The sequence below is a fragment of the Centruroides vittatus genome, unplaced genomic scaffold (assembly GCF_030686945.1).
Source record: "Centruroides vittatus isolate TY-2023 unplaced genomic scaffold, ASM3068694v2 contig_1112, whole genome shotgun sequence".
Lineage (NCBI taxonomy): Eukaryota > Metazoa > Arthropoda > Arachnida > Scorpiones > Buthidae > Centruroides > Centruroides vittatus.
In genome coordinates, this window is record NW_027120714.1 from 1,695,716 (window position 1) to 1,839,894 (window position 144,179).

Sequence of the window (144,179 nt, forward strand, 5' to 3'; positions counted from 1 at the left end):
TTTAGTCCTTGTCCATTCATTCTTCAACCGTATAGCTTCTCAATTCATTCTTCATCCTCATAGCTCTTCAATATCTACCTCATCCTCATGGCTTTCCAATTCATTCTTCATCCTCATAGCTCTTCAATATCTACCTCATCCTCATGGCTTTCCAATTCATTCTTCATCCTCATAGCTCTTCAATATCTACCTCATCCTCATGGCTTTCCAATTCATTCTTCATCCTCATAGCTCTTCAATATCTACCTCATCCTCATGGCTTTCCAATTCATTCTTCATCCTCATAGCTCTTCAATATCTACCTCATCCTCATGGCTTTCCAATTCATTCTTCATCCTCATAGCTCTTCAATATCTACCTCATCCTCATGGCTTTCCAATTCATTCTTCATCCTCATAGCTCTTCAATATCTACCTCATCCTCATGGCTTTCCAATTCATTCCTCATCCTCATAGCTCTTCAATATCTACCTCATCCTCATGGCTTTCCAATTCATTCTTCATCCTCATAGCTCTTCAATATCTACCTCATCCTCATGGCTTTCCAATTCATTCCTCATCCTCATAGCTCTTCAATATCTACCTCATCCTCATGGCTTTCCAATTCATTCCTCATCCTCATAGCTCTTCAATATCTACCTCATCCTCATGGCTTTCCAATTCATTCCTCATCCTCATAGCTCTTCAATATCTACCTCATCCTCATGGCTTTCCAATTCATTCTTCATCCTCATAGCTCTTCAATATCTACCTCATCCTCATGGCTTTCCAATTCATTCCTCATCCTCATAGCTCTTCAATATCTACCTCATCCTCATGGCTTTTCAATTCATTCCTCATCCTCATAGCTCTTCAATACCTACCTCATCCTCATAGCTTGTCCATTCGTTCTTCATCCTTACGGCTCCCAATTCATTCCTCATTTTCAGAAATTTCTCAACTGTTTCCTTATTCATACTTAATCCACACTTTCATGCAAATTCCTCACCTTATAAATTCTCATAGCTATTCTCCACCCTGAAGCCCCTCATAATTATTTTTTATGCACATAATTTATTTCATATACGTCTCATTTACATCACATAAATTCTCTTACGCAGATTATCGAATTTTTTTTTTTTTTTTAAACAAGAAAAAATTTCACTTATACGAGTGTCGGACGAGATAAAACTTATCGATTTTTCTTTCTTTCTTTGATGCTGGATGAGATAAACCCATTGACATAACTTAAGGTAAGTCATAACAGAAGAGAAATAAGTAAATTTCCTTAAATTAGGGGGCCTCCAGACAAAGAATTTCTATTTAAAAAAAAAAAAAAAACTATGGCAGAAAGACAAAGAAAATAAGGGAAAAGTTCCGTAGTAGTGATAAAGGGATGGAAAAATTCGGTAGAAACAAACTGTCTGCCAGTGTCTATCATTAAAGAGGGTATAGCAGTGGGTAGTCTTTCGTTGATGGTACAGTACCCAAAGCGTGGCATGACTTGGCGTTTGTGGTAACAAGTAAATAGGCAGGCTCTCTCCCAGCTGGCCTTAGTTGCTCGTTACTAAAGGGAGGAACAAAAGGGGGTCGGCAGAATAGAACGTTGCTATAGAAACAGGAAGTCTTGCAAGAAGCTGGTGAACAATTATGGGTGATTCTGATACTTCTCGAATAGACGTTGAGGTTGTTAACTTTTGATAGTTGGATAATGCAAAATATTTATCAAAATATTAGCTTAATTTCCTTTCATTTTCGAAGAAATTTTTCTCTTTTGTTAAAATCTAAAACGAATGAAAGATTATTTAGACAATTGTTTAAATAAGGCTGATTAATTTATCTAGAAATTTTTAGATTTTTTTTTTTTTTTTTTTTTTGATAAACTTCTTAAAAATTATCAAATTTTTATGGCTCTGTTTATTTTTCTTTAAAAAAAAAACAGCAATAAATTCGATGATTTTGATGATTTTTATGGTCTTTTTTTGATGATTCGATCTGCGATTTCATTCAAGAAAATGGCTTTTTTCCCCCTTATTTTTAATGGTTTAGAGTTATAAAATTGTGGATGATTTAATGAAGATGATGACTTTTTTGATAATTTGAATAAAGTTTCAATAATCAACGGATGATGATTTTTAAAAAATCATCTTTTAAATCTTTGAAGTTTGCGATGTTTTGAAACTTAAAATTCGTAAAAACATCAAAACATATTAACAAAATCGCCGGATTTTTTGATGATTCGACTAAAATGATGATTCGGTTAATCATTTTTTCTACAATTTAATTATAAATTTGAAGATCGTCTCTTGTTGAGGGTTGGCACTTAAGATGATTTAACAAGATTTGCATGGTAATTTTTTATTGATAAATTAATTAAACCAGTTGACTATACTTCTCAATTGATGATCATATAAAAAAAATCATCAAAAGTCAGGGAATAACTCATCCTTTCTTATATGCAATACCTGAAGAATTACCGAACTTTTTGATGATTCAGCCGTTCGATTTTTTTGATAATTTAACGATCATCTCTTGCTATTGATCAGCACTTCATATAAAAAAAAATCATTAAACTTTTTGATGATTTAACAAGATTTAAACAGTGATTTTTTCCCAACAATTTAACGAAGATGATGATGACGACGATGATGACGATGCTCCTCATTATTTCCTGTAAAAAAAAAAAGAAAAACAGTTATAAATTTCGATTTTTTTTCGGTCTAATAAAGAAATTATTATAAATGCTTTCACTTTACAAATTCATATATTTATTATTAATTTATTTTTATGTATTTTTGTTTTTTGATTAGTTCCCCTCCCCCTACTTCTTCTTCTTCTTCTTCTCCTCCTCATCTTTTGTTGTTTTTAATAAATATGCAAATGGTAGGGAAGAAAAGAGTAATTCTTTTAGAGAAATATTTTGAAAAATTCAATAAGAAAATAGAAAATCTGTGGTTTTTCAGTTATGACAGTCGCTCTGTTTTCTTCCAAAGAAAACAGCAAGAATCATCAATGAAAAGCTGACAGTAGAATATATTACTGACCCTTTTACTCATGCGCTTTTTTGGATGTTGACTGTTTATACTTCAGGGTTTTTTTTTTCCTAGATGAATTTTCATCATTTTAAGAGTAACTTTTTCGTTTTGTTTAAGAGATTGTTTACAGCCGGGTTTTTTAGAAAAAAAAAGAGGGGAAAAAAGTCCAATGGTAGTTGATATCGGAGACAGTACACAACTTACTTCTCTAACCGAATCGGAAACCAATATATCACAGATTGAGTTTCAGTCAGTTCAAGAAAGTTTATTTCAAAGAAAACAGCTGGTTGTTCTTTCAATCACTGTATATAGAGACGATTGATAGCTTTCTTTCTTACTAACATTTTCCACCTAATATTAAATCAAGCAACCCCTTAACTGGTGAATAAAGTTGGAAATTTCTAAGTTATTAACCAATAAAATTGTTCTTTACTTACTACTTTATCATCCTACTTGAGTTTTTGGATAATTTTCGGCGAGATTTATCATCCTACTTCATTTTTTGGATAATTATCAGTGAGATTCATCATCCTACTTGATTTTTGGATAATTTTCGGTGAGCTTTATCATCCTACTTGATTTTTTGGATAATTTTCGGTAAGATTCATCATCCTATATGATTTTTTGGATAATTTTCGGCGAGATTCATTATCCTACTTGATTTTTTGGATAATTTTCGGCGAGATTCATAATCGTACTTCATTTTTTGGATAATTAACAGTGAGATTCATCATTCTACTTGATTTTTTGGATAATTTTCGGTGAGATTCATCATCCTACTCGATTTTTTGGATAATTATCAGTGAGATTCATCATCCTACTTGATTTTTTGGATAATTTTCGGTGAGATTCATCATTCTACTTGATTTTTTGGATAATTTTCGGTGAGATTCATCATCCTACTCGATTTTTTGGATAATTATCAGTGAGATTCATCATCCTACTTGATTTTTTGGATAATTTTCGGTGAGATTCATAATTCTACTTGATTTTTTTTGGTTAATTATCAGTGAGATTCATCATCCTACTTGATTTTTTGGATAATTTTCGGTGAGATTCATCATCCTACTCGATTTTTTGGATAATTTTCGGTGAGATTCATCATTCTACTTGACTTTTTTTGGTTAATTATCAGTGAGATTCATCATCCTACTTGATTTTTTGGATAATTTTCGATGAGCTTTATCATCCTAGTTGATTTTTTATATGATTTTTCCATTAAGTATTAAATCAAGTACACACTTCCCTAATTGATGAATAAGCTGGAAATTTGAAAGTTATTAACCAATAAAATTGCTCCTCATATGATTTTCTAGACAATTTTTGTAGTGACGATTCGAAATTTATAAGTAATTATCGATATCGTATGCATTTTCGAGTGATAATCAAGTTGGAAAGTAGGTTACGAAGCCATTAACCTGTCAAAAGATATAGACTTACAACTAAAGAATTACATTTGCAGAATCGAGTTGCATCTAAAAAATTAATTTTCTAAAAAAATATTTAAAAACTGACTTTTATTTTGAAAATGTATTTTAATAATTAAATTTGTGTGTTTTTTTTGACGAAATGTAGGCATATTCTTCCTAAAAACGGAGTGTTTTACACTTGAAAAAACGCTTTGTGATCACTTCTAAAAAATTCCAAATAAACACTTTTGGAAAATAATGTTATTTATAATTTATCGTGATTACAACGATTTAGAATTTGAATTTCGTGTCGTTTTTCCATCATAAACGTCGCTCCAACACGAAAATATAATTGTATAATATGGATATTATTAGAAGAAAGGAGGTTGTAGCTAGGTTTTCCACACAAAAACTACCTTCCCTTTTCATTTCTGACTCACTAAACCCTATAAATTTTCAATAACTGCAGTTACTAGATAGGATCACGTCTGCCTGATGCTACTGATCGTTTGGCTCATAAGTAGAAAAAGCAACATATTCTATAGAAGGAAGTGTAACAAAGAACATAAACTATGTCGTAGACCGTTACACGGGATATAAAAGCTTATAGGACAGTGCAAAACTTTTGTCAGTATGAGGATAATCATGGCTAAATTGAGTCTACGAGACGTTTCATCCCAACTCTTGCTGATTTTTCTGAAAGACTCGCTTGGGAAATAAGTGGAGAACATAAACTTCAAAGTAACATTCTTAACTGATCCAAATTGAAGTGACTTTTAAGAGTTGGGAGTAAAAAACTGCACGGAGAAAAATTCCTTTCGTCACATTTTATGTTGACAGAAATCATCGTCGACTTGTTTCGTAGTTGGGAAGTGATTTTTTCTTACAAACGTTTTATTGAAAATTATCTTTAAGTTATTATAAATTTGCCATGTTCTAAACCACTTTTAGAAAGTTACGCTTGATTTTCTTAGGAGCGTATGAAGTATATTGGCAATTTGAGTATGGTTTAAGTGTTAGAAACACGAGAAAGGATCTGAATTAGAAACCAAACGCAAGAACCATTGCTTAATGTAATCGAAATAAACATCCAATAACTATCGCTTATTCTATTGAAAACTTGTATAAAATGCTGATTTACTGTGTTAAAAACCAGTGTAACGGATTTACTGTGTTAAAAACCAGTGTAAAGGTGGTGGAAACCAGAGTAAAATGCTGATTTATTCTATTAAAAACTACTATATGCATTAGCTTTATTTATTATGCAAGAAGCCTTAAATGAGTGAAAGGACTCAGAAAATCTATACCCGAGGAGCGTAGGAACTGCTATATATTCTAAATAAACTAAGTACAAGTACCCTCTTTTACTACAAACAAAACAATGCGAGAACCGTAACCTACTTTAAACAAACTACACACAAAAACCCACCTACCAGCGAATTTGACACACGCGACACGTTTGAAACGTTGTAAAATGGTTTCCAGTTAGCTGTTTAATATTTAAATTAATTACAAGCCACAAAATTCTAGAAAATAGTTTTGAAAACTCGACCATATGTACTGTACTTCTATTCTTACATTAATAAAATATACGAATATTAGAAAACAATAATAAAATGAAAATTACGAAAAAGTCCTTAAAAAATAAAAATTGTAGAAAAAGTTATAGAAAAGATCTCGAATAAATCACTAAAGTTATAGAAAAAATCTCGAATAAATCGCAAAAGTTATAGAAAAAATCTCGAATTAAACACTAAAGTTATAGAAAAAATCTCGAATAAATCGCAAAAGTTATAGAAAAAATCTCGAATTTAACACTAAAGTTATAGAAAAAATCTCGAATAAATCGCAAAAGTTATAGAAAAAATCTCGAATTAAACACTAAAGTTATAGAAAAAATCTCGAATAAATCGCAAAAGTTATAGAAAAAATCTCGAATTTAACACTAAAGTTATAGAAAAAATCTCGAATAAATCGCAAAAGTTATAGAAAAAATCTCGAATTTAACACTAAAGTTATAGAAAAAATCTCGAATAAATCGCAAAAGTTATAGAAAAAATCTCGAATTTAACACTAAAGTTATAGAAAAAATCTCGAATAAATCGCAAAAGTTATAGAAAAAATCTCGAATTTAACACTAAAGTTATAGAAAAAATCTCGAATAAATCGCAAAAGTTATAGAAAAAATCTCGAATTTAACACTAAAGTTATAGAAAAAATCTCGAATAAATCGCAAAAGTTATAGAAAAAATCTCGAATTTAACACTAAAGTTATAGAAAAAATCTCGAATAAATCGCAAAAGTTATAGAAAAAATCTCGAATTTAACACTAAAGTTATAGAAAAAATCTCGAATAAATCGCAAAAGTTATAGAAAAAATCTCGAATTTAACACAAAAGTTATAGAAAAAATCTCGAATAAATCGCAAAAGTTATAGAAAAAATCTCGAATTTAACACAAAAGTTATAGAAAAAATCTCGAATAAATCGCAAAAGTTATAGAAAAAATCTCGAATTTAACACAAAAGTTATAGAAAAAATCTCGAATAAATCGCAAAAGTTATAGAAAAAATCTCGAATTTAACACAAAAGTTATAGAAAAAATCTCGAATAAATCGCAAAAGTTATAGAAAAAATCTCGAATTTAACACTAAAGTTATAGAAAAAATCTCGAATAAATCGCAAAAGTTATAGAAAAAATCTCGAATTTAACACTAAAGTTATAGAAAAAATCTCGAATAAATCGCAAAAGTTATAGAAAAAATCTCGAATTTAACACTAAAGTTATAGAAAAAATCTCGAATAAATCGCAAAAGTTATAGAAAAAATCTCGAATTTAACACTAAAGTTATAGAAAAAATCTCGAATAAATCGCAAAAGTTATAGAAAAAATCTCGAATTTAACACTAAAGTTATAGAAAAAATCTCGAATAAATCGCAAAAGTTATAGAAAAAATCTCGAATTTAACACTAAAGTTATAGAAAAAATCTCGAATAAATCGCAAAAGTTATAGAAAAAATCTCGAATTTAACACTAAAGTTATAGAAAAAATCTCGAATAAATCGCAAAAGTTATAGAAAAAATCTCGAATTTAACACTAAAGTTATAGAAAAAATCTCGAATAAATCGCAAAAGTTATAGAAAAAATCTCGAATTTAACACTAAAGTTATAGAAAAAATCTCGAATAAATCGCAAAAGTTATAGAAAAAATCTCGAATTTAACACTAAAGTTATAGAAAAAATCTCGAATAAATCGCAAAAGTTATAGAAAAAATCTCGAATTTAACACTAAAGTTATAGAAAAAATCTCGAATAAATCGCAAAAGTTATAGAAAAAATCTCGAATTTAACACTAAAGTTATAGAAAAAATCTCGAATAAATCGCAAAAGTTATAGAAAAAATCTCGAATTTAACACTAAAGTTATAGAAAAAATCTCGAATAAATCGCAAAAGTTATAGAAAAAATCTCGAATTTAACACTAAAGTTATAGAAAAAATCTCGAATAAATCGCAAAAGTTATAGAAAAAATCTCGAATTTAACACTAAAGTTATAGAAAAAATCTCGAATAAATCGTAAAAGTTATAGAAAAAATCTCGAATTTAACACTAAAGTTATAGAAAAAATCTCGAATAAATCGCAAAAGTTATAGAAAAAATCTCGAATTTAACACTAAAGTTATAGAAAAAATCTCGAATAAATCGCAAAAGTTATAGAAAAAATCTCGAATTTAACACTAAAGTTATAGAAAAAATCTCGAATAAATCGCAAAAGTTATAGAAAAAATCTCGAATTTAACACTAAAGTTATAGAAAAAATCTCGAATAAATCGCAAAAGTTATAGAAAAAATCTCGAATTTAACACTAAAGTTATAGAAAAAATCTCGAATAAATCGCAAAAGTTATAGAAAAAATCTCGAATTTAACACTAAAGTTATAGAAAAAATCTCGAATAAATCGCAAAAGTTATAGAAAAAATCTCGAATTAAACACTAAAGTTATAGAAAAAATCTCGAATAAATCGCAAAAGTTATAGAAAAAATCTCGAATTTAACACTAAAGTTATAGAAAAAATCTCGAATAAATCGCAAAAGTTATAGAAAAAATCTCGAATTTAACACTAAAGTTATAGAAAAAATCTCGAATAAATCGCAAAAGTTATAGAAAAAATCTCGAATAAATCACAAAAGTTATAGAAAAAATCTCGAATAAATCGCAAAAGTTATAGAAAAGATCTCGAATAAATCACTAAAGTTATAGAAAAAATCTCGAATAAATCGTAAAAGTTATAGAAAAAATCTCGAATTTAACACTAAAGTTATAGAAAAAATCTCGAATAAATCGCAAAAGTTATAGAAAAAATCTCGAATTATAATCATTAAAGTTATAGAAAAAATCTCGAATTTAACACAAAAGTTATAGAAAAAATCTCGAATAAATCGCAAAAGTTATAGAAAAAATCTCGAATTTAACACAAAAGTTATAGAAAAAATCTCGAATAAATCATTAAAGTTATAGAAAAAATCTCGAATTTAACACTAAAGTTATAGAAAAAATCTCGAATAAATCGCAAAAGTTATAGAAAAAATCTCGAATAAAACACAAACTACTGAAAAATTCACATTAAAAGCACACAAGAAAACCCACTAAAGAACCATAATAAAATACAAAAAATAAAAAAAAATCCATAATAATTATTTTTTCTTTAATTTTCCAGAAATAATAACATAATTTATTATTTAAAAAAAATTGGGGAAAAAAATTAAGAAAATAAAAATAACAGCTTATTTTTCTGCAAATTTTTTTCGGGGGGACGAAGTGCAGTAGACGGTGGCGCATCCATTAGTGGTATTCATGCGATGACGTGGACGTTCGTGCTTTAAAATGAAATGTCATTCAGAGACTAGCAACCTATCTATCTTATCGTCATTCCAAACGGTCTACTATTTAGCAAACAAGATTACTACACACGAAATAAAAGACATTTACAGGATATTGCAATAATCAATGTAGATAACACCCAAACCTTTCACTTTCCTATAATGGATCCAAGAAATTGAAATTTCTCTTACTTTCTCCTTCGTTTATCGCGTGAATATTTTCAATTTTTTTTTTCGTTATCTTCTTTGTTTTTATTTATTTACTCTGTATTAATTTTCCTTTCTCGTATTTTGCGCTGATCCTGTCGGGAGGAAACCAATTTTTAAATCGGTTTTTTAAAGTCTAAATTCATTTTTTTACAAAAATCATTTTTAAAAATCACCCGAAAAATCACAAAAAAAATGATTTTTTTGTGATTTTTCGGATGCAAAAGTTGAGTTGTTTTTATTGGTGTAGTTGATTACTCAATTGTTTCTTTTAGAAGCCGTGCAACGCTGCCTTTTATATGCTAGGGATGTAGATTTTATAAAGTTGAAAGTGAAAGCTTGATTATAGTCTTCTAAAAAACAAGTAAAAGCGAATCTATGCGTTTCTCTTTTAAAAAATCTTTAAATTAAAGCGAGAAGCACAGTTTCTTCTAAAAATATTAAGTGAGAGCGAGTGTCTTCTCCAGAAAACAGATGAAAACTAGTGTCTTCTCCAAAAAACAACAGGTGAAAGCGAGTGTTTTCTCTATAAAAAAAAACATGTGAAAGTGAGTGTCTCCTTCGAGTGAAAGTGTCTTCTCCAAAAAAGCCAAGTGAAAGAAGGAATGTTGAGTTTTCTTTGAACACTCAATCGACGTGGACTACTCTAAAAAACAAAGTGAAAACATGAAGCATAGACCTTTTTCCCTAGTAAACTAAGTAAAAGAGAGGACATATTCTATTAAAAAAACGCGCAAAAACAAGAAGAATCGTTTTTCTGAGTACTCAGTTCGAGCAAGAGTGTGATTTTCTTCAAAAAACTCAAGTGAAAGCGAGTGTATTCTTCACAACATTAACTGAAAGTGAGTGTCTTCTTAAAAAAAACAAGTGAAAGTGAGTATCTTCTCGAAAAAAACAAGTGAAAGTGAGTATCTTCTCGAAAAAAACAAGTGAAAGTGAGTATCTTCTCGAAAAAAACAAGTGAAAGCGAGTATCTTATCGAAAAAAACCAAGTAAAAACGAGTATCTTCTCCAAAAAAAGAACTAAATGAAAGTGAGTGTGTTCCTCAAAAACCAAGTGAAATTCCTTGAAAAGTGTAGAATTTTCTTGAAAAACCAAGAGCAAGGAACAACCTAGGCCTCTCTAAATATATAATAAATAAATAAATAACAAAGTGAAAGCGAGTGTCTTTTCCAGAAAATCAAGTGAAAGAGAGCAAACTGAATACAATCACGATCAAGCCAACTAACTGTACGAACAAAACCTTGTATTTTATTAATATTTTTAGTATTGATCCCTGAAAATTCGCCCCCAATCACCCCCCGAAAAAATTCTCCACTTTGCACTTTGCTCACAACGGCCAAAACACGGAGTGTAACCCGTACAACAAAGGTGTAACGTGTGTCTGTGCCACGAACACACGACCCCGTAACGTAGTGTACTGTACCTTTACGAAAAGTGCAGGTGAGGGGGGTAGAGAGGATGGCGGGTCACGATCTAAGATGAGAAATGGTAGCTGCAAGTCACTTGGGGCGATGTGTACCCCATATGTAAATATAACTAATTCAATTTATGTGCATGGAGTGAATAGACTGTGTCCGATAGGTAATGATATTGGTAAGTGGAGCCATTCTATGAATAGAATGATTGATGGCGGCGATACAGTTCAAATTACTTCAGGTAAAAAAAATGCACACCCCAGAATGAAAAATTAAAGTGATTTTCTAACCTTAAATATATTTAGTGTGAGTGAACGAATGACATTAATGAATGGTGCAGCGGCAGCCATTAGTGTGTACTCTTTGACTGAATAAACATTCTTCATTGCCAATGATTTGGGGGTGCGGGGGGGTGGTAAACGATGAGTGAAAACAATAGAGATTTTCTTGTCAGATACGTTCCTTCTTGTGACTTATAGGAAGTTGGGCCATGCGGGGGGAAGGGCGATGGGAAAATTGGGGGGAGGGCACGGAGAAAAGTGGGTATAGGTCAATACGGGTTGAACAGATAGGCCCTAACATGCGTGCAACTGGCTGTTTATTGATTAACAACTGGAAGCTGTCTGAACTAAAATGAGATTGATTTAATTCTGAGAAAAGGCTACGGGTCACTTATATGCTGAACATAAATATTCTGTTGAATTTCTAATATTCTACTCCGGGTTAATTAATCTTGGCACAGAATCGGCCATGTTAAATCTACAGATGTGAATGTTTAATGCGCTCCATTAATCACTATTTTCCTTACGTAACATTCTTTTGCAAGAGTTTTTAACGCTTACTACTCGCTTTCGTTCGATGCCGGTCACGTGATCCGCAATTACTCCGTCCGTCACGTGGTATCGGAGTGTGTGTGGGGGGGGGTGCCACTCGGAAGGGGCAGATATAAATAATAAATTTTCCGTGACCGCTTTCTTTGAACCGCTGCGATCACGTGACGTTACTGCGGCGGTTCACGTGATTCGTGTAGTTTAACTGTGGTATAAATAAAAGCTTTCTTCAAACAATCACGTAACGGGAGATATCCTTCGTGTAAACTAATCACGTGACGGCATAGTGTGGAATGCGACCGAAATGTCGTCACAAGTAAAAGATTGTCCAACTTTACGCTTTTTAAACGAGTGTTTGACCCATTGGCACTGGAATTTCGAGTCAATCACACGGCCTGGACTAAGCTGACCCGTCCGTCACGTGATCTAGAAGTAAAAGAAGACGATTTAACGAGGGGGAAACGTTTATAAATAAATAAATATCTTCGTGACAATTTTCCGTCTCCGAGATTTCTCGCACCCGCTAGAAAAAGTCAGCACCGTAATCACGTGACGCGGCCGTTTTAATAAACGTTCCCAAAGGCGTCCACGTGATTCATATATCGTTGTAAACGTAGTATAAACGAAAGCTTCTCCAAACAATCGTCCGGACAATCACGTAATGGCGATATCTCTCTCGTGTGAATTAATCACGTGACAGCGTACAATGAAGTGTGACCGAAATAACACCGCAGAAAACGTAGGGAGGTAAAAGAAAATGGAGTAAAAGAGCGTTAAACTGTACATCTTTTAAACGGGTCTTTGACTCTCGATCATTCAAAATATCGTCGGCGGTATTAGCGGTGACACCGGGGTTGACGTGTGGCACGTGCCTAGAAAATCGTCAGCTAACTGAGCAGTTGCAGATAGGAAGCAAACAGGGTGTCCGTATATAATACCCGGAGCTGCTGATTCACTGGCTTCACTCAATCGTTTCTACAGCTATGATGTCATAGCTACTGTTACTTACTCTTGTTCATCGCTCTGATTGTAATTACTGTCCCTGTCTCTCTACCAAACTACCTCTATCCAATGGAGCAATACCTTACGATCGATGGGATTCATTTCGATCCCATAATCCACCGGTAAGACAGATATATGCAAAGTGATCAGCAGATGATCCACTGTGATTCACCCCCCGCGCTTATCCTTCACTCGAATTTTATACTAAATGACAGAAAGTGGGAGATTGTTAATGCTTCCTGAAATCGAACTCGATGATCCGATCGAAAAAAACTCGTTAATTCAGACAGGACGAATTATCAAATTATTATTGTAATCTAGCTTGATGGATTACGATCACAATGGCAAAAATGTCACGTGGTTGCTCTTTTCCGTATTTATATGGTGAAATTATAAAAGTATGCTGTACTCTAGTAGTATTCACTATTTACTAGACACCATCAGAAATCTCCATTAAGATTTATAACACTATTAAACAATAATCTTGTGATACCTCTAGCAACGTTTATAACATAATTACCAACGATCCAAGTTCGTTCGATGCCTAATAAGGTTTAGAAAGCCCTTACAATGCTACTGAAGTACCCATTGTTTATAACACTCTCAACTTCAACATCCATATACGACTTCTTCTTAGGTGTACACTACCAAATATGATCCAAAGTTATGCCAGGCGAAGAATTTAGATCTGGTATTATATAACACTACTTATTAATGATCCAAATTCATATAATTTCATACAGAGCTTGTAGTACGATGTAACACTACTAATCAATGATCAAAACTCATGCCACACGAAGAACTTATAGGAAGGTTTACCATTAACGGTGGCTCAAATTCGTGTAAGACCATCAGAAGAACCTGTAGTGGGGTTTATAACGCCATTACCCAATTGCTCAAACCCATAAGGCCATCAGAAGACGCAGTATTAGGGTTTTATGATGCCATTGTCCAAAGTCATAAAATACCACCGAAGGGTTCAGGGCGTTCGGTAAACCAAAGCAAAGAGTGCCACGGTTTACAGATGCGAACCAGGGTCATTTATAAAGTAGAAATCACTAATTTTCAAACTCTACAACGCGGTTTTAGACAATTAAAGAAGAGGGGGGGAGAGAGAGAGAGAGAGAGAGAGGTGTAAACTAACAACGGGATCAATGACGTAAATTCGAAGCACTATCGTTCTCTCGGCTCGTGACACACACTGTTGTAGTTCATTAGTTATGTCGGCCAGCTTGTCCCATTGGGGTACGCGGTCCATTGTTGGACCGGACCGATTTTGGCAGGTCGATCGTGACTCATCCGACTTGTCATCCGTTTCTTTAGTTCCTCAGAAAATTTACATTCTGACGTCAAATGCTTGTTTGCCTTTAAGTGGTGTGGAAGTTCTGACAAAGAGAGCATCAATTGACTAAATTGAAACTATATGTAAATGTTTATGCTTTGGAGTGCCATCCGGGGAGTAATTAATCCGATCGAGACTTAGAAATTTTTTTAATGGCCACCATCGAAATTGTTTTGAGAATTTCTTTAGTTAGAATTAAAGCTTTGTTTAAGAACCAGAGGAAGATTTTTTAGTGTTTTAGTCGAGTACAAACAGAATACCGGAGCTCTTTTTGGTGTGAAGCTCATTACTTAACTAGGAAATTCATCAGCGGGGTCTTCCTCATTTTTTTTTATGTGTTTTAAGTAATAAATTATCCCAAACAGGCCACAATTTCAGAGGTTCTCTCGACCTTTCTTCTAACAATGCCACCGAAAAGCAGTGTCGATGCTGAATGGTACTCTACATTAAAATATGTATTCATCTGTTTCTAATGCTTCAAACAGACACGATTATGTTAATAAGAGGTTTAACTGGTGAATAGGGGGTCTCTAACATAGTTAAAACATGATCAAGCTACGTTAACATCTCGTATTGCATACACGATAGGGGGTCATGCAATTAATTCAAACGTTTAATTTGGTAATAAAGGGCTCAATTTCTTCATATTCTTCTCACTAGGATTTCATGATGTACGAGTTCAGTTAGTGTTTTAAGAGTTTTTAGGCATGTTTTACGTGTAATTTAACTATAGGAAATCCTTCACAGCATTGCTAAAACCTGCTAAAACCACATTTAAAACCCACCATTATCTTTTTTTAAAAGTAGTACCACCGTATACCTCTAAGTTAAATAGCATTATAATGGTTCTTTCAGTCGAATATGGTAGCTTAATCCTTCTTCCTTTGTATTTTTTTTTTTTTTTCTATAAGTAGGATGGCAGCAAAAGAATCTTTTCTCCTCTTCAAACCGAGATTAATCCCTAATTTGGGTATGATGTCCCCCTCCAGGTTTTACATTGAATGTTGGTGTCAATAATCCAAAAAGATAGAGGATTACAATGAATAAAAGAAAATTTCGACTCTTACTTTCCTATTTTTTTGGCTTTTTTTTTTTAAATTATTATTTATTATTTTACTCTAGAATTTTGATTGTAGAAAAATATACGAAATGTGTATTATCATTTTGGGAAAAACTCAAAATCGATTTTACACGTTAAAGCTTAATATCTGCCCTTTACGAATCTGTGCATTGTACAAGAATACCAAAGTATCGATCAATAAAAAAAAACGGCTTTTTTTTGTTTTTTAATCGATAATTTTTCTTTCCAGTTTCCTTTTAATTTCATTTTTAACGAATAAAATTAAATAAAAGTCGGAATTTTTCAAATTTATAACCGTTATTTAATAAATTATAACCATTAAAATATGGTGATCTGTAACGGAACTATTGAATAAGAGGATGAATTATTCTCTCCCTCCCCCCATTTTCTGTGTGTCCAGATCAAAATTGGGTCGATGTTAAATACCCCTTTATATATATATATATATATATATATATATATTTTTTAGAGGAGGATTTGATAATTAAGGTGACGAGTGAGTGGTGTTTATTTACCTTTTTTTTCTTTTGTCAATTTAGGGTGGTGGAAAGGTGTGGAAAACGTCACATAATCAAAGCGGATATTACATAAATAACCGATCAATAGTTCGATCGTTTGGATTTGATGTTTTTTCACCCCTTGACTGACAAATCACTGCTACAGGAAGTGACGTCAGTGGAGTCGGAGGGAGGAGCTTCTACTGCTGGCACGGCGAGATCAGGTCGGGCCGACTAGACAGTCATGGCGCCGGTTTGGTTCAATGTTCCATGCTTTCAGGTCGTGGTTTATTTGACATTACAACGATCCTCGGCGGTAGAAGGTGAGTAACCAAGTTTTTTACGTGTTTAGGCGTGTTTCGGTGTCCAAAAACCTAAAATATGGCCGGCCTGAGAGAGGATTTAGGCATAGGTAAGAAACGCCGGTCACGTGACCAGGGGAGTCTGGCATAGACGGACGAGAAAGGTGTACACAGGAAGGTTGTAATAATGTTTGTGTTGTGTAGCGCTTAAGAGTCGTATAATCCGGGTTTATGTATTATCGGCCTTAGTTTGTTAGTTGGATCTATTAGATCTTCGTGTGGCAATGACCGACTGGCTGGTTAATGACATTGCTGCTCAACCCTGTAATTTTCTCCACTCTCATGATTGCTCCGAAAAATCCAACATAAAGTTCGGGATTGGAATTGCACGTGTGCTGTTGTTTCGGGCATTTGGCCAGCAATGGCGGTGCACTAAATATACCCGGGCACGTGAAGTTCAATACGACAATGCACCAAACGTTAGCTTTAAAAAAAAAAAGAAATTTGTTTATGCTCTACTCGATAAACCGTACGTCTTGGCATGTTTGTATTGGTAGGGGTTACGTTTTCCTTGCCCTTTCACGAGAATTAGCTGGGATTTCTAGCGAGAAATAAGCAAGAAGGGAGCTCATAAGGGTCACCTTCGTCAATGAAAGCGGTCCGAGCTCTTCAATGAATAGCCTTTTGTAAACGGAAAGAAGCAATTGGTTATCCGGGATTTTTACTATAGCAAAATGGGAGGAAGTTTGTAAAACGTATATGTATTTTTAGTGGGGGTGAAGTCTGATCGAAGATACACTCTCCAGCCAAGTAGAACAATAGAAAATAGGGAGTAAACCGGGAATGGACGTTTTTTTAGTGTTTTCTTTTGTTTTTTTTAAATTCATAAGCCGAACCTGTACGATTTTTGCTTTATTCAGACGTAGTGAATGGGGGGTAAGAATGATGAGAGAGGCTAGCCACATTCTCCTGCCTGCTAAAGCAAGCAAGTGTCGGTATCGATTGATGCAGTCGCTGTTTGTTTTCATTCAAAGCCCCTCTAGTAACTGACTTTACCATTTGGTGCCATAGCCAAGGAATTCTTTTATAAATTTAAAGCAATTACTCTCATTAGAAAAGGGGAAGTAGAATTTCAGAAAGGGCCCAATTGCCATTATAAAAGGGTGTATAAAAAGGGGTGTGTATGTGTGTGTGTGTGTATGTGGAAGAGTTTTGTGTTTGCCATTTTTTTCTTAACGCTTCAACATGTCGTAAAAGATAATACAAACGAGGTGCTGATGTTGATGTTTGGTGGCCGACTCGCAGGTGAGGTTAGTACAAAAAAAAGGTCAACCTCGAGTCGAAAATTTCCTACTCAACGATGCTTGTCCCTCGTTGTAAAGGAAAGCGTTATCTTTATTGGTGTCGTGGAAAAAAAATCCCCAAGAAAGCTGACTACTAGGCAAAACGATGTGCAGTTAAAGTAAATTTTTATGATGCTAAGTTAGAGTAGAAAATATTTTCTACAACATTAAAACTCAACTTGCCTTGTTATGATAATAACTACTCTAGATTTTTCTTTAAGACACTAAAAAGATAATTTCTTTATAATCAAGGAATATACCGAGCTGTTGAACTCTTTAAGCAACCCCCGAGTGGCCTTTATTGTAAGAGATCTTAGAAATAGAAACAATGTTAAGTGCCGGATGAAAACTTTTTGGTGTCTCCTTACCTATTCTTATCACCTAAAGAGTTCTATATGGGGTTAAATATAGTCTACGATATTTAGAGCCTTCTCGAAATCTAAACAAAGAAGGTCAAAATGTTCGACCGTAAACACTTGTTTCTCTTTCTTCGAGTGGTGTTTGAGGCCTCCTTTGAGGATTTAAACAATGATGAAGGCCTTCTTCTTTGTTTAAAAGTCTCAAAGTCTTCTTTGAGAGAGAGATACAGAGATGTAGACAATAAGCAAACACTATATTTCCCTGTAGAATTTTAAAATATTGATGCTTTAAACTATTGCCTTGTTTTAAAACAGTAGAAACAAAGAAGAATCTTTGTCTAGATTACCTCGAAAAGTCTAAAAATATTTAGGGCCTTCTCGAAATCTTTAAACACTCGTTGTACAGACGTAAACAATGCAGCAAGCTTCCACACGCCATGATTTATGCCACTGTAAATATTGCCGAGTGTTTGGAGTTAATATTTTTATCACTTTCTAAACAATTTTCTTCCATAATCCGTGGGGTGTTTGGCCAAGTTTACTCACACGAGTAGTAATAATTCGAGGGTCTGGAGAGTAGGGTATATCAGTAAAGTTTCGGTTGATTGTATCAGGGGAGGTACCTTTCATTGATGCATTGTCGATGAGATGGTTAGATTTGCTTATGGAGGCGGCTTAATTACAACCATCTACCCTCTGGGTATAATGATGTACAGAATCACTGGTTTGAAACATTACCTGCTATTAAAGAACATTTGCTTATATTTGTACGCAAATTTACATATCTGGAGTAAGAATTCGTTAAATGATGCAGAACCGGGAGCAAAGATAAAAGCTGTCTTTTGCATATCTGCAAATGTAAAGAATGGAGTGTTAATGTCATTAGGCATGGAATGGAGAGAACGCATTAAGTACAACAATGGATAAAGATAGAAGAAGAAGTATAAAAAAAACCTCTCCTTGTCAATAAAATGCTTCTGATTACATTGTCATAAGTGATGTTAGTGTAAGTAACGTTTTTTAATCACCTATTTAGAAAACGTCGATAAAAATGTAGTCAATTTTCTATTGTGTCCTACACCCTTCTGTGGTTAAGGTACCCTCCCCCCACCTCGACGTATCGATGTAATAGTATATAATTTCAATAAAATAACAATTAAAGGTTAATCTTCATACATCTTTGACCATTTTGGAAGCGAAAAAAAGGATGATAAATCGTCAAACGATCATCATTCGCTCGCTTTACTTCGTCTGACATCAGGTATGGTCGCAGACAATGACGATGGTTGTTGAGTTGCCTGCAGTCAAGAAAGGCTGACCTTTCTCCATTTCATCAAGGTCGCTTGTTTGCTTCTCCTTTGTCTGTCCATCTTTAACTTCTATGGTATTAACAGTATATTTACAGCACATTCTACTCGATTATTATGCAAAAATAAGGCAAACTACCACCGACTAAACTTATTAAAAGACGTAACGGGCCTTATTCTCCTGTGTAATTTGTCGTCATCAAGTAGTAGCAGAACACCTCAACGACATATTTGTTTAACTTATCTACCCTATCATTTGTTAGTTACCGATACAACTCCATTCGAAGCTGCACTACAGACAGAAAAACTAATCACTTTAGCCATATAATATCATATTACGTATCCAAATCTGGCGGGTGACGATGATACTTGCCAGATTAGCTGACTCATACAAAGATTACGATGCTACTATAGTAACAAATGACCAAAGATTTTGACAGATATTTTTGAATTATGGTAGAAATTGATTTATCAAATCGATTGATGCGTTTTTGAACTGTTGCCTCTTCTCCCCATTATCCTCCGCAGATTCCTCCTCCATTTTCTTCTCTCTCTCTCTCTCTCTCTCTCTTCTCTACCCCCTTTCTCCGTGATTTTTCAGGCTATTAAATAAAAGGTATATCAATTATTTTTCTCCCAGTAAATTGTATAAATTTTAATTATCATAAATTAATTCATTCGAGATTTATTCCAGGCTTTTTCAGCAATTAAGCTTTCAAAGATTGTGAAATGTGCCACCCTCCGGGGGATCCCTCTTGCTTACTTTCGTTTCCTACACTCAAAATAATGTTGGATAATAGAAAACAATAGACAAAAGATAGCGATAATGGAAGAGAAAAAAAAAATCCCTACAGTTTATGTTCTGCTGTGGATTTTTACTTGAAAATTCGCTAAACACAATGGACAGTCGAGTTGCTTCTACCCTCGGAGGTGTGGCGTAATTGAAAGTGAATTTGTAAAAGCAAGCCCGGTGCTCTGTTTTTAATAAAATACTTTTGAAGATTTCATTACGTCAACCCCTTTCATCATCACGTGACGAGTTTGTCCCTCTCACTCCCTACAGAGTTTGGAATTTAACTTGTAAACCGCTTCCCCACACTTTATTATAGTAGTTGAATGTTACTTTATTTGGATTTAATTTTCTCCAATGTGAATAAATCATTGTTTAGATTATTTTTTTCTACATTTTTATAAAAAATTTCTCCACACCGAAGCTAATCAAGATGCTGTAAATTTGCAAGTAGGTTTTAATGTTATGATGCTAAATTTTGTATATTTTTGAACCAAAACGGCGCTCGTGGAGTGTAAATTTTTATATATTTTTAGTTAATTTAATGCCTTTTTTACCTCTAAAATAGTCGAAATATTCAAAAAATAAATAGGCCTACGTTAAACAATAATTTATTTTAGTTTTAGAAGGCTCTAAAAATAGTTTTTTTTTTTTTAGCGATGAAACCTCACTTCAACAAGTCTAGGTTTTTTCCAGAGCTTCAACCTCAAAAATATCAGCTTGTTGAAGTGATGTTTAATTGAGAAAAACCTCAGTAAATTAAGGCTTTTCGAGTGAATTTCACCTTACTAAAAATCATAGAACAGTGAAGTTTTCTCACCTCGTTGAAGATCATTAACAGAGCCTCACCTCAACTGTATTAGAGTGAGGTTCGCAACGGATCGGGCTAAAAGAATCCCTATTATTTAAATGAATTAAGAAGGAATTTCTCTGTTGAGGAATTTTTTTTTCTCGAGGGTTACTCAAAAATTCTAAGGAATGGAAAAGAAAAAAAAAAGAGAGAGAGAGAGAGAGAGAGAGATTTGATAAACGAATTCTTACTCAATCCGGGTTTTAGAAAAGCATTGACTTCAATACCATCGGAAATACTTACAATTTTCCATCTTTTCTTCCTTTATCTCATGCGCTATTCCAACACCTGCCTTTTTCTACTTTGTAAAAGCTCTCAACTCAGAATAGGCGTTTTTATTATGGATTTTCGAAGTCGATTTTTATCTAGAGAAGAGTTCAAAATAAAGAAGAAGACGGGAGGAAGAAGGGGGGAATTGCACGTCTCGATCAATGGCAATCGTCAACATTTATTCTCACTTTTATTACATCACACATCCCTTTTGTTTACATACAAACAAGGGCATAAGTTTAAACGAAGATGGAGAAGAGGATATTTCATCTGATAAGAGTTAAGAATTTCTTCAGTTTCTCCTGTTTTTTCCTTCAACTCCCCCATCTTAGAAAGTGGTTGTTATATAGGAGCAGCCCCCCCTCTCTTACTTCTTCCACCCCTCCGCCACTTACTGCATCTGATCTATGGATACATTAAAATCTGACAGACTAAGTTCGATCGACGTCACAAGACATTTTCCAGTCACGCTCGCCAGTCACAAAATAGTTCTAGAAACGAATTCGATGTCCCTCTACCTGGAAAAGGAACGCATGGAGGATTCTAAAAGATTTTCTAGTTCTTTAATGCAAGCCTTGAATTGTTTTCAAATGATTGAATCTCTTTAAATTTACTTCGCTTTCTGCTTATTAGAGAAGTTAGAATGGTCTTTCCCCCCTTTTTTTATTCTCTTTTTTACTTTTCAGGATGCTCTCTTTTATGCACAGTACCTTGTTTACTTCCACCCTTAATAAGTTTACAAATGGGAGACTTATTTGTGTGCTTGTTTCCTCGTATTCTCGCTGAAAGATGAGCGAAAACGGGGAATTTTTCACGTTTTTTTCCCTCTCGATTTTATAATTAAAAGTCGAGGTAGTGCATAAATAATGATAAAAGATGAGTAAGCTGATGAGAGAAGAGCATAGGAAAAATGATGCTGAAGGGCGCATGAAATTTCTCACGTTATTCCACAACTGTAAAAATTAAGGAAAAAATATAAAAGTGATGAGGAAAAGCTCAAAATTTTTTAAAATTCTATTCCCTCGGTTCTTTTTTTTTTATAATTTAAAAATTGAAGAACAGCATGGAAAGATGAGTAGAGATATGAAAAATTGTGGTAAGAGCGGGAGAAATGATGAGGAAAAGCACGCAAAATTTCCAAGCTCTTCCTTCATTTATTTTTTATTTAATAATTGAGAAAATAGCATAGAAAAAGAGGAGAAAAGATCGTAAAAAAGAGATGATAAAAGAGCATAAAAATGTTCGGAGAAAGGTGCAAAGGTGAAAAAAAAAATACTTTTATTATTTTAAATTTTATGCAAATCAGGAGTTTATAGCGGATAAATCCCGAAAGTGTAAACTAAAATAAATTAGATTTATAAGGTAGAGAGAGAGAGAGAAAAGAAATTATATACCTTGATAATAATATAAATATTATAAATCCAGATGAGGATAATTGATGAGGAGGAGGATGATATCTTTAAAAATTCGACCGTGAAGCTAAATTCCGTAGTGCATTGTGGGAGATAACAGAGGGGAGAAACAGAGAATGTTGTTGCCCTTTAGACATCGATCTATCTGTTTCTTCGGACTGAATTTCTAAAGCTCTGCAGAAAAATCGTTTTCGCGTTTTCATCTTAGGTTATTTTTCAACAAGAAATTCGACTATATATATATATATATATACACACACACACACATACATACCAACGCATAAAACTATATATAGAGATACTATATAAACATACGTACACACAGAACGTACCCTCAGCTTCATTCGTTAGTACTTGATATCTACGTCATCTACACCGCCGTAAATTGGCTTCTGGTGTTGTTTGAGTAAGAAATAACCCGAAAAACCTTCTTCAAATTTATTTTTTGTTTAGGAATTGATAAAATAAATTAAATTTCTTTTTTTATCTTTCTTTTCTTGGATGGAAACGGAATTGATTCTACGCTTATTTGTTACTTTTGATAGGCTTGAGGTGCGATTTCAATTGATGAAAGCGAGAGAAATGTTAAATATTATACGTTTTTTAAAGGAATTTTAATTGTTTTTGTGATATTTTATGAATATTTTTCGAGTTAAAAATGAAGGAGAAGAGCCAAAAAATGAAATGGAGCTTAGGAAATGAAGTGAAATTGCGTGCGAATATTTAGAGAAGGGCACGATTAATCGTGAGGGAATAGCGTGATTATTCTCAAAAGCTCACTATTCCCTCAATATTTTATCCTTAACTAAGAAAATATCGAGGGAGAAGCTTACAGAAGGTGAGGAAATAGCAAGGATACGAGGAGCAAACGTAAATGAATACGTTGAGAAAATGTGTAAAAAAAAAAATACTGAGGAAGTAGTTCGCAACTACGATGAGGGAATAAAAAGTATGTGTGTGTGGGGAAGTAAGCAGAAAATTGTGAGGAAATAGCATAATTATGTCAAGGAAAAGCATTTAAAAAGTTGAAAGGACTGATGTGAAAATGATGAGAGAGAGCAGCAGAAGAGGGAATAGCGTGAGTGTACTGAAATATTGACTAAAAACTGTAAAAGTAGTGGAGAAAATCTTAAAAGAGATGTTGAGGAAATGGAGTAAATTGTGCATCGACATGCAAAGAAAAATTGACGAATGGAGAAATTAGTGAGAAAATGAATGTAGAGTGTTGAAGAAATGGTGTGAAAATTGATGAAATTATTGAAGAAATGGTGTGAAAATTCATGAAAAGTTTTGAAGGAATGGTTTGAAATTGAAGGGACTGTAAGAGGTAAACAGAATGAAAATTCTGAAGAAATAAAATGTGAGAATAGGAAGACAATAGCGTGAAAATGAGAGAAAGCATGTAAGAAGATAAGAAGACAGAACAGGAAAAAATAAATAAATAAATAAAATAAAGAGTGAGTGCTACCCGTGAAGTGTTAAGAGCAGAAAAAACATTTTATTTTTTTATTTTAAATAAAGAAAGCTTTGGAAGGGAAAAGAGTTTTAACTTTGTAAACTATAATAGGGCATTAAAGAATGGGAAATTCTTCTACAACAGCTTTATCTAGACTTAAATCCTAGAATTAGTTAAATGAAACTGTGTAGCTTACCTGAACGAGAAGTTGGATTAAAGCATCTTCATTAAAAATTCTTTTAACACAGGGCGGTTACCATGGATTTGATAAGTAAACACGCAATTTTAGAAGGCGGTTCCTAGTGTTAACTAGAAGAAAAAGAAGAAAAATTGAAGCCTTTTAAATTGGCATCTTTGAAAATCGAATTGTCACGTTCACGGAAAGACGAGCAGGGATGGTAATATCACGCTAACAACCAAGGTGTCACGCTAATTTCATGACTTTTGTGGATTTTTCTGCTCTACCGGGAACGTGTCGTTGGCCAGTATACATGAATATTTCACTATAACACGCATTCGTATATTTATACTGTATTTTTATTCTCGGAGATTTATTGATGCGTTTATAGATAAGTGATCGCGTATACAGTTCTAAATGGTTATAAATCTATAATTTATATTCTAGAATTGGATAAGTTTTAGGTCATTGATCCTTATTTCTCATCCGTTGACCCTACTGAATTAAAGGCGGTGTAGAAAAGTGAGGGAAAGTGGATAAATAGTAAGATGATGTGGAAAAAGATGAGGGAAAGTGGATAAATAGTAAGATGATGTGGAAAAAGATGAGGGAAAGTGGATAAATAGTAAGATGATGTGGAAAAAGATGAGGGAAAGTGGATAAATAGTAAGATGATGTGGAAAAAGATGAGGGAAAGTGGATAAATAGTAAGATGATGTGGAAAAAGATGAGGGAAAGTGGATAAATAGTAAGATGATGTGGAAAAAGATGAGGGAAAGTGGATAAATAGTAAGATGATGTGGAAAAAGATGAGGGAAAGTGGATAAATAGTAAGATGATGTGGAAAAGTTGAAGATAGAGTTTAAAAAATGCTAGGGAATTACGTGAGAAAATAGAGAAAGATATAAAAAGTGAAGGAAAATGTAGAAAAAATGAGGAAGCGTTAACATAAATTACAGCGAAAGTATGTGAGGAAAGTTTATTTAAAAATAAGAGATAAATTTAAGAGAGTAAGTGATGAAAGCGTACTGAGAGAAGATCAACGGAAAATATAAACTGAGGTGAAAAAAAGACGAGGAAAGAGTAAAAGATGTGAGGAAAAATGAGGAAAAGTGAAGAAAATTATAAACAAAACGATGGAATAGTAACATAAATTCGAGTGAACTTCCCTCTTAAAGTAACTTTTAACCGCAGTTTCGCAGCATTTTTGACAGTTTTTAATGCACAAATAACGTAGGAAACTATACCAGAAACGAACAGTAAATTGTCGAACAAAGAATTCCGAATGAACATTGAATAAAAAAAGAAAAAAATAATAATAATAAAAAAAGAAAGGAAGCGTGTTTAACAGGTAGAGCACAAGTAAGTAATTTTTTCCTTCGTTCTATTTTGCTCGGTAGGGTCAAGAGTAGACTCACAAGTTTCGACCTGTTGCGGCCTTTGGATGAGATTGTGAAGGCGCCATTCCCGTTTCTGATTAATTGTCGTGTCTTTAGTTCGGTCGAGTTGAATAGAAGTCTCCATTGTTGACGGGATTGGAAACAGATGGCCGAGGAAAAGAGTCAAAATATAATTGCCATGCATTATAAATGTTAGGTTTATAGGGAATAGCCTTTAGCATTTTGGATTCTTTAAGGAAGAATGTCTGCGGTTTGATCTAATCAACAATACTTTTTATTGTGTTTTTGTTTTGTTTTCGTACTTACTACACACTCGCATACACTATTGGAATTCTTTAGGTGTAATTGGGAAATTGTTTCTGCTCCCTAATAAAATTATATTATTTTCTTCTCTTATTTCCTTTGTTTATCTTTTAAGTTTTCTTGTGTATTTTGACCACTAACCTGTGTGCCCCACTTTTTATTTCGCTGAGTAATTTTTGAGGTTAAACGTAATGAGCGGTAATTGTACTTCTGTAAATGTTTCCACCTAATTGGGTGTAAGGTCGGGTGTACGAGTATAGTCGACCCCCTATATAGCGCCACCCGCATAGAGCGCCAATGAATATACACAAGGGCATTATCACCGAATCACCTGACTCTCATTCCTGTGTTCGGGGATCGTTGTTTTACGTAATTCCTACTCTTCAAGGTTCCTTTATGGAATATTTTATATATAATTCCGAAGGAAGAAATCAATAAACATAGTTTGACTCGAATAGGAACCGAACCCACGCTTTTACGATCGAAGTTCTATTATAAAATGTTACCGGTTCGAGACCAAACTCATTATTACGTGTTCAGATTTTCTTTCAACACACGAATACGCGATTTGTAGACTACCCATTTATTTGTTAATTAACAAGTAATTAACTACCAAAAATAACTTTATAAATTATGTTATAAGTAGGGCGAATTGATCACGTTTTGTAATCAGCAGCAACAATTACTAGATGTGGAAGGTAATTCCTCAATTCTCGTTGGATGGCACGACACCAACTACTTAATGTGTCAGTACTTTACTATCGGAAAATCAATAGTACGATTCGCATCAGCCGTTGTTATGACAGGTGACTAGATCCAAAAAGGCAGACAGTTTCAGTAGGTAGAAAGAAAATTCAACTGAGAGATGAAAGCGTATTTTGAGAGCTGAGCACGTTTGGTCCAACCTCATATATATAAATTGACTGGACGTAAGTCAATTATGGATGGTTTTGTTGGAGACTGGATGAGTTTGAATAGGAAAGTCAGGACCCCTCCAAAAAAATCAATGCTTTTTGAACTGGTTGGTGGGAATTTTGGTAAGTGTTACTTGTTCCTCGGCTTTTTTTTTTTTCGACGTGGCCTTTCCGGTTTTTTGTGGATCTAATCAATTAGATTGTTTATTTTTAATGAGTAAAACTTTATTTTCTTCCAGAAATCTTCTATTCTATGTGTGAAATATGACTGTAAACACAGCCATGTTCAATTGTTCAGCGGTATTATGTGTACCTGTACCTAAAACGTTTATTAGAATTACTTAACGGCAAAACTGTTTATCATTACTGCCTCAGAATGTTTTCTAATGCTTCATTTTATGTACACTTTTACACCCCAAGAAACGTTCGTAAAGACGGTTTAAACTATTATTTAGTTCAAATGATGCTTTAAACTATACCCCAAAGTATCTGTGAGCACTACTCGATGCCCAAAAATTGTCTGTTAACACCACTACATATTTAAAAAGTTTGTAAATACTATTTTATGCCACAAAAGTATACTATAGGTAAGCACCATTTTATGCCCAAAAATTGTCTGTAAACACTATTTTATGCCTTAAACCCCGAATTTATGCCCAAAAACGTTTAATGCCCGAAGAAAGTTCATAAAAGTCAATTCACCCGAGGAAGTTAAACAGGAAAATCTCTGTAACCAACAATGCCAAATAAGCAAAATTTAAATTTTCATAATAATACATAGATTTATCAGGATTAATGCCCTTAATTAATGCCACTTCTTTCAAGCTCACTAAACAATACAAGTTTTTCTTCCTTAACATTCCATTCAATAAATCAAAATCCCTCTCGTTCTTTCTATTTCTTCTTCTTTTTTTTTTTTAAATATTGATAAGTTAATTAAACGGTTTTCGGAGGGGAAGAGTTTTATAGATACAATACAGAAACTAACAGGATTGAATGATTAATTGAATGCTCCTTGATAATAATTCAGGAGCGTTCTCTGGCTTCACGATTCGTCTACGAAGTTCCAGAAGTACTCCAAAATTCACCATGCATGTTTCACTTACACTCTACACAAGCATTGCTCTGTCAAACTTGTTTGTAGCCCTACTCGCTTGATACAGATAGCTTGTAATTAAGGGGTACTTCATATCTACGGCAGCACCCTGAAAGTTAATGAGATTTCTTTATAAAAATCTCTCAATCATTGCACAGCATATGGATTTGACTCTACTGTCACGGGCACATTCTTTCTCTATTACTCTACTGTTTAATTTTATCGAGTTTCCTTCGTAATCACTCGGATTTTTACGTTTAAAAATGGTGTGGTACCACGCGACGATTGAAGAAGTTCATCAATGGGATGAAGAAAAAAAAAAGAAGAAAAGATAATGGAAATGAAGGGGAGGTTTACAGGGTCGGGGTGATACACGGGAGTTTTTACATCGAGGGAATTAGAAGATTGGGTAATTTAAAGGAGGAATTGTCTAAAGGGAGGCAATACGAGAAGGTTGGGGTAATCTAAATGGGAAATTTTGGCTTGAGCTAGTAGAGGATTAGGGTAATTTCGATGACGTAAAGAGAAACCAAAATATAGATCAGGTGTGAAGCGTTCAGAAAAGAAAACTTAAAGTGTTGAGGTCGTCTTCACCAGTTTTTATTGATTGGGAAGCTAAAAAAATTTTTCTTCTAAGTAATCTTTAAAGTTTATTAGGAGATTGGAATGCCGTAAAGGAGAGACTTACAAGGTTAGAAATTAGAGTTTTCGAGTGATATAGAGTAAGAGAGAGTCGAAGGATTTGATGGTTTAAAGGAGAGAGTAAGTAGATTTGAGGTGTCCCGTAGAAGAGGAAGAGGAGGAAGGGAACGAAACAAAATACACTTTTCTTGAGGGAGGATTAAAGATGCTTTCACTGTTCAATCGACTAGTTTGAAAGTCATACAGGCATACGAATTGGGCAGAAGAGAGAGAAAGAGAGAGTGTACAGAAATCCAAGTACCCGTTTGTGCTCTTTCTACAGCACATCCATCAAGAGAACGCCAAAGCGTGTACAGTACGTGAGTACACTGTATGACAAAACTGCTTCATTCCTTCGAACGTGTTGAATGGGAGAAGGATGGGGATTTATTAGACTGATTTCCCCGGAGGTCCTAGGTTTGCGTGACCGCTCCGAATGTGCCATAGTTCAAAACGCTGCGTCGAAGAACGCATGCTCCGACCGAAATGCCCCGAGCACAACACACACACCAGACATGGGAAAGTGCACGCAACACCAGGAGTGTGCAGGAGATGGTATAAACCGGTTTCTCTCGGCATGTATTGATTATGATAATGAGTCAACCGCTGGATAGTTTTGTTACGAAGGTAGTATATACATATATATATATATACATACATACATACAGTACTCTCGAAATTCATTCACACAAGTAAATTTCCTCTCTCTTCGTTACTTAATTCCACGCTTATTAAAATTAAATATAACGTTTTATTTTTATTTCTAAACATTTTTAACGGATGAACGAACCAAAGTTTGGCTTAGTAAATGTCGTTGCACGCTTGATATATGAGATTCCGTCATGCTCTATATAGATGTGTTAAATACCATGAAACGACTAAGTCAAAAATCCTGCTTCTGTTACGTCTTTCTTTCGTTCAGGATGAGAAAATTTTACGTCATTCGTTTCCTATTTATTATAGGAAAGAAGGGAGTGAATGGTAACTCTTGACTAAGTTAACTTTCCAACGGTTGTGATGAAAACTTTGACTCGATTTCCATTCTTCCAGGTTGGTGGAAGCATATTTTTAGCCAAAATTTAAAGCCAAATTATAGAATTTTCGATATTCATCAGGGAATAATCCTCACAGAAGATTCTGCTAGGATGTTCGCATTTTGATGGACGGAAGAGTGAGAATGCGAACATCCCCCTTAATTAATTGTTAGGAAAAAATGGATTTAGATGATGTAATTTAAGTTATATTTCAAAAATGGAAGAGGAGAAGGGTGTAGAACTCAACAAGAATCCTAAATGAAAAATTAAAAAGTTGGAGAATAACGATTTTCAAAGACGAAGAAGGGATATTATCTCTCTATTCTGTGATTAATTATAGCTAAAGCTTTATTGGAATCATGTGAAGAGGGGTGTGGTACTCGGCTCGACATCCTTCCAATTTTTGTTCGACTGAAAGTATCGATAGAACATGACTGAAGCTGCAAAATGATCCTCTTTAAATATATATAAACTGATATACACATTAAATATATATAAAGTTATACAAGTATTATTCTAATCTTTAAAGATTTTTCCTCACCTGCAAAATCTTATAAGATGGATAGTGATTGATATGGTGACAACAGAAATTACAAAAGGAAAAGAAACTATTTATGGTATGTAGGGTCAGGAACTGCACTGATTGCAACCTAGGACACGTTGACATGGTAACTGCTAGCAAGAATTTTTCAATCAGGATTGTAACATTGACTGTTATGTTTGGAGATTTGGTCCTACGGGATTTTAAAAAATTACACACTGATCAATTCGGTTTTATAGTTTTTAGAATGGTTCTTAGCCGTATCGTTTGTGTTTTTAAAGCCCATTCCGATCATCCCTTCCATGCTGGCATAGGCTTTTTTGAATGAGTTTTATTTGAAACGTGATTTATTGTTCTTAGAATTATGTCGAATTTGTGTTTTAGTGTCTTCTTCTGATCACTCCTTCCATCTTTATAGGGTTCTTTTTGAATCTATCTTGCTTGAAAGATGCCTGATTTACAGTTTTTCAGCCATTACTACCGCTCTTACAAGACTTCTTTGATATATTTTTCCTAAATATTTACTCATTTAACACTTAAAATTTGTAAATTTTGGATGTTTTACAGCTGCAAAGGTGTAAGACGGGAAACCTACCTCAAAATTAACATCTGATACAACGTATATAATTAGTTTGGAGAGATTTAAAAGAGCTATCAAAACAAAAATGCTTCTACAGTAATAAACAACAGAGAAATTCTTAGACGAAAGGCAAAAATAATACCATGCAAACAATGAAGTGTCATATTGAGAATAAAATGGAGATGGCCAAAATATCCGAGTGTGAATAGGAAACAATTAAGAGCTTAAGGAAAAGCAATCCCTGCAGCTTGTACAACAATATTCCTAAGTAAGCTTTCTCTCTTTTCATCGAAGCAACAATCGATGATTATTATTACTCTAGTGGCACATCTAGGATAAAGCTTCCTCTCGTCAATCGATATGTTTATTTTTAATTTGGATATATCCATCTTTGTATAATCGTGTTGTTTTGAGTAGAATATAATCTCTTATAAAAAGATTATTTTCCCTATCTTTAACCTATTTTTTGTCTGTAAAGAAATATTTTTTAAGATAATTAATAAATTTTTTAAAGGATAAATTTATATTTCTCTTATTATGTTATTCAATTTTTCGTGTTTGGTCCTATAAGATAAACATAAAATTAATTTAAAATGTAGTGTTAGTAATTCTATTACGTAGGAAGTTTTATGACTTTTTACTTCATATTTTTTTCCCTTTGACCACATTTATCGTAAATTTTCACTTCAAATGTCCTTTTTTGATCACACTTTCTGCAACTTTTCGCTTTAAATCACCTTTTTGATCACAGTTTCTGCAACTTTTCACTTTAAATCACCTTTTTGATCACACTTTCTGCAACTTTTTACTTTAAATCACCTTTTTGATCACACTTTCTGCAACTTTTCACTTTAAATCACCTTTTTGATCACACTTTCTGCAACTTTTCGCTTTAAATCACCTTTTTGATCACACTTTCTGCAACTTTTCGCTTTAAATCACCTTTTTGATCACACTTTCTGCAACTTTTCACTTTAAATCACCTTTTTGATCACACTTTCTGCAACTTTTTACTTTAAATCACCTTTTTGAGCACACTTTTTGCAACTTTTCGCTTTAAATCACATTTTTGATCACACTTTCTGCAACTTTTCACTTTAAATCACCATTTTGATCACACTTTCTGCAACTTTTCCCTTTAAATTATCTTTTTGATCACACTTTTCGTAAATTTTTACTTTATATTCTCTTTTTTGATTACTTTCTTCGTAAGTTATTGCATCACTTGCCTCCATTTGTTTCATATTTTACGGTTTACTATTGAGGAAACTAATCAATAAAAACGAAATTTATCATTTTATACCACTGAGAATGTCTTCCTCGTAAAATTACTCATTGATAAAAATAATATATAGGCTATAAATTCATCAACAATGTCATAAATTGTTGCAATTTTCCCCTCAATATTCAATGCACATTATTGAAAGATAAGATAATATGCTAATTAAACGGGTGAGACTTTTGTGATTTGTATTATAATTAATTATTTATTTTACAGGAAAGTTTAATTACTATATAAATTTATTTAAGTGTATTTAAATTCGAATAAAAAATAATTACATAATCCATAAAGTGTTGATTGACAGGAATATGTGTATTGGTCATGTTGTTGCTCCTGCATAAAATCAAAATAAAAAAAAATATGCTTTAATTTATGTAAATAATGCTTAAATAGTCGATCCACGTCCACATCAGACTATAAAAATTCGAAGATAATTTATAGAAATGGGCCTTTTATCTATGTTATGATTCATTTTTTAATTAGAAAACAAAAATTGCAATTATTTTAATTAATTTTTTAACTTTTCTCGTAAAATTTTCGATAATTTTAACATCAAAAGTGCATTAAAACAGCATTTACTTCATCTTGCCCCCTTGAAAACATTATTAATAATTTGTCTGTAAAAATTAGAATATTTAACGTAAGGCTTTTTGTATTTTTTTTTATTCTTTAAACACTTTTTCATGATTTTTCGCTTTATATTTTATAGTATAATATACGCCGTGGTACCTAAAATTCTTACAAGCACGCTAAACTCAGTTCGCCAACTTGCCCCCACATTTCTCTTAAAAGCGTATTTTTAAAGAAAATTTCCAAAATTATAAAAAGAACAAGTAAATATAGGCCTATTTGTTGAATATGTAAGTTTATGTATACGTACAGACAAGTATAAAGTATACAATCTATAGGTAGAGGTATGCTAGTATACTAAAGACCTTACTGCCTATATAGACCTAAAGCTAGACCTATATGCCTACCTGTAGGTAGGCCTATATTCCTGCCTTATAGAGAGATTTTTCAAAAAGATCCCCTCTAATTGTGTGGCAACTTTCTCACACTGCTCCATACCAGAGAGGTGGATCGTAAATTATACACCCATCGATCGTTCTTTTGCAAAAGACACTTAACTCTCATAACTAATTCCATTCTGCTAATGGTAATTAATGGATGTCAGTGTCACACAGATCGAAATTACAATCAAGACTTTCCTCTCTTTTTCTTAAACAAGAACTGTTCTGTCAAGGGGAAAAAAAGGAAAAAAACACCATTGGCCGAATGTAAACATATCAAATTACTGAATGGGATTAGGGATGATTTTATATATTTATACAGTTTTACCGTCTAAAATGAATTTTTTTAGAATTTATTTAACTAAATTACACGCGGAAGAATTTCAGGAATGCAAATCAAACGAGTAACAATAAGCAAATTGGCTCAACATCCGGGATGAAGAGAGGAGAAAAGAGAGATCTTTCGATGATGGCTTTCTTGTTTCAAAGTATTTTAACGGCTCTTGACTAATTATGATTCTTCTCTTTCCATCGTTTAATCGAATATTTTACTTTGTAAACTATAATAAACATTTTCAAAGCTTACTTATTGTGTTACCTTATTTTTAATTTAATCTTTAGAGCGAAATAACTAAGAGCCGGCTTGGTTTAGTGCATCCCAAATGGATTATTCTCTGCGTATAATCATTTTTGAAAGCTTATTTTACATAACTTTCCGAATATTCTTTGATAAATTGTCGTGCACTTTTTATGGGTTATTCAAAAAGGAGAATGTTTTTGATAGCTTTCCGTCAGTTTAGAAAAAAATTTTGATAGCTTCGACTCGCATTTGTTTTTGATCGCCGTTACCATGCTCAAAGAATTTTCTTGATAACTATGAACCCGGAGAATGTTTTTGTAGCTTTTCTTAAGCTTAGAGAATTTTTGATAGTTTTGTTTATGTTTTGACATTTTTTTATTGCTTTCTTTCAGCTCAGAGAATTTTTGAGAGAATTTTCTTCAGCTCTGAAGAATTTCATTGCTTCTATGCTTAAATTTTTTCGATATCATTTTCAGCTCAGATAATTTTTTCCGCAGCTTCTCCTCAGCTCAGACAATTTTTTCCGCAGCTTCTCCTCAGCTCAGAGAATTTTTTCCGCAGCTTCTCCTCAGCTCAGACAATTTTTTCCGCAGCTTCTCCTCAGCTCAGAGAATTTTTTCCGCACTTTTCTCAGCTCAGATAATTTTTTCCGCAGCTTCTCCTCAGCTCAGACAATTTTTTCCGCAGCTTCTCCTCAGCTCAGACAATTTTTTCCACAACTTTTCTTCAGCTCAGAGAAATTTTTCCGCAGCTTTTCCTCAGCTCAGAGAATTTTTTCCGCAACTTTTCTTCAGCTCAGACAATTTTTTTCGCAGCTTCTCCTCAGCTCAGACAATTTTTTCCGCAGCTTCTCCTCAGCTCAGACAATTTTTTCCGTAGCTTTTCTTCAGCTCAGAGAATTTCTCCCGCAACTTTTCCTCAGCTCAGGGAATTTTTTCCGCAGCTTTTCCACAGCCAGAATTTTTCAATGTTTTTCTCAGCTCAAAGAAGTTTCTTCATAGCTTAGAACTTTTCGATATATTTTTTTCGATAGCTTTTCCAGAAAACTTTTTGATATTTTTTTCGGGCGTAATTTTTTATGACTGATTCTTAAACTCGGAATTCTCTGAGCTCAGAAATTTTTTAGTGTTTATCCTACGCGTATAATCATTTTTGATGGCTTATCTTGCGTATAGAATTTTTTTTTCTTTTGATGAATTGTCTTGCATGTCGAGGTTTTTTTTAATAAGTTATCTGGCTCAAAAAAACGTTTTTACGATAATTTATCATACTCATATTAATCTTTAACATTTATTCTGTGCGTAGAATATTTTTTGAATGGCTTTATCCATTTTGATTAGATTAAATTCGGCACGAATCTTATAATTATTCATAAAAAAAATAATTAAAAACTAAGTACAAACAATATTTGAACTTAATAATTCTTGTTGTAAGATGAATAATTGTAAAAATATTCGCATAATTATCGAATATATTTAATATTTGATATTAAAATAAGCTTAAATGAGTCACGTCGAGTATTTAATGAGGATTTTTGACATTTATTTCAGTGAATTGTGTGACTACGATGTAGACAATACACGATTTTACAACAAACTACAATGATTTATTCGACTTAAAATCCATTTTTTCAGATAAAATTCCACATAAATGTTAAGCCCGGACTGTATAATTATCTGTAAGATATAAATTTACATAATCCATCAAGATTTAAATTCTGACAATTCTGATAATGTTAAAACCCAATGGTTTATCTATGAAGTGTATTCATGCTGGTTTATCGATTACTTTCACAATGCCTGAAATGCCTATTAACTTATAAATCGATAGTAGAATAGTTTAAAAACTATTCCTTTATCTTTATGTTAGGTTGAATGATTCTGTTTATTAATTCTGTATGAAAATTATCTATTTAGCCATACGAGAGGCGTTATCGAACGTCTCTGTTATTGTTAGATTAATCATGTTCGTGTTTCCTACCGTTTTGATGTATTTTGTATAAGGATACATTGTAAATATTTTGTTTTAGATGCATAATAATTTCATGCCACACTTCTGCAGTAGCGTAACTACAACCGATATTAGAGGGCCCGAATTTGATCGTGCAAACCTGCATTCACCCCCGTACCATTGTGAATGTAGCAACTAGCGTTGTGGATTTGTCACATTCAAATCTTTTTCCTGTATTTATGCCCCTCCTGTTCGTTTGCATAAGTATAATTTAAAATTTATTCATGTTTTTAATGGTTTATGCGAAGAAAAAATCGGCAATAAAAACGGAATTTTAAATTATTTGTAGGAGTGCCAAAAATGATCTCGGTAAATATAGGCGGTTCTCTGCTTAATTAGTATGATGATGAGTATAAAAGGTTTAATCGACAGTTGGAAATGTACAGTACAACTTATATCATTTTCACTTGATTGTTATTAACTTGTCAATTTATTTTAAATGTTTTTACACGTGTTTTCTCACGTTTAGAGTATTATTCTATAGATTTTTGGCTAGTTTATCGCACGATTTGGCTTTCGAATAAAATTTTCATAGAGAGTTGGCAGCATTTTGCAGCTGTTGTAGGATAGGGTTTATTTCCTGTACTCTGTGTCTCTATTCTTCATGCTGAAGCTGTTTCCCACCCTTAGGCTAGGACTACGCTTTCCATCCCCAAGCTGCAGCTTCGTTCCTCATTACCTAACTGATCCATCGCATATCAGCTCTGTCTATAATGGGCAATATTAAGAAGGATTTATAGCTCATAATGATCTGAAATCCTCATTTTTCAAACAACTTCTGATGTATTTATAAAGTTATTACGCACTGATTTAAATGACTTTTTAGCTTATTATTGACGTTTTCAAGCGTGTCAATGAGTAATAATGATAAATTTTCTAATTAATTAATTAATTAATTTTAAAGCTTTTATTCGGTTGTAGATAACGTAATAACCGAATGAGGGGTGGTTTTACAAGCATACCGTCCGTAAAATACAGGTTTTAAAGCTTTAAACATACAGTTATAGATGTAAAATACATAATTGACGATAGTATATTTGTTAAATGATCTTAACCAATATTTTATGAAGTTTCTGAATTTGAAATGCCACTTTAAACATCACAAAAGTTAAGCGATTCACTCACTATTTGCATATATTTAATGATATAAACATCAATATACACTATTTACCTTCCTGTTAAACCGAATTGATGTATTTACTTTTCCATCTCTGCTCCTGTAAAATTAACTTAACTATGAGATGAACGCGCGTTATATTCACCCCTTCCAAAATGACTCATAGAAGAGCTTAAAAACAAGGGAGGAAAAAAAATGAATATTTCTATGACATGAGCGCATTTTTTAATTGAGTTTAATGAATTAATCAATGATCGATTAATTAGTTATTAATTTAATAATTTTTTTCCTGTGTGTTTCCAGTTTCAAAACCCGATAATTGCATTGAAAGAGGGAGATTCATTTCCAGTTTGTGCACAGTCACTTGATCAAACTGACAATGTCTATAATTAGCAAGAACCGTAAAGAAATCAGTATTCATAAGCTTCCACTCGGATAATTTATGACTCTTTGTTAGGATAATATTAAGTTTTATTATCTTAATCTTGATATATTTGTTTAATTAAAAATTATCTAGTAATGGGAATTAATTTTTGCTCTTTAAAAAAGCTTATTTATATATATAAATAAAAATTTAATTATGCAAACAACCTTATTAAAAAGAACATTGACAGTGCTGTCGAGCGTGAAGTCGAAGGTACTGCCTTGCAAACTGTACTAATTCTTATTATCTAGATTTCTTTTGCCAACCTTTATTCTAAATGATTCCCCATAAATATAGGGAATTTCTTATGGGACTTTTTGGCTCGCATATTATGAGGACTGAAAAAATTGCTCGTAGGTATGAAAGTTTTTAAGCTGGGAATCGCAGATACCTGCTTGCAAACTGTACTAATTCCTTTTATCTAAATTTCTTTCCCAACCTTTTAATATATCTGTTTTACTATTATAAAAGATCCTCCCCATAAAACAGTATGGGAGGTTTCTAAGCAGGGAGTCGCGAATGCCGACTTGCAAACTGCGCTAGTTTTTATTATATACATTTGTTTCTCAACTTTCAGTTGTGTAATTATCTCTTAGTATTCTGAACATCCCCCATAAGAAAGTATGGGGATTATTATAATGTAACACTAATTATATGTTCTGTTGCTTATAGTAATTATATACATATAGAATCAATCTCTAAACCTCCAAAATTGCTTAAATATACCATTTTTAATACTCTGAAATGCCGAGCTACCAGTTGATAGACTCCATTAATGCCAATTTCAAGATACAAAATTGATTAAATAAATTCGGATCGCAATTCCTCGGCTGAAAATCAGTTGTTTATAGTGTCATTTATGTGTTTCTAAACACTACAGCTTCGTTTTCGTAATAGTGATGCCCCTATTTTAGTGTTTGGAAAGGCTGCAATGGGGGGGTCACGATTCACTGGTTGAGAAACTCTTTCAGCCTATTGTGGCATAATAAGTAGGTAATAAAATTATTATTTAGTACAGTAAATGGTTAACGTACAAGATATCAACCCTATTCATTTGAAAGTACGACACGAGATACATCTATAAAAGAATACTGATCAGTATAGAAACATGACTAAGGATCATCTCGTGATTGTAGGCTATATAATCAAGGAGAGTAGCTACTTTCCTGATAGAATAGCTCATCCTTCTAAATAGGTACACTATATATTACTGATCTAAATATATATATATATCGATTACGGTGAATTTATAAATTAATCATATCGATTAATTCCCTCAAATAATGTCAATACGTGTGCTATTTTTGTATTTATTTCTCGGTTCGTTCGTTGTCTTTTCATAAAATTTCTCGGAAACTAAGGCATTTTGGGCATTGAAATTGTTAGAAATTGTACAGGACATAGTCTCCTGGCATAATTTGGCAATCAAATTGCATCTCTCATATTTTCTATCTGCTTAACTCCTCTAAACGAGAAACTTTAATTTTCTAGGAAACTAAAAGAGCCGAAGAGTGATTACTCAGTATCCACTCTGTGCACCCGTTTTTCTATCTATTCGCATATCCACTTTCCTATTTAACTGCCCGTTCGGCTGTCTAACCGTCCATAAAACTATTTTCGGAAAGTAATCGCGCTAGATTGAAAGTTAGGGGTTACGATATGGGAATAATAACATCACACCATTAAAAGCATCATAAAAATATACATTTTCCCTCGAAAATTTTTCGGAAAAATTCAAAAAATCTCCGGTTATTTTGAATTTTTAGATCACTCATGAGCCAGCGAGGAGGGGGCTAAAAATCTTAAAATATGTTTAAAATTATGTTTAGAATTTATATAAAAAGGAACATAAAAAGAAAATAAGAGTTTAGTTTGCATGTTTCGTGATCGGAGATAATTTATTAATATCACAATTTATTTTTCGCATCTTTGTTTACGTTAAAAGTTAATTGGTTTTTTTCCCCCTTTTGTCACAATAATAACCGTTTTGCCTTTGGCAATTTATTAAGTTTTATTGGATATATTCATTAATCCTATACAATAATGAATCTTTCATTTTTTCTTCCCCTCCTTCCTTTTCCTCCCTCTGATCTCCTTTTCCTCCTCCTTTTAACTAATGAAGTGGATAGCTCTAATTATTTCTTATATAAATCTTAATTGCTTAATTTTTTCCCCTAGTTTCTTTCTTGATTTTTATAATTATTTTAAAAGATTATTTACTCTAAATTATCATAATTTCATTACAAATATAATAGTTCAACTTTTTTTGAATTTGAGGAATTTTGGAGCCTTCTAAAAACCTCAGGAATTTTCTCTTGTGATGCTGTCAATAGGATGCTAGAGAATTTTCATCGGAAAAATTGAGTTTTTTGACGTTTCCAAAATATTTTAAAGTATTTTACAGAAGAAACAATGTAAAAGATTCTCTTAATTTATGGATCCTTTAAAATTTTTAAAAAAATTGAATCTTTTGAAGCCTCTAAAAATCTTTTTAAACGTATTTAGAAGCGAAAAATTCAAAGTATATATTTAAATTAAGAAGAAAACGCTTCAGACATTCATTATAGATTTTTATAACTACTTTTTTAAAGATTTGTTAGATCAAACTAAGCTTCTTGAAATCTCTAAAAAGCCTTTAAACTTTTAGAGACTTCAAGAAATGTTTAGAAATTTAAGTTTTAGAGACTGCAAAGAGAATATTTTTTTTTTATCTTTTTACGTATGATCTGTGATTTATTAGTTATTTAAAAAAGTAGAGTATTCAAATAATGCCAAAAGTTCTAAAAATCTTTATTTTATAATTATTAAATTACAAATTTTCAGTCGAAAAATATCAGCTATTTTTTTGAAAGATTTTATAGACTTTAAAAATTCATTAGAAATTCTTTAGAGATTTTTACAGTAAAATCTGTAGGAGTGCCAAAAATTATCTCGGTAAATATAGGCGGTTCTCTGCTTAATTAGTAAGATGACGAGTATAAAAGTTTTAATCGACAGTTGGAAATGTACAGTACAACTTATATCATTTTCACTTGATTGTTATTAACTTGTCAATTTATTTTAAATGTTTTTACGCGTGTTTTCTCACGTTTAGAGTATTATTCTATAGATTTTTGGCTAGTTTACCGCACGATTCGGCTTTCAAATAAAATTTTCATAGACAGTCTTTGGAGTTTCTAAAAAAATTCTTTAAATTTTTAGAGACTTTATCAACATTTTCTGAATAAAAAATTAAATTCAAATGTACAAACTTACAGGAAAAATTCTAAGAAATATTCATTTTTTAATCGTTAAATCGTAGATTTTTATTAAAAACTTTTTTTAGTTTTTAAAACACATTTCTAGAAACATTTTAGAGAATTTTTTAGAGAAAAATTGATTTTTTGAACCTATAAAAGTTTCCAGAATTTTCCAGAGGCTTCATTTTGGATAAATAAATTTTTCAGGAGACGTATTAAAACATTTTTTAAGAGAAAAATTGCTGTTCTTCAGTCTCTAAAATATTCCAGAATTTTTTAGAGGCTTCATTTACGATAAACAAAGCTTTTTTGGAGGCTTTAAATACATTTGTAGAGACATTTTGGAAAATTTTTCAGAGAAAAATTGCCTTTTTTTAGCCTTTAAAAGCTCCCTAAATGTTTTACATGTTTTATTTTGGATAAATCTTTACCTCTTAACGTACATTTTTTTTAAATTACACTTACCAAAACAATTTTTTAAAAAAGAACTATTCATAATTTTTAAATTAGAGAAAATTACTCCTAACAGTTTGTAATATTTATCAATAAATTATTCGGTTGCTTGACAGATGCGAATCAAAATTCTAAGCGATTTAATCATATTAAATACACTTAATATGATTATCAGGTTAGGGTTTGTCTATACAAATTTAGTTTAACTTGGTTCAAAATTAATAATACTCCACCAGAAATACCTTATGAAATGTAAGGTTTATTAAACACGTGACTAATAAATTTAGTTTGATAATGGGATCGGAAGTTAATCCCATATTGTATATTTTCAATAGCGTCAAAGTGAAGTACGTCGGTTTGTTGGTTTGTTAGAAAAATCCCACAAAATCTCTGCCTTCGGGCTTCATACTTTTATATATTTGCAAGCATTTTTAGAAGGGTTTTTTAGAATTTTTTTTTACAATTTTTAAACATTTTGCACCTATTTTTAGAACGTTTTTTGCGAATTTTTCTTACAATTTTTAGATATTCTGCACCCATTTTAGAACAGTTTTTCCGAATTTTTGTTACGATTTTAAGATGTTCTGCACCCATTTTTTGACCGGTTTTACGAATTGTTATAATTTTTCATGTTTTGCACCCATAAACGGTTTTTGGGGTTTTCGCACAGTTTTTAGATATTTTTGCACCCTTTTAATAAGCGGTTTTCGGGAATTTTTCTTACAATTTTTACATATTTTTGCACCCATTTAACTACCGGTTTTTGAGGATTTCTCAATTTTTACGTATTTTTGCGCCCCATTTAAAAAGGTTTTTGAGGATTTCTCACAATTTTTAGATATTTTTGCACCCATTTAGAAAAATTTTTTCGAATTTTTCTTACTTTTTTACATTTTTATAAGATTATTTCTTACAACGGTTTTTTAAATTGTAAGAAATAATCTTACAAAAAATATCGTATGAATCGAAGTGAATCTCTTAAAATCTTTTTAAGCTTTTGTATAAATGAAATTCATACAAAAAGTATTAAAAAAAATTCCGAAAAGTTTGATTTTTAGAATTTTTAAAACTATTTTTAGGAACATAAGAAACTCATTAGGAACCTTTTTAAAGAGACTTTTACCTAAAGAATCGCTTCTAAAAATCTCTTAAAAGTTTAGAAAATTTAAAAATCCTTTTCAAATTTTTTAGAATTGAAAAATTCTAAAAAATCAAATTATTTTTATTTCCATTTATAAATTCCATATTTAAACATTTTATTTTCTTTAAATTGATTTAAAATTTTTTTTTCGGTTTTGAACCCTCTAAAAAAATCAGGTATTTTGTAAATTTCAAGAAATCAACTCTTATTACATTTTTCGGGGATTTTTAGAATGTTTATAGAGAAGTTTTCTGATGTTTTACAATTATAAAATCTACAAAATTGAAGAAGATTGCATGTTTATTGTGGAAACTATTTTTAGAAATTTCTCTATAGCTTTTAGTCAGTATAATTCTGAAATTTTTTAGATAAAATCGCAGAATTTTAATTATAAAGTCTCTAAAAATTGCATAGTATTTGAGTTTTTTGAATCTTCTAAAAAATAACAAATTCTGCAAAATTAAAGGAAGTAATTCTACTAAATTTTGTGGATTTTTCGAATGATTTTTTAATCAGAAATTGCATGTTTATGAAGACGAAAATTCTAAAAACATTGCTGTAAATTAAATATTCAATTCTCTTGGATGATGTAAAATTAATCTAATATCGAATGAACTGCAGTGAAATGAATCTAAGAAAAGCAATTATATTTTGGCTTGTTGCTATAATTTTCTTTTAGATTTTATAAATATTTTTTTGAGTATTTCAGCAGCAGTTTCAACATAAATTTTCAGTATAAAAGCTATGAAACAGCTAAAATCGCTGTTTCAAGATTGCATCTTTATATGAGGATGCGGAAGAAAAGAAAATTTTAAGACAATTTTATAAAATTCTAACGAAATTGAGCACATTAATAGCTTAGAAAATTGATTTTTATTCGTCTAAAAAATGCAGAAAAATAGAATTTTAAAGAGATTTTTACGCATATAGTTATAAAAAGTTCGTAGTTTCTATTGGGTTATTTACGTGCATTTTCTAATTGATGCTGGAGTAATTTCTCTGTAATTTAAATTTAAATTAAAAAAGAAATTTAATTAATATTTAAATATATTTTTATATTATCTATAAATTATATAGAAATTTAAAAAGAAAAGGAAAAATATTTAGTTAACTTTAGCCAATTAGTTATTCGCCCATAGGCCCGATATCAAGTTGACATGTTTGACAAGTGGATGGATCTGATTAAAGAGGTCCAAAACAGATCAAGTTTTAAGATCTTAACTAACTTGAATTAAAGATTTTTACCAAATTCCGAAGAATTTTCTGTCCTTTTTTTTAAAAGATTTTATCGCCAATATTTTTATAACGTTAATTTGTATAAACTTGGGACTCGGTTTTTTTTAGGATAATGACCAGATTTTATGTAATTTACTGTAAAAATATGTGATGAAAAGCATGATTTTTCGTGTTTATTGATTGAATTTTCTCGAATATTACGTGATTAAATCCTGTAAAAATTGTTTATATACAATCCTACAACAGCTGCTTTTTGTGTAAACAATTTCTGTAGGATTCGGGAATTTTTAAATGATTCTATGGCCTTTTTAGGATTTTATATAAGTAATTTTTATCATTAACTTGTATAAAATCTTATGTATTCTGCAGATGTTATTTTCGTAGGATACTGTTACAATTAGATCCTGTCGAAATCATTTTTGTAAGATCTTATAATAAATAAATCCTATTGAAATTATTCTTATAGGATCCTTTAATCCTGTTATTACTTGTACAAAATTCTATAGAAACTATGTAAATAGCTTTTATATAGAATCCTACACTAATTATCTATAAGGACTCTTATAGAACTTTTATGCTGAATCTTGTAGGAGTTACTTGTGTAGAATCTCATAGTAGTTGCTTATAAATATAAACATGTACGAATCGTACACAGAATTGTCGGAATTTTAAACGAAATCCTATAGAAAATCCTTATGTAGAACCTACTTATATATAAATTGCATAGTCGATGACACTGTAAAAGCTGTCGTATAGGATCATCGACCTACTCCACTTTTCAATCCCTAGAATAATTCTCGTTACTTTATATCAGAAAACTCGAGACAAAGAAAGGAAAAAAACGTGCACACACAACTCAATTTTCTTTTGTCTTAACTCCAATCAATAAAAGGTTAGATTTTTCAACTTTTCGGGGGGTGGGAATGGCCACGGACAAATTTTCTTGCAATCTCTGGTTTTTCACGTTGGCTGCTGCAACCCGGATACATTGACATCGTCGATAGCACGATGCCACTTATCTTTCAGTCCATTCAGAAGACACAATCCCGTCCAGTGTCACTTTACGGGATCAGTCGAGATTTTAACAGCTCCTCTGCTTATCTAAACTCCCTTCAAGTGGACAATAAAAGTGCAGAGAAACAGTTATTACAGGATCGCCGATACTTGCCTGTAATTAGCGAGCTACTGATGCAAGAGGGGGGGGTTACTTTTTCAGTGTATTTGATCTCTTTGCTTCTGTATCAACCGAACGTATCTTCTCTATTTGTTACAATTTTTAAATCCCTGGGTGTTATCGATTTGAATTCCATCGTTTACCAACGTTCTAATGGCGTCCTTATATTCTGCAATGGATATCAAAGAACAAACACTTCTTATCTGATCTATAGAATAATCTGTCACTTAGTTACTTGAAATGTCTTAATTGCAATTTGATAATTTAACAGTCGACATCAAAGAGCCTTTTGTTGCTGCGTACACAATCCACTTGATCCACTACCTGAGTTACCATTGTACTTAATCCATTATAACTTCCAACAGTTTAATTGCAGTTTAATATTTTAACAATTATCTGATAGGTTGGGCTGTAAGAACCATCGATGGGGGTCAGTTATGGCAGTGGAATTATTGTCTACGACCAGCTGTTACGTCTTCGTTAGGGGTCGTGACATTGGAAATTGTTTGATGTTACTTCCCACGGAAAGAGACATTTTTATCAAAAGGACTCTCTTCAATGTTCCCAACTCCATCCATATGTAACAGGTAAATTCTTTTCATAATCGACCTATTCTGAACCGCGTCAATCTGCCCATTACAAAGGACATTCTCTCTGCTTGTTAAGGAAACGTCTAGAATTACACGTGACTCAATGCAATTTGTTCTGAAAGAAAAACATAATAAGCCACCATAAACACTGTATGTGTAAATTATTCTTGGAGTTATTTTACATTTTTGTTCAAAGATTACTGCCAGTATACATACTGTATATATAAAAATCAGTCATAGGTACTGTACTGTACTTAGATAATGCATGTAGCTGTAATTGTGTAGGTACAGAGCATACTACACTCACCGTACATACATGTAGAACAAATACAGAACAAAAATCACTTCTGCGTGCATAGAACACAAGCCACGTACACACTACAAAGACACACGCGTAAAAAAACAAAATGACCCATACAAATCGAAGCTCCCACAAAATACAAGCCGCATACACACTACAAAGACACTAGTAAACGCGTACAAAAACACAGAAGCAACGCAAAGTGAGCCACATAGATCGAAGCTCCAGAATCTACAAGCCGCAACGAATACACGTACAGAACAGAAGCCACGCATAAAATGAACCACATAGAACCCATCTTTTCACAAAAGAGCACGCGCATACACACAAAACACAATTCAAATAAATTACATTTCTTTTATTTCTAACTTATTTTTATCCAATTGTAATAATCTAGTTTCTGAAGAGGGTCAACAACGGCCGAATACTGTCTACCAGATGGGGTGGCACGGAGACTATTTACCTAACTCCGTGTCCTTGAACCTATTCGATGGACGCAACAGATAAAACATTCTTGTGTCTGTTCTGCCTATTACGGGATAGAAAAATACAACCCCGCTTCGTAACATTATGTAACCTTAAACTGAATCCAGCCAACAATATACAAACAATGACATTTTTCCCCCGTTATCTAAACAATCATAACAATTTCATTTATAGAGAACTTCTAACAATAAATAAAACACAATTTCCTTTTAACCTAAATATTTTAGTCACTAATTTTTTTTTCTGTGTGTTGCTTCAATTCTTTTGTGTGTGTGTGTGTGTGTGTGTGTATGATAAGCAATTGGTAGTGATCATAAATAAAGTAACTATTGGAAGTATTCAACAATGGGGTCGAGTAACAGAACGAAATGTTTACTTAGTTCATAAGAAAAGCAGCAAATTTCTAATCTAGTGTTTAAAAAGCACAGTTCTTTTAAGTCTTAACTTGGCGATAACGTAAATAAACGCCTGCTTAAGTAGTCACATGAATCAAACACACTTAACTCGGTTGTCTCCACAAGCATTTTTTTCCCTCCTGTCCTTTGCAGCCATTTGGGTTTTGTTAAGACGTTTTTTTCTCCGTCCCCCTTTTCCTTCTTTCCTTTTTTGTTATGTCAATAATGAATGAATAAGAGATTTTTTTAATGTATTATTATTAGTATTTAATTTGTAGAAAATGTTGGCATTTAATCTTGTGTTCGGTTGGTGAATGTTGTGCAATATAAAAACACTGAAGCTGCTGCTTCATTGTTGCGTTGGAAATTTACAAATTTTCGCTCGACGTTTGCATGCGACTTCCAATTAAATTGATGAATATCGATCACGTGATTTTTTTAAAATTTAAATGTATTACAAACACGTCGTATATCTTTCGTATTCGGTAAATTGTTAGAGGGAATGTATTAGTTACTCCTTTCACTCGATTTTTGCATGCAATTGCCATTTTAGTTAGTTATCGGTCACGTGATTAAGCATAAAAACAGTCGGCCATTTTCAAGAACTTTTCTAAAGAAAACAATGCATACACAGTAACCTTTAAACAACAAACAGCCGCCATTTTTTATTTACCCGTCAGTGGCCGTGATTCACAGGTTCGGTTGTATTTTTATTTTATCGTTCGTTTTCTGTATATATACGAAGCTACTAATGCAGTGTCAGAAATATGGTTTCTTTCGCTCGACATTTGCATGCAATTGCCAATTAAATTGATTAATATTGTTCACGTGATTAAATATTGACGTATATTAATATTCGTTTTCTTTATTTAATAAACGAATATTGTAACATTAACTGGCAAGTCTATTATTGTATCGTTACATCGCTTTTTATAAGATTACAAATTTGCACGCGACTACAAATCATATTCCTTAGTGTTAGTCACGTGATTAAATATTTAAAAAATTTCAATATTCATAATCCGTGCTCAATAATTTGAGTATCGTGACATTGAATACAAAGTGTCATTTTGTTACAACGTCGGAGAAGACAGATTTTTCACTTTAAATTTGCACGCAATTTCCAATTGTAAATTTAAAAAAAATCGATTACGTGATTAGCGATTAAACATCTGTCCAGTATATTATCTGATAATATTACTTGTAAAGTATTTTGTAACCGAATTTCTTCCTTATAATAATGTTTTAAAAGTATTAAATTAGAAAACACGCGCTCAACAGTTGCAAGTGACTACCAATCACATTTATTAAACTCAGTCACGTGACTGAATAATAGCAAGCTTGTTGGTTATTTCACTCGACGTTTGCAAGCGATAGCCAATCACATTTCAAAACGTCATTGACGTTGCTAAATTTAAAAATTTGAATAATCGAGTAAGCGTTTAACTTAAATAAACCGTTTTTTTAACGTTTAAAATATATTATAATCCGAAAAAATAAATAATACACCCGTAGTCATTTAGGTATAAATGGTAACCATCTTAAAACAATATTTATTAAAAGAAAAAAGCAAAAATAGTCTTCAAGTATTCTCTTCTTATATTCTTAAAGAGTAGAAAGGATAAAGCTGGTTTGAGTCATGATTTTAGTTGTAAGGAGACCACATGTTAGACTGGATATAAAGGATCATTAGTCTTGGTGGCATCATCATCCACAGCACCACACCGGCTATTACACCATCACAATGACAAGGCAATGAACCAGATCGAAAAAAAATTAACCTCGGCATCCTGAAAAAAAAGAACGAAAGAATAAATATGATAGTTGTTGAATAACATAAAATAAATATGTTTTTAAATATCATAATCGTATCGTGAGTTAACTGAAAAGACATACATTGTATGTATATCCATACAAATGAATACACTAAACGACTATTGTTGAAAGAGTGATGCTTATGAAATTGTAAGATGTTAATCAGTTTAGCCTTATTAAAACCCCTGAAAATCCCTACCCTCCTCCTATATATTTTTTTACGTACATAAGACGTTTATAGAGAAAGGAAGATGGTTGTGAAGCATAGTTTCTTTCTCGCTACAATGCCCCCCTGCTTGCCTGTATAGTTATTCTCTTGCATAATTCTTTAGCCTGGGGTGTATAGACCAGATGGCCGCACAGGTGACTGCAACCAGATCAATAGGACAGACAAGAAAAGTGCGGTGAGACAGCGGTTGTTAGTAACAATATGGCCAACCACACGCCCCAAACTTATCGGCCTTATTGAGCTGTATTCTTACGAACCTTCATAGAAGCAGGATATATGGACCCTCTATAGAAACCCTATAACAATGTACTAATTCAAACGACTTCAGACCGCATCTTGCAGAAGATATACAGTATTTCTATATGAACGACCTCAGGAGAACCACAAAAGAGATCAAGTAATCGTTCGATAATGTCACAAACTTGATTCTTTTTTTTTTACTGTTTAACAATAATTTCTGTCTCGAAACCACTTCCAAAATATTTTTTAACGTTATAAATGCGTTTAAAATAAAATTACATGCGAAAATTTCACGCTTGTTTGCTCGTATATTTCACAATCAAACGTTGAGAATGGCGTGTAAAAGTACTACGTAATTATAATTTCTAACAAATAAACTGAGAAAGTATTAACAATTATCCTCGAGCGATACAATATAAACGAAAATTTTGTACAGAATAAATTACAACTTTAACTATATTTGCTAAATTCCAACAATAAAATAACAATAAATTTTCTAGCTCAGGATATCGTTTCCCAACCTGTAGCTCGCGAGCCACACCCTTAAAAAATCAACTGTAGTGCACCAATTGTATTAAATCTCAAATAACTGTTTGTAGAAACAAAATAATAGAATTAATTAACAAAATTTCACGCATTTTTACACAATATCTACCTATATTATTGATTTTAAAGTCATAAAAACAGTCTCCTGTCACACTAGACACTACAGCTTGTAGCGTTTATCTGAAGGATGCGAATCAGTGTATTTACCTTCTATTGTACTTTCGCGATAATTTACGGGCCGAAGTTGCTACTTAATTAAATTCAACATCCCTAGTCATAGAGAAAACAATGTAAACAGATATTGTATACTCACTCTCACACTTGTAAATTCAGCAGTAACATTTCTTAACCTTTTTATATTTCATCTGACTCGGCTTACCGGCAGCGAAACTATTGCAAAAGAACTATAAAAATTTACAATAAACGGAAGGGAAACAATAGACATTGTGCAGATATTGCTGTCATCTTTCTTTCATACTTTCTGGAGAAAAAAACTTGTGTTTTATCAGAAGTCTGGTAAATATTCTAGTTGTGCACCTGAATATTTTAGATTGCAAGGTAGACAGACCAACGTTCTCTGCTGGAGGCAGCACCGCTTCACTATGTTCGTTACCATAGTAACACAATTGAATCAAATGTGTGAGCGCCGTTTGCCTTCCCAACGACAGTGATGGTCTCCCCCAGGCACCATCTTCTCTAATTTAGTGTTCGTTGAAATTTTTTCTACATTAATGTGTAGCAATGTTGAAGAATGTTTCTTCTATTATAGTAAAAATATCTGAAATAATGAATGAATTTTAACCAAATTTCTTCTCTGGTAATTTGCACGCTTTCCTCCTTTCTCTCCCCTCTCAATTAAAACCCCCATCCCCTTTAAATGAGTGTAAAGAATTTAAAATAATGCTTTCCCCGTCGGGTGATACTTGACTAATATTTGGTGTTGGTGTTGAAATTTAACTGGGATTTCGATACTGATGGTTGATATATTTAACAGATATACTTTGCTGCCTCTATCGATATTTAAGTGGGGGATTCTGATACTGATTTTCATTCTCTATTGGATATTTCGACCTCCTGCTGCTTGTTTTGGTACCGATTTCGATCCTCTACTGGCTGTTATGATACTGACATTTATATTTAATTGAGATTTTAATACTGCTATCGCTAGTTAAGCTAGATTTTTGATACTTTACTTGATTTAACAGGCATTTCAATACCATATTACTGAATATTTCGATAGTTGATACGGATGTCGACACTGATACTCAAATTTTCACTCCAATTGGTCAAATTTAACCCACTGTTTTGTTTCTCTAGAATCCTAAACACCAGAAAACACCACGATTAATCATAAAATACATAAACACAGTTCATTTAAAGATCGGCGAAGAAAACAAGGAGACAACAGAAAAATGGCCGATTTTATATTGTTGGAAATGTCCAGACGTTTAACAATGGAAGAGGAGAGCGAAATGGTCATGTGACAGAGAGGAACATCTGCAGGCTCTTGAAATATGCATGAACATAGGACATCACTAATGATGGTGTAGTAGGACGAACAAACGAATATTGCAGATCTGTATGTGGACACGGGGCACTTATTTCTTCAATCTTGGCACTCCATTCTCATCATGCCAGCTGCAAGAACATCAATACAAAAATGCCACTTTTCTTCCACACACACACACACACACCAAAAAAAAAACTGCATATAATCATGGAATTATTAGAGAAAATCGATAATTTCTAACGAATTTTTCCACTTTTATCGAATCGGGAATGTATTAATATCCGATTTATCACGTCAGTTTTTCATATTTTTATTCTTTTTTCCCCTTTTCTCTTCGCCTCCTATGGCAATTTTATATCCTGTAATCCTTTCAAAGTCCAATCGAAAAACCACCTTGGAGAATTTATTTGATTTTGAAAATAGCAGACATTGATGGTGGAATATAACAGAAATGGTATTAGTTGGTTTGCAGTCAGGCTGTGTGAAGTTTTGATGTTAATCCTGTTTAGCATAATGTCATGTTTGATTCCATTCGAAAATATTTTATTCCTCCTCCTCTTCCTCTTCCCTCCATCTTTCTTTGCATTTATAGTCAAATAAATTTATTAAAAATGTCAAATTATTGCGTTTTTATTTTGTTTTAGATCAATTGTTTCCATGTTTTATTCTTTTTTTAAATGTAATTTTTGGAGGTTTTGTTGTTTTTTTTAAGATAATTGAATTTTTTTAAACGTTTTTCGATTTGTAATTTTATAGACTTTTTCTTATTTTTTGAAGTAAATTTGATATTTTTATGAAGTTTTCATGATGTTTTCTTCGCAAAAGTTGATTTTTCTCTTGTCGAATTTGCTATTTTCCTCAATTTTCCTCGCCAGGTTTGATGTTTTTCCGGAGTTCTTATAGTTTTCTTGTGTAAAATTGACTTTTTTCCCTCATCGAGTTTAATTTTTTTTTTAAAGAAATCTTGTGGCTATCTTCGGTTTGCTGTTTTCCTCATCGGCATTAACATTTTCCTCATTAGACTTGACTATTTTTATTATTAAAAATGTAACAATTTTCATTAACAAAACTATTGTTTCCCTCTGTTAGAATCACTGTTTTCCTTATTAAAAGTAATATTTCATCTCAAACCAAACAATTTCCCATTAAAAAATTACATTTTCCTCACTAAAACTGAATTCTTATAATATTAAGGGTTTAATAGTCTGTTACCATACGCTTTATTCAGAGAGGTTTCATTTTATAAAGAAATATCAGTTTCAGTGAGGAAATTTCAGTTCCAATTACATTGAAAGAGCGTCAGAGTTAATTTAAAATTTCCTCACAAGAGTTGACTATTTTCACATCAAAGTAGAACTGATAGATCGATTTAGTAGACAGGAAATTCCCTCATCAAGTAGCTTCTTCCCTCTTGATATCTATTTGAATGAGTTTCTGTATCGATTTAAATGAGCTCCCTCACGAGTTAAGATGTCGTGGAGATTTAAATGAATTTCCTCATAAATTAAAGCGTATTGAAAAGACTCAAGTTCTTTCCTCGTGAATTAAGGAGGATTGAATAGACTTATATGACTTTCCTCATGAGTTAAGAGGAATTTAAGAGATTTAAATTCATTTACTCATGGATTAAAGTTACTTCAATGCCTCAAGTAATTTTCCTCGTAAATTAAAGAGACTTATGTCAATTTCCTCATGAGTAAATACGTCTTGAAAAAGTTTAAATGAATTTTCTCGTATGTTAAGGTTTAAATCGATTTAAATTCGTTTCCTCTTGGATCAAAGCTTATTGAAGAGACTTAAGAAACAATTAATTAAGAATTAAGGGAGGATTGGAGCGACTAAAGTGAGTTTCCTCGTGAGTAAATACGGCTTAAAGAGGTTTAAACGAATTTCCTCACGAGCTAAGAGATGTTTAAGAGATTTAAATTCGTCTTCTCGTGAATTAGAATAGATTGACGAGATTTGAAAGACTGTAAATTGACATATCTTAAAGTAGAATTGAAGAGAATATTTAATGAGGAAATTTCCTCATTAAATATCCTCTTCTGTCTATTTAATTAATGAGGAAACACGTAAAAAGTAAAAATTGAAACACCGACTGCGTAGTTTTATTCATTAATTTAACCCCCTCCAAAAAAAAGAGGCGATAAAAACCCAAAATTTCCTCGCAGAAAGTGATTTATATACGTTAAACTTTTAATAATATTTATTCCTCGGATTGATTTAATATTTTAAGCACATTTAGCAAGTAAAAAACAAGAAAAAAGTTGTAAAATAATTCCAAAAAATTATATCATTCTATCATAATAATTGAGTAAAGTACACTCAAAATCGAATTTGTCCCTTGTAAAATTGGTTTAAAAAAACATCGATTTAAAAATAATAATAATAAAAAATGCAATTTTATTTTTATTTTTATTTCATTCAAAAAATGTAACATATTTTACTTTTTTTCCATTTGTCTTCTCCGATTTATTCACTTTTTAATATTGTTATATCTCCGCTTGTCATTTGAATAGAGGAATATGTTGAAGTTGTCGAAATAATTCAAAATAACTTTTATGTATTTTAATATTCAGAATTTTGAATATGTTTTTTATTAAATTGAAGGATCGACGTATACGAAAGCATCGAAAAAACCCCCCAAAATACAAAAAAATACCCCATTTGCTGAATGCCTTCTTAGGCAAACTAATGGAAAAAACTCGTTCTTCTGAAATTTTTTATGTTTATCGATTAAAAATTAAATTTTATCTGCTATATTATTAATTGTTTAATATTATTATCAATAATTTTGATAAAACTCCCCTAAATTTCCAAAATATACTTAAAAATGCCCCCTTTGCTGAACGCCTTCTTAAGCAAACTAATGAGGAAAACTCTTTTTTTTTTCTCTCGTTTTACCGGAATTTTTAATGTTTTTCGATTAGAAATTAAAATTTATTTGGTTTATTATTAATTATTTAATATTATTTACCACAATTTTAATAAAATTTCTCCCCAAAAATACAAAAAATGTCCCCTTTGCTGAACGCCTTCTTAAGCAAATTAATGGGGGAAAAAACTCGTTTTCTTCTGGTTTTACTAGAATTTTTAATGTTTTTCGATTGAAAATTAAAATGTATTTGGTTTATTATTAATTATTTAATATTCTTAACCATAATTTTGATTAAAACCGTATATTTAGGTAAGGAAAGTGAATTATGATGATGATTAATCATGCAGAAATACCATCATCATTATCGTTGTAACAACTATTTTGCATTAGTTTACATTAAATTTCGTTCCATTTTTTTTCTAATATTAATTATAATTATTTACTTTATGGAGTGTTTTCTAGGTTAAATGTTTTCTAAATTATAAATTACTTTAAATACCCTTCATTAAATTTAGTTCACTGTTGGATAATCAAGATTCATTATGGATAATCACGGTTTATAGTTATGATTTCATTAACGTGGTTTCCTAAGACTGTTTCTAATGGAAATTTATAATTTACCATGATATTCTCTTCATAGAAATATTAGTTATGACGTTCAATCTATAGGAAACATCCAAAGTTTACCAAGCTTTTGAAAGGAACCGTGTAATAATTGCGTAAATAAAACCATAGACTGAAACCAAATTTAATTGGAAAAATATATATTTATTAATTTATATTTTCCTAACTATTCAGGCCCCATTTTTACTATTTTCCCAACTATTTCTGCCCCATTTTTACTATTTTTCCAACAGTTCATGCCCCATTTTTACTATTTTTCCAACTATTCATGCCCAATTTTTTACTATTTTTCCAACTATTCATGGTCCACTTTACTGTTTTTTAAATTATTCATGCCCTATTTTTACTATTTTTCCAACAGTTCATGCTCCATTTTTACTATTTTTCCAACTATTCATGCCCCATTTTACTATTTTTCCAAATATTAATACCCCGACTTTTCTATTTCCCTAATTATTCATCAACGCTCTTTAAAAAAATCACGTTTACTTATATAAAAAAATAAACTACAAAAAAATATTTAAACACTTTCTAAGTAATAATTAATTTAAATCATAATTAAGTAACTTAATTATATTTTTTAAAAAATTGTCCCGATTCATCAACATCATTCACAGTTGCATCCAAGTGATGCGGATGAAGTGCTCCTGATAAATTGACATTTCTTCTTCCTCTTTTTTTCAAAATAAAACAGCAAATCTCTCCTCCTTTTTTCTGCTTCAGACAGTTAATTGTCATTTTAAAAAATGGCGCGATTGATCAAACATATGAATCGTAATTACTGTTGGGGATTAAACGATGTTTTTTTACGATACACTCTTTTCGTTACGTCACTCCATGTAATTACCGTGTAATTAAAGAGATGTAATTATTTGCCCATCAAATTGAAGTAAACTCAGTGTTACACGAAGCCAGTAACAAGTAATTCTTTAACGTCACCGATACGTAATGATGTTCCAGATCCGAAAACGTCAAGAACTTGACAAGGAGCCGAACAATAAACTGTGGAAGAAGTAAAAAGGAAGATTCTTTCTGGAAGTGATACACACAAATAATTAGAAAGGAGAGAAAACTTAATTTCTTATGTCAGACGGAATCTGTTACGGGACCATTCGCAAATTGCCTTATTCGTTGTTTTAAGTGACAAGCTGATGCCTTTCCTTGTCACCTTTTCTACTATTGCCCATATGGAAAGAGACAGTTGACACTTTTTCCTACCTTCCGTCCTGCTTCTCTTCCTGCTCTCTTCTGTCTTTCACCCTCCCCGTTCGATCCTGATTACAATGGAAATTGCGAATGAAAACATTGAGGGGAGGCACTTCATTCTGCAAATGCTAATTAAATTTACTGAGTAATATAACTAATACAATAGGAAGACAATTCTTTTAAGTTTTTGAAATCGTTTAATTGGATTATCGGGGTTTGTAGCTCGAGAAAAACACCAAAATTATTCGGATTAACAGCCTTTATAATAGAGTAATAAGTGTTTATAATTGTCCCCTTTTCGGCTACGGTCTTGATACACAAAAGGAGTTTGAAGCGAAAGATTATTTACTTTAATTTGTTTAGCGCATAAATTAAGTGTTTGTTCCTATTTAACTAAACCTGAAACAATTTACAACTTTATTGACGCGGCTACGACTGAATTTTGTTCGAGAATTACGTTGCAACTTGTAATTCTAGAGCAAAAATTTCTTCTAGAATCGCACTGCTACCTGTAGTTGTAGATCTAGCAATACTAGAAAAAATAGAACTATGTAACTTAACTTAGAATTAATCCTAACTTAGTTTTAAATCTGGCAATACTAGAGCAAAATTTGGTTCTAGAATCTCATGTAGGTCTAGATTTTTCGATACTAGATCTATATTTAGATCAAGTATGCTATCATATTTAGAACTTGATACAGGTTTTATAACTAGTGATGCTAGAGCTAAATTTACTTCTAGAACTAGACTAATGTCGACCTTATTATATTTCGAACTTAATTAAGTTCTAGATCTAATGATATGTACACATTGTTACGTACACAGGTATCTAGAAATGGTTTTATTTACGGCTCCGGAATTGTATCGAATCTGAATCTGACTATATTTTTCGATCTGAAGGATAATATAATGTTCTAAAATTAAAATTCTAGAACTAAATAAATTTAATTCTAATCGTACTTATTTCTAGATGCGAGTAGGATTCATTATAGAGCTACTTAAGTTTAGAAATTTCATTGTATACCTTCATTAATTCATTAATTGCTGATTCTAGAATTAAAAGAATTCTAGAACCAGGAATTAGATGTATAGTTATTCATTATTATTCTAGAAATTAAAAATTCTAGAATAATAAAAATTCCAGAATAGTAAAATAATAGATTTAATTCTAGAATTCTTTTAATTCTAGAATAATAATGGATAACAATACATCTAATTCCTGGTTCTAGTATTTTTAATTCTAGAATCAGCAATTAATGAATTAATGAAGGTATACAATGAAATTTCTAAACTTAAGTAGCTCTATAATGAATCCTACTCGCATCTAGAACTAAGTACGATTAGAATTAAGTTTAATTACGTTTAAGATGGCACATAACGATGCTTTCACTGCTTTTTATAGATAAAATTTCCATTAAAAAAATAATACGTAATTTTTTCATCAATTAAATTCAAGAAATAAATTAATTGAAGATTAATAATGCGAGCCGGCCATCGATTTCATTTTCTTCCCAACTATTATAATAAATAAGGTAGATATTTCCTTAATGACTAATTAATTTATGTATCTTCTTCTTTCTCAAGACACCTTTAATGATGATGCAACTTACCCTTCTATACGACCAAGTTAATGAAGTTATCTTTATTTATTACATTCAGCCACTATCAAAGACTCTATACAACTAATTGACATATATTCTACACCCGAAAAAAACAACAAAATTAACTGTTTTTGCATCTCTTTGGGTGAAGAAAATGATGACGTGTGGTATTCGTGTAGAATTATTTGTCATTTTTGCTATTCTTTGCGGTATTTTTGATTTTTTTTTTGTCTTAAATTCTTCATTCTTTGCCTCCTTTGTGAATATTTGCATCAATTTTCATTGTTAAAGTCTGTATTTTTGCCTTATTAATGAAAATTTTCATCAATATTTCGTGTTAAATTTTTCATTTTCTGCCTCGTTTATGAATGTCTTCACCAATTTTTCGTGTTAAACCGTTAATAATTTTTTTACTTTTCGCGCTACCGACGAGTAAAATCTTGTATTTTTTCCTATTATTTACGAATATAAGCACCAAATCGTTCATTTCACGCACCGTTTATGGACACGGGCACCAATTTACGCCAATAATTTCGTCATCTTTACATCAAACTACACGCAACAGTTACTACTGATTTTCCCCCGCTAAACTATTCATCATTTATGAATATTTTAACAAATTTTTTCACGTTAAACTATTAATAAATTTCCATTCTTCGCCAGTTATTTAGGAACAAAAGAGCGAAATTTAATTCCCCCCTACATAATAGTGACGTTAAATCATACGCTCCACTTCATTATGCAAGCTACCACATCACCAAAAATGATCCGCTGCAGTTCATTATGCGCGTAAAGTCGTTTGCATGACTCCACCTCTCCTCTTATTAACTATTTAAAATGTAAAAATCGTAACACATCATCGAGGAGGAGCGAAGAAGCGAAGAGGGGGGGGGAGAATTTACCTTATAAATTCGATCAACATTATAATGACGAATCGATTGTTGAAGAGCAGAAATTAAAAACCATTAAGAAAAAAAAACAAAGGAAAAAAGGCCACGTGATTGATTTATAAAACACTACACCATTATTCTCGATAGGTGAGAGCTTATTGTGTGACACTTAGTGTGCACTAAGTGCACCCGTTAATAACCAAAAATGCGATTTTACAGGAATAAATGGGCGGAAAGTTTATTATAAAATCCGATTAAAAATAAAAGAACATATTTGATAAATGAATAATATTAATGTAGAGCTGTTTGTATTCCCTGTGTCTCGTCTTCCTCCTCCCCCCTCTTCCTCCTCGACTAATTTCCTTTTCACTTGATTATTGCCCAACCGAGCGTGGAAAGGAGTAGAAGATTGGTTGCAATATATTTCATTTAAATTCGAATTTCTCATGATTTGGAATTCTTTCTAGTCGAAGAAAGTGTTAAGAATACATATGGTAGATGGGGTCTATAGGCTATGATTTACAGACAGTGCAAGGTGAATTACTTGACGCCCACTTCGCGTTGCTTGTGATTTATGATGAGGACTTTTGTACTTTACAGTCGTTTAGTTTTATTATGATGGGACTGTTCGACCGGAATAGAGAAGTACGTGTGCCTATTTTTTTTAAACTTTAAAGAAATATTTCTAAGAAATTCTTACCAAAACCTTACATTTTATAAGTTCCAAGTACAGTATTTTTAGTTAATGCACGCAACCTGTGTGAACCGGAATCGCGTCCTACCGAATCCATATTCATCCTACATTATTCCTATTCCTATTTCCGCAGGTTTTACAGTAATATAAATTGATTAATCTACTTATACAGTAAAACCTGTGTAAACCGGAATCTCATCCTAGTCTTTTCCTTAATTTAATCGCATCGGGAATCTTTTCCTATTTTAGACGGGTTTTCATTACACAGTAACTAAACCTTAGTAAAACGGAAACCTCCCTAAACGGGTAAAATTCATAGGTACGCAGCGATTTTCTGTATTAGAAAAAAACCTGTTAAAAACGGAAACATGCCAAACCGAAAAAATTCGGTACCGTACGAGTCCGGTTTACACAGGTTTCACTGTATTTATATTTCATTATAGGCAAGTTTTAGTGTACATCCCTCAACTCGATCTTTAAACGCGCTTTATAAATACCATTTCATTCACAAATTTCTATTTAATTTAAATTTATTGTTTGATATTTTTCTAAAAATATCTTTTTTTTTCTGATTTTTTAGTGGTCCTTTTAGATACAACGCAAGAAAGTTCTTTAGATTGGACAAGATTTCCGTTTGGACCTCAATCGAGAACACCTGGAGTAAGTGCACCGTTTTCTTATAATGTAATCGAAGAAAGTTTCATTTAAAGTAATTATTAATTTAATTTAAATGAATGTATAAGCGATTTCTCTCATTTAATATGCTTAAAAACTAAATTTATAAGCTTAAAAACTACGTCACACGCTTAAAAATTATATACATATATCGGGTATTTCATGCCTAAAAACTATTAGATCGTAAATCAACAAGGCGGCTCGTAGAAAATGTGTTTTTTTAAAAAAATTAATTAGATTAAACATTGAGTTTTTAGAAAAACGCAAAATTAAAAAAAAACAATCACGTGACTACATAATGGAAAGGAAGAGTTTGTGTAAAAGCGTCAGGAGGAAAGTTCGGTCGAATAGACACGATGACAAATTAGTGAGTATTAAATGATCACTTGGCTTGTTATTTTGTTGGACATAATGAACGAAGGAAACGTGGACAAAACACTACGAGGGCAACTGAACGATTATCCAACTCTGCTGATTACAACCAGCAGAGACTGCTAATGAAACACTAGGCTACGTAGGTCACGTAAACAGATTAGCTGCTCGCGTGCACTTCCACCATTTCTAAGAGGCCTCCTCTAAAAAAGGCCTCGATCGATTTTTTCACCTGCAACGAAGCCCTCCCCCCCTTTTTTCCTGTTTCTGAAAGGAAAAATTGCTACACTACGAAGCGAATAATAAATTAATCGGGAATACGAAACGAGATTTAGCGCCGTTTCTACCTCCTATTAAAATAATTTTACTTGGAAAATGGTTTAAAATTACTCCAACCACCTTGGCATGGAGGAATAAACAAGAATTTTTACGCGTTTTCAATAGAATTTCAAATACAGTGATGTAAAACAGTTAAATTCCCGAATATCGGTAAATTATATCGATATTCATAACTTAAAATATTACCCGTTTAATTCATTATATGGAGCTTTAAATGGTCGTAAAAGAGGCCTCTTCACAACCGAAATCGAAATTATAACCAGCTTAATTATAATTAAAATTATAACCGGTAAAAATCCGGACCGGGTTCGAACTCGGATTCCTCGCTTCGCTTTAGCTGCTTATATTTATTATTGAAGAGGTTTTAAGGTATTTTTCGACGTTGAATTAATTACTGTACATAAAATTAAATACTGTACGACAGTAGTTACTGTACATAATAGAGTTCGTACAGCGACATCTATCGATTAGTTGTAACGTTACCTAAAATATTAAAATTGTATACGTGCTACGAATAGAATTACATCCAATTGAGTTTTATTTTACATAAATTTAATCCTTAATAGGTTAAACTTTATAATTTAACTAAGTTTAATTAATTTTTTAAGTATTAAATGTCTGTGCTTATTCATTAGTAGTGTCTAGAGTTAAGTTTAAACGTAAAAATGAACGGGAGGTTTTCTCGCGTTTATTCTCAATAATTCAAGCCAAAAAAAAAACACGCGAGTAAAGGGTTATTTTTCATGCTGTAGAATTATTTCCCCCCTTCCCATGTATTAATATTTAAAAAAATTATTTATAACATAAATAATGGGGGAGGCTTTCAGATCGATGTACCTTAACCATCAATACGAATTTCTATCCTCCAGCTTGGTCATTTTAGCAACATGGGTTTGGAAACGGGCTATAACATTAGATATTGTGTTGCACACCAGGCAATTTCTGTTGTTTATGACAGGTTTGCAGCAAAGCAATGGGATGTGTAGCCAGCGCTGCGAAACAACCATCCATATTTCATGGTGGCTTCTAGACTGTATTAACCGGGCAGAGAGAGGTTGAAAGGTGAGAAAGAAAGGCTGAGAACTATATCTTCAAATATAGAAGAAGAAGGAAAAAGAAGAAAAGAAAATAAAAATTCTGATTAGCTGTAAATACATTTTTCTTAAACAAACGCTCAAATATGCAAATTAGCCGAGCGCATTCATTCGAACGTATAAAAATTGGCGGCTGTATCATAATTTATTAATTTACATCTGTTAGAAACGAAGACATTTGAAGAGATTCATCTGTACTTTGCTCTTTCTTTCAACTAATAAACCGTACTGAGGTGAAACCACAAGGGTACTGCTCGATAATTGAAAGTGCTCCGTATATTTCTAGCGAAGAACTAAGGGCATGCCAACTTCAATAATGTTGTAATTAGACGGCATTTATAGAGAGTGTCATTGAAGAGACTTTCACAAATATTTGGCCACCGCGTCAACCCCGCTAAATGATAGTTGCTTCAAGTCCCATTGACGGTGGTGTCGAGACAGCTTCATTTTAACACTACTTTTACGATAAAGCTTTCTATTCGTATTGACGGCTGACTGTCTATTGCTGATGCGCTACTGACTTTTCTGACACAAGTTATTAGTTCTATAGACTGCTTCTAATCAAGTTTTCTCACCCAGCTTTCAAAACTTCTAATGTTTAGTGAGATTTGTGCCCTTTGCAACGCGTTGTACTCCTCGTTAACCATGACTTCATTACGTTATCCTTTCCCCTCATTACTTTACATGAGAATATTTCAGAAAATATCTCATTCCGTTATTGCTCGCTTTTATTTTATCGAACTTTTATATTGCTAGCTGCATTCTAAGTTAGGTTATTCCAAAATAAGAAATTTTCTTATTTACATTTCTAAACTTTTTCGCGTGTTATGGAAAGGAGGGTATCTAAATTTGGACTGAACGAACCTTCGACTGCTCTAACCAAAAAGAATCGTCACTATTTCAGTCGGGAATTTATTGAAGCAGAATAGCGAATATTTGAATTCATAAATTTCTAAGTACCTTCTTCCACAGAAAACGTGTTATCGAAGTTTGCGAAACACGAAAAGAAAGAAAACTCAGGCCTGGTTGATATACTTATACTTTTATTGCCTGAAATAAGTTTCTAAATTATAAAATTTTAAGTTTTTTTTAGAATATATGCATGTAAACTATATAGAAATAACTTTCGTTTATATTTTACAGTGGGTGGAAGAGAGCTTCACGAATTTCGAGTTGGGTATCAACTGGCGGTCGTACGTGGTGTGCGACGTGGCATACAACGATGTCAACAATTGGTTGTGGACCCCATTCATCGAAAGAGGAGTGGCCAATCGCATGTACATCGAAGTCAAGTTTAGTATGAGGGATTGCAACCTGTTCCCCGGCATGGCACTGTCCTGCAAAGAGACGTTCACTCTACTATATTACGAGTTCGACGCTGCCACCAAGGAGCCACCCCCCTGGGAGCCCGAATCTTACAAACTGATCGGCAGGATCGCCGCAGACGAAGGAAGATTTACTTCCAACGCGGAAGTCATCATCAACACCGAAATAAGAAGCGTGCCAGTTACCAAGAAAGGGGTGTATTTTGCATTCAGAGACCAAGGTGCCTGTCTGTCTCTCATTGCCATCAAGGTGTACTATGTCAGTTGTCCAGAGATTTCGACCAGTTTTGCTTATTTTCTCGAAACTCCGACCGGCAAAGAAGTGACTGCTATTGTGGCAGCGGAAGGTCAGTGTGTAGCCAATGCAGTGGTGGTGGATCCTCCGAGGTTATTGTGCAAAGGAGACGGAAATTGGACTTTACCTTCCGGTGGATGTAGTTGTATGGCAGGATACGAATCTATCGGGCACATCTGCCAAGGTAAGAAAAAGTTTTATTGAAAAAAAAAACTTACCTAAAGTATTACACGCGAGTGAATCACGTTGCAGATGGACCCAAATCCACTTAAGTTGATTCATTCCGTTAACGATGTAAACTCTACTGATCCGGATATTGCAATAATAATCTCTCGCGGTTGGTTGCATGCAAACATTTAGAGCAATTAACTTTGTCGTATACGTCTTCTTAGCTGCACATCCCTGTTGATTATTTGCAATGTTAGTATATGGGAGACTAATACTTGGATGGTGATAATCCAGAGCAAAGGCGAGCAAGTTTGACTTATTAGCCTTCTATAATATTTAATTGCTGTTCATGCATCGACAACCAACCACTAGTATTTATTCATGCGTTGTTAGAATAACTAACTACAACTCCTGTGTTACAATTTACAATTTTGTATTCTCCCTCTGATTAGTTTGGAGATTTCACGATTCATTTTGCAATATTCTTTTAAATGATTTAAAATTAACAAAACTTAACAAAATCCCAACTTATAAATGCTTAACGAGATTGTTAAGAATTTGCTGCATGCGGCAAACTTATGATTTCGTTTACAAATTGGAAACTTCAACAATGATTTCCTCGTTAGACGTGAATGTAATTTTAGCATTTCTCTTGCCCTTTTATTCCCTGACTGTTAATGCATCACAGGAGCTGCTTTTCCTCTTCCATAATTCTTCTTTTATTATGAAAAATTTACATTTTTCTTTTCCGAAGAAAAATTTCCTTCCCCCCGCTCTTCAATTTTTCTTAGCCGTTTTTAAATTTCCCTATTTTTCAATTCTCCCTATTTTTAAATATTCTCATGCAATCTCCTTCATTTTTAACTCTCCGTATGGATTTTTCCTACATTTTATCTTCTCAATTTTCCCTATTTATATATTCCCTTACTTACTTCTATCTTTTACTTCTCCTTCTTGTAAATTTTGTAATATTTCCTTCTCCATTTTCCCTATTTGTAATATTCCCTACTCCATTTTTCTCTATATTGTAACATTCTCTTTTCCATTCTTCCTATTTGCAATATACCTTGCTGTGTTTTCCCCCTATTGTAACATTTCCAGCTCGATTTTCCCTATTTCTTAATCATTCTTCACGAAAATTCCCCATCATTAAAATGTCCTCCTCCTTCGCAAGGGAAAGGAGGGAGGAGGAATATTCTCGAAAGTCTAATGCGAATTTTTCGAGTAACGTCCAGTTAGGAACCATCAAAATCTCCAAAAATACCTTCGGATACATTACTACAGAACTGATTTTGTAGCTTATATCGATAGATAAGTGACGGGAAACCTTCCCACTTTCAGCATCCTGCCTGCATCTTTCAGGTCAACACTAGATGGGCTGATCGATAGCCGGAAGCAAAATGTGTTAAACTACTACAGTGTCATTGTGCAGGTCAGAGGAGATGGATACAATTTGTATTGTCGTAAATTAAAATAGAAAAATAATCCCCTAACGAACTAAAAAAACAAAAAAAAATGAAATTTTTTCCTGTGACGTAAAATAAATAAAGAAATAAACACGAAAAATTCATTGTAGAAATCGTTTTAATAGGGATAAAATCAGTAGGAGAGGGGAATTTTTGACAATTACTTCGATTACTCGTCTCCAGATGGCGATGCTTTAACTATCGAAGGGTTTGGTGTTCTGTTGGAAAGTGATTTTTCTTCCAAAAAATTATTTTATTATAAAATCCAATGAGTTTACTTTAATAACCATATGATAAAAGTCCATATAATTTTTTTTTATTATTAGAATATTTAATTTACAGTTTCTTTCAGTTATTTGCACTCCAGTTTCAATGTTTGAAACTAGCAGATGTTGTTGAAAGAAAATTGCAAAGGGGGAAGAGCATGGAAAACACTGCACCTGAACTCATTTCGACAATAAATGCGTTTTGGCTTATATCTTTTAAAAATTCGCGATTGAATTGTTTTAGAATTTCTTTTCCTTCGCTTAATTTTATCATAATTAATCCAGGACGGGAGTCGATCGATAGAACTATTAGTCTAGGTCAGCATTTACCAACCGGTCGCCCGCGTGCTACCCACGTTCCTATTTATTTCACGCGTTTTTTGCTAAGCTACAGCGGAGGTTGAAGAGTAAAAGATACTGAAAAATTTGTGTTGGACTTTGTAAACAATTTGAAGTACTCAAAATATTTTAATATATTTGCGAATATAAATGCCAAAATTCTAGCTTTGGATTCAATTGAAAAATAAGATTTATTTTAAAAAATATTAAATTTTTTGTTCGTTGTGTAGGGCGCCATTTTGGATGCTGTACTTTAATTTTAAATGTCAGGTTTTTGTTTATTTGTAAAATTTAATTAATTATAAATGTAAATAATTTAAAATAATATAAATTTAGGCATTAAAACTATTTTTTATGCTTGATAAACGGATCTTTCCTCTTCTGATCTCTTTACTTTCTTATATTTAAAAGAAAAACTGCAGAAACAAATGGATAATTTACAAATTTAATGCGTGTCTTGTATATTTTTTTCATATTTTATACATGATTTAAGCCATAATCACTGTACAAAAGCTGTAATAAGAAAGAGAAATAAGAATTCTACACGAATTTCTTAAATTTCACATTATATTTACTTATTTATCAATATATGTGAAAGGCCATTCAGCATAGGAAGGTGAGAGGTCACTAGAGAGGTATAGAGGATGCGAAAAGCCATCCTCAACGACGATACGCGCAGAAAAATGGAGTCGTTATGACCTTTCGCATTCGAGGTCACGAACGTGAAAGGTCATTACCATATTTCCATACTCATAGGAAGTATATATGATGAAGAGGATGGGCAGATTAATTACTCCAACCCGTAAGAACAGGTATTAACTCCGACCGAACGAACTAATCGGTCAGTTTGAGTTGACGTCAGCACATTTTCTCTTCCCCCTCCCTCTCTCCCTCTCTCGCTCTTCCTCCCTCCCTATCCTCTCGCTCCGCCTCTGCAAAGATAGCAAAATTTCCATTAATATTATTCCGATTTTATTCGCCGAATAGTAACAACAATATTTCGTTCTCTGATGCAATTTGCATGTAAATTTGCATGTGTGTAGCATTGTTGCAAAAGTGTTACATGCTATAATGGTCGATATTCTTATGGCTTCATTCACGCATCATCTTCCGTTTTTTTTTTAACCCAAAAAATTAGGATCGGGTCTACTTTAAAAAGAAAGATTTTACTATGTTTTACAACCGTCTAATTCAAGATTTTATGGGTAATTTTGTTGTAAGAGGGGAGACAGAGATACCATTTTGTTTATTTGCTTCCTAGGTAGAAGGATCTGTGTCTAATCCCTCGTTTATTCTACTTTAAGGATCCATTAAAAATAAATAAGTCGAATGTAAAACTTGAAATCTCAAATAAACACTCTCTTATTTATCTTTCCATTATTTTTCTAAACAAAAAAGACAAAATACCTTTCGATTTTTTGGATTAAATTTAACCTTTTGTTTGTTTATCTCTTGTCTTACAATTAAAAAATGGCTCCTTGTTTGTAAATGTCGAAAATTTTGTAAAATAGAAGTGTATTGTTCTGTAAAATCTTTCCCTACCTCTTGTAAAAATTTTTATAGATTAAAAACAGTAGCTAATGTATACAGTGTTAGAAGCAGGGAAATTCGCAAGAAGTGTTACAAGTAGAGAAATTTACAAACAGGAAAATTTAAAAAGGGATTTTAGGAAGGAAAAATTTACAAATTGAAGTGTAAAACTCCTTTTTTTTAAAATTTAGAATCCCTTTCTTAAATTTTTCCTTTGTAAATTGTCTTGTTTGTAAATTCCCTTTCCTATTTCTATGGATAAAGTAGGGATAATATACAAAAGGTGTTAGACGCAGGGAAAATTCAAAGTAGTGTAACAAATAGGGAAATTTATTAAAGGAGAATTTGTAAATATGGAAATTTAAAAGAGGATTTTAGGAAAAATTTACAAATAAAGAATGTGAAATAAATTTACTTTATTTGTAAAAAAAGCCCTTTCTTATATTTCCCTTTTATAAATCTTTAGGTTAAAATAGGGATAATGTATGTTAAAAGCAGGAAGTGTTACAGGGAAATTTACTAAAAAAAGATTTTTAAAAAGGGATAAAAGGGAAATTTTACAGGTGGAGATGTTAAATTACTTTCGTAAATTTCCCTATTTGTAACACAGTTATGTATTATCTTTATAACGTACTTCTCTGAATTTTTCATACTTATAACTTTCTTAAAACTTATATATTGATGTAATTTATTTATTTTTATCACCTACAAACTGTGAATATTAATTAATTTAATTAAAAAAATAAGATTTAAATAATTATTTTTAAAAAATAATAACGAAAGAAACGTTAAATGCTGAGAATATGCAGTTAAATTCTTCGTTGTAGCAAACGTTAATGGTGATGAATCGGAAGTTACTTGGAAATATTTTATCTATTCGAACATTTACCTAAAATATTCCCTAAAATATGGAATGAATTTTTAAGGTATCAACATATATTTTTATGGAATATTGAATAATGGAAGTAACCTCAATTTCTTTACTGAAGAAATGCCCATCTTCACCCTCCTTGATGCATCTCTTAAAGGATGTAAACCATAGAGATAGTGTAAATGGCTGTAAGATATATATATTTTACTTTATACTCTAGAAAATTCAGAAGTAGCGGGCCACTTAATGGCCAAAAAATTTAGATATTTAGCAATCTAAATATATAAATTTTCCTATTTCTTTAATGGTAATATTTGCATCCGAGTTAATTATAAATGGAATTTTAGGAAGAGCAATGGAAATACGTGGAGAGTAACCATATCCAGTTCATCATTCTACAGTTGAAAAATAGATTTACATTTTGTATATTGTAAAATTTGAAAAAATGGATCCACGAAATTGCATTTGAAATTTCTTTCGTGAATATTTTATCATATCCAATATATGATACAGAGGAATGGAATTGGTAAAATTGGAAGTGATTTATATGTTCCTGTGTTGAATAAATAATGTTTTTATGTTAATATACTTTAAAGTAATGGAAGGAAATCATTTTTCTTTACTTAATTTTTGTTTATTTCGTTATTTTAGTGTGTCCTGTTAGCACTTTCAAATCTTCAGTTGGAGACGTTAAGTGTTCTCCTTGTCCTCAATATAGCACAGCACCTTACAAAGGCTCTTTGGAATGTAGATGTGACGACGGTTACTATAGAGCTTCTAAGGATCCAAAAGCTATGCCATGTACTCGTAAGTGCTTTTTTTTTCCCAACCATAAACTCGAATTCTTTTTACAGACTCTGCTGAACGTTGGAAAAATAAAAATATATATTTCTTTTTATATAGAACCTCCTTCAGCACCCCAAAATTTATCTGTAAGTTTCGTGGATCAGTCGACTGTTGTTTTAGGATGGCAAAGTCCTTCGTATTTAGGTGGAAGGTTGGATTTAGAATATAGAATCGCCTGCGATGGTTGCGGTTCTTCTGTGGTGTATACACCGGCGGATAGAGGTTTCAACGAGACTAAGGTCACCGTCTCTGGCCTGAACCCCGTTACTTCATATAGATTTCAAGTCTATGCAGAAAATGGTGTTTCGTCTTTGGGTGGAAGCCAGTATGTAGATTTAACTGTAACTACTGAAGCATCTGGTGAGTATATAAAGATTATAATCTTATTTTTTGGGCGGTGGGCTATTTTAAATTTGTTAGTAATTGTTGGAATAGCCCAGGGTTGAACTTAGATTTGTTATGTAACAGTCTAAGTTCGTGCCTGTTACATGCTAGATTTGTTATCGTTCTCCTTCTACCAAATTAGGCCCTGTAATACGTAACAGGTCTCTCTCTCTCCTCTAGCAAAATACGTGTAAAAATATAAGGCCTAAGCTACAGACTACCTAACGCCAGGCCCTAAGCCGCAGATTGTTTAGGCGTTAAGATTAATTAATTGCGCTTTCTAATTACATTATTCAGCCATTTAATGCATGAACTTTACAAAGCAAATACACCGAATTATCTTTAATTAACTTAAATACGTTTGAACTTAGTTTATTTAGCCGTGTCGTAGGGAGACTTATAGAGACGGAGCAATTGATCCTTAAAATCAACACTGTTCGCTTTATTACAGTGCCTTCAATGGTCAGCAATATTCGTGTTACGTTAATGAAAAGTACAGAAATTATGTTGACGTGGGAACCACCGGAAGATCCCTATTCTCAATTGGAGATGTACGAAGTCCGATACTTTATAGGGAAAAACGAGAAAAATACAACAAGTATCCTTACAAAAAAGGAAAATATCGTTTTCAGGAACTTAATGGAGATCACAGAATATGGTTTTCAGGTTGGTAATTTAATCAGGTTACTTAAATTTATTTTATTTTAAATTTTATTTAATTGCAATTATATTACAGGTTCGAGCCAAAACTACACACGGTTGGGGTGATTATAGTAAAGCTATTTTTAAAACTACCGGCCAATTAATGGGAAGTACAGGTATGTTAATACATAAATTACGTTTCAAATGACGGATATTACGTTTATTTTTTTTTTAAATATATTTAATTTTAATTACCTTAGCTTATATCGAAGACGATCAAATTCAAGTTCGAATCATAGCCGGTGCGACTGTAGCCTTAATTGTACTTATCATAGTCATCATCGTTATGATATTCTTGTATGTTAGAAGGTGAGGATTGTATGTTATTGTTACGTAGCTTGGTAGAATTCTTATAAAGAGCAGCAACTAATTCCCCCCTTTGTAATTGTAGAAGCACAGACGAATGTAACAAAAAACAACCCAGTGACTGCGACACTTTAGAGTATAGAAACGGAGAAGGTATTGATTTTTGCAAGTATTGTTAAATCTAGAAGAGAAATTTCTAAACTTTACTTTACTAGAATATTATCTTCTCTTCTATTAATACACGTTAACAATTTCTTTACGCTACTAGTTGTCCCTCCGCTAGATCATCTTCCTATTGTTTCGACTGTTCGTTGTAAGTAGCTAACACACTAACAAACGTAACGACGAAAGAATTAATAAGTTAACACCCTATAAAATTTCCTTATTGTACTGTTTGCAGTAACCACACCTCTCTTCACACCGTCCGGGGGGTCGAAAACTTACATAGATCCTCACACCTACGAGGACCCCAACCAAGCTGTACGCGAGTTTACTAAAGAGATTGATGCGCTTCACATCACTATCGAAGCTATTATCGGGGGTGGTAAGTACTTTTTCTATTATCGTCACTACCTATTTTTTACCCCAGATAAGCGTTAATATCTATCTTTCAGGTGAATTCGGTGACGTGTGTCGTGGCAAACTGAAAATGCCTGCCAGACCAGAAATGACTGTGGCAATCAAAACACTTAAACCCGGTTCCTCCGATAAGGCCAGGATGGATTTTTTGACAGAAGCCAGCATTATGGGACAGTTTGATCACCCTAATGTTATCTACTTACAAGGTGTGGTGACTAAGTGTAACCCGGTTATGATCGTAACCGAATATATGGAGAATGGATCCTTGGATACGTTTCTAAGGGTGAGGTCTAGTTTTAAAACACTTAGACACGTGTGGAATGCCTAAAAAACACTACGAATTTAATATTGCTTTTCGTGGAAATGCTCTAAAAATTGTCACACTAAGTCGATTTCTATATTGCGACCACACCCCGTTGTTTCCGGCTGAGTCTATCAAAAGTCACATGATTACATCCCTTGTGACTCAGAAAGATCGATGGTCAAAGTCATTTCCTTGCAAAGTTGCGTGCAAGCTAACGTTTCAAACCAGCCAGTTTGCTGATCAACTGGTGAAGAGCTCATTATTACAGCTCATCAAGTTATTACATGTTTAAGCACTCGTTTCTATTATCAAACAATTTTACGAGCAAAATACTAATAGAATTACCATATTTAAACTATTTACCGCTTCGTTTGCCATACTATGATGCATATTTATGCTTGTTTTGCCACTTTATAAGGCAAGCGAGTGGCAAACACAAAGGAAACTATCGAGCTAAAGGCCTTAAAGTAACGTTTTAGTGATTAGTGTAGATCGCGGTCTACTTGTTGAGAAGTTTGAGGTGATAGTTTTTATTTTTATTACTATTAAAGAAGGTAATAATTTAAAAATCTGTCGATATTATTATTTCAGATAAGGAGAGCTAAAAATTTTACATTTTAAAATAGTTTTAAACTTACTTTTGTCAAAGAAACAAATACATTTACGATATGTTTCATTTCAACCTCTTTCAATCTTTACGGCAGGATCAGGGAGCGTGGAAATGAAGAGAATTGAGGGATTTTTCTTGATAAGAGTTACTAATCTAGAATAATATAAAATAGCAACAAAAATAGTAAATATTTAAAATACTTTTTGTAATTTTTTCGACGTTATTCTATGCTAGGCCAACGACGGAAAATTCCAAGTACTACAGTTGGTGGGTATGTTAAGAGGAATAGCCGCCGGTATGCAATATCTGTCCGAAATGAATTATGTCCACAGGGTATGCAACATTCTTTTACCTTGAAATTTTTATTCAAAATAGAATTTTTCCGATAGTGGAATCTCCCTTTCTAGGATCTCGCTGCACGGAACGTTCTAGTCAACATTAATCTGGTCTGCAAAATTGCCGATTTTGGCCTTTCTAGAGAGATCGAGAGTGCAACTGAGGGTGCCTACACTACTCAGGTATATACAGTAGCTATTTATTATTGTATTGTGGTACTTGACGTGTATTTGATTTATATCTATTTGTTGCTCAGGGAGGGAAGATACCTGTAAGGTGGACTGCACCCGAAGCTATAGCATTTAGGAAATTCACTTCAGCTAGTGACGTTTGGAGTTACGGTATCGTTAGTTGGGAGGTTATGTCTTACGGCGAACGTCCATATTGGAATTGGTCCAACCAGGATGTCATCAAGTGCATCGAGAAGGGTTACAGGCTACCTGCTCCTATGGTGAGTAAGCACTCTGCTCTAGTTAAAATAATTATGTAAAAAGTTTGTAACTTGAATTTGTATGCAGGATTGCCCCGAGGCATTACATCAATTAATGCTCGACTGCTGGCAGAAAGATCGATCACACAGACCCGCATTTGCAACCATCGTTAAAACGTTGGATAAATTAATGCAATGTCCAGAAAGTCTGCGGAAAATTGCACAAAACAGGTAAATTAATGGATTTTTTAAGGTTAATACGGCTTTATAAGTGATAAATTATAATAATTTTGCGCGTTGCAGGCATCAAAACCCTTTGGATCCGAGCGCACCTGACATGACCCAATTGAAATCGGTTGAAGAATGGTTGGATAGCATTAAAATGCGGCGTTACCTCCCGAATTTTCAACAGGCAGGCATTGCAACAATGGAATCGGTAGCAAGATTAACTTTAAACGACTTGACATCGCTAGGTGTCACTCTAGTAGGGCATCAGAAGAAGATCATGAACAGTGTGCAAACAATAAGAGTGCAAATGAATGCAAACATGGCGGAAGGATTTCTGGTTTGATTTTCAGTGAGGGCTTCCAGCAGAATAGCTTGTGAACAAGAATAGAACAAAATAAATAAATAAATAAATAAAAAATCCTTTGCTGGATTTACGTTGGTGCGTTATCTTCCTTTCTGCAGGTACGAACGTTGCTCAGTAAAAAAAATAAATAAACCTTTTCCTTGCTGTGATTATCGCGTGCGAACCCTGTCCCATCTGGACGCAACATATCCCATCTGCAAAAAACAAAAGGGTTTGCACCGATTCAGTTCATATCATTCGCTTCTGCTCCGAATATGTGAACATTTAGTGATGACCTCTTATTTGTGGGAAATGCAATATCCCCGCCATTTGTTGAGTAATACAGTTGTGTAAAGTAGCCCGAGGGCTTATGTAAAGTTGCAACAAGTTGAATATTTCTGTTGCCAATGTTAGTGATAAGTTTTAAGTGCTGAGGCATTTCTATATCTGTGAAGAACCATGCAGAAATCCAAAGCCTTTTAACAGGTGCTGAACATGGTGCTATGCATCGTTGGTACCAAGCCATATCACCACCCTGCATGTGCGAAAAAAAAAAAAAAAAATGTGGACTTTGTTTAATTAGGGGAAACTAAACCGCTAATTTTGAACATACAAACACGTGTGTTTTGAAAAACTCTCCTATTTATTAAAAGATGCGGTTGAGTTCGAGGTGTATAAAATCAGTTTGTACAGATTTCTTCCATCCTTCCCTTTGTATAAATTTAAGAAATAATAATAATAATAATAAACAGATGAAGATCCGTCAATATCGACATCGTGTACTTACGCCTGTGGATTTAACTTATCTCCAAATCGAGAAATTTTGGCAATACTTCCAAGTTAATAGCCCTGGATTGGGGGAAAACTATCATATCTCTATTTGTATTGTGTGAAAGTGGACGTATTTTGTCGATTTTATCAACAACATCGATATGAAAAAAAAAACATCATTCCATGGAACAAAAAATAAATAAAATAAAAATAAAATAATGTGACGTTTTGTGATTGTAAAAACTGTTTGCTCCTATATGTTAGTTCATCCGGTTCCGATAGAAGGCCTCATAATGTAAAGTTAAATTGATGATGTGAGGAGGCCCTTTTTATCAGAGATCTTTGAATATCCAATAAACGAAAATTTGTAAGAATGTGCTTCTATGTTTTTTTTTCTTTTACGAATTGTATAAAAAAAAGTAGTGTTTTTTCACGTGTTCAAGGCCTCTTTACATCAAAGTAACTTACTATTCAACACTAATGAGTATTTTGCATGTCACAACCGACTTGTTAATGATAGCATAGTATACTCGTGTATCCGCATGATCATCGAAAGGGGCCATGTCTTCTACTTAAAACCTTTTTTCCTCTTTTATTTATTGTATCTAGCATCTAAAATTAAGTCTGCAATTAATTAGTAAGGAAAATTTTTTAAGTAAACGTTTCCTCTAAGGAATTGCAAGAGGGATAAGACACGCATTATAATTCGAGCACTTTCAAGGCAAAGACATGAATTTTTTTTTTTTTTTAATTTTTTAATGAAGGTAAGTACTAAATAATATAACGAATATTTAATTCAAATATTTGTGTGTAAAATAATGAAAAGTTACAATTATTTTAAAGAAATAAGGTGATTTTTATTTATTTATATATTATTATTATTGTGGCATAAGTGCACTTTTTAACATTCTCGACGTCGAGTATTGTAAGAAATAAAGCGGATAAGAAATTAATGAGATTTTATATTTTATTTTTCTTAAATAAATTAAAATTTTTGAATTAATTTTTTTAGTTTTATAAACAGTTTTCCACACTTTACTCGAAGAAAAATCTATTTTTTGGGTGCTTTTAGAGCGAAAACTGTATTTTGTTTTAGTTTTTCGGAGAAGATAAGTAGTAAAGAAAAATTCAAGTATAAAATAAACAAAAAAATATTGTAAAAATTAGCTGTTTTAGTGGCATATGTACGTTTATTAACACTAAACCCTTCTATTTATCATTAACGTTTTTTAGTACCAAACCTCCTGTTTACCATTAACGTTCCTTAGTACCAAACCTCCTGTTTACCATTAACGTTCCTTAGTACCAAACCTCCTGTTTACCATTAACGTTCCTTAGTACCAAACCTCCTGTTTACCATTAACGTTCCTTAGTACCAAACCTCCTGTTTACCATTAACGTTCCTTAGTACCAAACCTCCTGTTTACCATTAACGTTCCTTAGTATACCAAACCTCCTGTTTACCATTAACGTTCCTTAGTACCAAACCTCCTGTTTACCATTAACGTTCCTTAGTACCAAACCTCCTGTTTACCATTAACGTTCCTTAGTACCAAACCTCCTGTTTACCATTAACGTTCCTTAGTACCAAACCTCCTGTTTACCATTAACGTTCCTTAGTACCAAACCTCCTGTTTACCATTAACGTTCCTTAGTACCAAACCTCCTGTTTACCATTAACGTTCCTTAGTACCAAACCTCCTGTTTACCATTAACGTTCCTTAGTACCAAACCTCCTGTTTACCATTAACGTTCCTTAGTACCAAACCTCCTGTTTACCATTAACGTTCCTTAGTACCAAACCTCCTGTTTACCATTAACGTTCCTTAGTACCAAACCTCCTGTTTACCATTAACGTTCCTTAGTACCAAACCTCCTGTTTACCATTAACGTTCCTTAGTACCAAACCTCCTGTTTACCATTAACGTTCCTTAGTACCAAACCTCCTGTTTACCATTAACGTTCCTTAGTACCAAACCTCCTGTTTACCATTAACGTTCCTTAGTACCAAACCTCCTGTTTACCATTAACGTTCCTTAGTACCAAACCTCCTGTTTACCATTAACGTTCCTTAGTACCAAACCTCCTGTTTACCATTAACGTTCCTTAGTACCAAACTAATTAAAATTAATGGTGAAAACATTAAGAAAGAAAGCAAAATCAACGAGACTGCACACATTTTACCTAAAAACACCGAAAATTTTTGTAATATTTAACAGATTTTCAAACCGACAGACCTGACAGATGCAACTTTTTGGAGAAACTTCTAAAAATATCACAGATTGCAATTAATTACAATCAACATTTAAATAATTAGAGTAAAAGTAAGGTCGAATTTTTAGCAGGTAATAGCCCAATGGAGAATTTATTTGATCAAAACTCAGTTACAATTATTGTAATAAGAAGCTATGGAGTGTATTTGGCAGGAGGTAATCCAACACTTGGTGACAATCTCATGGGCATGATTACTTCATGATATATAGATGTAGTGTCAGCAACTAGATGCATTTGCACAAGCCAACTCTCGAGATTAATGCGTTTTGCTGACAACCAAATAAGTATGATGACGAAATGAGCAAAAAGATCAAAGTCGTTGGATATAATTAAAGAGGGTAACTTAACCGCATAATTACAATTATATAATTTCGTTTCCAACATAACTAATTACTTTTTACTCATTGACACTAAATAATCTTTAAAGAAATTAACAAAATTACCTTTTCTCGTGCTTGGTTTCATTTTTTATGACGTTTAAATTCAATTACAATTAAAAATTTTTAGATTAAATCGTCTCGATATCTGTTTGGAGATGCTTTGTTAAATTTTGAGGATCCTCAGGATGAATTTTTGAGGGTAATCCTGTAAAATTTGTAGATTTTTAGCACACGTTTTAGATATTCTCTGGCAGATTTTCAGGATTAGAAAAGTTTGAGGATCTTCAAATAAATCTTTAGGGGATTTTCTGACAGTTTAAGGACTGCCAAAGAAATCTTTTGAAGATTCTCTGAGGAATTTTAAAGATTAACAAATTATCAAGGATTCTCGACCATCTCTTACAAGTTTTGAGGATTCTTTTCTGACAAATTTTAAACGATTCTCGAGGACACAGCAAAATTTGTACGATACTTTCGACTAAATCTTTTGAGGATTGTGTGATAAATTTGGAAAATTCTCAAGTAATTTTCAAGTAAATTTCGATATTTATCCTTAGTTTATCCTCAGAGGATTCTCTGACAGATTTTAAGAATAGTTAAATAAATCTTTGGAGAATGGCCTGACAAATTTGGAAGATTCTCCGTAAGAATTTTCCCAGGAAAATTTTTGATAATTTTCCGACAAATTGTTACAATAAATTTACAAGAAGTATTTGGAGATAAGCAGATGAAAATTCTCTTAAAATATAATTAAAGTGAATTGTAGCATTTCTTATCTTAAACATCATAAAATGAATCAGGAAAGAAATTTATAACAGTTTTTAATTATTAATTATTCAGAAATTAGTTTATAAACTCGAGAAATAATGGCGTCAAGTAAAGTAGAAAGGAGAGGTTCACTCTTAACTAATTAAGTACTTTAGAAAAATAAATAAATAAATAAAAAATAGGAGGAGGGAGCAGTTTTCACAGTGCAATGTTCTCTGATAGTTCTCTTCTCCATCTTTTTTTTTACGATCGAGATACAAAAGTGATTAGGCAAAGCAATAAACTTTTGAAATTTTCTCTTTGTATGTAACGACAAAATTGATATGAATACATTCATGTCGAAGGAAATGTTTATAACTTCCTAGCCTGGAGCAAGATCAATGGAAATTGGTGGTGAAACACAGGTAGGGTTGGGTTTTATGGTTCCCCATCTGCCTCTTGAAAGCTGCATTGCCTGCAGCTCGGATGGGTCACTATGGTAACCGGTCGACATTTTGTGCAGCAATTTGGACTCTTGTAAATAATTCTACCAATATAAACTTATCTATAATTCAACTCGTAAAGTGGTTTAAATTAATTTTCTTTTCTTCTCCCTCCCTCGCTTCTGAGATTAATTAAAAAACGTAATGTTTTCACGTTGCCTTTTAATGTTTCAAGAGATTGAATTGCGTAGATCGTCGTCACTCCTCGGATTTTTCTAATGTTTTTTAAACGTTTCAAAGTGAATTAAGTTTAAATCCATTTGTTGTTTCCTTGTAAAATTCCATCATTTATAATGTTCTTCCTCTTCTTACAGCTTTAATTGTATTAATTTTAATGTGTTATTAGTGTATTCTTTAACTTAGAAGATACCATTTTATGAAAATCCCCTTGCATTTGCGGGTGATCTTGCACGCTTTGTGATGGCCCGATCGTTTATTTTGAGGATTTTTCTAATGTTTTGAAGATTTTTTTCTTTTTTCCAGTGGCAGCTTTGAGGATTTTTTAGGAACAGCTCGTGAACTCGAAGATTTGTTTCATACAAAATTCGTCAAAGAAAACAAAGTATTTTCTTACTTTGTTTTCTTTGACAGATTTTGAATTAATTGCAAATTTTTTAAAAGAGTTTTATACAAATCTTTTCATCATTTTTAGCTCAAAACGTTTGAAGATTCTTTCTGGTATGTTTTAGGATTCTCTGGTTAGTTTATTGATGATGAGTTTATAAATTTAGTGGTTTCTATGGCAGGTTTCGAAAGATTCTCTGTCAGGTTTTGGAGGATTTTATAGGAAGTTTTTGAGGATTCTTTATCAGCTTTTAAAAGATTCTATTGGAAGTTTTGGAAGATTTTAAAGGACTCTCTATCAGGTTTTGAGGGATTTTATAGGAAGTTTTTGAGGATTCTCTATCAGCTTTTAAAAGATTTTATTGGAAGTTTTGGAAGATTTTATAGGAAGTTTTAGAGGATTCTCTATCAGGTTTTGGAGGATTTTATAGGAAGTTTTGGGGATTTTCTGTCAGGTTTTGGCAGATTTTATAGGAAGTTTTTGAGGATTCTCTATCAGCTTTTAAAGGATTTTATTGGAAGTTTTGGAAGATTTTATAGGAAGGTTTGAAGGATTCTCTGTCAGGTTTTGGAAGATTTTATAGGAAGTTTTGGGGATTTGCTGTCAGGTTTTGGAGGATTTTACAGGAAGTTCTTGAGGATTCTCTATCAGCTCTTAAAGGATTTTATTGGAAGTTTTGGAAGATTTTATAGGAAGTTTTGGAGGATTCTCTGGCAAGTTTGATACTTTCAAAATAAATTTTTGAGAATATTTAAGCACTTTTTTAAATAAAGTATTCTGTAAATTTCAGAAAACACTTCAAAAAATAATTTTATGATCTTTCAACAAACTTTGAGCTTATTTAAGACACAAGATTCTTAAACTTCTCTGAATAATAATTTAAGAAAATTTTAAGTGATTCTTAATCAATAATAATTATAATTTAATTTAATATTTTTACATATCATCAATCAACTTAAAACTTAATTTATTTTATTTAATTTCAATATTAAATATGTTAGAAATTTAAAACTAAATTTATAATTTAATTTAGTTATGATAAAAAAATAATAATTAAATGATATTTAATTACATTATTACGTGAAGAATTAATTTTAATTCATATTTATATCGAAAATATCCGTTAAATTTCAGTAGATAAAGGGAAAAATAGTAGTAAAGCAGGGAAAATAATGGAAGAAAGTCAACCAATATTTTTTAATTACTTTCTATAAAAGTTTTTCTCCTTTTCCTTCAAGCTCATGTAAATTCATAATTATTTTTGCTTTAATTTAAACAATTAAGAAGAAATGTCAAAGGTCAACCATAATTTCCATAACACTGAATCAGTCAAAGCCGACTTCAATGCTTAAATTCTTACAATTTTTTACAGCTATTCTTCTATAAAAAAGAAGAAAAAAAACACAGTAAAAAGTATGTAAGAGAATGAGCAGTGATGCAAATTACCGAAACATTAGCTGACAGTGACTAAAGGTTGGAGTTTTTTTCGGGCGTAGAGAAATAAAAGGAAGAAGAAGAATGGAGGAAAAACTTATGTTCGATAATAGAAATCCCCAAGAGCTAAGAAAATTGGCATGCATTGCATTGGAAATGCGCTAAAGTGTAAAGAAAAAGATGTCCCAACTCCCTCAGCTCATTACTCCAACAGTTGGAGGGAGGAGCAGTGAAATTTTGATTGAATTGTCTCACCACTTCGGACATTCCCATTATTTTTAACAGACTCTCAAATTATTAACGGTTTGTTTATTAAAATTAGTAATGTATCATTGACTAAAATCTAAAAAAAAGCCTTTAACAACTTTCTAAACTTTTTCTTTTATCCTCCACGTCTTCCAAGCTAATCGATTCTTCTCTCTATGGATTTATGTACGACCTTGACCCTGGCATCATCTGCATTTTTGGAGAGGTTGGAAGGTGTTTGGATCTAAAAAATCTCGAATAAATTTATTTTTTAGGCGAATTAATTAATATGCCAACTATACAATACGTGATTTATACGCTTATGTGTGATTCATGTTTCGTGTTGTAACGACAATAATAAATGGACCCGTAGTGTCTAATAGAATTTTTTTTTATTTTTTTTTCGTTAAAATTTGTTGAGATTGACCTCTATATAACGCTTTCTTTTTTATATTATAAGGGGTTTTTTTGGGGGGAAACACGAAATTCGAGAGGATTGCACTTGACCACTTCCTACGAAAAAAATGCCACGAGGAGAAGCGTAACCTTAGCAACGTAAGGGATGGATTAACGGACCGGAAGTGACGTTTCTTGTCGACCAGCCTCGTCCTCGATCGCGTCACGTGATCTCTTCCACTGCCCTCTTACGTAATGCATTGATTGGTTTCTGATGACGTCCATTTGTCTCTATTTGGAAACAAATAATGATCTAACACCAAGTTAAGTTTCGTGTGAATTTTTGGCTCGATAAATATCGTAAAAATTGCCAAAAATATCGTTAAAATATTCACGAAATTTCGTTGTTGATGTTAATCATGCAAGAGGAAGAATTAGCATCTGCGGGAGAGAAACTGTGTTAAGAAAATCCTTGTGTTTTTTGGAATTTAACTAAGAAGAAAATCGTTTTTAGAAGATAATTAATAGTTAATAAAGCTGATCGATGTAAGAAAGAAGAAGAAAATACACTTTTTTCCTATATATTTTGCAATTCCATAGGTAAAACAGATAGGAAGTAGAAAGAGGAAAACGTTGTTCCATCCGGAGAGAAACAACGGGCCACTTGTGATGTATTCCAGCTGTTGCCGTATGCCTTTGCCTCTTCCCATTCCCAAATGATACTTTCTGACGGTTACCTAGGAAACCAGTTGAAGAACCCCAACCTTCTTTGAGAAAGCAGCTGCAACTCGGAATAATTTACATTTCTGTCATGTAGACGGCCAAATTATACCCGAAATCGAGGATATTCCGGATATACAATAACACCAAAAGATGGTTCCTAATAAAGTTTAAGTTCAAATATTTCGTTTTCGTCTAAAGCTTTATCGTTTCGAAAGAAAAGAAAAAAAAAGTAATTTTTTTGTGCTTGACATATTTTAGTTTTGCAAAGTAGAATCGATTCAATCCTTCAAATGTGTAACTTTCTCTTCTCTCGAATACTATCGACTCCGTAAATTAGCCGAGGAGGAACTTTGATTTAGAATTCGTAAAGCGCCGGTTCCTGTAAAAAAAAAAAAAAAAAAAAAAAAAAAATTTGCACAGAATTCTTAATCTCTGGCATCGACTTTAACAACAGCCTGTGAAGTATAATGCGTGAAGGACAGATTGCATACCTTCTGATGCGGATCCTCTCGAGTATCGTGCGTTTTTTAGAACTTTCTTCCAGATTATTATTATTATTTATTTATTTATCCTCTTTGCGTGAGTTTTTTGAAGTAAATAGACGTTAAAATTACGTAACGTGCGCCGAAAATTGAATAATTCCATACGTTAGGCGGGTGCAAATTTAGTAGAGGTCAAGTTCAGATCATCAAAAGTGTCGAAGATCGATTCGTTGGTTTGGAGTGATCTTCAGCTAGGTCTTTTGTCACTATTGTCATCCTCTCGTCAAACATTAACGACGATTAATTACATTAACGAGGAAATTATGGAGTATCTTGCAGCGAAGTGCACAAATTAGCTTAATGAATGCCAATAATATTAAACGATCTTGGCATGGATGTCATCGACATCTTTCTCTGAAAGGTAATTAAGCGTCTGAAACCATTTCCTTTTGGAAAACTGCTACTCGAATATTTTATTTTGCATATTTACACACACACACACACACACACATACACACACACACACACACACACCACTCGTTTATTAATTTACATGGTTTCATTATATTAACCTTCAAGAAATTTTGAACGTGAGGAAATCCAATTCTTGGCATGGTCTAAATTCTTCCATCAACAATCGCTTAAGAGTGAAAGTGAGGTATAATTTTGTTTTTGTTTGGAATTAATTTTACAGAATTCTTTTACGGTTATTTCAAGAATTTACTAAGAATTCGAGTTTTAATTGTTGCAATCAAAGGCAAGTAAACAGATCTGTGATGAAGAAGCAAAGAGTAAATTAGCAGATAGAAAGATGGAGGCGTCTTCGCAGATTAGACCAAAGCTTTGACTCTGTTCGTCTTAATGATGCTTTTGGGAATGCTGTTCCATCTTCCTTCCTCTTATTTGTCCGACTCTTTCATTTCGAGGTCCACCAATGGATCAATAAATGACCTCTTTCTTACCAACTTTATCTCAATGAATTTTCCTCCTTCTTTCCTTTCTTTTAATTACGATTTAATATGTTTTTTAAAAATTATGATTGGTTTTTTCATGAAGATTTTAAGTTTCTACCTGAGTGAGTACTTATTTTCAGTAGGTACGTACTCGGAATTAGGTGCTCGCCTACTTGTAAATGAACACTAGAGTAGGCTGGTTTCACTCAGATTTATCTGTGAGTAACAAAAGGTATGCTGCTCGCTCAGATCTATCTGTGAGTAACAAAGTAGGTTGGTTTCATTCAGATCTGTGAGTAACAGAGAAAATAGGTTGGTTTCATTCAGATCTATCTGTGAGTAACAAAGTAGGTTGGTTTCATTCAAATCTGTGAGTAACAGAGAAAATAGGTTGGTTTCATTCAGATCTATCTGTGAGTAACAAAGTAGGTTGGTTTCATTCAAATCTGTGAGTAACAGAGAAAATAGGTTGGTTTCATTCAGATCTATCTGTGAGTAACAAAGTAGGTTGGTTTCATTCAAATCTGTGAGTAACAGAGAAAATAGGTTGGTTTCATTCAGATCTATCTGTGAGTAACAAAGTAGGTTGGTTTCATTCAAATCTGTGAGTAACAGAGAAAATAGGTTGGTTTCATTCAGATCTATCTGTGAGTAACAAAGTAGGTTGGTTTCATTCAAATCTGTGAGTAACAGAGAAAATAGGTTGGTTTCATTCAGATCTATCTGTGAGTAACAAAGTAGGTTGGTTTCATTCAAATCTGTGAGTAACAGAGAAAATAGGTTGGTTTCATTCAGATTTTTCTGTGAGTAACAAAGTAGGTTGGTTTCATTCAAATCTGTGAGTAACAGAGAAAGTAGGTTGGTTTCATTCAGATCTATCTGTGAGTAACAGAGAAAATAGGTTGGTTTCATTCAGATCTATCTGTGAGTAACAAAGTAGGTTGGTTTCATTCAAATCTGTGAGTAACAGAGAAAATAGGTTGGTTTCATTCAGATTTTTCTGTGAGTAACAAAGTAGGTTGGTTTCATTCAAATCTGTGAGTAACAGAGAAAGTAGGTTGGTTTCATTCAGATCTATCTGTGAGTAACAGAAGGTAGGTTGGTGGGTTCACTCAGATTTACTTGTCAGTCATGGAAGGTAGGTTGGCGCTCATTCGGATTTACTCGCAAATAAGTACCTACTTTTAATAGGCATTCATCAGTGATAAGAACTCAATACGTGTGTTAAATTTTAATTTTTCATAAAAATTAAGCTTTAAAGAGTTTTAAAATTAATTTTTTTAGTTTTATTTTCGAACTAGCGTTATGTTTTTTTTTTTTTACTATTTTGACTGCCAGTTTGAGATTTTTTTGATAAAAGCCGAATTTTTGTGTAATTTGATAGAAATTTCCTTAACAGGAATTCAATTTTTGAATTTTTTTTAAATATAAATTTAGTTTTCGAGAGTTTTATTTAAATATAAATCGAAATTTTGAAATTTTTTTACAGGAATTGAATTTTTGAAATATCAATTTTTTGGTGCTCTTAAAGTAGATGAAGGTTTACATACTTTACGACCCTCTACAATAAAACAGGAAATTTTTTAGGGTTTTTTTTATTATTAAAAGGAATTGCATTTTTGGGTTTTTAAAATTTTTTTACTTAAAAGCTCAATTTGAGTAATTTGATAGGAATTACATTCGCGTTCTGTAATGGGAACTGAATTTTTGTGTTTTTAAAAATACAAACTGAATTTTTCCAGAGTTTTTTTCGATAGAAATTGAAATTTTTTAGGAAATTTTTTAGATATAAATCTCTCAGAGTGGAATGAAATTCGCATACTTTACAATAAGGAAAAAAAATTGAGAGTTTTGTGGGGAATTTTTTGAGATTTTTGAATTTTCTGGGCAAATTCTAAATATTTTTGGAGTATTTTTTAAACTAGGAATCGAACTTTCCAAGTATAATTCAATAGGAATTGTCTTTTCTCGTGTTTATTTGGCAGTAGTTGAGACTAGTGAATTTCTGAAAGGGATGAAGAACTTACGAAAGGAGACATTTTAATGAAATTTCCCACAGATTTAAAACTTCGTTCTCTTATTGTATGCCACTGTAACGAGTCACGAACTCTCGTAACATATAATATAATAGGAAAAATCAAAGGCAAACTAACACTAGATAAATGTGAAGCCATCAATTCAAATTCCAAACTAGTCGCAGTCATCAGAGCGTGTTAGAATAAGTGATTGAAAGGAAAATGAAGCAAGTTGATGAAGATCTTATTAGTATGCTGATGTCGACCTCGACACTCACTCGCTGTAAATAGAGATCCTAACGTTAATTGCACGCCCTGCCGTCACGTGATGCCACTAGCCACCTCTTCTCTATTGGCTTCCGATTATCCACGTGATGTATGATGCAACCACCATGGATACGTGCACGATTAGCATCGTCAAAGAATTCGAGGGAGAAGTCGATTTTAAAAATTCGTAATTAATTAAAAAGGGGGTTCAAGAGAGGGGGTAACTATTACACTATTATTATACCGGGCGTAGTGTGTTTTCTGCTTACGTTGATGGGAAAAAAGATGGGTCGAATCATTCAGAGATATCTGTTGTTGGTGGATAAAGTTTATTACCACCATCAGTTACCTTTGGCCATTACCAGAAGACATAAAACCCGCCATGTCTGCCATCTGGCACCAGCAGACATTACCATTAGGTGTATATGTAAGTCTGTTCATGCATCCGCCACGTCTAGAATCTGCCACCACGAAGATTCGCTTCCACTTTCCCCCCATTAAATACGTAAAAAACGGGGGAGGGGTTAAAGGTCATCTTCTTTACTTAATTAAATTGACGTCAGGAAATGTTGTTGTTATAAATAATTCGATGGTTCCTCGTATAGGAGCGAACATTCTCGTGACTTCTGATCATTAAATGTATATAAATCTGTATTTTGGAAATTTCAAAGAAATTTTTAGTTATTTAGTCACGCTTTTAAACTACTTTTATTAAACTTCATTTATTTAAAATGGGATTTTCATTAGTTCGTTATCAAATTCTTTTTTTTTTCTCTCTCTCTCTCTCCACCTCCTCTTGCCGCTTCGGCTGTATGTTTGTCTGCCCGTTCGCTCGATTTATCGAATACGAATTTACTTCAAATTAATTTAATGAATTGTTTTTTCCCTTCTAATCGATGGTTTTTTATGATTAAAAAGCTATTTTGATTTTTATAGCTCTTTGTAGATTAGACGATGTGTATGTGTGTGTATATGTGTACGAGTATGCATTCGATCGTGTGTCGCCGTGAAGCTATATATGGTTTTTTATAGAGATGTGACTAAGGTTTTATAGTGATGTAAATAGGGAACTGAGTTTCCTATATCGTTCTGAATAAGGTTCTATATCGATCTGAATAGGGAGTAGGGTAGGAGAGGATTTTCTACAGCAATGTGAGTAACGAGTTGGGTTTCAAATGGTTATCTGAGTAAGGTTTTATAGTGATCTGAATAGGGAATAGAGTCTTATAAAGCTATTTGCATAAGGTTTTACACAGTAGTATGAATAGGGAGTAGGAAAAGTAAGGAAATAGAGTTCCTTAAAGCGATCTGAATAGGGAATAGGGTTTCATACAGTTATTCACCTGAATAGTGAATAAGGTTTTATATAACTATCTGAATCGTGTAGCGATGTAAATAGGGAATAGGGTTTCGTATAGCTATCTGTTTAAGGTTTTACATAGCAGTCCGAACAGGGAGTAGGAATGGGGGAGAAATAGAGGAATAGGGTTACACATAGGAAATAGAAAAGCTCCTAAGCGCCTTCCTAATTTCCTATTAGTTTGATCAGGAGATCGATTAGGAATGATAAAATTTGATCACGTGATAATTAATGTGTGATCATTTAATATATGTAGCTTAAACGCGATCACTCGATATACACTAAATATAATCACGTGATTAATTATGCATGCAAGTGCTTATATAATTAAGTGAAGAGGAATAAAAGCGATCATGTGATCACTTAATAAAATAGCTGAATTTAATCACGTTACAGTTTAAAATAGGGATACATTTCATCACGTGTTTACTTCACACTCGGCTGATTACGAATAGCTGTGACGTGCGATCACTTAATATACTTTTATGGACATATATGATTAATTTAATCACGTGATCGCTTGAAATGTGTTTGAAAATGCTAAAATTCATCTAAATCAACGTATCTTTGGCCAAATTTCGCCATATTTTATGGAATTTTTCAAATGTTTAATCACCGGAAGTAACTTTTTTATATAAAACTGCATAAAATAGTTACACTAAATTTACGTTTATCGCTGTTATTTTCTATTATAAAGGATAATCCTAGTCAGGTGATCCTATAAATTTACCTTATAAAAGCCCAGGATAGTAGATCTTTACAATAATTTTAAATGTAGCGTAACCACTCTATCAAACTTACAAGAAACGTAACGGAAGTAACTACTGTTTAAAATTCAAAACGTATGCTAAAACTCAGGACAATTGTTTTGTAAAATTTGAATGGCACGTAACTATTGAAATAAGAGGGCGTAACCACTTCTCTGAAATTCAATTTAAATGTAACTTACTTTATAAAATCTAGTACATAAATAATCTCTATAACGTAATAACTTTCTAAAATGAAGGCGTATTATTAACTAATATATACAGGAAGCGTAACTACGTTACGTTAAGCTATGTTAAACTTAGACGAACATTGTAGAGACTTTGAAATTCAGTAGGAAACGTAACGACTGTATGTAATGCAGTGAAGTCACTTTCTGAAATCTCAGGAACGTAACTACACTCTAAAATTCAAAAAATATACTGTTTACAACTATCTATAACGAAGAGAAATCGTAATCACACTTTATAATTCAGTAGCAACGTAACTACTATCTAAAACGGGAAGCGTAACGGTCGTATAAAGCATGGTCCCTTTCTAAAAAGTACCGTTTATCGCTATTAACCACCGAAACGTAACTACAATCTATAACCGACAGAGAGCGTAACCACGCTGTAGAACTCAGTAGCAACATAACTACCATGTAAAATTCGAAGAGTTACGGCCGTATAAAGCATGGTTACTTTCTAAAATCTAAGGAAATTTACTGTTTATCGCTATCAACCGCCATTCACACGAAACGTAACTATAATATATAAACGAGAGAAAGCGTAACCACACTGTAAAAGTCAGCAGCAACCACTTAAAACTCGAAAGGAACGTAACTAATGTATAAAACTTTAGACGAAGGGAACGTAACCAAGCTCGTAAACTTAGAGTAACGCGTTACTTTAACCCTTCTATTAAATGCAAATGGGGTATCTTTATCTCATTGAGGCGTAAAACCTCTAAACCCTTCCAAGTGGGCCACAAATCTCCAAAAAAAAAAAAAAATTAGCCTTCTAACAATTAAACGAAGTAAATTATTTTAAATCGAGGAATGTTTATAACAAAATTAATATTTTAAAAAAAATTATTTGGAGTAGAGAAGGGGGAGGGGAAGAAAGTCTCCATGTTATGACTCATCTCACTTAATTTTTGACGCCCACTAATTTAGATAATGAAGTAAAACATATTGAAAATTGACTAAAGTGGTTATGAGTCTATTATCTCGGGAATTATAAAATATTATTACTTGAAAAATTAAGGAAAAAAATTCATTATTTTATGATCAACTTTTACGTAAAATTACTTTTTTTTTCTTTTTTTTTTAATATAATAATTTGCTACTGTAATTTGCATTAAGTGGGAATTTTATTAATGAAATTTAAACAATTTTTTTTTCTACTTTTAAAATGTCGAAATAAAAGATTAGAAATGTTAATTTACATTTTGAAACGATTTAAATCCGTTTACAAAATATATATTATTTTTTATTTATTTTGCTTAGCTGCAATATTGTTAATGTCTTAACATCCCCGTGTCTTCCTTCTCTTCCTCCTCCCTCTTCTCTTCCACCTTCTACTCTTCCAACTCATTTTTCTTCCTTTTCTCTCTCGTCTTCTCTTCCATCTTCTTCTTCTCTTGTGTCTCTTCCTCCCTTCTCCTCTTTTTCCTCATTCTTCTCTACCTCCCTTCTTTCTTTCCTCCTTTTCCTCTCCCCCTTTTCTCTTCCTCGTCCTTTTTCTTTTAATGTAACAAATGCATCTTCACAACCTTCTTTCGATTATATCATCAGTGTCTTCTTCATCTTCTGTTTATATGAAGATTGCACCAACTTTTTCTTATTCCTACTCCAATTTCTCTTACCTGACGATGCCATCTTCTTTAGCCACTGTTTATATGCAGGTTGCGTCATCATCGTCGTCATCATCATCATTATATTTTTTCGTTTATACGAAAGCTGCCGCAGCAACTCTGGCAAATCCGTGCTTCTCAAAGACTAATTAAGTCTCATTCTTCTAAATCTGCATTTCAAATAGTCTCTTTGAATTTGCACTTTGCATTATTCTCAATTAGCATATTCACTATCTCATACAGTAGCTAATTTTTCGCTTTGGAAATTCTTAAACCCCATTTTTTCCCTCCTCCCCTTCAACCCTTTCGTGCTGGTGCACACGTTTTGCTCTTTTCTCTATTAAACTTTAGCTGATCCCCATCTCGACTGATATGAATTATTAAGATAAAGTATATCTTAACCTATAGATATAACCTTTCATCACACTTCTCGTGTTGTTGATAACCTATCTTGATATCAAGACCTTCGATATCTCTTTAGAAATTTATAAGTATCGCTTATGCATACCGGATAACAATAGGGAACAACGTAGATCCTGCGAGTTTAATTAAGGGTTTGGCTTTGTTAGGGATGAGTAGATACTCTAACCTTGAGTGTCGAAGCTTGGGTATGTGAAATTTCCTACTTAACGATGATTAAATTAGTATATCACCCCTTAATTTAGTGTGACGCTCCTCCAAAAAGCTCGAGAAACACTTCTTAAGATGTTCTTTTAGAGATGTGTTTTCAGATACACGTTTCTTTCAGGTGCATTTTTCAACGGTTTTTAAAGGGCTAAACATTGAGAAACACTTCTTTAGATGCACATTTAGAGGTGTATTCTGGTGTATTCTGATTTAGATTCACTTCTTTAGATGCACTTTTAGAGGTGTATTCATTTAAAAAATACGTACTAGGGGATGTTTTTAGATATAAATTTCTTATAAATTAAATTTTTTAACTCCCCAAAAAAGTTTGTGAGACGTTTCTTAAGGGTGATAACCACTTTTTAAGTGTGTTTAGAAGGTTAAATACGCTTCTTAAGGAATAAAATTTCTAATCAATTTGCAACATTTAACTTAAAAATATAAAAGGGGAAAGACATACCTTTCGAAAACACGTAAAGAAAGCACACAGGAGGGTATTTACCGAATATCAACGTCCATTTAGTCCAATTATAGTTATTATAGGTAGCATTAGAAGGGTATATGTGATATGTGCTTGATTAGAGGAGGTGTCAACAACAGAGCTTCCATTATCTACACGTAAAGCTCTCTAGATGCTTGGAGTGGACGATCCAATCTATTGTATGACATCCAATAGTAGATCCCCATTGGGAATAGTATCGAGGTGGTGGTCTGCATGTTATCGCCATTTTCACACCAAATCTATTCATCGATTTATCTAAAACTGATAACGAATCATCTAAAAAAATTCGGCTCCGAAAAAACAACAGAAACACTCGAATAAAGGCAATTCGGCTCCAAAAAACAACAACAAAAAGCACTCGAAAAGAGAATTTCGGCTTCAAAAACACTCGAATTTCGGCTCTAAAAAATCAACAAAAACTACACGAAACAGGAAATTTCGGTTCCAGAAACCAACAGAAAAGTCGAAAAGGGGAATTTCGGCTCAAAAAACACTCCAAAATAAAGAATTTCGGGCCGAAAAAACAAAACAAAACAAAAAAAAAAAAAAAACACTGGTAAAAACGCATTTGTTCCCAGAAGGGAGTAAATAAGAGGGAGAAAAATACAGTCGGAATTTAATGAAGAAAATCCAACCTTTTGATTAATTTTTCCGGTTTATATACATAAAAAAGCCAACAGAAAAAAAATTGTGTTTTTAGAAAAATTTCGTACGATATATCTATTTTTGGTGGCTGTAATATTCTTACGTCTGGGATTTTAAATATTCATGTAGTAGCCTTGGGGTACGACGTAATTAATCATGTACATATGAAGAAAAGTCACATCTAAAAAAACAGAAAAAAAAGAAATATAAGCAAATTTGTCTTCTTTAATTTAAAAATGTATATAAATTTTTTTTATTCTTATCTTCGGAGTAAAATAATCAAGCGAAATTAAATGGTCTTTTTTGAGAAATTTCCTCTTTATTTGTCAATGATTATTCTTTGACCTTTAATCGAATTTTTTAAAACGTATTTTTTTTTTCTTTATTCTTTTTTTAGTTTTCGACTTTTTAATTTTCGTTATTTATTAATCACTTACAAAAATTTTTTTTAATGATTTTTCTTGAATTTCTGATAAATTTAATTGATAGAAAATTGTTTTGATTATTTTGTTTATGTTAAAAAGAAATAAATAAGCATATAATAAATAATTGAGAATGATTAAAGAGTGATTTTTTGGTTTTGTTGGAAGCTTTTCTGATTTTATTAACAATTTCTTTACTTTTCTAAAAAATTATTTCAAAATTTTTAATTTTTTTTTTGTTTCTCAGTCATTCTGAATTTTTGGGGTTTTTTTTAGTAGTTCTTTTGGATTTTTGGGGATTTTTCAGTAACTCTTTTTGATTTTTTGGGGTTTTTAGTAATTCTTTTTAATTTTGGGTTTTTTTAGTAATTCTTTTTGACTTTTTGGGGGGTTTTAGTAATTCTTTTCACTTTTTCGGGTTTTTTTAGTAATTCTTTTGGACTGGGAGTTTTTCAGTAATTCTTTTTGATATTTTGGGGTTTTTAGTAATTCTTTTTAGTTTTTGGGGTTTTTTTAGTAATTCTTTTGGACTTTGGGGGTTTTTCAGTAACTCTTTTTGAGTTTTTGGGGTTTTTAGTAATTCTTTTTAATTCTGGGTTTTTTTAAGTAATTATTTTGAATTTTTATAGTTTTTCGAAATTTTTGATTTTGTTTGAAAACTTTATTTTATTAGAAATTTTTTAAATTTTTACTTTAAAAATGTTTTGATTTTTTACACTCGAAATTTTTCATATTTTATGAAAAGTTTTCGAATTTTTTTTTTTTTTCATTTTGCTAGAAAATTGTTTTGAAATTTTTCTTTTCAAACAATTTCTTGATTTTCAAGAAAATTTCTGTAAATTTTAAATATGATTTTTTGGACAATTTTTACAATAAAATACAATTGAAATCCTAAACATTTTTTGAGGATTTTTAGAACAAATTTTAAATGTATTTTTTTATCCTTAAATTTAACAGACAAACAGTCAAAAAAATCTTTAGAATTTCGCCCACGTACGGACTTTAGACACCATAAAGCAGTTTTTTTGAGATAAAGTTTTTAGAACTTAGCCAAAAAAATTAATCAGAAAATCGCCAAGGTAATAGTAAATGTAGTTAGGTACGGTGTTAGAAAACAACTTTCCTCCCCATTATCAAAGTTTAGCATCCGTTTGTGTTGATGTTCGTGAAGAGAACAGTGTAAAAAAAAAAACATTATTGTTTATCTTTAAAACAATAGAAGATGACCCGAGCCAGTAGCAGTAAATCTTATACTGTCGTAGGATAGTTTACTTCTCATAGATTACACATTGGACTGTGATCTTGGCATGTGTTGAGCGCTTGATTTTTTCGACTTTTCGTGACTTTTTTTGATAAAAATCTTTCATTGTGCACACATCGATAAAGAAATTAATGACTGAATTTGCAGTAAATCGTAAAACGTGAATAATACATGACAGTTACGGAATTAAAACGTGATCTACTCATTCCAATTTTTTGATTTCAAGCGATAAAAACAAGTCAAATAATGCTTTAAATATGTGAATTTTTTTAGAATTTCTGCATAAATGTAAGTTAAATATACTTTTGATATACAAACAAAGCGTTTGCGTACTAATTTTCTTTAAAAAAAAATTACTTCTAAAGAATAAAATGTAAAAATTAGACTGTAAATTCAACTGTAAAATGTAAAAATTTAGACTTACAAGTCCGAAAAGTGTCGTAAAACATAGAAAAGGAGCTTAAAAAAATAATGTTAAAATCTAAATCAAACTCAAAAAATGTGAATTTTTAAGAATTTCTACGTAAATGTAACTTAAATTTATAGGAATAAGCCTTTATAAATATTTATTTCCTTTAAAAAAAGTGCTTTAAAAACCAAAAATTTCGGTTTCTGAAAGTATGAAAAGTGTCATAAAATGTAATAAAAAAAACTTAAAAAACTAAATTGAACTGAAAAAAGTTATTAAAATACGAATTTTTATTCTGATTTTTTATGTTAAAAATAGACTTTAAAACGTGTTTAAAATGTGCGAAAAAATCTATAGGCTTATGTCTGCTTATTTTCTTCTAAAAAATTTGAAATTTAAGATAAATTTAGAAAAAAATTCTATTTATTGATTTTTTAAAAAAATTATCTAAAATTTATTTTTATAGTTAAAACTTTTCGACATTTTTAGAACGATTTTAGACGATATCTGAATAAATTAAACGAGGATTTTTTTAAAATTCATTGCAGTGATTTTTTTTTAGATTTTCAGTATAGTTAAATAAGTATATTTGAAATTTTTTAGGAAGGTTTTTATAGAAGAAACTGATTTTATGCGCCTTTAAACCAAGATTTTTTGGTATCCTTAAAATGATTTTTAAAAGATTTGTGTGTAAATTAAGTATTTTTTTTTAAATTTATTGTTTAGAGATCCTCTAAACACTCATTGTAATGAAGTTTTAAAAAAATCATCGTTAAATTTATATAGAAATTTTCTAATATGTCGAAAAATTGTAGTTTAACAGCGTGTAAAACTTGTTGAAAGAGTATTTAAAAGAGGACAACTTTTTCGGAGTGAAGAAAAATTTTTCGGGGATTTTTCCCCGTGAGAAAAAAAAAATTTTCGGAGATTTTTTCGGACAAAAAATGATTTTTCGGGGAAAACAAAAGATTTTTCAGGGAGAAAAAAATTTTTACGGATTTTTTCGAAGAAAGATTTTTCAGGAAATTTTTAGATTTTTCGGAGGAGAAAGATTTTTCAGGGAATTTTTACGGATTTTTTCGGAGAAAAAAGATTTTTCAGGAAATTTTTACGGATTTTTTCGGACAAAAAAATTTCGGGAAGAAAGAAAAGGTTTTCGGGGATTTTTTTGGGGAGAAAAAAGATTTTTCACGAATTTTTTGGACAAAAAAAAGATTTTTCGGGGATTTTTTTCTGGGAGTAAGAAAAGATTTTCCGGAGAGTTTTCACGGATATTTTCGCGGAGAAAGAAAAGTAGATTTTCGGAAATGTTTTAATCCTCGAAAAATCTTTGTTTGGAAATCTAAAAAGAAATCATTCTACAAATGTTTTTAGAATTTTTACAAAGATTTCTAGAAGGTTTCTAAATAAATTAAACAAAGATTTTTTAAAAAATTTATCAGAATAATTCTTTAAAAATTTAAAATCATGCTTTTTTAGAATAATCTTTAAAGGAAGTTCTCACATTTTTTAAATAAAAAAAAAATCGCCGTTCACGAACGGCGAGATTTGTTAGAAAATTTCTTTTTTATAAAAATACAGCAGATGCAAATATATTTGCATTTAATTACAATTAATTGAAGATGAGGATAATTTACAATGATAATTTAAAAAAAAGGGAAAAAATAAAAGCCGAGTAATGCAAAAGTACCTGCAAGTTCTGATAATCGAAATGGCACAATTGATGATGAATGTTGGTTCGGACAATAAGAAGTATGTGGATCGTTAAGGTTTCGTCTAACAAGGAAGAGAAAATGTCGTGGAATGTACGACCTTCTATTGATGACCAGTTCAACCTAATCTAAGTTCCTCTATAGAAATTCAATTGAACAGATTAAACACTCGTATAATATTATTTTTTGGGAATTTATTACACATATATACAGTGTATTTACAATTTTTTTTTTTTTGTTACTGATATTTAGGAATTCGATACTGCCATTCGGAGCTGTCAATCACCGACGTTCACGAGGTCAAAGGTGATAAGGGAATACGAGATGTTCATGAGGTGGCTGGATCATTGTAGGATCTGTAAACGAGAGACAAGATCTAACATCACGTGTTTAACAATAGTTATAAATTTATAATTCATTCAAACCTTTATTTGCATTTTATCATTTTCTTCACTGTACCCTAAGGGACGTAGGCACCTGCCTTTATATGGGTCCATTGTATGTGTTTTTTTTTTAAAAAAAAAGCTCTTACAAGGATAGATTTCTGTTTACAGGTGGTACCTGCGACTATAATTTCAGTCCACAATACACAGACATGGTGGATGAGGGAATGACAAGCTCGACAAACAAAATGGCAGTGAAGTGGTGAAACTTTGCTAAGGAAATTACACCAATAATCCTTCACACTGTTCTTCGGCCCTCAATGCGTGTATACTATTCAGAATCTTCTTTTGATGCCCGATTAACGTAACACCTATTGCTGCTAAGTCCATGACGGTTAATCTCGACACCGAATCCATTGTTACGATACCCGCTTGCTGAAAATTTTCCAGATATCTCGCCATTTTGATGCTCTCCAACCATTCAGGTACCGAATCGTAGAAAGGTAAATCGGGAGCGGATGGCCTGCAAAGGGGAAGAAAGTAGCATTCAGAATTACGCAATACTCAGTGTAATATACAATCGAATGCACTCACCTGGTTTTGATTAGTTTACAAAGCATATCTGGACGTTGCATAAGTTGATCGATTGTCATGACGATGCTCGCAAACGTGGGTCTGTGCGATCGATCTTTTTGCCAACAATCTAACATTAATTGATACAATGCCTCCGGGCAATCCTGAAACAATGCGCGTGCATCATCACAAAAAAAGTGTTTATTTCGTTAATCACATCGATCTAAAGCCACTCACCATAGGAGCAGGTAGCCTGTAACCCTTCTCGATGCACTTGATGACATCCTGGTTGGACCAATTCCAATATGGACGTTCGCCGTAAGACATGACCTCCCAACTAACGATTCCGTAACTCCAAACGTCACTAGCAGAAGTGAATTTCCTAAATGCTATAGCTTCTGGTGCTGTCCATCGTATTGGAATTTTACCTCCCTGCAAGAAAAAAAAATTATAAACAAGATCCTGTAAAGCACCTGCGTACATTTCTTTTAAAAAAACCAATAAGTTAACACTGCAATCACTAACGCCTCATACAGAAGCACGTGTTAAGCGAGGCTGAAAGTTTATCGGCCTCACTTAACACCTATAGAACTACGTAATCTGTATTTAATTTCACATAGAAGCGGTATTGCAAGTGGCGAATTATGACTATACGAGATCTCTTTACGTAATTTTTCATTTTTATTATTTCTTTGTTTGTTTTTATGATACACAATTGGAAGTGTAAAGTTGCTTTATTCTTTCTAATTTCGAGCCTCCTGAGAACCAGGACCTAAGCAGTCATGTGATTAGTAGACAATCTGGCACTGAAGTTGCTTAATATCAAACACGTACTATATGTTTTAAGCTCGTCACTGCTTTGCTTTCAACCTCATCACCATTCACTTTTCAATCTCATAATCACCACTTTGCTGTTTAAATTTCATAGATTATTTGTGTTTTTTTTTCAACACCACACAACAATTACACTTCCAACAATACAACACAACACGATGCCAGACTGACACGCGCTCTTCAATCACAAAACTTCCATTCATACAAAGATAGAATTCCAATAGCCCATCTAAACAATTCATTCCTTTCTTTTACTCATTGTTTTTATTTTCTTGAAACACACAAAAAACTTCTTAAACAGATAACGATTTCTTACCTGAGTCGTGTAAGTACCTTCAACTGCATAGTCTAGTTCTCTAGACAATCCAAAATCCGCTATTTTACACGCAAATCTTCCGTTCACTAGAATATTCCTCGCAGCAAGATCCTTAAAAAAAGTCATTCGATTAAAAAAAACAATTGACTTTTTCCCAAAAGTCCAATTTCCTTTTTAAGTAAAACACGTGCCACCCAATCAACTACTGAAAGTATTACCTAATGGAGACATTCGATATATAAAAACTACTTTCCCCTCATTAAATATGAATGAAATTAGTACTTAGCTTTAATTACTAAGCCAAAAACACACAATTTTTTCAAGGGATCCAAAAAAAAAAAAAAAAATTCCCCGTTCCTTAAGCAGAAATTACCAACAGTTTGCCTTCAAATGCTCGCATTTGAACATAAACTTAAGAATTAATTTAATTCCCTTTATTAATTTACCGCGGATTAAATTTCCTATAAAATGAACGTCGGTCTGTCTGCCCGATTAATAATATATATATTTTTTAAAAGTATACATACCCTATGCACGTAATTCATCTCGGATAGATATTGCATCCCTGATGCTATGCCACGGAGCATCCCTACTAATTGCAGCACTTGGAATTTACCTTCGTTGACCTGTATGTCGGTCCGTAGACAAAATTTTTAAGTTAATTATTAGTTTAGTAATGTTTAAAGTGTATTAAAATGTCAAAAAATGAAATATTTTAAAAAATTGGCTGAAAATGCAAGTACGATGAAACCTGTGTAAACCGAAATTGGTACCCAATACAGTACTTTTTTAGGCAGGTTTTTAACGTAGAAAATTCCTCCGTTCCGGAGAATTTTCTCCGTTTTATACAGGTTTCGTTTTGGACAGGTGTTACTGTACTTTATATTATGAATTTACATTCCCCCCAGGAAAATAATACAAATAAACGGTTGTCCTTTTCTAATGGAAGAGAGCCGAAGTTACGCTCTTCTAAAAAATTCGGTTACGATTTTTTTAAAGTAAGACAATGAGCAGGTTAACCTTTACTAAAAGTGACTTACGAGGTTACGATTTTCTATATAAAAAAAAAGTACATATCCTCTTCGTTTATTTTCAAAAAAAAAATTTCGAAAATTTATAGCAAAATAAAATTTATTTAACAAACGTCACGTTACATTTATTTCGTTCTATTTACAAAAAAGAAACAAAAAAAAAGCGTAACAGTAAATAGTTTTGACTTAAGACATGATGCGAAGTGACGCAAAATGCATCATTGTAAAAAATTCCAACGCACTTACTATAGAACTATACGTCTTTATTATATTTTACGGGGCATAAATCAATTGTTTAGAGGGTCTTTATTATATTTTAAGGGGTGTAAATCAATTCTATACTAACAATTACCCTTAGGAAGGTATCCAAGGATCCATTTTCCATATATTCCGTTACGATCATAACAGGATTGCACTTAGTGACTACACCTTGCAGATATATAACGTTGGGGTGATCAAACTGTCCCATTATGCTGGCTTCTGTTAAAAAATCCAACTTGGCTTTCTCTGAAGAACCCGGCTTAAGGGTTTTAATGGCAACCGTCACGTCCATCCACCCCGGAATCTTCAGACTTCCTCGACACACATCACCAAATTCGCCTTGAAAACACGCAAAAAAGGTTGAATTTTTTAATGTATTCTCAAGTAAGCGACGTTATAAAGGGGTTTTTTTTCCTCTTTTAGCGTCAATAAGCTTCATTACCTCCCCCGATAATAGCCTCTATTGTGATATTGGATGCATCGATTTCTTTTGTAAACTGCAACACTGCTTGATTAGGATCTTCGTAAGTGTGGGGGTCAATGTATGTCCTGCTCGAGCTGTACACGGGGGTGGCTATGTACGTCATCACTGTAACAGTTAAAAAGAAATCAGTACAAGTGTACGAAATAAGCGGGTTTTTTTTTGCCGTGTTAGTACAGAAGAGAACACTTACTTCGTGTGTTAGTAGCTAGAGAATCCACGGGGGGTAACACTAGTACACGGAGAAAGTATATTTAGAAGAGAGTAACACCCGAAAACGTAACCGAAAGTGCGCTTACCTTCACCGTTTCTGTTATATTCTAACGTATCGCAGTCGCTAGGTTGCTTCTTGTTACACTCGTCACTATTTCTGTAAGAGGGGGGCGAAGTTGGGTGAGTTCAAAGGTCAATAAATTTACAACCGTTACAGATAACAAGCGCTAATTTACCTTCTGACGTATAACACAATCATGACTATGACGACGATGATCAGCATGGTAACTGCTACAGTAGTACCTGCTATAATGCGCACCTGAACTTGCTCCTCGTCGCCGATTAATGCTGCAAAAAAAGCACAATTTACACCTATTAAAAACACTAAACTCGTGTAAAAAACACACACACACACAAGTATATGTTTCTTTTATCGACGTAGAAGGCCAAAAAACAAAAAAAAAATCAAAAAATCTTAATAGATTTTTGTCTTTTTTAATCCATAAACTATTTATTTAAAGTTAGAAAACAATACAAACTTAATAAACAGAAGGGAATAAAAAGAAATTTTTCTGAAAGTTATTGAAACAAGAAAGAAAAAAAACAGAAGAAAAAAATTTCCTCCTGCCAGAGAGGTATTGGGTATGCTGCTACAGAAATAATCAATATTGTGCTTGCTTCAGATAATAGATGTGTCTGTTAGACATTGCTGGCTTCTTTGTTTTGTGTTTGCTGATAAAGTTTGTAACATTAGGCCCTATACAGCGCTTTCACGTTACATGCTTATTACCTGGTGTTTTCTGTAGTCAATAAACTCACCTGTGCTACCGACAGTTTGACCTGTTTTCGTATAAATTGGTTTACTGTATTCGCCCCAGCCTTTGGTTGTTTTCGTTCTCACCTAAATTACACACATAAAAAAAAAAAATTAATAATAATAATTACATTAATCTCGTTTCCTTTATGTACACCTCTACCTTACACCTAATTATATATATATATATGATGCTTAATAATATAAAACCCGATTGCAATTTGTTATAAGTAATTTGTGAAAACTACGCAAGAATTTCTTTTTTGGAAATGTGTTTAATCCTTTAAGGAATTTTACACAACAATCCTTAATTAATCTCGTTCTATGCACTAATTTTTATTTATGAATACATGAAAAGTATCTAAAATTATACTAATTTTAAAGGTGCACTACACCACGAGTGTACTTATTCTAAAGGTGCACTACACGATGAATGTACACTCTTCTAAAAGGTGCAATATACCATATACGTACACTGCTTTTAAGCGTGCACATTACATCACAAATGTACACAACTCCTAAAAAGTGTAAAGCATCACAAGGATTTAAAATAGTTTACAAGTAACTTCGTTACGGCCAAATTTACGAATTAATTATTCATTTTTCCATGAATTCATGCAATAAATTTGATTAAATTATTAATGTTTTTTATGTAAAACACAGCAGAAATGATTCCGGATTTCGTTTTTTTTTTCTTGAATTTTTCCTTAAAAATGTATATATTTAATATCGTTACGCCATTCAAAAATTCGTTTAACGATTCGCTGGGGTTCGCGATCTGCCCGTTAAGACGTTACGCGGCGATATTTTAATGGTGTGACGTCTCAACTTTAAAAATTAAAGATTTTTTTTTACACCTTAAAGCCTTAAAAAACACCCTAAAAATTCATATTTACTAGAGATTTTAAAAGCGAATCGTTTGTTGAATGTCTAAATCCATTGTTGATCGTAATTTTACGGTTTTGTATGCCAAGTAAAGCTAGAAATTGTTACGTTTCTGTCGCGAAAATAAATATTAAAAAAATCGGTCGTATTCACAGTTACACACTCGCCACACAGTGAAATCACGTGGCAATATGCATCACATCGTGATTGATGACAGGTTTTCACTATCAAAATATTTTTTTTTTTACAGTTTTTGGAATAGAAACGTAACGCGATCGAGTTTATTTTACATAAAAATACCTCAGAAACGTCACATAAACTGTATTTATGCTCACTTTCTCTTATCTCTACTTAGCTATGGGCGTAACCTCATAGGTCATACCATAAAATCTCCAAAAAACACGCATAACTTATAGGGTATACCATTCAATCTTCCAAAAACACGCGTAACTTATAGGGTATACCATAAAATCTCCAAAAAACACGCATAACTTATAGGGTATACCATTCAATCTTCCAAAAACACGCGTAACTTATAGGGTATACCATAAAATCTCCAAAAAACACGCATAACTTATAGGGTATACCATTCAATCTTCCAAAAACACGCGTAACTTATAGGGTATACCATAAAATCTCCAAAAAACACGCATAACTTATAGGGTATACCATTCAATCTTCCAAAAACACGCGTAACTTATAGGGTATACCATAAAATCTCCAAAAAACACGCATAACTTATAGGGTATACCATTCAATCTTCCAAAAACACGCGTAACTTATAGGGTATACCATAAAATCTCCAAAAAACACGCATAACTTATAGGGTATACCATTCAATCTTCCAAAAACACGCGTAATTACGTTCAGAAAAGGTACGAAAGGAGTGCCATACCTGAAAACCATAAGCGGTGTTCTCTTGCAAATTGTTAATCAGGATCTCTTCGTTCATTGTCCTTAATACGGAGGTGTTTCTCTCGAACCCTTTTTGAAAATATTTCACTTCGTAAGCTTGCAACTCGTCTTTAGATTCCAATAAAGCATCCCAAGCTAAAATCAATTCGCTACTTTTAACGTTGACAATTCTAACGTTTCTAACTTCAGAAGACACTAAAAATATATAAAGGAGGGGTCAGAATGAAAGTAAAGAAAAATATAAAAATATATATATATATATATATAAAATCTTTAATTTTTTATCATGTCATTCACCATAGCAACCAGTCATATCTCAATTCCAAAATGAAACCTTTAAGTTATTAAAGTGAGCGCGCGCGCGCGTGTGTGTGTATGTCCGTCCGAAGCAGACTTATCTCATAGCAATTAATTGTTCGAGATTTTAACAATTTAATAAGACTCGAATAATCTTTACTCCTACTTTCTACCCTCCCCTTGCAACGTTCGAAATCGATCAATTAAAACGGTAGCGTGGGATACACCAGGGATGTTTCATTATTAAATTGAATATTATTCAAGAATACAGATGAGATAGCGTCAAAAGATAGCATCAAACACTTACCAGAAGCTTCGGTTGTTACTATTATGTCCGAGGAATGGCTCCTGCTCATACTGGAGACTCCATTTTCTGCATAGACTTGGAATTTGTATGAGGTAACTGAGTTTAGGGAGGAGATGGTTGCCTTGGTATCGTTGAAACCCCTATCGGAAGGCGAATACACCACGGAAGGGCTACAACCTTCGCACGCGATTCTGTATTCTAGATCCGACCTACCACCAAGATACGAGGGAGTTTGCCACTCTAGAACCACTGTCGATTGGTCTACAAAAATTACAGAGAGGTTCTGTGGAGCCGATGGTGGTTCTGTAAAGCAAACGAGTAGTTAAAGGTAACTAATTCTAGAATTTTTCGTGTGTCTAGAATAAATAATAAATCTTACGAGTGCACGGACTGTAGCTGCATCAGTAGGTGCTCTGTAGTGTCCATCATCGCATCGACATTCCATTGATCCTCGATAAGGTGCATCACTATGAGGAGGACAGAAATAGCAAGGATTTTCCCCAACGTTCGATTTAAACGTTCCTACAGGACACACTAAAAATACATTTAAGAGAAAAAAAAGAAAAAAACACAATAGGAATTTTACGCAATTCCTCCCTGAAACATCGCGCGTTTAGTGTGTAATTAATAATAAAAAAAGAAATCAAAATGGCCGCAATTCAATAAAATAAGATACAAACATTTGTAAGAAAGGATTCTTCAATTGAAAAACATAATAGGGTAGGTGAAGAGGGAAGAGACAGACGAAAGAGAAGAAAGGAATAAGGAAAAAGTCGCGTGCAAAACTAGAATATTTGAAAAGAATATCCCCACGAAGATTGGAAGGCATTATACACGAACTAGTTAAATTTGTATAGATATGCAAACTTATCCAAAATGGCACAGTTCGGAAACGTCTAGCAGAATAATCCCCCGTGTTGTATAGATATGTAAAACAGCCATCTTCCTCCAGTTTCGTATCATTGAGTATTAGGACGGGAGCAGTTTCCGCCAGCGTTACTAAATTTCATATAACTCGACATTAGGACCTACATTCATAATGGATACCGTAAATTAATTTGAGTGAGTAGCAATTAAGGTTGCCACTAGTTATGCAGCACGAGCTAATGTACCATAAGAGATATACACACCGGGTCGTAATTCCTGCTCTTCTAAACGCTTCCCCCTTCTTATTCTCTAAACATAAATACGTAGTAATTATCGTAGGATTAATAATACTATTTTTTTTTCTTTTCTTAAAAAAATAATGCGTCGTTCTTCGTTGGACAATCGTATCTTGATTTTTTGATGCTCTTTTTTTTCCTTCTTGTTGCTTTCCCTTTTTATTCAGACAAGAGCCGTATTGTCACGCCATTCGTGATTGCTTTGACGAGTCAAGCGGACGAAACCCATATTCTCCTGTTGGGTTTTATTCTCATCAGTACCCGTGCAGCTAGTCTTTGATGTGCAACGTACTCTACACGATTTTAAAGCTCTTATTTTTTTCTTGCAGCTTCCATATTTGTGTGGAAGCTGAAGGAAAAAAGGTAGTGGTTCTGCATGAAATTCTCAATGGCACTAACAGAAATGCTTCGACAAAACGGCTACAAATAGCCAACAAAATGTCAATTATAAACATTAAATTCGTAATATGTGAATGGATTAGAAGAAACGGACCAAAATATCCATCGATCGATACCCTCCTGCTGTAACTGGATCTTTGCTTCTTTCAATTTTTTTTTTTTAAGTATGATAATACAAGTTTGCGATTTTTGTATATATAAAAAAAGGAGAAGGGAAGGAAGTTATAACAAAGGTTAGCTGAAAAATACACAAAGTTACACGTTTGTTTGCTTTCTAACTAAGCGCAGTTGTGCAAGTCCAATTTCTGTTGTGTAAATAACCAAGAAAGTTTTACCGAATTAAAACGAATTAATTAAGCATCTCACTTATATTTACCGGGGAATTACTTCTTAATGACATTCAGTCCGACAGAATGCCTTAAGGCTGAAAGGATGACGGGAGAGAGAGAAACTTCTAAACCAAACATACAAACCGAGTAATCTTCTTATTGGACAAATAGTTGGCTTAGAGGGAACCAATCTATCAATATTTCGACAGAAGTAATATTTGACGATTATGTTATTCAACCGACTAAAATTTTAAATTAATTCTTCACTACAATTACTGATAAGGGGACATACCTTCGCAGATTTCGCCCAATGGTTCATATCCAGCCATACAACTGCAACCACCCGATGGTAAAGTCCAATTTCCGTCTCCTTTACACAGTAATCTTGGAGTCTCGACCACTACGGCATTTGCCACACACTGTCCTTCCACTGTTACTATCGCTGTCACCTCCTTCCCTGTCGGAGTCTCGGGAAAATACGCGAAACTGTTGGAAATCTCGGGGCACGTGATGTAGTAAACCTTGATGGCAATGAGAGACAGACAGGCACCTTGGTCTCTGAATGCAAAATACACCCCTTTCTTGGTAACTGGCACGCTTCTTATTTCGGTGTTGATGATGACTTCCGCGTTGGAAGTAAATCTTCCTTCGTCTGCGGCGATCCTGCCGATCAGTTTGTAAGATTCGGGCTCCCAGGGGGGTGGCTCCTTGGTGGCAGCGTCGAACTCGTAATATAGTAGAGTGAACGTCTCTTTGCAGGACAGTGCCATGCCGGGGAACAGGTTGCAATCCCTCATACTAAACTTGACTTCGATGTACATGCGATTGGCCACTCCTCTTTCGATGAATGGGGTCCACAACCAATTGTTGACATCGTTGTATGCCACGTCGCACACCACGTACGACCGCCAGTTGATACCCAACTCGAAATTCGTAAAGCTCTCTTCCACCCACTGTAAAAACAATACAACTTAGATCATCTAACAATATTTATTTCATATCTTTTCTATAAATAACGGATAAAATAAAGAGAAAGGAAAAGGAAGAGGGAAAAAAGGAGCGTAACAACTGAACAATTGTACAACTGTCAGCCATTTATTGCGATTGACTAAAAGCGCATTTTTCTCTGCATTGCCACTTTAGAAATCGTCATAACGTGACACTTTCAATCGAAGTATCTATACCTTTCGCTCCTTTTCACTAACTTTTACAAGAGCATTTATTGTTTTTATTTCTTTACCAACAATACTGGGATCGCTGATAGAATTGCTCGTAATCTAAAAAAATATAATCATTTCTCATATAAAAAATAATACATTTAGTTGAGTAATAACTCGAATTTCCCAACCAGTAGTTCGTGATCGTAGAGTTAAATACCTTAATAGACTGGAGTTTGCGAGATTTCGAGAAGTTGGCGAATTTTTATAATGAAACATCCCTTCACAAAAACTCATCATTTAGTTTACTACACCCCTAAAACCCTAAATTTTGGAAGTATTTTAGAGTCTTTCTCAATCGCTGCTGTACACGTGAGGAAGTGGAATGACCCCTTAAATACTTAACGAATGAGGGGGAACGAAAACATTTTATAAATTCAAAGGGTGAGGGCGACGTAAAGGTTATGAGTCACTGCATTGGGTCTACCACAGCAGTAGCCTCAATCTTTAGGAAACAATAATTGTTTACAAGAGACTCTACTGGAGGAAAAACCCCAGAAGGGGGTGAAGCTGTGCCCCGCTCACCCCTTGACTAGGTAGATCATAACTAAGAAGCACACACGTAGAGAAAGATGCACTCAACACCTATCTATTTTCGCTCACACCAGCCGTCTTCCTGTATCCAAATTTCATTTATTTACCATACGTTACCCTTTCCAAATTTCCTAAATAATTTCAAAATTAGCATTTTTATGCAAATTTCTAACTTGGAATCGTAAGAAAAACATTCTAAACGTCTCATTTACATAAATTGCAACTCACCATTTTGGAGTAACAAAAACAGCGAAAGAAGCGAAGTTTACGGATCGATCATTTGATTAATTTACTCTTTTATTTGTTAATAAATCTATTTTAAAAATTAATATTTTAATTTCCTTAATATTAGTTAAGATTTTTGACATACAAACTCAATCTTAGAAAAATCAGCGTAGTGGAGGAAGAGGAGGAAGAGGAAGAAGAAGAGAAGGAAGAGGAGGAGGAAGAGGAAGAAGAAGAGGAGGAAAGTAATTAACCATCACGCACCCAATTTTTCATAAGATTAAACACATCTTTATTATTCCAAATTTAAATTAATGGTTATAAAAAGAAGATTACTTTTTATAAAAATACAATTTTTGGACATTCCTTTTCCGAAAAAATAACAATTTAGCCTATAATTTGGAAAGGGCAAGACAATTTACCAAATTTAAAGAAGTGAAAAGAATTGTCTGCAGCTGTTGTAGACATTAAATGAAAGGATATACTATTCAACTATCAAAAACACTAATATCTGTCCGGTTATTTTTCGATTATAATGAAAAAAAATAGGGAAAAAATACATACATAAGTCCATCTTCCCAACTTCTCCTCGAGTAATAATCATTTTAAATGGACTAACTCCATTCAATAATCAAAGGAAATCGTTAATGGTTAAGTAATTTTTCAATCACTTCTTTACTACTTCATTTCAATTTTTTATTATACCTAATGTAGTATATAAATATTTTATATTAAAAACTTAAAAATTTTAATAATTCCCAAATCATTCGGATCAGTGGTTCCCATCTAACCAACCTTTATCGCTATGCCATCGCCTTACCTTGCCCGGTAATGGAATTGTAAGTCGTCTAGGGGATCGCGAGCTATAGGTTGGGAAATTTTATGCTACGAATAAAATTATTTAAATTTTCATCTATAATATTCACGTAATGTTTAAAATAATTTTTATTTTATTTTATTTAAATATTTACTTGATTTTTTAAATTAAATTTCTTGTTTTGTTTTTATTTCGTGCAGATTTGGTACATAATTAAAATAAAGGGAAATGAAATCGATCGCGTACTACTGGTTGAGAAATTACCCACTAATTTCTTTTACGTGAATTGATAAAATGATTTATTTTAATTAGAAAAATAAATTAATGTCTGTTTTCCAACCGGTAGCTCGGGAACCCCTATTGGGGATCGCGAACTACCGGTTTATTTATTTATATTAAGTGTAAACTGTAATTTTTCCATTTCCGAAATAAATTTACAATGCAACATTTGGAGATCACGACCCACCGGTTGGAAAGCCAAATCCTAATTACTTTTTAATTAAACGAGAAATTAATGGATAGTGGATCGTAAACCACCCGTTGAAAAGCTTTAATTATTTTTTTATTTTCATTAATAAAATATTGTAAAAACTAAAATAAAATAACAGCCAGTTTATCAATCAGTAGTTCGCGAATCCTTACAGCTTCATAATTATTAATTATCCTATTAATTAAAATGCAAATGTAACACTCCCCAACTGATAGATCGCGATCTAATAGTTGGGAAATAAAACAATTACCTTCCTCTTGTTAATCAATACAGATACGTGAAACTTTGAGCCAAGTGGTAGATCGCAAACTACCAGTTGGGAAACTGTATACCCCAAACAATATTTAACCAATAAAATAGAAACTAAAAATAAGACAGCCAATAAAATTTGTGGTTCCTTAATCTCAAGGAAAAGTTTACTTTCATAATTTGTCATTGGTTAGTTAAGCTTTATAGAATAAGTTTTATTAGATTTACTTTTATTTAATTTAAAACATTTAATCTTTATTGGGTATTAAATATTAAAGTTAATCTTCTTTAAATCTAATAAAACGTTTAATAAATATATAATTTGCCAGTCAACTAAATTAAAAAAACTTTTAATTTTATTTAATAAATAATAAAACTTCTATTTACAATAAAATATATACTTGTAATTATTAAATCAATTAATTTAATTTAAAATATTTTATTCTGTTTTATCTATTTAATATATATATATATATATATTTTATTAATTCAATAAATAAATTTTTTAAAATTTATCACTTTTATGTAATAAATTATAAAATATTAATTATATTATTGATTAAAAACGAAAATAATTAAAAGCTTCCCAACGTATAGATCGCGATCCACATGTTGGGAATCTTACATTTATTCTCTATTTCTTAATTAATATAGTAATATACTCATATTGATCAACTGAATGATCGCGAATTACCTGTTGATGACTTAATTATTTTTACTTAAAAAATTCTTAATAACAAAAATAAATTACAGTCGAACCTTTAACAGGCCACCTGTAAACAAAGGTCATTTTTCGAAACTTTTTCGTTTTTTTGAAGAAAAATACATTTTAAAAAGACCTTCAAACAACGGCCAGTTTAATGTTGGACATTGGCCTTTGTTCAGAGGTTTGACAATACCCTACTTGGATTACTTTAGTAATTTTTTAAAATTACAATTTTTATACAGTAATTAATAAAAATTAGTAATTTTATTGATTTATAAATTGGAATGAAAGACCATTTAATGCGTTGACCGCGAGCTATAGATTGAGATTTAGTCACTGGGAGGAAAAAATAAACGGAAATACCGTATTTCCCAAACTGTAGATCACGAACCATAGGTTGAGAATTATCATTTATTTTTTATTTGTTAATCAATGAAATAATTGAAACATACAAATCAACTTAGAGACCGCAAACTACAGGTTGAGAAGCTACTTAAATTTTTTTTTTAATTTAAAATATTTTATTATTAATAAAAAAAAAGATAATAATAATTTGTTTCTTAAACTTATTTGAAACTTTTAATTTTGTTATTTTTTTATTAAATAGAATGAAATTTTTATTATTTACAATAAAATATAAAATTAAATTAATTATTAAATCAATTTATTAAATTATAAATAAATAATTTTATAAATATTTAATCTACTTTTTATAATTTAAAATATTTTTGTTAATTTAATAAACAATTTTTTTTTTATTATAATAAATAATAATAATAAAATTTCCGCTTTAAATACGTTTATTAAAATACAATTTTAATTAAATTTTAACTTAATTTTTATTGATTTATTTATTAAAAGGGGCAAATTAATAAAAATAAATGCTTATATTGAAAAAATAATGTACATTTAATACATTTAACTCAAATTTAAATAATTTTTTTTTTTATTTTCAATTTAATCTGATGATTTTACTTAAAATATTTATTTATTCAATGGAAAATTCATCAATTTTTTGCATTTTTTTTAGTTTAGAAAAATGCAATTTTTTCCTTCTAAAAATATTTTTAAAAAATTGCATATTTATTTATTATAATTTTTATTATTTATTTTATTTTTTTAAATAAATAATTTAAAAATCGAAATTTATTTTATTTTATTTTTTGCCCACCTTTTTGACTTGTTAATTTGATTTTTTTTACCGAAATAACAATTCGAAAATTGCTTTTAAATTACAAAGAAAAAGATTAGACTGAGTTTTCTTAGGTTTTTTTAACTTTAAAAATTGATTTAAATTGCTATTTTTACTTAAAACTTTTATATCCGAAATGTTCATTATCTACCGGTTCTTAATTATCCAAACTGTAGATCGCGACCCCCAAGCAATCCCCCTTATATACAGGTTTGGGGGAATCGCGAGCATCTGGTTGGGAAGTTACGTACTGATTTCTTTTTTATTGAATTATTTAATTGTACAGAGTACAAGTTACCTACTACAAGTTGAAAATTACGGTAGTTATGGCAATGGTAGTAGTGAAAAGCATTAGTAAGGCCTGCAGTAGTTGTAGTAGTAGTCAAGTGTTGAATTGTTTCTACAATTAAGCACTTGAATAAGTAGTATTTACAATAAAAGTACATGATGCACCTCACTATAAATATAGCAGTAAGTAGTAGTAGACAATAGTAGGCAGTAACGGACAGCAACAGGCAGTAGCATACAGTAGTAGGTAATAGTAAGTTATAGTAGGTAGTAGTAGGTTATAGTAGGTAGTAGTAGATTATAGTAGGCAGTAGTAGATTATAGTAGGCAGTAGTAGGTTATAGTAGGCAGTAGTAGATTATAGTAGGCAGTAGTAGGTTATAGTAGGCAGTAGTAGGTTATAGTAGGCAGTAGTAGGTAGTAGATAGTATTACAGTAGTAATAAGTTGTATTTACTATAAAAGAAGGCAATAAGGTTTACAAGTTGTAAATGTTTATTTATTTCAGTAGGCATTACCAGATACTTTTATAGTAAATACAACATATATTACTACTGACTCGCAGTGGGTAAAGTTACTTTCTATAGTTATACACTTGAACAACAGTATAAATACTAGATATACCTCAATATAAACACAAGTACTAACTTCAAATACTAAAACACGATACAAGTATAACTTACCGAATTAAATTGCAAATGTTTACTCTCTGTTTGTAACTTACTGCTGGGTATAACTTCGAATATAATTGATTGCAGTAAGTTGCAATAGGAGCGAGCTTAATGTAATTACAACTTATTGTAATAAATTGTACCGCATGCGAGCATGGTGTAACTATAACTTTATAGTAGTGTAAATTAATGTTAAGTTAAGCTAACTTGTACTAAATACAGTCAACCGAAAGTATAACTCAGTTATAGAAACTTTCGACAGACAGACAAACGTTTCCGATAATCAATCCAACACTTTCGAATGAAATTAACTCATTTAAATTGAATTTTATGTAAGGATTTTAATTGATTTCTATGAAAAAATAAGGTATCAACTTATAAGCTTTTACATCTAAACTTTGCCTTATCGATTAATCGATAAAGTAAACTTAACCATTTAATTCGAGTTCTAATTATAGTTTGCATAAATCCAAACTTAATCCCATTCCATAAGGAAAATTTAATGGAGAAAATGGATTAAGGCTTATAATCTTAATCCTCGGGATTAATAATAATCCTTTCTATTTAGATGAATTGGAAATAGGAATTATTCCGTACGTCCAATTGCATTTTATTGATTTTCATAAAATAATTTCGAATAATTGAATAATTAACAAAATTATATTCCTTTTTTAATTGAATAGTTAATTCCAATTAATGCTTTAATTGGAATTAATTACATTTTTTCCGTTTAATTAAGAAAGTTTTACAACTTTCTTCTTCAAACCCTTCTAACACTGATTTTTTATTTAATAATAGGCGGAAAATAAAATTTTTCTTAACCCCATTGACCACGAACTACAGGTTGAGAAGCTTTAATATAAAAGTATCCAATAAGGCCTAGTGTAAAAAGTAAGTTGGGAATGTATACCTATTGTAGTAGGCCTTACTGAATATTTTAAAGTAGATTTTTTAATGTATGCTACTACGGCAATAAATTTATTTTATTTAACTTACAGCTGGAGTTCTTGCCTGAGGTCCATATGGGTACTTAGTCCATCCTAAAGAGCTCTCTGTTGTCGTATCGAGAAGAACCACTGAAAGTATAACAGCCCTTGTTATTGGTTACGATAATAAGTACTTTTTTTTGTTAAAAAAAACGTAAACAATTTACATTATAATTGAATAATGACTTGTTAAAATTCTATAATTTTTTGTATGATTCGTCTTAGTAGTTTAAAATCGAATAATTTATGCTTTATATGTCGATATAAGGTATAGGTTAAATATAAAGGCATAAATTAATTAGATTAATTAAGGCATAGATTATTCGATTTGTATCTAATTACGTCGTTACCTATTTGCAGCACCTATTCGTGGATACCTATTTGCAGCACCTATTCGTAAATACCTATTTGCAGCACCTACTTGTGAATACCTATTTGCAGCACCTATTCGTGAATACCTATTTGCAGCACCTATTCGTGAATACCTATTTGCAGCACCTATTCGTGAATATCTATTTGCAGCACCTATTCGTAAATACCTATTTGCAGCACCTATTCGTGAATACCTATTTGCAGCACCTATTCGTGAATACCTATTTGCAGCGCCTATTTGTAAATACCTATTTTCAGCACCCATTTACAGTACCTATTCATACACCTATTTACATCTGAAAAGTTAAAATTTGCGCCCAATTTTCCTACATTTTAACACGCGTGCTGCCTAGACACAGAACAAAAGCCAAAATCTGCACCCAATATTTCGACAGACACGCTGCCTAGATACAGAACAAAAAAAAAACTGATATTTATGCCCGATTTTTTCACACTTTGATAGGCATGTTATCAAATTGACACCCAGTTTAACAGCTAATATTATTCTGTAACCAGTTACAGAGCGCTAAATTAAAACCCAATAAAAATTACTTTATAAAACAAACACAATGTAAAATATATAAATAAAAATATATATAGAAAATCAGTAAAAACGCTCCTACACTTTCTCCAAAATATAAAATAATAAAACCAATCGCTACACATAGACACGTCCTATCCGAGAGTTAAAGGAAGGGGACAAGTTTCAAATTTCTTATCGATATTTCTACATTAATTTCAAAAATAGTTCTGACACACACACACAAGAAAAAAAGAAGAAGAAGAAGTCTTCTAAAGGGGTCTTCAATTTTAAAAGCGGCTTTAATGTTTGTGCTTTCCTGGTCAGAAGCAGCTGCTGTGTACAGATCGTGCCCATTGTATCCAGACATCTGTCAGAATTTGGAGTTCCTCTTTAATGACCACCCCAGGAAACTCTTGCTTATATTTGCGCTTTCTTTTCATTTCAGCTTGCTGAAATGAAAGCATAGGAGAAGATATACCCCAGTATATCTTTATATATAGATATATATTTATAATTTCCTTTCCTGTTCGCGACCCAGACCGATCTAGTAAGCTGCTTACCGATTATTTATTCAACAGAATAATTTAATTTCCTGTGTTTTCTCGAGTATAGCGCGCATCTGTTTCCCCAAGCTATTAGAGACGTTGAAGTATTATTATTATTATTTTTTTTTATTTTTTTTATTTTTTTTTCGGCATCCCCTCCTCTCTTTTTTAAAGCCGAGGAAACATTCTAAACGACTAATTTAGTGTGTAATCAATAAAAAAGTATACATTTTGGAAATAAAAATAACGAATGGGATATCGAGTAATTCCAGCCATTCGCGTGTTTTGATCAAGTTGATATGCTAATTATGTTTAGTCTGATGAAGCGGGTTTTCTACTCATTAGGGTGCACGACAAATTGTTAAGGGGGTATCCTGCTACTGGGAGGAAAAACTTATACTAACAATGTTGCCTGATCTTATGCGCTGATAAGATAATACAATTGATTATATCCAATGGTCAAGGTTCTCTGTTATGGCAAAGTGTTTCTTGTAGGACAGCTTGTTATTCAATACAACTATACTGATTATTATCTAAGCTCCTTCACTGAGTTTCCTGAAGGATGCGCTTGATAGATTTATTTTACTGTTAAATTATTATTATTTTTTTATTGTTTATTTCTCACGTGTATCAAATACTTGCGTGCTTCCTTTCGTCCTGATCGATCTTGCTAAAATTTTCTTTCGTCTGTTGTGTGTTTTAGATCGAAGTTTGAGCCGAGTGATGATCGATGTATGGTCGGGAATAAGAATCGAAAGAGTTAATCGTTTTCGATCAGGCTCGATTTCGAGAAACGTGAGGATCGAAATATAAATCGTTAATTGAAATTTAATTCAATTAAAGAATCGAAAACGTTTTGATCAAATTTAATTCGATCAAAATAAGGATCAATCGAGTGAAGATCAGTCAGAATAAGGATTTAGAACGTAAATTCAAACTTGTTCGATTAAAGCAAAGATCAAACTTATTAAAATTCGATCAAGATAAAGATTAATAAAAGCAAAACAAAATCAACTTTTTAAAAAAAAAAATTAAACTTGTATAATTCAACGAAAGTAATGATTAAATCCTCACTTCTCTTTGATCATTGCTTCGATCAAAGAAGGTTGGTTTTTGATTTTGGCTTTGTTTGGTCCTTATTCGATTACAACTTACAAAAATCTCGATCGTAACTGATCGAATCGATTTATATTCTTCAATTTCACTCCGTTTAATGTTCAGATCATTAATTTTTAATCGAATCCACAATTTTTCTAACATTTTTGCATCCTTGAAGCGATTTCGCTATTAATCTTACAAAGATGTAACGTTTCAATTATTATACATTTTAAATGGATTGCCTTAACCTATATTTTTCCAACGAATTTAATTACTTGTCGACTGCAACGTAACGAAGAGAAAGAGGAAGGAATAAATTAAAAATATAGATTTATTCCAAATAGTGTGTCATTAGCTCGAAACATACCAATTTAGGAGTGTAATTGTTTATTCCTAATCAAAACAGAACAGAAGCTTCATTTACATGTTATATAGACGAAACGTTAGGAGTTTGTGATAAACAATCATTTATTTATTTGGCAATTATTCTATCGTGAATTATTTGATCGTTTCTGCTTTGAAACTGCAAATTTCGAGCTAAAACGCTCACGAAACCTGCGCAATTGCTTTTTTTTTATGGTTTCTACTCTGAAAATGCAAAATTTGAAGCTGAAAACACTCACAGAGCATGCAAAAATTGTCTTTTTTTGAACGTTTCTGCTTTTAGAATGCAAATTGGAAGCTAAAAACACGCATAAAACTTGCATAAATTGTTTTTTTTTTGCTGATTTTTACTCTGAAAATGCAAACTTGGAAGCTGAAAACTCTCACAGAGCCTGCAGAATTGTGTTTATTTGATCGATTCTTTTATACGGGAAAAAAACAATTTCTCTTAATTACTTAAAAAAACCAACCTGTTGTTTCGAAATTTGTACTTAATTTTTAAAAGTTTTTTTTTTCAACATTTTTTTAACTTCTAATCTTCTCTACTCCTAAATTCTCTCCCAATTTCTACCAGTTCCACAGCTCTAGTTCATTTTTAATTCAGTAAAAATAGCAGATTGAAGACAGATTTTTTTTTCTTTTCCTGTAAATTGCTAAACTTCGAGTAATGTTATTTATTAGTTTTTGAAGTTTACAAAAGATTTGTTTCGACGTAAATATATTTAAAAATCTGATTAAGTTCCAGTTAAGTCATGCGGAATTTCAATAGAATGCAAAGGATTCGTTTGGTTGTAGCAAGAGGAGGAGAAGTTCGAAAAAAAAAGAAAAAGAAGAAGGTGGGAGAGGCAATTAGTTCTTTTTCCAGTTTACTCAGTTTGACATAAAACGGTTCATCAGACTAACCGTGTCCTGTCCTATCCCATCGACAACACATTCTTCAATTGACTACAGGAGATTCTATCCTACTCCTATATAGTTCGAAGATTGGCCTCTTGTGGTGCTGTAATCTCAGACAGGCGTTGTCAGATAGAAGGTTTCAATTATGGTCCATCTAATTAATTTTGTCCTCCTCAAGTTTGTACTTGACAGACAATCGACTTAGTTAACTTGAACATTATAACAGTAGAAGGTTTTTCTCTCCGCTCGACACCCCTGGGGAACGAACTGAGCCCCTTAATAAACCTGTTTGACTTATGACCTTCGACCCACGGCAGACATTTCCGATTAGAACGAAACTTGGCAGCCACTCGGTAAAATTACAATGGTGGGGATGGGGGCAAAATTTATCGACTTTTATGGGTAAAAATTGTAAAATTTTCATGGATTTTCAATCGATAAATTAGTCGGATAAAATGTAAATAGGTGATTAGCTTATAAAGAAATCTATTTAAAGGGTAATTCCGAAGAGAATTAGGGGGCATTAATACAATTAGAATGATTGGATCATGTGTACCCACTTGAAGATGGGTACATACGATCCATCTTTAAGTGATTACAAAGAAATTTTTGAAGTCCGGCATCAAATTTAAAGGTAATTTTGAAGGGAATTAAGAGGTAATGGCGAGGACACGGCATAAAACAAATTAATGCAATAAGCAAACCACTCAGACAGTCGGATTCGGGAGTAATTTAGTAATTTTATAGATAAGGCAAGCACAAGATGAGAAGAGAATTAATAGGTAAATCAAACGAAGATTCACAGCAGTTTGCGAATTAATAGGTAAATCAATTGGTCAGACACGCAGTAGTTTACCCGTTATTATGTAAATCAAATAAAGGCACAAGCTATAGGTTTAGACGAGCGTATGTCAGTTTACAAATTAATAAACAAATAAGAACGGTTAAGCGAAACTAACGATCCATTTCTATCAAATCCTATTTGCTATAAATGAGAAGAATCAATTTAATTTTTTTATTCTCAAAGTAAAAAAGAAATTCCGGCAAAGAGTTGCGTAACTTTCCCGGCAAATAAGGTTACAATTGTGTGTTGCGCCATCTGTTACGAGACTTTTTTAAAAACGCTCTTTATATTATTGGGCAAAGGGCTAAATTTTATGGGTACAGACGAGTTTCATAAAAAAAAAATTATTAACGAGTAAAATCTTCGTTAAGTCCGACCCCGCTCGAGATACAGAATGCCAACCCTCTATCTCCGCACCCCGTCGACCTTTGACCACTAAAATTTAATAGGATCGATGTCCCTAAAACACGAACCACCATGCAAAATTTCAGAAATTTTCGACGAAAGACACAGGACTTATTAAAGTGAAAGTAGATGAAGAAAATCGTGCACCCCCAAAAAATACGGAAAAAATTCTTCATTTTTTATATTTCTCGACGTTTTAAGGACCCAAAAATGTAAAAAAAAAACCTGGGGAGGAGATTTTTTGACCCATAGCCATACTATTCATAACAGGGGGAAGTATGGTATGGGTTTTTTACTTTCCCCACTTTATACATAACACGGGGGGAAGAAGGAAAATAATATAAAAAAAACGTATAAATAAAGAAATTACAGGAGATATTCCGCGTAATAAAATCGCACTTGAGATCAAATATAATCTCGATGACAAATATTAACCCGGAGAATTCAATAACCTGATAATTGAGCCAGGGTTGACATATTGAAAAATCAACATGATAAATGCACACCTGTGCAGTTCACAAAGAGGTTAAGAGAGGGAAATGGGCAGAACTCGGATGGTTTTCGAGCGTAGGCCAAACGAAATTTTCTGATAGAAATGCATTTCGATCAATTTTACTAGCATTAAAAATACTTTATTTTTTAAATAATTTCCCTTCGGTTAACGTGCAAATCCCTCGAGAATAACTCCCGTTTTCGTATGCAAATGAGCGAAATAATTGAAACTTTATTCACTTATTTATATATATTAATAATATTTCTGTGTATATTTTAATAATAAAATGTCGTGTTTTTTCTTCTTCTTCTTCTTGGGGGAATGAAGAGAAGGACGTTAAATAAATTATTATTCTAGAAGTTGGATCGCCTTCTTTCAATATATTTAATTATTTAAGAGGTTGTCGACAAGGGTCAGCATCCAATCGCTGATTCTTTTCGTTAGAATTTTTAAATTTAATTGTTAAATAACGACGAGATTGCCTCACTAAAATTGCCTCCTTAATGTGAAGGCAATTTAGTGCCTCATTGCTGTGAAGGCAATTTAGTACCTCGTTTAAAAGCCATTACTGTAAAGGCAATTTAGTGCCTCACTTAAGCGACATTACTGTGAAAGCAATTTAGTGCCTCATTACTGTGAAGCCTCGCAATAATCTTGAGAGTCTTCACATTAATCTTGAGGCAGGTTAGTGAGGTACAGCCTACCTATTGAAGAGGAAAAAATTAATACAGAAGAATTTACTAAAGAAGAATCCTTATAGACTACAAACTATTCGCAGTAAATAGAGTTGGACGGGCCTGTTAGGCCTTAAACTGTAAACACAAAGTAGACCCTTCCTCCATCAAATACGCTCAAAAAACGTGAGGCCTTACGTGTAAATCCAGTCCTACCAGTAGGGGCCTCTATAAGTGTACGAAGGAGGAATGGAAAAACCTTCGTAATGTATACGGATACATATTTATAAAGATTTAGGGCCCGTACAGGGTTTATCCATTAGGGTAGCCACAGAAATGTTGCAGGGATCCTTAGAAGAAAAACCTGTAAATAACTATAAGAGAGCCTGTATTATACAGGGGGAAGCAGGCCTAAGGGGAATCCTCTATAGGCCTTTCCCATCTCAACAACTAACTGCAGGTGCACCTGCAATTTTCCACCAATCTAAAAATTTAATATGTCGGAAAATCCAAAAGAGAGAGAGGAGGGAGGGAAAGAAAGAAGTAAGAACGAGACAAAAATTAGAAAGTAAATAAATAAAAAGCCGAAACGTCAAGAAGATAGTTTTAAAGGAAAAAGTCGAAAGAATTTAAAAAAATTCAGCGAGCCTCCGAGGTATTATAAGAGCTTGGCTTCCATATAAACCGCATTTTCCGTCTGATTGCCATAACGGGCAAAACAGGCAGAGGTACGAGTTGGTGCAGGATGTCTGAAGTAATTTAATAGGCCAGCATTGGTACCGAAATAATTTCAGTTACGTACATCTAATGCAATAAAAGTGCAGATGGAAAAAAGTTGGGGGCACACCCACTGCAAGCAGGAAAGATTCCGAGTTAGACATCATCGAGACTAGAAAATAATGTCTTTCATTTGTATTCTCGCAAGACCAATAAATCATAGACATCTCTTTCTATGCGCCAAAGGGCGTGGTTTCCACTAACCTCATCTAAATACTGTTATTCTCTCCCTTCCACCGCTGCATTAGCCACTTTTACATTTTTCCTTGTTTGTTACCCTCTACGCCTGATCAACGTTTTAATTGTGTATATTTTACATTGGCTACCGTTTCGATTTATCCGTAATTTGTTTAAATAACAAAAATACATCTCAAATAGGATCGCGGGTTCGTATCTCTAAAGGTTCGAACCCGCGACTGTACACTCGGATTATTATTTTAAAAGGAGGTGTAATCAAAATGTGTATTTTAAGATTGGCTATTGTTTTGATTTATCTATAATTTATTTAAATATCAAAAAGACATCTCGATAATAATAATAATAACTCGTAAAGAGTCGCGGGTTCGGACCTTTACTGACTTAACCCGCGATCGTAGAAGGAGGGTTAATTTAAAGGTCAATTTTTGTATATTTTTAGATAGCTTCCGTTGTAATTTAGCCAAATTTTTATCTATAATCGCTTTAAATAATAAAGAGACATTTTGGTAATAACGCCGCTCCGCAAAGAGTCGCGGGTTCGGACCTTTAAAGGTCCGAACCCGCGACTCTTTAAAGTCGAATTATCGGTTTAAAGGAAATTTTGTAGCCCGAAAACAAAATTTGTATGCGATTTCCTCATATTTCTGTGGCACTAACAATTGCCTAGTCACAAAAGCGGTAACTCACCTACAAAAGTAGTTGCAGCGCGTAGGTGAGGCCTTCGTAACTATTTTTAAAAGGTACTAAACTAAAATAAAGATTAAACAGAAATTGTCTCTTTTTTTTTTGGATTAATCACATTAAAACCTTATCCGATAACGCGGGGGAAACGCCATTAAAAATGTCATAAAACCTAAAAATAATTAAATTTATGCAGCGTATTTTTCTCGTTTGCGCTTTATTTATTTTATTATTATTATTTCTTTCTTTTTTTTTTCGTCGCGAAATTCAGTTGTCGAATCTACGCTAATGATTCGCAGATAGGGCATTGGAAGCCTCTTATTGAAGACGTCAATCTGTTTTCCACTCGACAATAAAAGGACAATGTATCGATGATGAAAGTTGACAGACGGACAGAACGTTGAATTTTTTTCCAAATCGAATAATCAAAATTTAATTCTCTCTTTTTATATATATATATATATATATTTTTTTTTTTTCTTTACTTCACCTTCTATTCAATCCATCGCAAATTTCACGGGAATAATCAAAATTTGAATAAAGCTTTAAAAACGGATTTCCTTTTATTTTTATTTTAATACAAGCGCGAAAGAACTCTTAATCAACGACGTCCCCCTTTCTTTTTTATACTTGTCTACAATTTAATCAAGGAAATTTGTCAGTCGCACTTTATTCATTGTATTATTTCTGATAAACGTTTAAAAAGTTCGTCGCAGCAAGCCAAAAATTCGTTTACTAATCGGAATTTTTGAATTACGGCGGATTTTTCCTCCCAAATGGACCTCTTCCAGGAAACAACGGAACCTTGTTCTTCTTTTTTTTTCGCCTTCGCAAACTCGATAATTGCTCGACAAATACACTGTTAAAGATAAAGTATCGATAGTATTAATTGACTGATCACCGGATCAATACATCTTTCATCTTCCTCCATTATTTGTTTATCGTTAGAGAAGAAGCGGATGTTCCACGAATTTCTTCTTTTTTCCTACTTCGTCTTATCCTCCGGAGGAAACTGTATTTTTCGAGCGATTCTTCAAATATTGTCGAGTAACCCGGACTGTAGATGGAAGTTCGAAGTGTATTTCAAATATGGAAGGATTTCGAAGAACATCTACAGTCCCTCAGATCGATTCTTCTTGTCTATCAAACGTCCCATCGAAAGATATCGTAGAATCTTTTTGGAATCCACTTCTTCAACTTCTGACAACTCTGGCTAAATCGATCATATTCGTACGAACGAAATAAATAAATAAAGAGATTATTTTGCATGCCAATCTTCTAGTTATCTCGCAAGAATTAAATTACACAACTCCGATTTTTCTAGGTCTTAATATTGCCTGGATGATTGGCTTTGATAGCACGCTTGACCATGATGATACGGTGGAAAGGAAAAAAAAAAAATGCATGAAGTTCTTTCGATGATTAAGTAGTCACAATTGGTTACAGAAACGATGACCGTCCACATGACGTGACTCTGCTACATTCAGCAATGATTGATGGACAGAGTTTGAACGTCGATGGCGGACATCCGGGTTCTTCCATCATTGTATCCCATGCAAATTAGCCGATGTGATAGAAATATGGGCATTTGGCTCCGTACCAAAAAATAAACCTGGCACAAATTTAGCGCACCTGTTTAATATGGATACTACGCCGTACCTCCGTGGCATTCGATTGCATAAATGGACCCACGGCGAGTCATTTTCTTTTTTTTTTTTCTTTGGTGCTGCGAGTAACTTTCTGTTACCGAAGCGGCGTCGGAGTTTCCATTAAAGAGAAGGGAAGTGTTGCCGTGTTTTCTGTTTAGACGGGGATGTTCTTTTACCGGCAACGAGTTGCCATGTTGTGACTGCTCCGGTCACGTGACGGCAGCACGCCGCCCCGCCGTAATGAGTTGGCCAGCTGAGGTCAGCCACATTCGTGAGGGCATCGGCGAAATTCAAACAAATAGAATGGGGGTTGATTTCCCTTGTGTTTCCCCGAGGTTGTTAGACCCCTACCGTTGCCATGGTAACTAGGTACGATGGGATTCGCCTGGCTAACAGCGAATTGTGGTCGGCCTGCATACAGTTGATCTTTAATCTTTGCCCGTCTCTGCTCTTATTGATTGTGGCTTCTCTTCGGTTCTTAGTTTGTCTTAACCGGGATCAACGCCAAGATGAGATATGTCAGTTATAATATTCTCCACTTTACATTTTGTAGCACAACCGGCAAAGAAACTCCAGATAAGAATAACCTGGAAGAACTCAGTCGGAATCCATTTTTAAGATTAAACTTTATCAGATCCTCGAGTAATCGACAGAAAACGAAGAAGTTTCCATCAGATATAACATCTGAAAAATGAAAGCTACCGGCATATTTTTAAGCTATTATATTTCCCGTGTTATCTGATATACTTTAATATAATAAGTCTCCTTTTAAATATTCATAATTCCTTTTTATAAATATATTTTTAAAGTAGTAGTGAGGTCAACTGAAGAATTCACTTGGATGTCGATCACTGAACAATCTTTACTGACCTATCCTCCGTTGGATCAATATATAGGGATACCATCCGGTGCTTGGATGGAAGGATTACTAGTCTCGGAAGAGATTTAACCTGATGTGTTTAGATACATGCCTGGTAATGCAGGCAGACAGAATCCTTTCGCTTTATGTGAAACTTCACATATATCTATTTCTTATAAAATAAAAGTCGGAAACTGCTGCAACTACAAAAACTTATTCTTTATAGAAAAACTGCTTTCCTTTATATACAATTGTCGACTTATTCTACCATCCATTATATAAACATGCAACCCTCATTATAAACTCATTGTTAAAGCTAATTTTAAATGAATTAAGCCTTACTTCTACATCTTTATTTTTCAAGGATGTTATCTACAATACTCATTTTACATTCTGGCATAGCGTAATTAGGCATACTTTGAAGTAATTAATCTAAAGTAGATGGGCATAACGTGGCATAAGTAAACTAATGCAAGTACGAGGAGGTATTCGAGGCATAATTTTCATAATAAAGGAAAAAGCCCGAAGAGAGCTTTCAAAATCATTTTTTACATATTATTGCTATCATTTTTCTATACGATTCTAAAGAATTTCATAATCAATAACTTCTGTTCGATTTCTCTTCCAAAAATTCTTATATTTTATCGATTTAAAAATAAATAAATAAATAAATAAATTTATATATATATATACACATTAAAATTTATGAACGTTTAAATACATAAATCATTAATAACTATATTAATTAACATTTCCGTCATTTATAATTAACGATAAATTATGCTAATTCCAAGTGGAAATATTGATCATTGAATTTAGTAATATCATGCCTTATTATCTATTTGATAAACTTATCTAGGAGATTTGTTACTAGTCCTGCCATTGGTTATGCAAGTTTTCCATTAATCTACAAATAAAATCGAACCTCAGGTAGCTCAAGTCATTCGTGTCATGCTCAACAGCATCTTATAGGTGGAAGGTGAGAAAAAGTTTAAGTTTAGATGGAATATTTATTTTACAAACTTTCTATCGTTTATTTTAACAGGTAAACTATTTAATATTGGAAAAATCTCATAAAGTTGTTTTATGTAAACGCTCAATTTTCTAAACAACGATTATCTTTGTCTATATTTGCAGCATCTCATTCAGTACTTCGACCTGCTTTTTTTTTCTTCAAATCTGTCAAATTCCCTCGAGGCTTTGACAATAATTGACGGTCGATCATCGAGTTGACTTTTTTGCAACTTTTTTTTTTATTTCCTTTCTTACTTTGCTAAGATTGGTGAAACAAAATTTGATTTCCCATCGCAACCGATTTTTTTCTCCTATTGGCAAAATATTGCCAAATAGCAGTTAAGAGTAAAATAACAACATTAAAAATAAAGGGGGAATTTACTTTGTTTTTTCTTATCTTAATTCATTGATTCGAAATCTAATTTAATCCTGTGAATATGCTAAAGAGAATGGATCTACTGTGTGAGCCTACTTCACGTGTAAGCTGTACGAATCCATCCAGGAACGATCTGCCAAAGAGGTACTTTCTATAAGGAAACTAGTCCCTATTTAGGTGTTAGGGACGTGAAGAAAAGCAGGAAAATTCCACGTGCCCAGCTCGTTGGTCAGGCGCAAACCCGAGTGTACAGGCCTGTTTATCATTAGGGCCTTCAGAGATCTCAGCTACGAATGCTTCTATAAATGGAGAAATGCGTAATATAGGGAAATAATGATCCAGCAAAGTGTCTTACAGTTCATATACGTAAATCTATTACGATTAACAGCCGAAATTTTAAGTCATTGTAGCTCGTCCGAGTCAAGATCTTGGATCTCTAGAGGAATATATTTTTATGGATCCAAGCCCACAATCTACGTTGTTAGAGTTCATACATAGCACTCTCTGTACGATATAAAACGAGAATATGTTCGATACGTACGAAGAGTGCCAAGCATATTCATTAACTAATTATACCTAGAAAGCATTGGGTGGATATCCTTACTCATAAACAGCGATTTTATGGGTGGTGCTAGAATTACGGGCACATATATGTCTAGATTACAATCGCTTGTAGTTTCATCGAGCGAACTGTAAAATATCAGCGTAACACCAACCAGTGCCCGACCGTTATCATAAAAGTTGACAGTTAACGTTAAAAAATAGGAAAAAAAATCAATTTGATATAGCTCAGAGTCGACAGTTTAATCGATGTTTAAACTACTTTTTGGTGATTTTAATTCTCGACTTTGTATACATAAGTAGAAAACTAAGTAAAAGTTGCTAAGTACCGGATGATAAATGGAGATTTGCTGTCCATCTCCCTCTTAGAAGTTACACGTCTTCCATTTCTGCAGTTGATGTGGCAAATGTAGCGAGTAAATCGAAATGCTTTCTTCCTCTGGGCATCTTATAACTTACCCAAAAACAAATCGATTATTAATTAAAGTTTTAAAACTCCTTCTATCGCTTAATTAAATATTTATCGACTATCGCAACTTCCATATTTTCCATCTTAACGCATTACGAATTGCCAAAAATAATTACATTTTACTAACCGATTCGAAAAAAATTCCCTCTCTTCTTTTACGAATTACTTATCTACTCCTATTAATAATAATTTAATATGGAATGAACCGTTCTTTCTGTACGACTGAATAACTTTTATACAACTGCTAGGGTTATAATAATTACTATAGAACTTTTGTTTCTACGTTTCTATAAACAGTGTTTTCAATAGGACTGCATCTCTGTACTCTTCTACAATACACTGTACCTACACTACACTACTACATTTCCTACAGAACGTACAAGAGCTTCTTTTCACGTGTCTGAATAGCTTCTTTGAGACTCTATTCTTTCTATGAGTGAAAATAATTAATTTAAGACTATGTTATCCTTTCTATAGCATAATAATCACTATAACAATATTTTCTATAAAAGTGCGTAGTCCTTCCATAGAATGTACTGTACAAGAGTTTGTATAGCCTCTTTGGAACTGCACTATTCTTTCTATAAGACTGGAAGTAACTAACTTATTTAGCTCCTTCGGGACTGATAATGTTTCTGTAGAAAAGAAAATAGCTTTAGGATTGACTGTGTTTTCTATAAGACTGAAAATATCGTTAACTATATTATTTTTCATCAGGCTGCCCAGTGACTTTTATAAGAATACAATGTATTACAATACAATGCAGTAGAGTTTTCAATAATGCAGAAAAGTATTCCTTTACAGAAAAGTGCTGCAGAAAAATATTCTTTTACAGAAATACTTTCGTGCAGTACTTTCCTATACCCATTTATCTCTTTTAGTATTTCAAATCTTTATAATTCAGCTCAATATAAGCCAATACATTTGTTCTTTTCGAGCTTTCACGACAAATACTGAAATACAAATTCTATTTTTTGTAATATTTAGGTTATTAAAAACAATTCTTCGTTGTCTGGCCTTGCACTTATTTAAACTAAAATTTAAATAGGTGAATGGTCGACTAGTTAACAAAATTCGATAAGTTAGAAACGACTCCACTCCAAATAAAATATTAATTTTTCAATTTATGCCATAATTTTATTGATCAATCACTAAGTTCATAAAAATATAACAAAATATTGGAATTTTTATGGCCACGAACGTTTAAAGTTATAATTTCTAAATGTCATTAAACTTTTCAATGCTTTTCTTTCATTTCTTTTATGACTTTTATCGTTGGATATAGGCTATAAGTGCTTACAAATCGATGAATTTTAATAAAATATTGATAAAAATTAATTAAAATTTCTATGTTTAAAAAAAACGTATGAAGTAAATAATAAATTATGAAATAAAAATCGATTTTTATTGATTTAATTATCATTTTTTATGCTGCTTTTATGATGAAATGTAATAGCCCCATAGCAAAGTTATAACAAAATTGGTAATTTCATTTAAAAATTGCACTGATAACTAGAAAAAAATGGGCAATTTTAGCATTATTAAATGTAATTTTATTTTTAAAAAATGAAGTATTTTGTTTGAAAATTTATGTATTAATTTATATTGGTAAAATTTATGGAAAAGTTCACATTTGAGCTTAGCTTTGAAAAAATTTACTTGTAATTAATATTTTTTCTATGCGTATTTTATTTATAAATCAGAATTAACCAGAAAACTAATCATTTTAAGGGTTAATGTTACCTTAGGTAGCCAAGATGGCGGCTCGTCTCTAATTCCAGCAAGGAAACAGTAGGACGCACGTTCTAACCTAACCTAACCTATTCTAATAATCTGGTTGCTAATAATTATGGTAATTTATTAGAATAGGTTAGGTTAGGTTAGAACGTGCGTCCTACTGTTTCCTTGCTGGAATTAGAGACGAGCCGCCATCTTGGCTACCTAAGGTAACATTAACCATTTTGAGCCCAAAACATAACTTCACACATAAAATAACACACTATTAAGCATACTACAAATACACTATGTGCCTAAAGAGTATAGAATGATGCTTACATAACTTTCTACAACAATGCATATGTGGCATACATGCTGTCTTGTGTATACACCAAATGTACACATGCACATGTGTTATAGTATAAAGTCTGATAAAGTATGAAGCTCTACAGTATTTACACAATAAAGAATATTGCCTCTATATCACATGAAGCTCTATTATAACATGCTGCTTACATAGCATGAACCTGTTTCATGGTATGATCCCTGCATTCGTATATTGCTACCAGCATGCACTCATATATATTCATGCATCGTATAAAATTCTATTACGGCACACAGATTATATGTATGCATGACTGTTAAAATTAATTATTGTATGCATAAATTAATATAAAGATTTAATAATAAGGCATATTAACACTAAAAAAACCGCTTAACCTATAGATTTTTAAATTCTCCTTTTTTAATTTTGTTAATTTATTACAGATTTAAATTTAATTAAATCTTAGAGAAATCTAATTCGAAAACAATAGATTACTCGCGAGATTCGAAAACTTTGAAAATATTTATGTTTCGAGAGTTCAGAACTTGACAAAATCAATAAATAAAAGGGCAACTCATGCTAACATCAAGACAATTTTAATAACACAGTAACAAACTATTGAACTGCAAAGTTCATCTAATACAAGAAAACTTCAAATTTTACAAATTAAAATTATTCATAACCAGTTAAATCCACTAAACTACCACTTAAATATGTTTCTATTTTATTTTATTTAAAAATGCATTTCTAAATACATAATACCACAAACTCTAGAGTATAATTCAATAGAATTTATGTATATGCATTGCGCATTTTATTCCATACATTTAAATGGGCTTAAATCACTTTAATAAGCTCTATCCTTTCCTACTAAAATTTTTAAAGCATAAATTTGGGCGTAATTTAATTAATTTGTCGTATAGTTAAAGTACGATATACAGATATACCATACAGATTATATTGCTATAAAAGAAGGCAAATATATGTATAAATATTAATTCTAAATTACGTAATTTTAAAAAATTCTTCATTAAATATGTACAATTCTAAGAAATCAAGAGAATAAATTATAATTAATAATGCCTTTTAATCATGTAAGAAAGTATACGATAAGTAAGATAAGGTTGCAATTAAATCAGCCACGGGGTGGAAAATAAATAGGAGCGAAGCACACGATGATTTGTGTAAAGAAACGATGTCAAAGAAAGCCAATCGTTGGAGATTTGGGGCAAAGAAATTGTTGACCCTTGTCTTCTACAAAAAGGCTTGTTCCTGCAGCAGATCGACATTTTCCCAACAGCACCAGCTCATGTTTTGTACCTGCAGTTAATGTCGTGACAACAATCATCTTTGGTCACGCACCATAAGATCTGTTCCCGTCCCTACAGTGCATGTCAACTTATCATTCCTTGAATACCTGAACCTTTAATGAGCTCAATAGATTTACCTTTTAAAAATATATATTATAGACAGATTTTTTTCTTTTATTCTAAACTCCTTTACGCTTTAAACATTCAAATTTAAGGATTTTTAATAGGGGTAGGAGCAGAAGAATACGAAGCACGTTCGGAAATTTTTTTAATTTTTTTTTTTTTTTAATGCCAAACCTAATAATAGGTCGTAGCCAAATTACACACTAATATTTTGATAGTTTTTTCCTGCATATAAATGCAAATTTTACGTAATGATTTTTTGCGAAATTATTCCATATCTAACGCAGCAAGTAAACTAATGAGCTGTAGCTGTTCATCATTAATATTTAATAGCCATACACGTCGATGATTATTTAAGAGTAGAAGGCATTTAAAATTATGTTGATGATACGATTGTCTGAATTAAATGAAGCCCCCCTCCCATTTTCCTGGCTTTACTAATTTTATTAAAAGAATTTCATGTGGATAATATTCTAGATGCGTTAATCTTCTCAATTGCTAGAAGATTGTTTTGTTCCAGAAACAGATAGATCTCCAGTATCCTAATCCTTGTAAAGAAACATTTTATCTTCAGCAGAGCGTGGCATATTGACTTTCGTAATCATATCACCAAATTTTTATAGACCCTATACAGTTAAAAAAAATATATATATCTACAAATACGTGTTTCGGAACTAAAATATAAGTTTAAAAGATCAAAAATATTGTTTTTAAGGTGTATTTTCTACCTAAAAAAATATTTTAAATCGATTTTTTAGATGTAAAAAACTAAAAGAACTTAATAAAATTCGTACGAACATCGGCGGTTCTCTGCGAAATACACAAGATAAAACCGTTAGAATATTTTTAAAAACTGTTATGAAACTAATTAATTTCAATATTTTTTAACGTATTTTTTTAAATAATCAATTTATTTTTCGAAAATTCGAAACAAACGGAATTAAATAAAGAGGAAAAAATAGCGGTATTTACTTCGCTTCAATTCACTTATCTGACGTTGTAATTAATAAATAAAAGAGAATAACCGTAAAAAATGTATTAAAAAAAATAGTTAAAAAATTCATCTTAAATTTAATAATATTATTGACGTAAAATACTTCAAACTATTCTAAAAATTCGCCATATTTTACTTTGATATATGCAAAGATCAATTGCGAATCAATAATCCAGATAGATTGCTGTTCCTGCAATGAAGTCAATTATGAAATAAAAAAAAAAGAAGAAGAAGAGTGGAGTTATTTTTCGAAGTTAATATGAAGAAGAGAATGAGTGGCATTCCTTTCTGATATTTACTTAATTAGTTAATATACTATTCTTTCAAAAATGCAATTAACAGATAATGAAAGTACTTTGCCTCTAAAAAAACACACTCCCAGATAAATTATGTGCAGTATTGTTATCAATTTATCATTAACATAAACTCATATTTCTAAGGAGGAAAAAAAAATAATAATAATAATAAAACCGGGAGAATTATTAATTTAAAAAAATAATCTCAGTTTATGAAGATTTCTTTTATAAAATTACAGAATTTTGTGTATTTCTGTAGCTAAACTCTAGCAAATTAGAATGGTTTCATCAGCTAATTTGTTTGGATTTTAATGAAATTTTTTGCTCCGTTCTTGTATGTATGTGTTTTTTTTTTATCCGAAATTTATATCTATATAGAAAAATCTATATTTATAAGCTGGAGTATGTACATGGTATGCTCTGTGACTTTGTCCAGATGCCCGATGCAATATAAGTAAGATGCTCTTGATCCATCATCCACATCACTCACCCAATCCCATTTTTGTACCATTTTCTTATGTTAGGTTATTTTATGGATACTTAAAAGTCTATTTTAGTGAAATATTGATTGATAAATTTTTTCTGATGATAAATAACTCCATTTTTTTCTTTTTTTAAACTTTTTTTTTCTAAATTTACTCTACAGAAAACAAATCTACATCGCCCCATTCCAGCGCTTTTCAACGTAAAAAATATTAAAAAAAATCAGTAAAAATTTAAACTGCAATTTAAAAAAATGCAATTTTGTGTAAAGTAATTACTCATATTTTTTATATATAGGCCCTATATATAAATATTTTTTAATAATTTTTAGAAAATTGTTAAATTTTTTAAGAACATTTCAATTTTTCTCCATTTTGCCAAGTGAATTAATATTTACGATTGTTTATAAAAATAAAATACTTTAATAAAAATTTCATAAAATGTAATTTTGGACTTTTATCTAATTCTTTTTTTATTAGCTTCCTGCATAAAATGACTCTCAACGCTATAAATTTACTTGAATATACTCTTTATTTAACTTTTATTTTATTAAAAATTTATGCCACTGAATAAGACTTTTTAACTCGAATATTTTTATTAAATTTTTTAATAAAAAATATTCCACATAAAAATGGCTTAAAACATAAGTTTTGAATTAATTTATTTTCAGGAAAAATTATAAAAAAATCTGTAATGTTTTTTTTGTTCCGAATTAACTAGAATTGCGGGTAATTACAGTTAAATTTTTTAATAAGGAAACTTATTTGAGGCCTTTATTAATGATTACGGCCTATATGATGGCCTTATTAAATTAGTCTTTACTAAAACACATTTAGTAACCTGTAAAGTCTAATAAAATTTTTAAGGTCCTTAACTAAGAAATAGAATGATCTAAGTAAAACTACTATATCAAACTCAAGGTAGACTCATTATAAGACTAAGAAGAGTAATTTAAGGTCTGTATGATTTATATTAGTCCTTAGTAAGTCCTTCTTCCTTAACTAAGAAGTGAAAACACCTGTAGTAGAGATACGAGATCAAACTCAAAATATAGTATAAGAGAAGCCGGGAAGAACCGAACCCCTATATTTTTTTGGCAAGTGGGTGGTACAAACAAGCGGAAACTGCAGCGCATGTCTGCACTGTCGAGGTCACTGTGAATTGGCAACAAGCTGAAACACAGTTCATCCCTTTTACCAGCAAGATATTGTGAGTTTACTGATACTTATTCTACAATAAGTCAAAGAAGGTAAGTGTTACGCACACTGCTATTTATTTAATTTCACTTCAAACTGTAGTTTCGTGTAGTCATATTGTAATTATTTAGTTTATAACATAGACTAACAACATTCAAACTTAACCTCTGAATCCGGGGCAGGATCAATGCTAGGAACTGCCTCAAATGGGTCCGTAATTCATATGATGGAGTGGACAGTGACGACGAATATGCCCATTTTCATTTATGAATTTTTCTGTTAATTAAAAAATAAATTTTCTAATTAAACGTCTATATCCATCCTTTACTATTTTACAAGGTTATAAGCGTTGCATACAGGGAAACCGGGGCAAGACGGAACACTTACGGTTGTGTTCCGTTCTGCCCCATTTCCCCTACTATTTTCATGGTTAATAAAGCTAATTTAAATTCTGTATAACTTAAATTGTCCTTATTAACGCTTTAATAAGTCTACATTAATAATAAAGTAAGCGATTAAAGATTTTAACAGAGCTAAACTAAAAGAGGATGTAGTAACTTCGTCTTAACACTGTCAAATTATAGCTAATTTTTAAGAAAATATATTACCAAAAATAAAAATTAAAGATACTTTTATATGCCTAGACCTTAATAAGTCCTTAGTAAGCTGTAAAATCTAAAATTTAATTTTTTTAACACGCTAAACTGAGAAGAGAGGTGATAGCAACTATAGCACAGATACTAGATCAAAATCAATGTAAACCTATATATTTTTTTAGAAAATAAATTCAATTGAAGATCTATAGAGTGCACCGAAGCTTATTTTGATTAAAAAAAAGAAAGCTATCACTAGCTATCTGGAAGAGTCAGTGCCATGATCTATAGGAGCTACTGCATTGATGTGACATTCTCAACAATACACGTGAGCTGTTACAAAAACTATTGTTTACAACAGTGATTGATAATGTTTGTTTGATCAGTTAAGCAAAACCTTTTTCACCTTTCTAAACCGGCACAAAAATATACAAAATAAACAGTACTATTTCATCAATAATGTATAAGTCTGTATTTGTTTAATGCTTCGAATAAATTGATCCGATTAGATTCGCCTCCATATTTTACAAACACGATTTTTCTTCTTCCCTCTTTGTTTTAAGCTTTACTTCCTTTTTTTCTGCGGTCAAATTTCAGATTTTTTTGGCTATATTTTTATTTAAATTGTATTTAGAAAAAAATAACCCCAAGATTTAAGAGAAAAATCTGCATATTGGATTTTGGTTGGGCTGCAACACGTTCAATTCCAAAATTCTGCCGTATATACGACCTCAGATAAAACAATACCTACTAACTGTATATTGATATAGAAACCTATACATGCTAGATCCAGGAAAATCGAACTGTAAACCAAATAAAATGTCTCCCTTTTTCCTTATTTTATAACTGCATGTGGGCATTACAAATAGTCTATTGGGTATTGCAATGATGCTGCGTATCATTAAATCGATATCTATAAATTGTTAGACGTTAAAAAATAGAAAAAAAAAACTTTGTAGTATTTTATATTTAGATACAATTTAGCGATTTATTGACTATAAATCACGGCATAAAAAAAAATAAATAGATATCGCGGAACATCTTGATCTCGTCTCCTACTATCAATTTTCCTCCTCCTCTTCCTCCTCGTCCTTAATAGTTGTGCATTTATGATTATGTTCTCTTTATCAAGAATACTTTTTTTCCAAAGTATTTTCAACACCGATTACAGAAAATCCTTAAGAAATGAGTAAGAATTTTCAGATATCAGCAGCGATGGTCAAAGTTTTAGTAGAGAGGAGCCACCGAAATGGATAAGCAACGTTGCCGTTTATTGCACAATACAGTGGATACTAATGGACCATATCCACATCAAGGCAAGCATCCTGAAACTCTTATAGTCAGTTTACATTAGTTTTCCACGATCTTTAGAACCCCAAAAATTCGGATTAACGTCCATAATAAAGAAGTTGCATCACTGCTTCTTACAGCAACCGAATTTTAATCAGCTTCTCCTCCGCATCTTCTTTTATTAATTCCAAAATTTGAACAGGATCCTTTTATTGCTTAATTATGCAAATTTTTTAGAATAAAAATAAGGTTAACATGTTTCTTTTTTTAATATTATTATTATTATTATTATTATTACTATTTTGTACCACTTTCTTACATGAGATTGATTTAATATCGTCGATATAGCTTCTTTAATTTAATGTCGTAATAAATAACAAGATTCTTTTAGAATTTATATTATATATTCATCTCTAAATTTGTTTTTTTAAAGAGTTATTAAGGGAATTTTTAAGCGGTTTTTTTTATAGAATTTCGAGTCTAGCTGTGGCACTTCAGTTTGCACACGCATCCTATTTAATTAATAAAATTCCGCTACATTTAAATATATATTTTGTGTATTTTAAATAAATAGAATTTAATTAATTTTTTTCACTGAAATATGCTGAAATTATCCTTACATTTGTCTTTATAAGTTAGAGATATTAAAAAATCCTCCAAAACGCTCAAAAATTCTAGTTGTAACACCTAAAAATCCTTTTAAAAAAATCTCCTTTAGCACCCTCAAAATACTCAAAAACGCTCAAAAAATCTACTTTTAACACCAAAAAATCCCGAAAAATGCTCAAAAATCCACTTTTAACATTAAAAAATCTCAGAAAAATCGAATTCAGAATCAAAAATAGCAATTTTTTTTTAGCTTACATTGAGCTCAGATTGAGTTTCAAACAACATTTATTTTTTTAGATTCTTAGTATCAATGAGGTTAAAATAAGAAGTAATTTATAAATTCCAGCATTAAAGTTAATTTCTAACTCATTAAATATGCACAGAGACTTATAAATTTGACATTTTTACTAAAAAAAAAAAAAAATTTACCCGAAATCTACTTTCAAAGTTCATCCAGAACTTACTTTATTTTTATAAAAGAGATTAACAGTTTAAATATTTTACAACTACTTAAATATTGATAAAGGTATGAGGGATCTATTATATATTTTATACCCACTTAATACTGTAGTAGCATAATAGATTTTCAGTAAAATATTTCAAATAAAACTTAATTATTTAAAAAAAAACCAAGCTTGTCCTTCTAAACAGGTTCATCTTCGAGACTCAATTATTAAAAAGTGGATCTTCTTTCAAGCGATTTAAATACATTTTTTTGATATATTTTTTTCAATATTAATCCCACTTATAAATTATTTTATGCAGTAGCGGCGATACGGGTGCAGCCTCCTATGCTATGGTAATAATAATGTATCCACCGGTTAATTTTATATTTTTCGCATAGAATTTAAATTACCTTTACAAATAGGGTAGTGTCGTATCAGGTGAATTTTATTACTATAGTAGTATGAGGGGACGAGGCAGAATTATGCATGCAAAAGCTCCCTCACACACACAAACACACACGCTGTATTCAATGCTTAGCAGCGAACGTAATTTAAAAAAAAAAAAAAAACGAAAAGAACTGAAATGGTTTATATTCAGAACATTCGTCTTGAAGCAATAACGTCTTTTCTTCGGTTAAACGACCTATTTTGTGGGGAAACTGCAGTTATCAATAGCAAGTGACCTATTCTCTAGCCAATCGATTTAAATAATACATATTCTACCAGTCAAACACCATTGGGAAATTCTATCTAACCAGATGGTGAAAGTGTATCTTTCTATTTGAAGTAATACGTGAATAATCACGATAGGAAAAGCACCGTTATGAAAACTAAGCTACCGTTAATACGAATTTTGAATTCGAATTATTATTATTATTATTATTATTATTTATTTATTTATTTATTTCGTCCAATCGCTTTCGCGTTATTTTTTAAAATAATCCAATCGATTTCGGAGATACGGTTAAAACGATTTTTAAATTTTTAAATTTAAAAACAATAACGGCCAATCACGTTAATGGATTTCATTTCGAAAGCTACTGGTCTTGCTTTTATTGCTTTAACAATACAATTACTCCCCAGTTTCCGGTTAAAACACATTTTTAAATTTTTCAGAGGAAATACCTTCGGGCTAATTGTATATACGTCATTCTATAACAATAGGATCGGTTTCGAAGTTATTGTTAAAGATTTTTAATTTTTTTAAATATAATTTCACCTTTGACCGAGTTACCTGAGCTTCTTTCTTGTTTTAATTCGTCCTTTATTTAAGACAAAAGCCTACTCAGAGGCTCAGGCTTACAGCCTGAGCCTCTGAGTAGGCTTTTGTCTTTCTATGTTAATATAACAATTTTAACCAATCGTATTAATGCATTCCTAACAAATTTTAAGCTCCTGTTAACATTATTTGAATCGACCAATCGTGTTTATGAAATTTTAAACAATATAATCAGTTTAAAGCAACCGTTAAAATAAATTTCAAATATTTTCGCGGAAATGGCATTGGCCAATGGCGTGAATGATACTTCAACAACGTAATCAATTACGAAAGCAATCGTTACAACGATTTTTAAATTTTTGGAGGGAAAATTTTCAACCAATCTCACGCACGCTTTCAACAATATAATCAATTGGGAGCCGTAATTTGATGCGATTTTATTTTTTAAAAATATATTTTAACATCCAATAGGTACCAAGTATATATATATATATTTGAGTTTAATTAAATTTTTAGCACGTAGTATGTTATAAAATTTATCACGTAGACACACTAAACTACATACATTTTTTATTCGATCAATTATTTAAACTATAGCAAATTGCCTACGTGAATTTTGAATTACATCTTATACAGTAAATAGCATTAAAGTTTGAGAGGGAGGGAATTTATCTTTAGATGAAGAAAACAATGATGCTTCTACTCTATTCTGCTGTAAGGATAGGGAAGAAAGAGAAGAGTCATATCTTGCACCGAATGCATTCCATTAGAAAATAAATTGTTTGGAAGTTGGTGAGAAAACAATGTGAAAGCTATTCTTGCTATATTTAGGAACCAAATGTCCAAATAAACTGCCTTTGCCTTCATACTAAAACTTTCTTCGATTCTAGGAAATGGGTGTTATTATTATCACAACAGAGAATACCCCTAGTGTAAAATATGAAGCACTGACTAATGCTTTTTCAAATCAATCTCAGTGCTTATTTTTACACATAATTTTCAATAATAGCGCTTATATTTAAAGTACAGTACGTTTACTAGTAATGCGCTGGTCGTTGGTACGATGCTAACAATAATATCATTAGCGCTAGTAGTTACGCCGGTAGTGCTATAATAATTCTAGATATTCTAATAGTAATAATAGCGCAAACAGCAATTCTAATGGTGGTGTTACTAGTGATGCTAATAGTAGTCGAGTAGTATTAATAATAGTAATGCCGTTAGTAATTCTAGTAGTGCTGCTAGTGCAAATAGTGCTGTTAACAGCGAGTGCTAATAGTAATTCTAGTAATATCAATAGTAATAGTAGCGTATTATTCCTTAAATAGTTGTGTGCAAGGGAAGGGTGGCGTTTCCATCTAAGAAATCTGAATATAAGTAGGCCTACGATACAATTGAACAAGTCAGCAATTTACACTTAATTTTTGCGATCGATGAGGAGCGCAGAACAAACAAAAAATAAAAAATAAAAAACACAGCGAACGTAACACCAATGGAATGCTTATCATACGTAACAGTTCAGTAAAGCACAACAGAGTCACGTCATTGTAAAGGCTAAAGGAAGATGAAATTCACCACACGATGATGCTTTGATTATCCTACTCGTGTAGTCACGCCTCGTTTATCTATCCTTCCAGTTGTTTTCGGAAAATTTCAGACTATTCATCTCATTTTGACTCACCCCTCTTAGATAAAAATAATCCTCTTCCTGTGGTAGAAAGAGGGGGGAGAGGAAAAGTATCCCAACAATCGCTATTTTAACCGAAATAAAATTGAAGTATTAGTCTTCAAAGAGGACTTGAATGCAGCAGAGCACACAATAGAACAGATGCTAGGTGCTGACCAACTATTCCGGCACCGAAAGCATTGTTCTATTGAGAAAGGTGACAACTATTGTAGTTTTAAAAGTTACAATTTCACACTCGGCGATCCGATGGCGAAAACTGGGGTACCACCAAGCATCCAACAAACAAAGAATGGATTAGAAGCAAAAGTTTAAAAGAGCCCCGAGCTAGTTTGTTCTGTTTGCCATTTCGTCGGTTTTCTATTTCTTTCGCTCCGATAACGACCCATGGATGTCACCTCGGTTGTACGAAAAGGAAGAGAGAACGACAGAAGAAGAACAAGAGACATTTCTTCTCCAGTTAAATCGTGGCTCCTAGTTGGCTCCCACAGGCAAAATCTATATAAAAAATCGATAATTATTGCCATCTACGTAGGGTACGTAAACAGAAACCATCCTCCTCGTGCTAATTTTACCATCATATTGCTTATGTCTATGGTCCCAGAGAGGGTGCTGGTTACTTTTTAAAGGTGGCCGGCACTTTTATGTGTAAGAAAGTCGGCATTCCTGTTAAAAAAAAAATTGGGGGAAATGTTCGTGCCCGATCTTCGGCACGCAATACAAGATATTCAAAACAACTTCATAGAAATAACATTTTTCTGGCATTTAATCTGGCAGATTAGATCGCATACCAAACTTGTCTTTCCGGCCTTCGAGCGGCCCAACCCAAAGAAGAGCGAAAAATGTACCAGTTAGTGCGATTATTATCATACCAGAATGTCATAACGTTGGCCCATCCGCTCTATGAAAGTGTTAGGAGGAAGTGATGGAAGAAAGTGAAAACGGGACGCGCGTACCAAACCGTTGGAGCAAATACATGCTAAATAATCACAGGTTGCTCGTTGGCAAACGACTTGGCAAGTATCCATTGGAAGCGGCATCAAAACACCAGAGGTGGAGGAAAAAAAAATAGTAAAAATAAAAGAGACGGTTCGACTCACCCTGTTTGCCAGACGTTTGCCAAAATTGGAGCAGGACCAGAGCGAATAATGTCCACCAGGCAAGTCCACACGTCGCCATCACTCTGCAGACAGCTTGACTGATCCCGGGACCTCGCCACCGTGCACCGCCTACTGCTAGACGTCACTTCCTCTTACGTTTGATTGGTCGAATTAAACTATCGAGAAAAATCGACGTATTATCAGCTGTCCAGTTATATTGGTTCGAAATAGTTCGTTATAAACTTTCATACTCAAGGGAGAGCTTTCTATTGCCTCCAGGTATTTCTCTAAATGTTTTGTTCTAATGGAGCTGAGAAAGTGACGATTGTATTGCACTGACAGCCAACTATTGGCATTTTTTCCCTCTCTTTTTCCTTTTTTTTCTTCCCTCCTCTCGATAACCTTAACGATAGAAATGTCGAGATTCGTAGAAAATGTTTGCTTTGTGCCTATGGTACTATACAAATTGGAGGTGGTACCGTATAAAAGTGGGAGTGCCAAACCAAAACAATAGAGATGGTATCATAAATCTGGTGCAGGTATTGAGCTGATGATACTATACGAAGTGGAGGTGGCACTATATAAAAGTGGGAGTACCATACCGAAAATAGAGATGGTAAATCTGGTGCTGATGGTACTATACGAAGTGGAGGTGGCACTATATAAAAGTGGGAGAACCACACCAGAAACAAAATGAAATAAAATGGTACAACGAAAAGGGTACGTCAAGCCAAAATGGAGGTGATACAATGCAAAAGTAAGAAAAATTAATTTCAGAAAATGGTTGAATTACGCCATAAAAAGCGATACAGTCGAACCTGCAATAAGGGACACCTCTAAGCAGCGGTCTTTTCTCAGAAACTTTTTTTGTTTTAACGAAAACGCATACAAATAACCTCCGAACGACGGCCACTACGACGTTCTCGTCGATGTCCGTTATTCACAGGTTCCACCGTATTTAAATAGTGCCGTTTTTTAAAAACTGTATTAAAAAATGAATATGATATTATACAGAACGTAGAGGTATGGTTACATCAGCCAGGACGTCATACAAAAACGGGATGATGCAACATAAAAATGATGATAGCCACCACACCAGAGCAAAGTAGACTTCATCAAAATTCATCATTTTTTTTTAAATTTAGTTGACTCTTGTATATAAAAAATTCTATCGAAATTCTTTTTATAAAAATAAATAAATTTCACTTATTTTTGGATAGAATTTTAAGATGAGATTTTTAAAAATAGAGGAAAAAAAAAACGCAAAATATATGAGCGCGCTTAGTAAAGTATATCTACTACAAATCGATATATTTTGTAAAAATAGAAAAATTCCCACGACAAAAAAAAATCTTATATAAAATAATATAATACATCAAAAAAAAATGCAAATTTATCATCAAAAATTCTTTAACTCCTTTCAAAAAAATTTAAATATACGAAATTATTTCATACAGTTTCCTGTTATAAAGGGTAAGAAGAGCGTGTTTTTGGAATGAAAATAAATTTCTTAGAAATATTTTGCATTTTATTTATTTGGAATTTATATTTCGTGGAGACGTTGCATTTTACTCGAATTTAAAATATTTATATGCAAGAACGTCAGGTTTTGGCTTGGATTTATGATTGATTGAGTACCTTTTTTTTCGTTCCTCTTCGTGCAGAATGGCTTCTTTTTTTTAAAATTTCGAATTAAATTAAACGTTCGGTTTGAATAATTTTATTTTATTATTATTTATAAAATAATATAAATTATTCGGGTTGTTTGTTAAGAAAAATGGACTGTCGATAAGTTTGATTTTATGGGAAAGTAGTCGTAGTTATCGTATAAAATATAGAATTATGTTATGGTGGTGCTATAGAAAATATGGAAGTGTACCACACAAAAGTGGAAGAGTTCAAGAACGAGTAGAGTTGTACAAAAATGTTGTAGTACTGTTCAAGAATAGAATATTGCTGCACAAGAATTATGTAGTACTACACAAGAATGGAATATTGTTGCACAAGAATGTAGTACTGTTCGAGATCGGACTAGCACTGTACAAAACTGGAATAGTAACTTACTATACAAAATTAACGAAGATATAGTATAAAAGATATTAGTATTATAGCAAAATGATAATAGTACAAGTGCTATAGAAAGTGATAATAATTCATACAAACAATAATAATACTGTAAAAATGAATACATTATTACATAATTTAATGAAGTTACCACGAAAACGTTAATAATAAAGTGACATCATAAAAAAGTAGAGCCGATATTATGCGTGATATTGGCTCTACCTTTTTTATGGTGTCGCTTTATTATTAACCTTTTCATGGTAGCAAAATAACTATACCACAATACTAATGATAACAATACTATAAAAAATGAGGTAGTATTGTATGAAATGACAGTTGACACCAAGAAAATGCCATGTAAAAAATGTAAAAATTGAATAATACCGCGTAAAAATGGAGACACTATCATACGCAAAGGCGATTTTAAAGCTGTATAAAAAAATAAATTTACTTAAAAATTACTGGAAAAATTCCATTCCTTATTACTCGAAATATTCTCTCGATAAAACCGGGATTTATCCAGGTAATAGCCATTCTCTTTTCATCCGGGTGTAGACAATAGATTTCGATTTCACGACTTCTACTTTCTACTTTCCTGGGTATGCCAGACACGTGATCGAGACGAGTCCATCGATAGAAATCTGTAATAAAACTAACCCCCATTGTGACGTCGACATCCCCATAGTAACACAGGGGTTCGTCCGAATCCCTAGGGGGACATGCTAACGAAATTACATAGGATCGTGCACTGCCACCTTATTCTTTTTTATAGCATCCGCGGACAACACAAAAGTCAAATATTGACACAGTGCCTACGCTATGACATCATGGCTGCCTGCCATTTGGAAAGAAGTGCTAATCACTCAACACAATGCTATACATAATACAAGATTTGGTTTTGTAATAACTTTTTTTTTCCCACTTCATCCTTAAAATCTCTAGAGTAATGTTGGATATTCTAACTCCGCTTTTTTTGTATTCGCGGTATTTTTTAAAATTCGATTCTTCCGCCCCTCCCTCCATCTTTCTATATACTTTTAAGTATTTGTTACTTAAATTTTTATCTTATTCTTTCCCGTATATAAAGCTAATTTTACAATTCCCGTATCTAACGCGCCTATGGAATATTGGGTGCACTCTCCGATTCTTGAACACATAAACTACAGTTATGGCTGAATAAAATTCGAGGAATTGGAAAAACATTTACGCTGTTTCAAATTCAATTTATGGTAGAATATAAAAAAGAACAACGAAGATACCGTTCGGAAAATCAGTTTAAAGTGATGTCTGGGGTGTTTAACGTCTTAAAAAAAAGGTCAGTGCACGTAATTTGGGGTTCCTCATCGCACCGTAAATGTGTTTTGTGTTAATAGGGATGAAAATGGAGAATTAGGAAAAATTTCGGTTATCAGAAGTATTGTTACTACTATATCTATACCTTTATACCACTGTAAGAGGTGCTGTACATTGTACAGACGTAGTGTAGATGTAACACTATATAAATGTAGAGGTAGAGGTGTAATATTATAGAGATATAGCCGTATAGATGTATTAATAGCACTCTAGAGATATACAGGTGTAGACGTAACCTTATATAGATGTACACGTAACACTATAGAGATGTAACGGTATAGATATATCTGCTATATCTCTACAGTAATATTACTGTAGAGATGTAGCAGTATACATGTAACACTATACAAATATAGAGGTAAAGATATAACACTATGTAGGCTATACCTCTGTTTGAAGCTCGTATAAATTTATATACACCCTATATATATATATACACAGAATGCTTCAAAAAGATGTTAACACCAATATAGAAGTAACTTGTTACGCCAGATTTTGTACCAGTAGTAGCAGGTTGTCCTCTGTAGTTCTCCATCATGTGCAAGAAGTCGCGACCCAATTATGCAGTACTCAAAAAAGTACGACCCTATCTTCTACCCCTGTTGCAGACTGTACACCTTCTCCATATTAGTGTTAAGATTTTTTGAACTAAACTACCTTATATATATATATATATATATATATAGGTACCCTCTACGATGAAAACATACCTCTATATGACCCTTCTGTTAATTTAGTATTCCATAAATTAATTATTTCTACAACTCCAAAGTGAAAAGATAATTTAAAAACTACAGAAGTCCGCGCTGAAATCCTAAATTATAAGCAGAGGATTTTCCTCTGTATAATCCTCTGCTTATAATGTTTTTTCCAGTTAGTCCTTTAAAATTTTATAATGGAATTTTGACTGGAAAAATATAAAATTATATTAATAAACCATAATAAAATCCAATGTTTAAAAATCTACGAAAATCTAAATAACATTATACAGAGGAATTACATCTGTATAATCCCTTTGCTTATAATTTTCTTTTATAATTCTTGAAATTTTAAAATAAAAATTTGATTTAAAAAACTAGTAAAAGATATAAATAATTCATTCTGAAGTCCAAAATATAGAAAAAAAAAAAAAAAAAAATATTCTTGGTGAAATCCTTCTGTATCATTCCTCCGCTTATAATATTATAGTAAAACCATTTTAATTTTTGAAATTCTAGAATGAAATTTGATTAAGAAAACTACTAAAATATATTAATAATCCACTCTGAAATCCAATATAACACATAGAGAGAAAAGAAAAAAAACATCCTTAGCGAGGTATTACAGAGGAAATCCCTATGTATAATTCCTCTACTTAATTTTCTTTGTCCGTAATTTAATATTACTAAATAATTTATACAAGTTGTAGTGAAAATTTGATTAGAGAAACTACTAAAGTATATTAATAATCTGGATTGAAAAATACAAGTAAAAAAAAAAAATTCGATTGGAGATAGAATTATTATAGGTTTTTTCGTTGGCCATGTTGAACTTTCCTGATCACAAAGCATTGAATTATTTGCTGTATACATTATAGGGAGAAGACCAGCTAGTGTAAATCTTGCAGTCCAAATTTCTTTCACAAGAAGGATTTCATGGTCCACCGCTCTCCCCTCACTTCTGTTGACAACTTGAAGTTTAGAAATCCTGCAGAAAAGTTTGGGGAAGTTTTCTCACCAAACTAAAGAACTCTTCGGAGTATTTTGAAAATAATACAAAATACCCTGAATTTTAATAGAAAAACTTTAATTTCTTTGTTTAAAATAGTTAAATTTTATGGATTTTTACTATTTTTTTTTTCTCCCCCTCTATTGTGAATCCTTACTCCATTATGAAAACAAGGATTCCTCAAGAGTTGCTGAGGAAGCCAAGCTGCAAATAGGATGGTGCCATATTTTATACTAAATTATGAATAAAATAAGGTGGAATATATCTATAAATGCAAATAAAATCGAAAAAATACAATAAATTTATTTTTATTCGGGAAATATTTTCTTAAAAAATTAATAAACAACACGCGTATCCATAGACGAGATTTGCAATCTGCAACCGAAACGTCCAGGTAATCGGGGGTTAATTGAGGATAAAGGTGATGAATTTTAGTGGAAAAACCTCCAAATAAATTCAAATTTTGAATTTTAGATTTTATAAAAAAAAATTTTTCTTAGGAATTATTTGAATTTTTACCAGCTTGAATTTATTTAACAATCAGTCGATTGTAGGCAACACACGCCTAAACGACTGAAAACGGGGGAGGGGATAAAATGGTGAGTTGTAGGTTTATTTATAAAAATAACTAGAAAAAAAAAATAAATCTAATTGTGTGTTTAGTTTTTATTTTATTTTTAAAAAGCCACTCGTTAAATATAGAAAAAAAAAAAGATGGGAATTGTTGGCAAGAAGAGCATCGATACCAATTGAAATTTCTAATTACAAACGAATGGTATGACAAAGTCACGTTTTTCTTAAAAAGAAGAAAAAATTAACCTACTCAAATATAAGCAATGCTTAAGTTTGCTAGTTTAAATAAGAAGAAAATAAGAAAGAAATCATCTCAAGCAAACTCTTCATAGGTGAGCTAGCAGCGTACTGACGTCCTTTTTTAAATCCCTCATCCGAAGAGACAACCTTTATCGATTAACCCAATGGTTTTTCGTTAATTTAGAGCACGGGATTGAGTTTTTCTACTCTCCTTTCGTGCCGAAGACAATCTCCCTTTAACTCATTTTAATACCAAATGACTCTGCACCTGGTGTTGGTGGGAACATCCCTCCTTGCATATTATCACCATCCACTTTCACTCGTTTATTTGCCCTTTTTTTTCTCATTTAAAACTTGCTAATTATCCCTTGATTGGTCTTCTGTAAAATCCCTTTCACTCTAAGTTTTGTGAGAGGTGCTATGTTTGAAATTAAAAATCTTTTCCTACCCTATTGTGGTGTACATTCTCACCTATTCGCTACTCTATTTTTTTTTTTTTTTTTTTTTTTTGTCCTTCCTGAGCCTTCCGTGCCTCTTAAACTAACAAAAACTTATTCCCGAGTCTCTTGAGCTTCCTTATTGTTAAAAGAACGCCTTAATTTAAGGTATTTTTTTATATTCAAGATACTCTTTATACCAGTAGAATACTTGACAGAATGAGGGCAATTTCTATCCTCTGATGGTAGATTATGTGTTAAAATAAGGAATAAAGTTTAAGATAACAAGATATAAGATTCCCACCCCTATAATCTCGTAAACTAATTAAAAAATCCTTACAAATTCCCTTAAATCTGTATTACTATTTCTAACTATCTCCCGCTCTTCTGTTGATAGAGTGTACTTAAAATAAAGAATTGGTGAATAAAGTTTTAATAGGGTCGGATATAAATAAGGTAATAAGGTGTAAGAACCCTTATTCTGTAAGATTCTGCCATGTTTTCTACACTTTCCATTGCATCTCTACTACTATTTTTAACTAACTCTGGAGCTTCTCTGATGGAAGAGTGTATCTTAAAGAATCCCAGGGATATAATTGTAGTGAGGTTTAAGATAGTAAGTCGGTACTTGTAAAGTAGCGACTTCCGCCTTTGTCATATCTGTCACAACAAGTAGTGACATCTTCCGGTACGATAACACTAACACATGACATCACGCACTGGAAGTGATTCAACTTCGCTTCTTTTCCTCACTTCCGAAAGACATTGTTCTGTTTTTGAATTTTATTCCTTTGTTGTGCGAATGAATTGCCCTATTTGCCTATCCGTTAAACAAATCCAAATTTATAATAAGTCAAACGTTAAAAGTGTTTAAAATATCAGAAACGAATGTCGGCAATGTTTTCTCAACTGTGAATTCTCTTCACACAAGTGTTGCTGCTTCCATAAAGTATAATGTAGGTTCTATTCTAAAATCCCTAAAGAATAGAAGTTACTTAAAGAGTGGTAGCCTAACAATTCTAGAGGAAGTACTGTACAGGTGTAATTTCTATAATAATAGCTCATACTCCTAAGGTATAATCCGTGTGATGTAGGCACACGGATTATACCTTAGGAGTATGTGCCTATGTCACACCAGCTGTGTGATGTGCAGTTATAACTCATACTGCTATAGTATAGTCCATATGCCTAAGCTCCTACACATCATACGGCTCCTATATGTAATACAGCTCCTGTGCCTACGTCACAGGAGCTGTATGATGTGTAGGAGTCGTATTACGTTCATATGTTAACGATATTCCTACTCTTAAATGTTTAAAGAGTTGTATAAAATACAATTCTTTACATAAATATTGATCCTATAACTATTTTAAAAATTGTAAGAAGAATAGAAGCATAAAAGTTCCTTACAATTTTGCAAGGAGTTGCCTGTTTATTCATTACTTTACGGGATTATAAGCCTGTATAATTGCAGGAATTGTAATTTTTGCATAATTCTGGAGTATGTGAAGCTAAAGAAAAGTTTGCATATTTCGAGAAATTCTTAGAAAGAAATATGCAAATTGAAATTCTTGGAAATATGGAAATACTGAAAAGGAGTTGCCTATTTTTCTGCAAATAATTTAAGGAAACGCAAATCTTTGCATAATTATTTTTAATTGTTCGATCGAAATTCCTTACAGGAATGGAGGGAACTTGCAGTCACGTGGGGAGGAATTGTTTCGAACAATTAGAATAAATCAACTTCAGCCGATCG

General features: G+C 32.3%; 2 protein-coding genes and 1 long non-coding RNA gene across 4 annotated transcripts; 1 reads left to right on the forward strand and 2 right to left on the reverse strand.

Annotated features, from left to right (window-relative positions):
* The first annotated feature begins 15,820 nt into the window (after positions 1-15,820).
* On the forward strand, positions 15,821-73,121 carry LOC136976790 (ephrin type-B receptor 2-like). 2 transcript variants are annotated; one of them, XM_067272161.1, is made up of 17 exons: positions 15,821-16,004; positions 58,749-58,828; positions 61,792-62,452; positions 67,560-67,715; positions 67,812-68,114; positions 68,590-68,804; positions 68,875-68,956; positions 69,041-69,149; positions 69,232-69,299; positions 69,415-69,459; positions 69,547-69,690; positions 69,761-70,008; positions 70,874-70,972; positions 71,047-71,157; positions 71,232-71,426; positions 71,494-71,636; positions 71,709-73,121. In XM_067272161.1, the coding sequence occupies exons 1-17, from the start codon at positions 15,926-15,928 to the stop codon at positions 71,974-71,976; spliced, it is 3,006 nt and encodes a 1,001-aa protein (XP_067128262.1). In that variant the 5' UTR covers positions 15,821-15,925; the 3' UTR covers positions 71,977-73,121. The 2 variants fall into 2 exon arrangements, with proteins under 2 accessions (XP_067128262.1, XP_067128268.1); XM_067272167.1 differs by lacking the exon at positions 69,415-69,459.
* LOC136976804 (uncharacterized) lies at positions 47,482-49,509 on the reverse strand. The gene is made up of 3 exons (XR_010880986.1): positions 49,334-49,509; positions 49,079-49,246; positions 47,482-47,725 (listed from the first exon to the last, which is right to left on the reverse strand). It is a non-coding gene; the product is annotated as an uncharacterized lncRNA (long non-coding RNA).
* Positions 73,122-93,450: 20,329 nt separating the features above from the next.
* LOC136976807 (ephrin type-A receptor 4-like) lies at positions 93,451-136,413 on the reverse strand. The gene is given in 20 exon segments (XM_067272188.1): positions 93,451-93,627; positions 93,697-94,177; positions 94,249-94,391; positions 94,465-94,659; positions 95,378-95,488; positions 95,905-96,003; positions 96,761-97,008; positions 97,112-97,258; positions 97,344-97,382; positions 97,450-97,520; positions 97,600-97,711; positions 98,183-98,264; positions 99,958-100,172; positions 100,582-100,884; positions 100,961-100,972; positions 100,975-101,115; positions 102,765-103,425; positions 109,857-109,936; positions 136,050-136,225; positions 136,301-136,413. Coding segments are annotated over 18 exon segments (2,979 nt in total). The 5' UTR covers positions 136,129-136,225; positions 136,301-136,413; the 3' UTR covers positions 93,451-93,627; positions 93,697-93,936.
* Positions 136,414-144,179: the final 7,766 nt, after the last annotated feature.

What these genes read in the sequence shown, in the direction of transcription:
- LOC136976790 (XM_067272161.1), top strand. Translation starts at nt 15,926, where the DNA reads ATGGCGCCGGTTTGGTTCAATGTTCCATGCTTTCAGGTCGTGGTTTAT. An exon ending in TATTGTTTCGACTGTTCGTT is followed by an intron (nt 69,460 to 69,546) that starts GTAAGTAGCTAA and finishes TACTGTTTGCAG; the next exon opens with TAACCACACCTCTCTTCACA. An exon ending in CGAAGCTATTATCGGGGGTG is followed by an intron (nt 69,691 to 69,760) that starts GTAAGTACTTTT and finishes TCTATCTTTCAG; the next exon opens with GTGAATTCGGTGACGTGTGT.